Source organism: Staurois parvus, unplaced genomic scaffold (genome assembly GCF_062004578.1).
Source record: "Staurois parvus isolate SC_StPar_1 unplaced genomic scaffold, SC_StPar_1.0 ptg000175l, whole genome shotgun sequence".
Classification (NCBI taxonomy): Eukaryota; Metazoa; Chordata; class Amphibia; order Anura; family Ranidae; genus Staurois; species Staurois parvus.
In genome coordinates, this window is record NW_028317971.1 from 12,999,885 (window position 1) to 13,144,063 (window position 144,179).

Sequence of the window (144,179 nt, forward strand, 5' to 3'; positions counted from 1 at the left end):
AAACATGACTCCAACACCGCCTTGCTGAGGTCGCAGCCTTGTTGGAACAGGGTGGCCATCCACCAACCATCCACTACTCAATCCATCTGGACCATCCAGGGTTGCACGGCACTCATCAGTGAACAGGACTGTTTGAAAATTAGTCTTCATGTATTTTTCTGCCCAATGCAGCCGTTTCTGCTTGTGAGCATTGGTTAGTGGTGGCCGAATAGAAGGTTTCTGCACAGTTGCAAGACTCTGGTGGACTCTACACCTTGATGTCCGTGGGACTCCAGAGGCACCAGCAGCTTCAAATATCTGTTTGCTGCTATGTAATTGTTTTTTAGCAGCTGCTCTCTTGATCCGATGCATGGATCTGGCAGAAATATTCCTCAATGTGCCTTTATCTGCACGAACCCGTCTGTGCTCTGAATCAGCCACAAATCTCTTAATAGTGCGATGATCACGCTTAAGTTTTCGTGAAATATCGAATGTTTTCATACCTCGTCCAAGGCATTGAACTATTTCACTCTTTTCGGCAGCAGAGAGATCCTGTTTCTTCCCCATATTGCTTGAAAATGGTGCTCTGCTTAATAATGTGGAACACCCTCCTTTAGTAGTTTTTCCTTAAATTGGGCTCACCTGCCAATCTAATTATCACAGGTGTCCGAGATTGTTTTCAGTGATCAAAAGAGCCCTGAGACACAATGCCATCCATGAGTTAAACTGAAAAACCAAATATTTAATCTGTGTGACACTTAAATAGAATTTGCATAATAATTTGGAACAGGGTATATAGGGGATGATACATCTCCCAATTGAATAACTGACACATGGTCATAAATTCTTTTCCAAAACTTACGTTTGATTTTACCAATATAAAAACTGTCACAACTGCATGTCATCATATAGATGATGACTGCAGTTTGTCAGTCCACATAGTGTTGCGCTTCATGCAACCCCCCATTTGGCAGTATATGTTTTTTGCCCTGAGAAATATATTGGCAATAAGCACATCTGCCACAAATAAAGGTTCCCTTGTGGTGGCATGGGTCTGTATTTCCTGGCCTAACAAAATGACTCTGTACCAATGCATGCCTTTGGAATGCATTTTTGGCCTTGTCCCTTACATATGCAGCTACAGCAGGGTCAGTTTTGAGGAGATACAAGTATTTGTCAATAACATGACGAGTCTGCTGCTGTTGTCTATTGTAGCGCATGACTAGTTTGGTAGTAATCCCTGTGTTTGACCTAGGACGTGGTGTTTGAAAGATTAAGTCCATATGTCATTGCTGATGATGATATGCTTTTCTCAACATTTTATCTGAATTGCCGCAAGCAAGCAATCTAGTTTTTAATGCTTCAACCTCTCATTGGAAATCTTCTTGGTTAGAACAATTATGTTTGAGGCGTAAATATTGACTGTATGATATGGATCTAATTAAACTCTGCAGATGGCCACTATTCGCCCTTAAAATAGTATTTCCAGCTGTGGTCTTACGATACAGGGTGGACCCTAGAGTATGGTCTTCCCATATAAAGATCTCCATATCCAAATCCAAAATGAGATACACTTGGGATCACATGTCATTGTAAAGGACAAATTGAAATCATTTGTCCCCAAACATGTAATGAAGGTGTCCAAAAGTTCCTTGGTACCATCCCAGAGGAGCCCTAGTAGGGCTTTTAGGGGGAACCCCACACACTTTAAAAAAAAAAATTATACTGTGGGGTCCCTCCTAACCTTCCTACCAGAACTAAAGAGTCTGGTATGGATTAAGGGCAGGACCCAATGCTGTTTTTGTTTTTTTTTTATAAAAAAAGTCCTACTGCAGCAGGTTTTATACGTTGTACAGATGTTCAACTTTGCAGGTAATTTAAGGGGACCTCCCAGGCATGATATTGAAAGGAATTTTTCATATATATATATATATATATATATATATATATATATATTTTAATTCGTTTTATTTTTCTTACTTTGCAATGAAATACGACTGCCCCGTTAAAACCTGTACTTTTTTAAATTTATGTTTCACTGATTCATGCCCTTAGGGCAGTACCCGAGTCCCCATACCCCCTGTATGCCCAATAACTTGTATATCAGCCTTCAAAATGGGCACTTTACAAGTTTGAGCCCCATAGACTTGTGTTGAGTTCAAAGTTCGCGGTTGAATATTCATTAGGTGTGTAGGGAGTGTTTTCGGCCCATCACTAGAATCATGAAGATATGTATATATTTTTTTCCACTCTTGCCATTTTTAAAGGAATTATAAAATGTAGTACTTGCATCTTGTATTTTTCACCTGCACAAGATGTGCATTAATCGTGTAGTTTCATGGTTTCATTTGTTGACCTGTGTGCACAGCTTATAGAAGTGTAAATCCTCACATTCTGTTTGTGTTCAAACATGAGGCATGTTACATGGCAATGCACAGATTAATGTGTGACATTCTTGATACCTTGAAAGTCTCACCGATTGAATAAAAAAATATGTAGTCATTAATGAGAATGTTGGTACCTATGTTGAAGTATTTTGACTGATTTGAGTCCATATATTTGTTTCTATGTTGTATCTAAAGCTAACTATTCTAACCACTTCTGTCAGTGTTAAATGTCTTGTCTCAATCCTCTAAATACCACTTTTGCTGGATAGCTTGGTCCGTTAAAGAAAATTGAAAGATAACAGACTTACTGACTGGATCATCAGGTGAAAATAAAGGAAACAAAGCTAAAAAGAGAAGACTAAATGTCAACACATTTAAGGATTCGTAAGCTGCAATATAATACATTTTACTTTTGGATCTAGGAACACGTTAAGCCTCTCTTCTTTCTATCCCTTCTAAAACGTAACCATAAACATAAAATTTTACCATGGTTTGGCCACTTTAGTCTTTACAAACATATTAATTTCTATTATTTTCCATGCAACTCATATTATGTAAACTGTATATTATATCTTTTAATTACTTTCTAGATAATTTTGATAACCCAATCACTAACTGCTGTAAGATTAGTTATATTTTTATTGTATTTTGCCCTCTTTTATTCTTATCACTGTTATATGGCAGTAGATTTAATTAATTTTATTTATATGGATTACTATATATACTATTACCAATATATATATATTTTATTAGATTTTTATTGCTTTCTTCATGTTTTATGTCATTGTTTAATATTACTATTTTATACTGTATCTTAGATGGTATTATTCATTGTATTTTTATTCATTGCATGTTAGGCTTGGACAAGGGGGAGGCCATTATCCTGAAACTAGTTGGCTGTGTCTGATGTTTCGGTATAAAAGAAAAAAATCAATGAACCTTCAAGTGGGATGATTGCATTGTTTACTAGGCAATCCTAACCATGTGTCCAGGATCTGATCTTCTGAGGAGATAATTCCCCATCACGATCATAAAGCCAGCAGCCTAGGAACTGAACCATGTCCACATGCACACCTAATGATACCATAGGTTTACCAGCTCCAAGGAGCACACCACCACCCTTTTTGGATCTACATCAAAACAAATTCTTATGCCTACTAACTGTGCTAATGCAAACCTATCAGTAAGCAGAATAGTGAAGGATCAAACTTGCTCAAAAGGAGATTTACCAGCAGCTTGGACATTCTCCCTGGTGATAACAAGCACCTTTAACTGTCTCAGACACTCATTATTTCCCGCAAGGACATCAGAAACTCCCCCACAATTGCAATGGATGTTTGAAATTGGAAAGCACAGCTTGCTTTATTGGCCTGTTTATGGCCAGCCTAGGGATGGGGAAAGGAATTAATGCTTTATCACGTAGAAATTTATGTTCTTTTTTTATAAGTGTTGTATAAAAGAAGCCAATACTGGAATATCACTGAAAACTGTCGCTGAGTTAAACTAACAGACAAATATCTATGATAGCTAGTTCATTATTGGCGTTGCACTGTAGAAGGCATACCGTTGAGACTATGACACAGTATCAGTCTACATCATCCAAATAGCGATATGCAGTTACATTCAGACAGAACAGGCTTATATAGCAAATTACCATGTTCAAAGAAATTTTGCATCATCTTAAACAATCTTCTACAGCCTGTTAATAAAGTGTATGTAGTAAGTGTATGTAGTATTTTTTGTACTTTTGTACATGTACTGTATATATATTTTGTAAAGAATTTTGCAGAATAAGAGGCATTACCATAATTATTCAGGACATATGAGCAAGATACATACACAATGTCCACAGGCTTATGGATAAACATTTTGTGGGGTCTTTGTTCTCATGACCCCCACCTGCACTCACCTTGTAGCACTACAATATCAATGTTTTCCAAAGAAATAAATAAATGAACTGCTGCTAGTGTATATGCAAAAGAGGCAGAATTACCTGATTACATATTCATGGGAATTATGTTTATCACCAGGATCGGTAATTTCTATGTAAACTAGAATATATCATCTCATTACAGATTCAGGTGGAATTTACAAAGTGACAGCATGTTTTTTTAAACTATTTTCGAAACTAGCGACTGTTTTTATAACCTGCTAAAGGGCAGCAAGAGATTTCTCCCCAGTCTTAATATTTAACTCTGAGCAGCATTCTAGGAAACACTATTTAACACTAAATAGATTTCAGCAAGCAATCCCAGTCTGAACATGTGATATTTATTGCAGACAAAAAGGTCCTCAGTGGAAAAATAAAGAACAAATACCTCAAATGAATAAATGTATATACTCACTCACCCGATAGTTCATGCGGTTGAATGATCTAATAGAAGAAGCTGAAGAAAGCGGGAGGTTTTTCTCAGACTAGAGAACCAAATAGGATTTAAAATAAAACTGATTCTGGTATTTTTGCAGAGAAAAATTAAAACACTCGTGAGGCTTATGAACTTAGGTTCCATGCACACTGGAATGCAGTGAGGGAAAGGTTCATTCCATGTGTGCTTCCTGCACCACACGTGAATGCACTGCCCTTGCAAAATGCATGCCAGTGCCAAATAATTGTGAATGGCTCCCCAAAAAGCATCTCCAAACCATTGTACCGAAATGTCATACAGTTGGATGCAACGCAATCTGAAAAAGTACTGCTTGCACTACTTTTTTCTGCATTCTGGCACATTTTGCAGCTCATTGAAATGAAAGGGCTGTCAAAATTGGAACTCGTGGGGACACAAGAACCCACCCTAAAAATGTTGAAAATCTTTCCTCAAAGACTATCAATATTAAGGCAAAAAATACATCAATTATTAAAGAGAGAAGGCTTCAATTCTTTTTAATAGGGATTATGAAGGTGACTTTCAAGGTTTATTTATCAATTTAAACCTTCTGATGGAAGACAGGCTAGTCACATAAAAAGATGAAAGACCAGGTAAATTATGAGAACGGACAGGATGTGCGGTCTATCTGCAGAGGTTCAACAAGCCCCCTTCCCAATCAGACCTACAGCTCTGCTGATTGGGAGCTGTAGCCTCTGCCGATAGATTCCTGCTTCCACACAGAGAACACACAGAGAGCAAGAACCCAGGGGCGGACTGACAACTCATGGGGCCCCCCGGGCAATAGGGGATCATGGGGCCCCTGTGTCCTCACCCACACTCAAACCACTCCCAAACACCCAAACAAAGCCTCTAAAAGGTACCAGGGGCATCTCATAGGATCCCCTACTGACCCTGGGCCCTCGGGCAGTGCCCGAGTGCTCTAATGGTCAGTCCGCCCCTGCAAGAACGTTTCTCTAAAGCATTCTGGCAGGGTACAGGTTTTCATACTCAGGGTGTGTGAGAAATAACAGGCTTGCCAGCCAGATCAACAGGTGAAAATAAAGCAAAAAGAAAACAAATACAGCCATCGCATCTCATATTTGGTAAGATGCAGTCTATTAATTCTTTGTTTTTTTTAGTTTGATACAACTTTAATTATTATATTTGTGTATTTTTGCTTATAAAAGGTCCCATTTGTTTAGCTTTAATAACTTTTCATGAGCCTGACACATTAGAAAGAGTGTTAGGAAATAAGAAGTCACCTGTAGCATACATGGGTAATTTTTCCAATCAGCCAGCGGCTGATAAAAGAAACTGAACAGATTCCCCCATCCACACAAGAGAGGTGAATCCTTCCAGCTGTGCCATTTGCAGGTCTCCTTTGCTGTCAGAATAAAATGATCTGCACTGCAGCCAACTGGCTAGAGTGCTGATCGAACAAAAATTTTATAACAAGCCTGTTTGTGAGAAGTCATTCATTAAATTAACTTCTCATGAACAGGAACTGCCATAGATGAATCAAAATTTGCACAGTCCCAGCTTTATAACGGCTGCCCCTGCATTGTCTGCAAAATCTGAGCAACAGCTGTCAGACTTCAGGTGACATTTCACCCTCCGATTGACTCAGTAGTGGCAGCTCTTATATTTTCATACTGAGAGTACCTTTGAAGGGTAAATTAATTATAAAAAGTTAAAGAGCAGCATCTTTTGTGCATTTTCAGAAATAATGAAGATAGTACATTTTTGGTATATCATTCACTGACAGGTGTAGAAGTACAAGTCAAGTTGAGGAAGAATAATGAGAAACACGAAAGAGATGTGAAGAATTTTCAAGTACTTTCTAGACTTTTTAAGGGATTCATATCAGCAGTTTCTATAGTAAACATGTCTGAAGAAAGAATAGTCATTACAGTTAAAGGTTTTAAAAGAAAATTAAATATTGAGATATATGTTGGCACTAAATGGGGCCGACATGCAGATAAATGAAACTTAATAAGAAACATAAAGTGCAATTAACACTGAATGACTTGAACGGGAAGTAAAATGTGTCCTATAATGGAATATTAAAATTCAATATATTGCAAATGAAATGTAAAAAAAATTTAAAACAAAGGATAATACGTCGCCATTAAAAGTTAGCAATGTGTCATAAAATTAATATGAATAGAATGGATAATAATTTGGTTAATAAAAAGACCTACACACCTTTTTATACATAATTAATTATTCTGTTAGGTGTTATTCACACTGGAAATAACATACATGCATTTAAACACTTTTATAAGACATTTCTAAATTAATATAAATGCATGGAATGGTTATCACACTATGTGTTTACCTGCATTTAGGTGCCTTAAGTTTTGATACGTTTAGAGAAAAAAGAATTATGTGAGCCCAGAGGCATATTAGATACTCTGAACAGTTTAATCGCATCTAAACGCATATGCACACAAGTACCTAACACAAGAGAACTATATCTGGGAAGCAGATTTTTTGTTTATGGTTTTCAGATGATGTTTGAATGTTGTTTAAATAAACCATATGCAGGATGCTAATGTGAATGTAATCTTACTGCTGTTACAGCCTCATTTTTATTTAAAACATTTAAAAAAGTTGCCAATGGCCAATACATAATACAAGGCAAAATATCTTTGTGGATCTGCCTCCTATTTGCCAAACATATTTTTATTTTTTTAGGCTCTCTCCAACCTTATATATTACAGGAAAGGTGTGCACAGATAACTATGGAGGCAGCATTTGCTAATCTACTCCAAAGGATACAATTTACTTAGCAATTACTGAATTTAAAGCCTGTTTTTTCACTGACACCAGAAAAAAATATGCACATTGGAAAGTCAGAGGATAGTTGGAACTATATCTGTCCTCTTCTTCCTAGTTATCTAGTTAGACAGGCACCTAGATTTAATGCTTAACTTTACCCATAACAACTTATGGGGGATTTGCTAATACTGGTGCATGCAGAATCTGTTGCAGCTGTGCATGGTAGCCAATTAGCTTCTAACTTCAACTTGTTTAATTAAGCTTTGGCAATGAAACCTGGACACTGATTGGTTTCTGTGTAGAACTGCACCAGACTTTGCACTCTTCAGTTTTAGTAAAAAACACCCAATGCTTTTTTAGCAAGGATTATACGTTCCAAATTATATTTATGCTAACAAAATTAGTGTGTGCTGTAAATTGCTTCCAGTATTGTTCTCTTTTCTTCTTGCCGGAGGCTGCCAATTTGCTGAAGCCCAGAGCCCCTGAGCAGCAGTAAATCTTTAGGCTGTTAGCAGCTTCAGCCTACATTTTGGCAAAATACATTCACATTTCCCTATGCTTTACTACTTAAAAAAAACTGCAGGTAAAGAAAATATAAGATTTTTATACTTATTGTAAATTTTTTCTTGAAGTCCATTGAGGAACAAAGGAGATAAGTAATTCTAAGTCATTCGTAATACTGCTGCCTTCAGGAGGTTTGGATAATGGCAAACAAAACACATTAAGCCAGCCCCTGTATAGCCCCGACTCCAACTGACATGCAATGTTTTGTGAGTAAGCAATACATAAGGCCAAAACACAGTGAAAGCAGGACCTGTGTAGATCAATGAAAAAATTCATGGTAAGTACAAAAATCATACTTTCTTTTATGTCTATTAAGGGACACAGAAGGATAGTAATTCTTACACATTTGAGACATCCAAAAGCAGTTCCAAAAAGTCCACAGCCACCTAAAGTCTAATTCCAGGTTTACTTTTACCTGAAATAGTTAATTTCAGCCAAGCTGGCCAAAACAAACTATTTCCTTGCAGTATGTTAGCCATGGTAAAAGTAACAGCCATTTATATGCACATGGAAACACGGGATTATGCAACAAATCCCTGAAATTATTTTTTGGACAAAGTCATTGAGCATCCAAGGTGAAAAGAAATATCAAGAGTCAAGTCAAGTTAAAATCAAGAAATCAATGTTACATTGCACTCTATCTTATAGGCCACAATTTTTCAGGTAGAGAACGAGCATGGTTTAAATTGAAATTAAAATGACAGCGTGCTGTGCTAGCTACAGCTAGTGGTCCAGACTGGACACCCAATAATTCAAGGGGTACACTAGTCAGTTGGAAAAGTGAATCACATGATTTAAAGAGATTTTTTTTTCATTTGCTGATGCAGAACCTTCTCGACCCCTACTAGATATGTATTCATAACCTTTGCCTCATGCATAGCATTTATGTGGCATTCATTTTAAGAAAAAAGCTTGTATTGCCTACGTTCTCAATATTAATTTATTTTTCCTCAAGTCCCAATTGAATTAGGACATCCAGCAGTTATGTCTACCTTTTGAAATCAACAATACCCCCCCCCCCTTTCCTCACCTACACCTCCTCCCTCCACGCTGCCAAACAAGCCTACTTCGTAACCCTCATCAATACCCTCTCCTCCAGTCCCTGCCAGCTCTTCTCCACTTTTAACTCTCTACTCTCTCCCCTCCTCATCCACCCAGTACCTCACTCACCGCCCACAAGATTGCTAACCACTTCCAAAACAAGATCGACGCAATCCGTAGGGACATTGCCAATGCTCAGGCTTTCACCCCACCTAGCCTCCCTCCCATGATAACCCCCTCAACACTCCCCTCCTCTGACCTCGCAACTGCCCAGACCTCCACCCCACCCAACATCCTGCACACTAAACCCTCCCCAACACTCCTTCGACCTTGCTACCACTGAAGAGGTCACTAAGATCTTCTCCGAAAGCCCGCCTCACCACCTGCCCCCTTGACCCTGTCCCCACACAACTCCTACGGTCACTCTTCTCCTCCATCCTACACTCCCTCACCCACATCTTCAATCTCTCCCTCTCTACTGGCACATTCCCCTCCACCCTAAAGCACGCGCACATCACCCCCATACTCAAAAAACCCTCCCTGGACCCCAGCGACCTGAACAACCTTAGACCCATCTCCTTGCTGTCATTTACATCCAAACTCCTTGAGCGCTTAGTCTACAATCGCCTTAGCTCCCACCTCAACAACAACAACCTCCTTGATCCCCTACAGTCTGGCTTCCGTCCCCTACACTCCACCGAAACTGCCCTACTCAAACTCACCAACGACCTGCTAACCACCAAAGCTAATGGCCACTACTCAGTCCTCCTACTCCTCGACCTCTGCGCGGCCTTCGGCACAGTTGACCACCCCCTCCTCCTTAAAAAACTAGACTCCCTCGGCATCAGAGATTCCGCTCTCTCCTGGCTCTCCGCCTATCTATCCCAGCGCTCCTTCAGCATTACCTATAACGCTGCCACCTCCCCCTCTCTGTTGGGGTCCCCCAAGGCTCTGTTCTTGGGCCCCTTCTCTTCTCCATCTACACCTCCTCCCTTGGCCAACTGATACACTCCCACAGCTTCAACTACCACCTCTATGCCGATGGTAGTTGACACACAAATCTACCTCTCTACCCCTTCGCCTCACCCCTTCAGTCTCCACCCAAATCACCTACCTACTGAACGACATATCAGACTGGATGTCACTCCACTTCCTCAAATTAAACCTTTCCAAAACTGAGCTCCTAGTTTTCCCCCCAGCCCGTGCCCCCCCCCCACCCTAACCTCTCCATCATGACCAATACCGCCACCATCAGTCCCACCCCGCAAGCCAAAGTTCTAGGTCTCACTCTAGACTCCAATCTATCCTTCCAGCCCCATGTCCAATCGCTGGCAAATTCATGCAGGCTCAACCTCCGCAACATCTCCAAAATACGTTCGTTCCTAACCCCAGACACTACTAAGCAACTCATTCACTCCCTTATTATCTCATAACTTGACTACTGCTACTCCCTCCTCACCGGCCTACCTCAACACAGACTCTCCCCGCTTCAGTCTATCCTGAATTCAGCGGCCAGACTCATCCACCTTACCAACCGCTCCGTATCCGCCACCCCCCTCTGTAATTCCCTCCACTGGCTTCCGATTGCCCAACGTATAAAATTCAAACTACTAACACTGACGTACAAAGCTATTCACAATACTGTCCCAAACTACATCACCGACCTAATATACAAATACCACCCAACACGTACTCTTCGCTCCTCACAAGACCTCCTACTCTCCAGTTCCCTGGTCTCCTCCTCCCATGTCCGACTCCAGGACTTCTCCAGGTCTTCCCCCATCCTCTGGAACTCACTACCCCAATCCATCAGACTGTCTACCCTCCTCACCTTTAGGCGCACCCTGAAAACCCATCTCTTCAGGGAAGCCTACCCCGCCCTCACCTAACAGCCGATCTCCTCCTACCACTCCATCCCCCACAGCCATTTCCTCCTGTGTGCTGGACATAACCCTATTCTGCCTAAAACATTTTGCCCTGTGTGCTGGATTTAACCCTGCTTTGCCTGGAACCCTTTTGCCCTGTGTGCTGGACCTAACCCAATTCTGCCTGAAACCTTCTTTCCTGTGTGCTGGACTTAAAGCTTTGGAGACCTGCCAACCCTGTAGTGTGTTCAGCCCTGTGTTACAGATCTAACCTTTTGCCTACCAGAACTCTGCTTTCACTGCCTTTCAATAAAAGCCTTGTGTGTACTCCTGCTCTCCATGTATGTTCAGTTCCATCCACTCCTCCGTCACATATATATATACAGTCAGGTCCATAAATATTGGGACATCGACACAATTCTAACATTTTTGGCTCTATACACCACCACAATGGATTTGAAATGAAACAAACAAGATGTGCTTTAACTGCAGACTGTCAGCTTTAATTTGAGGGTATTTACATCCAAATCAGGTGAACGGTGTAGGAATTACAACAGTTTGCATATGTGCCTCCCACTTGTTAAGGGACCAAAAGTAATGGGACAATTGGCTTCTCAGCTGTTCCATGGCCAGGTGTGTGTTATTCCCTCATTATCCCAATTACAATAAGCAGATAAAAGGTCCAGAGTTCATTTCAAATGTGCTATTTGCATTTGGAATCTGTTGCTGTCAACTCTCAAGATGAGATCCAAAGAGCTGTCACTATCAGTGAAGCAAGCCATCATTAGGCTGAAAAAACAAAACAAACCCATCAGAGAGATAGCAAAAACATTAGGCGTGGCCAAAACAGCTGTTTGGAACATTCTTAAAAAGAAGGAATGCATCGGTGAGCTCAGCAACACCAAAAGACCCAGAAGACCACGGAAAACAACTGCGGTGGATGACTGAAGAATTCTTTCCCTGGTGAAGAAAACACCCTTCACAACAGTTGGCCAGATCAAGAACACTCTCCAGGAGGTAGGTGTATGTGTGTCAAAGTCAACAATCAAGAGAAGACTTCACCAGAGTGAATACAGAGGGTTCACCACAAGATGTAAACCATTGGTGAGCCTCAAAAACAGGAAGGCCAGATTAGAGTTTGCCAAACGACATCTAAAAAAGCCTTCACAGTTCTGGAACAACATCCTATGGACAGATGAGACCAAGATCAACTTGTATCAGAGTGATGGGAAGAGAAGAGTATGGAGAAGGAAAGGAACTGCTCATGATCCTAAGCATACCACCTCATCAGTGAAGCATGGTGGTGGTAGTGTCATGGCGTGGGCATGTATGGCTGCCAATGGAACTGGTTCTCTTGTATTTATTGATGATGTGACTGCTGACAAAAGCAGCTGGATGAATTCTGAAGTGTTTCGGGCAATATTATCTGCTCATATTCAGCCAAATGCTTCAGAACTCATTGGACGCCGCTTCACAGTGCAGATGGACAATGACCCAAAGCATACTGCAAAAGCAACCAAACAGTTTTTTAAGGGAAAGAAGTGGAATGTTATGCAATTGCCAAATCAATCACCTGACCTGAATCCGACTGAGCATGCATTTCACTTGCTGAAGACAAAACTGAAGGGAAAATGCCCCAAGAACAAGCAGGAACTGAAGACAGTTGCAGTAGAGGCCTGGCAGAGCATCACCAGGGATGAAACCCAGTGTCTGGTGATGTCTATGCGTTCTAGACTTCAGGCTGTAATTGATTGCAAAGGATTTGCAACCAAGTATTAAAAAGTGAAAGTTTGATTTATGATTATTATTTTGTTCCATTACTTTTGGTCCCTTAACAAGTGGGAGGCACATATGAAAACTGTTGTAATTCCTATACCGTTCACCTGATTTGGATGTAAATACCCTCAAATTAAAGCTGACAGTCTGCAGTTAAAGCACATCTTGTTCGTTTCATTTCAAATGCATTGTGGTGGTGTATAGAGCCAAAAATGTTAGAATTGTGTTGATGTCCCAATATTTATGGACCTGACTGTATATATATATATATATATATATATACTGCTAAAAAAATTAAAGGAAGACTCTTTAATCAGAGTATAGCATCAAGTCAATCAAACTCCTGGGATATTTATCTGGTCAGTTAAGTAGCAGAGGGAGTTTTTAATCAGTTTCAGCTGCTTTAGTGTTAATGAAATTAATGACAGGTGCAATAGATGGGCAACAATGAGATGACCCCCAAAACAGGAATTATTTTATAGGTGGAGGCCACTGACATTTTTCCCTACTCATATTTTCTGACTGTTTTTCACTAGTTTTGCAATTAGCTAGAGTCAGTGTCACTACTAGTAGCATAAGGCAATACCTAGACCCTACAGAGATTGCACAGGCAGTACAACTCCTCCAGGATGGCACATCAATACGTGCCATTGCCAGAAAGTTTGCTGTGTCTCCCAGCACAATCTCAAGAGCATGGAAGAGATTCCAGGAGACAGGCAGATACTCTAGGAGAGCTGGACAGGGCCATAGAAGGTCCTTAACCCATCAGCAGGACCAATATCTGCTCCTTTGTGCAAGGAGGAACAGGATGAGCACTGTCAGAGCCTTACAAAATGACCTCCAGCAGGCCACTTGTGTTAATGTCTCTAACCAAACAATCAGAAACAGACATCATGAGGGTCGCCTGAGGGCCCGACGTCCTCTAGTGGACCCTGTGCTGACTGCCCGGCACCATAGAGCTTGATTGGCATTTGCCATTGAACACCAGAATTGGCAAGTCCGTCACTGGCACCCTGTGCTTTTCACAGATGAGAGCAGGTTTGCCCTGAGCACATGTGACAGACGTGAAAGGGTCTGGAGAAGCCGTGGAGAACATTATTCAGCATGACCATGTTGGTGGTGGGTCAGTGGTGGTCTGGGGAGGCATATCCATGGAGAGATGCACAGACCTCTACAGGCTAGACAATAGCAGCATGACTGCCATTCGGTATCGGGATGAAGTCCCTGGACCCATTGTCAGACCTTATGCTGGTGCAGTGGGTCTTGGGCTCCTCCTGGTAGATGACAATGCCCGGGCTCATGTGGCGTGTGTATGCAGGTAGTTCCTGGAGGACAAAGGCATTGATACCATTGGATGACCCCCACACTTCCTGACCTAAATCCAATAGAACACCTCTGGGATATAATTTTTTGGTCCATCAGACGCCGCCCGGTTGCACCTCAGACTGTCCAGGAGCTCAGTGATGCCCTGGTCCAGATCTGGGAGGAAATACCCCAGGACAATATTTGTTGTCTCGTTAGGAGCATGCAATGATGTTGTCAGATATGAATACAATCACGTGGGGGCCATACAAACAACTGAGTACCATTTTGAGTTGCTGCAATGAAATTTCTGCAAAAAAGACTAGCCTGCGGCATCATTTTTTCACTTTGATTTCCGGGGTGTCTTTGAATTCAGTTCTACGTAGGTTGTTAATTTTTATTTCCATCAAAAGATGGGGCATCCTTACATTCCTAACACATTACCCAGTCCATATCAGTATAGATATCCAGCATGATATTTTTCCCCATTGAGATCTAATATATATATATATATATATATATATATATATATATAAATAAGTTGGAGGTTTGAAGTGCTAATGAGGTGTAAGCCTCTTACTGTCAGCACGGGCACCATTAAAAAGATCCTTTCCTTAGCATTTTTAGAAAGAGTGCACAGAATTCTCTGATTTGATGAGGTGGAGAGTATGATATTACCATCCTGCCCCTCCAATCAAAGAACACTTTAATTTGTTCAGAAAAGGCCAAGCATTCTCTGAATGGTGCCTGTGCTGACATTAACACTGTCCCATGCTGAGCTGCTGACCTTCTGTGTTCAGAATGAAGTAGACCAGCCACTTGGCACGAGACATGGAAGCTAGTGAAGATCACTAGAGCAGCAATGTACATATCTGGGATTTCCAGCTTCGTTATGGTATGTATACATAATTTCATTGGTCCAAGCTGGTCCAATCTAACTATGTATAAAATATCCTTACCTATGAATATTCTTTAACCCTCTATTCCAGGCAAACATTATTATTGCAATGCATGCTCAAGTAGGCAAATTGCATCAAGGTGATCAAAAGTTGCTGGATCTTTTTTTTTTTTACAAATTGGAGCAATAAATGATGTTCTCTGTGTTGTAACCCCTTGTATTTTGTTAGTTTTGGTGATACACCGGGTTGCATGCATAGATTACTACTTTTTACTGATAGTAGTGTCTGCCCTCTAAAACCTCTGATGTGAATAACAGCTTAGTTAAAGCAGAGCTCCACCCAAAAGGGGAAGTCCTGCTTTGATGCATTATCCCCCACTCCCCATTAAGGATTGGAACCTTTGGGGAGCAGGGGGGGAACAGGTACTTGAATTTGACAGGAACCCTCTCCCACTTCCACTGTGATTGACTAAGGCGATTGGAAGCAGAAGTTTTCTTCTCCCCCGCCTCCCTCACCGTAGTCTTCTGGGACACGTGACAGGTTCCAGAAGACTACGGGGCCATTCACAAGGCTCAGCGCTACTCGTGCATGCACAGTGGGCACCCGGCTGTGAAGCCGCAAGCTGTCACAGCCGGTGCCCATACAGAAGATGCCAGCGCCGGGGAGAGAAGATGGCTGGTGAAACCAGCCATGGTGAGGTGTATTTTAAAAGTCAGCAGCTACAGTTTTTGTAGCTGCTGACTTTTAATTATTTTTTAAATCAAGTGCAACTCCGCTTTAAGGAAAACAGCTAGTTTACATCTGCAAAAAGGATTTGTCATCTCATACAAAGGCCATTTACGCTTGCATAATAGCTCTTGCAGGAAATACCATTTGACCTCTATGTAACAAGTATATTTCCTCAAATAAGTGTTCATTTGGCAAATAAATGAAAACTCATATTAATAAATAGAGATATGAAGTTACTGGGGAGGGAAACTCCGTGCGTGGTTTCTAAAAAGGAAATCATTCAATGGGCTCCTTGTCATAGGGTACTTGAAAACAGGATCAATAATTCTTTATTACAGAACTGGAGATGCTTTGGTGGGAACATTCTTGCAAAGATGTCGTTAAAGTCCTTTGTTTTTTGAACAACGCCAGTTACTTTTTTTTATAAGCACAATGGGATAAAATATTTGGCTCAGAATAATCTAGGGAGATATTATTGGTATACATATGGCTCCTCAGTAAATGTGGCTCCTAAGGGAGACTCTTGCCTCTAGCAGGTGATGGGATACATCTGAGACCTCTTTCCAATGCTTTATGTATTTCCATTTATTTATTTATTTTCTTGGGAATTTGCGTCTCATTTTTATAATATTTTAACTTATTCATAGGTTATACTAATGTGGTGTTTTGCTATAATATTAATTGAGGTTATGAGGCTGGTTTAATAAAGGCATATAGACTGTTCACTTTGCAAGAGAGTTGCACTTTGAATGGAAATTTTCCCCAGAGCTTAATAAATGAGGTAAACTTCCATCATCCAATCATGTGGTTTTTTTTTTCGTTGCATGTGATTGGGAAGTCTTTGCAAAACACTGCATTCACTAATCTCTGATGAAAGATGCCACGTAATGTTCAACTTCACTTGCAAAGCGAACTTATTTGCCTTTGGTAAGTCAAGATTTATATCTCCTTTTTAATTGTTTTTTCTTAAAGTACAGCTGTACTTTTCTAAAAAAACAAAAAGTAATAATAATCCCTCTATCACACATCTATCGTCTGAATCCTTATATTTTTTAGGAACTGTATCTTATCCACTACTGAGAAAGAAAACTCTACAAGTACAAATATTATACAAGTATAGCAAGACTTCCTGGGTGTATTCAATAAAAGTCAGTTACCTGTAGAAATGTACAGTTCACAGATTGCCTATGTGTATTATTATATGACTTGCAATTCTTTTATATTAACTTCTCCCTTATTGGAATCCAGACTGAAGCCATATCTAGGTAGAATATTAAGAAGGGCTTATAGCAAAACTATGGGCAAAAAAAAATGACATACATGATGCAGACATAAGCATTAACACAGCATTCTTTGTTTTTCTGGGTCCCCTCCATAACATACTATAGTTTTAATACCCCTTGACCCTGCCATTAAGTCTGTTATTTTTCAACAGGTGGTCTGCAAAAGTGGCAGTTAGGAGGTTAAGAAAACTACAATGTGTTAGCAGGAGTTACGATTGAATTTATTTGTCACTTATGTAAAGTCTCTCCACAGGTTGACAGTACTGTCGAGCAAGGGTGGCAATGATGATAGCCCATAAATACAGTGGAGGAATGAGCATAGCCATCCTAAGACAAGAAGTGTGTTAATAGCTAGATCACCAGGTAAAGACAAAAAGACTAAAAAACAAACTGAAATGCAGCCATAACATCTAGGGAATGGCAATCTGGATTAAAGAGCCAGTCATGGCTGAGCTTTGTCAAAATGCACCTTGAAGGTAAGGCTTGATATGGGGCAGTTGTGAGGGCTTGGTCCCGTGCTGAGCTCTGTGTGTCCATCGACATGCAGTGTGGCTCGACCCTGCCCCCTCTCCTTCCTCACTGGCTGTGATTGACAGAAGCAGGAGCCAATGTTTCCCACTGTTGCTTCTGAACCAGTGAGGAGAGAGAGCAATGATGCTGCTTTTGTGTTAACATCGGGTTCAGGTAGGTATTAGGGGGAGCTGAGCTGAAGGGGGAGCTGCATACAGAAGGTTGTTTGCCTTAATGCATAGAATACATATTAATATATATATATATATATATATATATATATATACACACACACACATTATAAAAAAAAAAAAAATTCTGCCTTTAGAACCACTTTAATGAGCTTTCCAGCCAAAACAGTTTTTTAGTTTTGAACTAAGCAGGGGAAAGATTTTAAAACCTGCCAGCCTTTAACTGCTATTTGGGGCTCTCTTGTGGAGATTTATCCTTGCTTCCTGTCTTTCTGACAATATTTTACCAGACATGAAAGGCACAGAAGCACAGATAGAAATCCGATATCTGGAGCTCCAGATAACTTTAGAAACCTGACGAACGTTCCAACCCATTTCCATTCCAAATTAGAAAAAAAAGTTGTTTGGATTGATAGACACCTTAATGGTGCACATTAGTGCTTAAATGTAATAAACAAGCTTAGAGGTATACTAGAGAAAAGCATGATATGAATCTGTTTGTAAGAAATATTATAGGTTTAGAAAATGCTGTGATAATAGTTATTATTTCTAATTTACCTTTCTATAATGCAACTGTACAGAGTAGAGTTTTATTTTTCACAACTCCTGATGTTCAAGTTGTTCCTCTCCCTCTGATTCTGCAGGATTAATCTCAGCATCATTTCATCTTCTTGACACTTCCAAGTATCACAGCATCCTCTACAAAGTCTTTTAAAATCTGTAAGAAGTTCTATATAAAAACTAAAGGCAAACTTTTATATTAATATTTTGTATAGAGTAAGGGAGGGTTATAAACACCTGTCAATTTTATTTTTGCCATCTGTGTACTGTTGGGAAGATTTCCCTTCATTTCCTATCTCTTAGCCAGAACCAGAACTGAGAGGAAATCTCACCAAAGTGAGAGAATCCCTGGTTGTCACCAGACTCACCAGAACTAGCGTTCCCATTGTCAGATCCTGTTCTAATGATAACCCAAAATTTAGGATCTTCTTTCACTTTCACTCTTGGTGACAGTAAACGGGACAATAGGACAGGGTAACAGGGACACAGACAGCAATCCCTCTCTAATCCCTATCTACTCTATCCAAAACCTAGTTCTGGCTCACACCAATGTGACTTGTCATGCAAATTGACAGTTTCAAATCGCATGACAAGTAGCACCCTATTGTGCACAATGGAATTGTTCAAATCAGCTCACTTCTGAAATGGTGGGGGTGAGTAATAATGGCTGGGCATGTCTTAGCAACATCTTAGCAACAAGGCAAGATGGGATGCCATCTTAGGGAGTTTTTCAGCCAGCCTTTGGAGGTATGTAAATTACCTACACCTATATCACGGGCAATAACCAACCTATTTATTTATTATTTATTTATTTCAACTTCAATCAAACCTGCAGTTTGTTTTTATCTACAGATGCCCGTTACCTACATAGGCAGTTTTTTTGGTAAAGGTGAACAAATCCTTTAAGTATTCTCAATGAAAACATTATGGCTTAGCCAGAATAAATTTAGACACTGAAGCATACACTTCATAACAAGCTACACTTGCAAGTAAATTTAATGTATATCCTGTTCATGCATGTCCTCATACATCATGGGTGCATAGGATATGATTTTGTGGTCTGTGCAAGACCCATGCATCAGTGTACATTCATATCCTTTAACAAATCAGGACAATTGACTCTCAGCTGATAATTACTGTTATTTGTCAATGGCTACCTGACCAAGCAAACTTGCAGAAGCTATAATTTGTATTGAAAACCAGCCACAGTCTGCCATTTACTGGAAATGTGCAGAAAAAGAGAAAAATTGATACACTGTTCAAATTCACTTTGTAGCAGGCCGAATGAAAACGGTAAAAGAAAAAAATGGCTTTGACTGTGAATGCATGCAAAACTCCCAGTTGTTAAGAAGGTTGAATTTTCATGAACGTACAGTATAGGGGTTCATTTACCAAAGGAAGACAGACTGTGTGATTTGCAAATGCAGTTGCTCCAAAGCTTAGTAAATGAGGTAAAGCTTTACTTTACAAAGAATACTCAATCACAAGCAAGGAAAATAAAAAAAAAAACTGCATTTTTGCTTGCATATGATTGGATGATGGAAGTCCGCAGAGCTTCCCCTCATTTTTGGAGCAACTGCACTTGCAAAGCACACAGTCTATTTGCCTTTAGGAAATCAGCCTCATAGTGTGTGTAAATGAATCATTAATGCATCAACAATAGTAATACCAGAACATTCAAATGTAAACACGTAATTCTATATATGTTCAGGAATTTTGTAATACTATAATATATAGTCTTGACCATCGAATGACCATCAGGGTAAAGGGAAATGACTATTTAAAACTGATAAATGGAAATTCAAAAGTGGAGATTTTACATAATAATTGCTAATCAAAAATGTTGCCTAAAGTGGTTGTAAACCTCAGACCTGAAATCTGAACAAAGCATACCCCTCTATAGTGTGTAACTGTCTCAATTCAAAGCACTATGTGTCATTTCTGTCAGCTGCCTCCTTCCTCTGGTATCTGCATGAGTCACTTCTGACAAGTTTTCCTGACACCAAGAGAAAATGGTGACAGTAGAGGGAGCTGCACCTGATAGACAGCCTCAGCTGTGTTCCTGTGTGCTGTGTGAAGGGGGTGTGTCCCTTCCCTCCAATCAGCTCTCAGATCTCTCCTCACTGATGTAACTTCAGCTCCCCCCCCCCCCCCCCCCCGCTTTTCAGAGCTGAGAGATCCCCTGTAAATTCTGCAATTTGAATGGATGTGGGGGAAAGACAGCTATAGATAAACAGGTACAACTTGATGTAGGTGGATTTGTGTAGCACTTAAGGACAGGCACTTCACTGGATATATGTAAGAGTTTACGACCAATGTAATGTTATGCTAAAATGAAAGGTAAAAACTAACTTTTCTCTAGTTTTAATAAATAAGTTAAACAATTTTGCAATAAATATGTAGAAAAATAAAAATGATCCTTTGATCTTCTCATTTCATAAGAAGAATGATATGATTGTGGGGGCCACTTTATTGAGACAGTTACAAGTTATAACAGCCTCCCAGCTGTCTATGTATTGGCTTTTTTCACCTCTACGCTTCCTTTATCCTGACTTTTCAAAATAACAAATGCAATAGTTTACAAATTGGATGAAAGAGTAAGATAACACTTTTGTAAGTGAAATAGTACATATTACTGACATCTATACATCAGACCAAAGACAGGGACAAATAAGAAGAAAGAATGGACACTCCATCTCTGAGGGACAAACTATGGTTATGGTGCTATGACCTTTATTAATATCAAACTTTTATTGCCAGTTCACATTGATACGTGCAGGAATTGTACTCCATTCATGTGAACCGTTGTGGGTGTCTATGTTAAGATTTGCAGAATGTGATTGGCTGAATTGGATCACATGGGTGTGAACACTCATGCAATCTCATTCCAGTGCATTCCAGTGATTCTGTGGGTGCAATGCAATTTGTGGTGCGATTTGAGCCATACAAAATGAATGGCTCAAATTGCACTGCAAAGGATTGCATGTGATTAGAACAGGAATGTGGTGCGATTCATCCACGTGCGGTTTCCTGCATCGCAACAGCGTGAACTGACCATCACACAGTTGTGTTAACCCCTTGGCGCCGGCACCTCCTGGCTCTTTAAGGGTTCCAGAAGTCGGGAGGTGGGGTTTTAGGGTCATGTGACCACCATGATTCGCTGTCACGGCGGTCACATGATCGGGAAAGGTCCCAATCGAAAGAAGAGATCGGGAGCTTTCTGTGAGTTCCGAACATGTGTGCTGGGAGCGTGCAGGGCGCTCGCTCTTAGCACATATGTTTTTTTAATGGAACACAAATGTGCTGCCACTTGGTGTCTAGGCCCAGATGCCGGGAGGCCGTACATTTGCATTCGTCCGGAGCCAAGAGGTTAAAGTGAATGTGTGGCAATAGTAAAAGATTGAAACAGAAATCTTTATGCCAAACTGACAGCCTTGGCAATCAAGAAATGATTTACAATGTAAGGTTTGACACATCAGAGCCACTGAGAACCCTCCCAAAGTATCTATGTGAATATTAAAATTTTTGCTACTCTACAAAATGAGATTAAATATACAGTATGTGTTTGCATATACATATATATTTTTTAATAAACCAACTAAAGTTTTTATGATATTGCTTTAAAAAATGTGATCCTGACAGTTCTCCAAGGTCTCTGTTTCAAACTGACCATGACCAGCATATGGTCAATTTGTGTCCCTCTGACCACTGCTGGGAGTTACAAGGCACTGTGCCAGTTCATAGTGTGCCTATATCTTCCATGGTCAGATGGGTGGCCACCCCCCCCCCCCGGTCTTTTTGGTATATTAAACTGTTACTACACCCACAACAGTAAAATCAGTCTGTATATGCAGTAAAGCATGCTTGTTATACTCACTGTGGAGCCTAAGGGGGTAATCCTCCACATTGTGTAAAAAGACTGTTTGATCCTGTCTTCTCTGATCCTCCACTTCTACTGTCCCCAATCCATCTGCACTCTGCACATGCTCAGTTTACTGTGTATGGCTAGAGAGTTTTTTTCCCTTTGGGAGAGTACGTGTGATCAGCACTGTCCAGACAGTGGGTCATCAGTCATGTAGCCTCAGTAAGAGGAGAATGAAAACTCTCCTACAAGATTAACCAGTGCTCTGCTGGACACTGATAGTGATAGAAGTCACAAAACTGTTCTAACTGCTGATGAGAAAAGGTATTTAGCAGTTTATATTTACTAAAATAATTGTATTTCCATGTTCTGTGTACTGTGGGAGACCAGATATAGTGAATGCAGGGTCCTGGGTTTAGTAACATTTCAAGGGAGCGTTCTTATTTACACACAGCGGGGATGTCTCCTCGTCTGTGGCTTACATCACACAGTGGGTGGATAGTAGATGGATGGTGGGCAGGATTATGTCACAGCAGGTTGGTTTGTGGGCATAGTACATTACACAGCTGGCAGGCAGGATTGCTGACACAGTGGGCAGGCAGGCTTACATAACACACACCCAGTGGGGAAGTAACTAACCCGTCTGTGTGTGCCACATTCCAGAACCAGCTTCAGTTATGATAGAGAGGTTCTAGCTAAGAGTGGCTGTCAAAACAGAAGCTGATTCTGTAATGCAGCACACACAGATGGGAATTTTACACCCCCAATGTGTGTGTAATGTTAAGCCACCTGCCCACTGCGACGGTAACCACCCACCAGCCTCTGGTGTGACATCACTCCACCCACTGAACACCGAATGTATGACCTAAGCTGCATATGGGGAACTTCCCTGCTGTGCGTAATTACTTCCATCTCCTTATTAACCGCTTGGCCACCAGGTCTTTTCTGGCAGTTTTGTAAAAATCGGTATTTTTTGCTAGAAAATTAGTTAGAACCCCCAAACATTATATATTGTTTAAAGCAGAGATCCTAGAGAATAAAATGGGGGGTTTTGCAGTTTTTTTCTGTCACACTATATTTGCACAGTAGTTTTTCAAGCACAATTTGTTGGGAAAAAATACACATTTCTGTATTTTAATGCAAAAAAACACAACACATAACCCAATTATTATATATGTAAAATATAAAAGATGATGTTATGCTGTGTAAATAAATAGCAAACACATCGTTCTTTAAAATTGTACATGCCCATGCAACAGCGACAAACGATGTAAATTTTACGATGTGCCGGCTGGTCGCTCGGGTCAGGACAGGTCAGAATGGGAGATGCCAAGAGAGCCACAGAAGGCAGCGGGGGGGGGGGGGGGGGGGTGTTCCCTCCTGCTGCTTGTAAAAGCACTCCAGTGACTAGTTAGCTACTAGGTTTGCTTTTACAAGTGAGTCTACCTCTAAAATACCAGACTGGTGTGATGCCTGCAGTGGGTACGTCACTGGTCTGCAAGAGGTTAAAGAGGCACGCCCCCTGTTGTGGACTTAAGAGGCTGTGCAAGTAATTCAGCACCCAAATAAAAGAAGAAAAATAGGTTCAAAATATTTTTAAAAAAATTAAATGTTTTATTATTTTTTATTATTTATTTATTACAGGTACATGCATACATACACAAAGACCAATTAAACTGGAGCCAATTAACCTTCCAGCATGTCTTTGGAGTACATGGAGGAAACCCACGCCAGCATAAGGAGAACATACAAACTTCAGGCAGGTGGTGAGCCATCTCTTTCTATTTGCTGAATTAGGATGGCTTTTTAAGGTATAACTAAAGGCATTTTTTATCGTTTTGGATAAAATGGAGAGGGATTAGAATGTCCATTAGGTTTCTAATGCTCTCTGTGCCACCCTCTCTATTGTCCTGTTTACCAATATCATTTAAAGCAAAAGTAAAAGAAAATCCCTAATTTTGGGTTGTCCCCAGAAAAGTAGTAGGAGGAAATCTTCCAATTGGAACACTAGTTCTGGTGACCTGGGGGTCCCCAAGGAATTTCCTTAATTTTCAGGGATTTCCTCTCCCTCCCTGTTTGATTTTGGGACAGGAAGTGAAGGGAAGTCTCCGCAATGAGTCACTGATTGCGAAAAAAAATTTGACAAGGGTTATAACCTTTCTTTGCTCTATCCAAAATGAAAAAACAAAACTTTGTTGCCTATAATTCTACTTTAATGCAGTGTGTTCACAAATACTTTAACTTTCTAGTTGGCACTGTCAGCATAGCCATGAACAAGACCTGAAGATAAGACCTGATGATTGGTTGCTGAGGAACCGAGGGCAATATTATAAAAAAGCAGGCATGGAAAGTGGCTATTCTCAACACCCCATAGTTGGAGATAGTACTGGAGTCCTTATGTGGCTCTAAGCAATCATAGCTTACAATGAAGGTATGTTTTCATAGTTTAGGCGGGTTCGCTTTGTCATGCAGATGCCACTCATAAACGGACACTATAACTACAGGTTTTTCTGAAATCCCTTCACCTTTAAGAACAGTGCATAAAGGAAAATACATAAAAGTAACAAATCAGAACCATAACACAGACAGTATTGTTAAGCATAAAAAGAAAATAGCTCTACTCAGATTTCGTGTCACAGTGTACTGAGACATCAGATTCAAAGAGAAAGGAAGAGAACAATATACCATGTGTCATGTTGTGCTGAAATGTCTGACAGTAGACCATGTCCAGGATATATTAGTATTAAAATTAATTTTATAAATAGAAATTGTGAGCTGTATTGAACCTGTAAAGAAAATATAAATAATCCTGAGAGAAATGCATAGTTCAAAGATAATGAGGTATCAAACAAGTCACACAAATGCAGAAATAAGAAGCAAATGTCAAATATAAACAGCAAAACTATAGATTGAGCTGGAAACCTTTTCACTTCACAGAAAAAAAATCTGCTTTTTTGTCAAAGGGAAAGTTGAGTTGTATCCTGTATGTTTTCAAGACAGTATCAGCCAAGAAAGTCTTAGTTTTCTGTATTTGAGAGCAAGCAGTTTTTACCAACTAAGTCAAAGATAAGTTTGCTGATCCTCAACACTTTTTCGATTAAGGATTGGCATATTCGAGGTAAACTGACGGTAAGATCTTTGGAGTATGGATTGTGATCTGGGCAGCGAGAGCTGGGTATTTTCATGCCATCTTCTCAATAACAAATCAAAGAAAGAAGAGTAGCCTTGGAGCTGCCTAGATACCAATCAGCAGCTAAAAAACTATACATTTTAAAAGAGTACAGCCAAAGCTCTTTTGGCTGTACTTCTTCTGTGGATCACAGAAGTACAGAACGAACTGCACTCTGGGCAGGTTGAGCTGGGTATTTACATGCCATCTTCACAATCACAAATCAAAGAAACAAGAGTAGCCTTGGAGCTGCCTAGATCCATACCGATCAGCAGCTAAAAACTATACATTTTAAAGGACAAGTACAGCCAAAGCTCTGTTGGCTGTACTTCTTCTGTGGATCATAGGAGTGCAGTTCATTCTGCACTCCTCTGACCTGTTTTCAGCTGACAGTGGGCTGAAACCTGCTGTTGACTGACGTCACTCAGCCAGTTCGGGCTGGGGAAAGTCGGGATCCACCCCAGAGTCTGGAGCGCTCCAGAGTAGCTGTGAGAACGCAAGCAATCAGTGGTCATGTGATTGCTGAGTTCTCACTCTTAGAGGCGGTGGGGGACAGATACAGCATCCACCTAGGTAAGTATTTTTGTTAAAAAACAAACAACAATCCCACACTTCTTTTTTAATAAATGATTTAAAATGTTTATTTTGTTATTTCTCTACCTATTGATTGTGGTCTTTTCATTCTGCAAGGTTGATGTCTCTAAACATGTGAAGCTGACTTCTAAGTTTCATGTAAATATTTATCAGTTATAACATTTTGTAGGATATTCAGAAGGTGTACAGAGTTATGGTTAGACTGCAGGAAATGTTGATGGTCTGCTGGACTGTTAATACACACTGTCAAAAGATCTTTTAAAACCATTTTCACCATTAACTATCCTGCCTGTTTCAAAATTCTGAGGGTGCTGATTCTGCTAATTGTCTCTACATTGTATTTTTTTTTTTCTTGAGCCATTAGGGTAAGGAACATGTACAAGTTGAGAAGCAGCATGGTTTCCTTTTGCATTTCATGCAACACCCAAAACAACCCATGAACACCCTCGGCAGAACTCAGATCTATGAGTGACTTTCTTCACCAACTTGTCCAACATTGGCTCTGCCAGTTCTTTAGTTCTCTTTGCCGAGTCTGGGGGGGCATGATGTATTGTGCATGTGGAGTCTTTTCTCCATAGACTCTAATGGAAAGGCCCATGAATGCCCCCATCTCCACTATTCATATCTCTGAAAGAAATATGGTCTATATAAGGTGGGGCTTCAATAATCCACGCATCCTCCATTCAAAGATCTTTTTTGTCCATAGAATCTATAATACAGATTCTGTAAATAGAGGAGGTGGGCAGAAAGGGCAAGCATAGTTGGCACACTTGATGAGTACATATGACAGGTTTTACTAAGCTCTGCCACACCAGAAGATTTTTTTTCTTTATTATTATTAAACCTATCCTTTAAAATGCTATGCCATTAGGAAAGCAGATACTTTGTGTGCTCTATTTTATTATTCCTATATACTACATGGTTTGCAGGTGTGAAAGTGATGACATGTTTCACGTTGAAAGCGGAAATAATGTAACATTCTTTTGCTTCTGCTGTGTGATGAGACATCTAGCTAACAGCTGGGAAGCCTCACTTTTATCATTTACTGCATGCACTGCTATGAAGAGTCATGTCAGAGTTTACTGAGCTTCAAAGAGGGCAAATTGTTGGTGTGCGCTTAGCTGGTGTCTTTGTGACTGAAGTTGCTAATTTATTTTCCATGGTGTGAGGTACAATATCAGTGGTTATGATGGCTTAAACAGTTTTTGAGAAAATGTAATCTGATAAGTATTAAGTGTGATCAACATGGTCAACTGACCGAAACAGACAAAAGGACATTGCGCAGGATTGTGACCTGAAATAAGAAAACAACTGCTACAAATGTGACTGCAGAGCTCAGTTTCAGTCTTCCAAAGCCCGTGTCCACAAAAACTGTGCTGAGGGAACTTTATAAGCAAAACATTCATGGGCGAGCTGCAATTGTCAAACCCCTAGTGTTATAAATGTTCAGAAGAGGAGAAAGTGGTGCAACACCCATAAATCGTGGACTATTGTTCAATGGAAGACTGTAATATGGTCCGATGAATCAAGCTTCACACTGTTACCAACCACCAGATGTGTTTACGTGTGGCAAACACCATCCCAAGCTAATGACCAGGACTGTGTTGTGCCGATGGTAAAGCATGGTGGTTGTGCAATTATGGTTTGGGCAGCCATATCTGGATATTCTGCAGGCTCCATCATCACCTTGAAAGCTAGAGTACCTGCCAATGACTATGTACACATTTTGGTCAACCATGTGCACCCCATACACCCATCTTGGATGCCTAAGTCAAACACCTTATTAGGTAACGATTTTGTTCTTTTACCTGGTGTTTCTGTAATTTGGTCCAACCCCTGAATTTCCTATACCTTGCATAGTTAGTTCCTCACTAGTAAGCATTGTTGTATATAGTGGATAAAAGTTTTCCTGCTGTCACTCCATAAACATGAGGTGCTAGGTTATTAGGGTAAGCATACAGTAGTTTGGCTAGAATACTCTAATTTTATAATACAATAATGACAGCAAAAGTTCTTAGCTGTTTCTAATGTTGCTAGGTAATGATCATTGTACGATTCATATTTACTGTTATTTTTACCATTTGACTTTACCGTGTATAAATTCACAATATGAAATGATGAATGAGTTTTACCAAAATACTTATTATTTCATAAATAGTCATTACTTTTCACCTCGCCATTTCTAACTCCTAAATTAAAACATAGGAAAGAGAGCACACAGACACTTATCAATGAAAAAAATTGATTGTGTTAATTAATAGGTTCCCTACAGGAAGCTTATGAAGCTCACAGGCTGGCCTTGCTAACAAGCCGTTGCACAGTCTGAGAGAAGGCTAACGAGGATTGCTGAATGCAGGGGGGAGATCAAAGCCAGTGATAATTGGCTCACAGATGCAGACTGCTCCTGATTTGTTGAATTGTGCTAAAGTTATTAATAAGAAATTCTATTTATTTCTGGCAACTAACAATGTAATCATAGACTTGATCTTGCTGGAATTTGCATGAGCAGTACATACTGTTAGTATTATTATCTGATGGCTTCCTAGATCATTCCAGCTTTGTTTTTGGGATCTAACTGAATAGCCAACCTTGTTTCTACAAGATTAGTCAATGAAATCTACTAAAATTAAACATGACACTTGACACTTTACATTATAATTTTCAGCCAGTGGCTCAATGTATTATTCAGTGGTTCATAATAACCAGCATTTGGTCAGTAGCTATTCAAAGCTGCTGCAATACATACTGGACTATGCACATAAGGGTAGGTATACACTACTGCTACGAGGCTGCCCAATCCCCAGATGCATCAGGGCAAATTGAATGGGACCCAGAATGCTTCCTGCCACTGTTGCATTTCGAGTTCAATAAATCATATGAATAATTGTGCTTGGTTGTTTTGCTGAATGAAGCACAAAGTATCAGAATACGACATGTTTTTAATGGGATGCTTTACAGCATGCTCAGCAAAAGAATCAAATACAGTATTTTGCAGGTGGGTTCTGTTTGCCTCATATTGCCAATGTACTTACACTTATCATTTTAAGAAAAGGTTTGGGAAGTGCTGTTTGCTGTTACATGAGGATAATAGACATAAAATAACCACTTTAATAAATAAGTGAATTTTTTTTCAAGTAGTTTATTTTATTTCTTGGCCTCAAGATTTCCTGAGCAGCAGGTCCTATTAAAAGTAATACCAACAGTGGTTGGAAGAACCAGATTTACTGTGGCCATAGGAGGATCAATTTTAACTTATGGATCAATGTTATTATTTTTAAAGCATAGCTTCTATGTATTCTGGACAGCTCTACTATGATATGTCAGTACAATTTTACCTTTGTTTCTTCTCCAGTTTTTGGCCAGGAGGGAAGACCTGTCTGGCAGCATCTCCTACAAGCATTTGCCTTCAGGTTCTTTATACCCTGTGCTTTCTTTCAGTCTTAGAAGCTAGTCAATGACAAATAATGAGATTTTGCCTTATTCCTAAAATGTCAGAAGGCATATGACCTGACAGTAAATAGGAGAGAGAGGAGTGCAGGGCATAAGCGGGGGAGATGATGTAATCAGAATTAAAGGATAAGTTCACCTTTGGAACCTGTTACATGTTCCACCCGTTTTTAGGTAGGTTTGTTGTTTTCAATGAACTACCACGGTGCTGTGGAGCACCATGGTAGTTCATTGAAGCTTCCTGTCAGTATATCTGCTTGACCGTACATCCAGCAGGAGACCTGCATGGCATCAGTGATCTACTGATCACTGGTGCAATGCTTCCCAGGCTCCTTTGGACAAAAATAATAAATGCACATTTTTTTAACTGCAAAAAAATGTGCATTTATTATTTTTGTCCAAAAGGTGAACTTGTCCTTTAACCTTTTTCCGCCCGGCCAATGGCCATTTGGCGGCCGCCAAAATCCCTCAGCGTTCCGGGTGGACGCCATATGGTGTCCTCCCAGGCATGCGCAGTTTGCGCTCCTGCAGAGCCGCGCAGTGGCGCGATCTGTCACTGGCCATGTACCTCGGACACGGCCGATGACAGATCTCAGTACCGGCCCCGTTGCCGGTACCATGTGACCTGCTGTGACCAATCACAGCAGGTCACATGACAGTTATATACAATGGATGGCTTCATACATGCCATCCATTGTATACTAGTGTGTCTAGCTGTGAATGGTCACAGCGATCACATGCACAAGCTGGGCCAATCACAGCCCATCTGTGTCATGTGATTAGCCGTGGCCAAATCACAGCTAAGTACAAAAAAAAAAGCCCTGAATGAATCAATGTCAATCAGGTAAATGCTTGCTTATAGCAAAGTAATTCTTTGCTATAAGCAAATTGTGTAAAAAAAAAAAAAATACTGATCACTTCCCCAAAGTAGTACAATGTTACTATGGTAACATTATACTACATTGGTCATAGTGAAATATGAAAAAAAACTTGAAAAAAAAGAAAAAAAAGTAATAAAAAATTAAAAATGAAAAAATGTAAACATTTTTTTTTAAAAGTTATATTTTTTTTTTCATACTGTCACCAGTCAGTGTCCCTGATCACTGCCATGCCAGTTATGATGATGACGCTGTACTGCACTGGTGACAGTATGTAAAAAAAAATAGTGAAAATAATTTTTTTCATTTTTTAATTTCCCGAAAAATTATGACAAAAAAACAACTTCAAAAAACTCGCCATGCCTCTTATGAAGTACATCGGACTGTCTACTCTGCAAAAAGGGGTCATTTGGAGGATATCTGTACTGTTCTGACATTCTTGGACCTCAAGAAATTAGATTGGTCGTCAGTACTTCAGGAACGATCAATTTTCAGATCTATACCATAGTTTGTGAACTCTATAACTTTCCTACAAACTAAATAATACATCCTAATTTGGGTTATTTTCACCAAAGACATGTAGTAGAATACATATCGGCCTAAATTTATGAAGAACAATTATTTATTTGCAAACTTTTATAACAGAAACAAAGAAAAACGTGTTTATTTTTCAAAATTTTCAGTCTTTTTTTGTTAATTTAGCAAAAAATAAAAATCCCAGTGGTGATTAAATACCACCAAAAGAAAGCTCTAGTTGTGTGAAGAAAATGATAAGTGTGAAGAAAATGATAAAAGTTTGGGTACAATGTTGTATGACCACGCAATTGTCATTCAAAGTGTGAGAGCACTGAAACCTGAAAAATGGCCTGGGCAGGAAGGGGGTAAAAGTGCCCTGTATGGAAGAGGTTAAAGAGTCACAGATGTGTTGTAGATTGAGTCTCAGTCAAAAATTACATAAATGACCATAGATGACACCGTTTATTAAATCAGCCAGCAGTTTAAATAGCACTGTGCTATTGTATTCTGACAGCAGGGGCTCCTCTGCTGTCAGAATACACTGATCAGCGCTACAGCCAATTGCTGCAAAACATGGCTGCCTCAAATGTTTATATTATTACATATTATACATTGAAATTGTACTGGTAAGATTACTGAAAACAAGCTAATTTTGTTTGCAAACATATTAACCCCCCTGGAGGTATTCCTGAGTGTAGCTCGAGGTAAAGTTTCAGCACCACAAGCGGTAACCCCGAGCTACACTCGAGAATACCCTGTAGCGTTGTTCCGGGATCCCTCAATCACTTACCTTGTCCTGCGCTCCCGCGATGTCCTCCTTGCAGCGTCCCCGGCAATGTCCTCTGGCTTATGCCGGCATCTGTCTTCCGGGTTCCGTTCCCTGCAACGTCAGGATGTACGGGGGACGGAACTGACGGGAAATTAAAAAATGTCAAAAAGTAACATTCACTAAATACACTAAAATCACATAGTAAAACATTACTGTATCAAACCATTTCACATTTTGTCCCGAGTGCTTTGTCCTGTGCCCTGCCTGCATTTTTACCGTTCTTTCTGCCTGGAAGCTGAGAAATTTCCATGGTGTCCAAAAAGCGTCCCTTTAGGTCAAAAGCGGTTTTAGACCAGCTAGAGAACAGCGATAGTAAATTAGAACCACTTGCAGAATTGAGTGATAATGATTCGTGGGGGAAATTCGTGATCAGACACTGAAAACGATTTTGCGACTTTGCTCAGTGATGTGCGAACTTGGCGCTATATTTCAAATTTCAGTGTTTTTGGTTTGATTATATTATTGAATTAAATGTATTATATTATTATTTTTTATGATTATTTATTAAATTATAATTTATGATTTTGTGTTTTAAATTTTAACATACCCGGGATGTTTACTAGATTCTTGTTCGGACAGATTTCAGTGAGTTATTCCTAAAAATTACAGGCCTACAATAAAAAAAACTACATATTTGCATGCAAAAAAATGTACCACTTTGAGCACAGAAATATGGACATAATCAGACCGCTAGGGAGGTTAATAGACATCCACCTCCCCACAGTTTTTTTTTTTATTGCAATACAGCAGTAGGGAGCCAGATAAAGCAATCCGTTATACTTGCTAGAGCTAGTTCCTGTGGGAGTCTATTCCATGTTTACAGTAGAATCATATGGGGACATATTGAGCACAGAAATATGGACATAATCAGACTGCTAGGGAGGCTACGAAAATGCAAAAACAGCACATGTCATATTTTATCATTTTTTTTATTAATATTAATATTTTGTCATTGGTTTTTGAGTATTGGTAAAAATAATTATATACAAATATTTATCATGAAATGTTGTTTAATATTATTTTTACACATGTTTTTTTTTCTTGTGGTTAACAAATTGACCAGCATTAAGGACTGCTGCATCACACTAATACTTTAAACTCATTTGCCTTTGTACCTAAAATGATCACAAAAACGGTCAAAAATACAAAACGTGACATATGTGGGTAACTATTCTTATTGGGATAGCTCAGCAGAAATGCCTGCAAAAAAATTAAGCTTCCCAAATACAGAATCACATGTATAAAGCGTCAGGGCAAATAGAAAAAACACATATTTAAAGTGTTACTAACTAATGAATTTTTTTTTCAATTAAAATAACAAACACATTATACTCACATGATTTGTGTAGTGGTATTGCACAGAGTGGTCCCGATCCTTCTCTTCTTGGGTCTCCTGCTGGCGATCTCAGCTCCTCCTCTGCTTTGTGTGTCCCCTGACCTCTGTGTGTATAAAGCCACGCTCCCTAGACATACACAGCGGAACTAAGCCCAGCCCCCACTTCCTCTTCACTACATTTGATTGACAGCAGCAATAGCCAATGGCTCCTGCTGCTATTCGAGGCCTGTGTGAAGAGGAAGAGAGGGAAGAAGAAATGCAGTGCACAGCTCTGATCTCTTCTCCCCTATCTTCCCCTTTACACAAGTTAGGGGGAGCACAGACAAATAGAAAATGCTGTTTACCTTAATGTAAGCAATGCATTAAGGTATAAAACTTTTTAGGTTTAGTATCACTTTAATACATCACTGCAGTGCATACACAGTTCCCCTTGATTTATATCTTTATTTCTTCCTCAATAACATGACAACACTGCAGGAGGAATTTAAAAAGGGTGTTTTAGACACATTTTAAAATTCCATAGGGGTACAGCACTGAAAGTGCTGGTTCTTGTGCCCAATTCATGTACCTATTAAATGCACTTATTCATCAGTGCAACATTTTGGAGCTGAAAAATGACCCCTTTATGTAACTGTCAGCTAAATGAGGCAGAGGATGCAGCCCTGTTCAGCAAGCTCTAACATATATGACATCTTCCCAGCACAGGCACAGCCAACTCTTAGTGTTGCTGTACCTCTCTATGCCAGATCAGAGTTGGTTCTAATTAATTAAAATTTTCAAAATGGATTATATGGAGGTAATTCTTTAAAAGTTGTTGCTGCTATAGCAGTAGGTTCTTAATGTTACTGACACTGCGTAAATGCTTGCCTGAATTAGATGAAAGCAGTTCATAAGGGGGCTACCATCAGAAAACTGTTCTTAAGGATCTTTTTAATTCCCATGGGTGTGTTTGTGGCTATGAATTCCAAAACAAATGTTGCCAGACCTGCCTATGTCACTTTTGATACATTATAAATTATGCAGGTATTTTTTGCACTCAAATAAATATATCCACTTGCTTTCAGTGGTATAATAAGCAGATCAAAAAGGAGCAAATAAGAGAAGTTCATTGTTAAGGTTTACATACTAACCTCTTCCCGTCCGCTCTATAGCAGAAATACTGCTACAGGGTGGAACGAGTGAGCAAAATCATGTATATATGCATAATTTTGCATTTCTGGGTAGGGGGCACATGCGAGTCACGCGTGTGCCCTACCCGCGCCGACATCCGCAGCTGTTAATCACTGGGTTTCAGCTGCTGATTACTTGCCAGTGCCCGGTGAATGCCGAGCATCTCCAAGGGGGGGTGGGGGGAACTTTTTGTAAGCAAAACAGTTCTCCCTGTTAGCTCGAGCTCGTGCAGACTGCTTTGCATGCCTGTGCACATGTAAAGCAATGTGCTTACAGTGAAGCACACAGACACAGCCCCTAGTAAAGCAGCACACAGTTAATCCTTTGATCGCCCCACATGTTAACCCCTTCCTGCCTAGTATTATTAGTACAGTGTCAGTGCTCTTTATTAGCACTGATTACTGTATTGGTGTTACTGGGGAAGTCAGTGACACCAAGTCAGTTCCCCCCAGTGTTAGAATGCCCGCCGCAGTCCTGCTTTAAGTCACTGATCGCCGCCATTACTAGTAAAAAAAAATAAAACCCAGTATATATACCACCACTTGTAGACGTTATAACTTCCACGTAAACCAATTAATTTACACATATTGGGATTTTTTTTTCAGCAAAAACATGTAGCAGAATACATTTTGGCCTAAATTTATGACATTTGATTTTTTAAATTTTTTTACTGGACATGTTTAATAGCAAAAAGTCAAAAATATTGTTTTTTTCATCAAATGCTAAAAACGCTAAAAATAAAAAATTCACAGGCAATCAAATACCACCGAAAGAAAGCTTAATTCGTTGGAAAAAAGGGACGTAAATTTAATTTGCGTGCAGCCTTGCATGACCGCGAAATTGTCAGTTAAAGCAACACAGCGCCGTAACACAAAAATGGCCTGGTCAGGAAGGGGAGTAAATCCTCTGGAGGGCAAGTGGTTAAGCTGTGTTGTCAGTCAAAATGGTGTAACAGAGGAGTTGTAAGGGTGCCAGGTCTTCACCTGCATAATCACAGTTCTTTAAAAAACAGCTCATTGCTCCACCTCTTGTCGCCTATCACAACAGACACTAGTTCAACTGTAAGGGAGGCCAGACGTAGGTAGGTGGCACTTCTTCCATGTTTCCTTCCTTTCGGGCACCAAGTGTAGGGTGACATAAGAGGCCCACCCCTACTGTGGGTTCCTTTGAGCTATGCTGAGCACCATGGATGAGGTCACTCACCCTGCACATGGGTTACCTTTACTATGTCATGATCATCAATGGGACAAGACGAAGGCAGTTTGCAGGTATACAGTTGCAAGAAAAAGTATGTGAACCCCTTGGGATTATGTGGAGTTTTGCATGAAATGGGCATAAAATGTGCTCTGAACGTCATCTAAGTCACAACAATAGAAGAACACAGTCTGCTGAACATAATACTACACAAACATTAGATGTTGCCATGGTTTAATTGCACATAACATGTAAACATTCACAGTGCAGTGAGGAAAATGTATGTGAGGCCCTAGCTTAATGACTTCTCTCAGAGCTAATTGGAGCCAGGAGTGAGCCAACCTTGACTCCAATCAGTGTGATGATATTGGATGTGTTGCTGACAGCTGTCCTGCCCTTAAAAAACACACCTGTTTTGGGTTTACTGGTTTCAAGAAGCACTGTCTGATGTGAACCATGCCTTGCAGAAAAGAGCTCTCAGAAAACCTACGATCAAGAATTGTTGACTTGCATGAAGCTGGAAAGGGTTATAAAAGTATCTCCAAAAGCCTTGATGTTCATGTGTCCACGGTAAAACAGACTGTCTACAAATGGAGAAAGTTTAGCACTGTTGCTACTCTCCCTAGGCATGGTCGTCCTGTAAAAATGACTGCAAGAGCACAGCGCAGAATGCTGGATGAGGTAAAGAAGAATCCCAGAGTGTCAGCTAAAGACCTACAGAAATCTCTGGCACATGCTAACATTTTTGTTGACACATCTACAATAAGGAAAACATTAAACAAGAATGGAGTACATAGGAGGACACCACGGAGGAAGCCATTGCTGTCCAAAAAGAATATTGCAGCACCTTTGAAGTTTGCAAAAGAGCACCTGGATGTTCCACAGCAGTACTGGCAAAATATACTGTGAACAGATGAAACCAAGATTGAGTTGTTTGGGATGAACACACAACACTATGTGTGGAGAAAAAAAGGCACAGCACACCAACATCAAAACCTTATCCCCACTGTAAAACATGGCGGAGGGAGCATCATGGTTTGGGGCTGCTTTGCTGCCTTAGGGCCTGGACGGATTGTTGTCATTGATGGGAAAATGAATTCCAGAGTTTATCAAGACATTTTGCAGGAAAACATACGACCATCTGTCCGGCAACTGAAGCTCCGCAGAGGATGGGTGATGCAACAGGACAATGACCCAAAGCATACAAGTAATTCAACAAAACAATGGCTGCAACAGCACAGAATACGCCTTCTGGAGTGGCCCAGTCAGAGTCCTCACCTCAACCCGATTGAAATGCTGTGGCATGACGTTAAGAGAGCGATTCACACCAGACATCCCAAGAATATTGCTACACTGAAACAGTTTTGTGAAGAAGAGTGGTCCAAAATTACTCCAGATCGTTGTGCAGGTCTGATCTGCAACTACAGGAAACGTTTGGTTGAGGTTATTGCTGTTAAAGGAGGGTCAACCAGTTATTAAGTCCAAAGGTTCACATACTTTTTCCTCCCTGCACTGTGAATGTTTACATGTTATGTGCAATTAAACCATGGCAGCATCTAATGTTTGTGTAGTATTATGTTCAGCAGACTGTGTTTTTCTATTGTTGTGACTTAGATGACATTCAGAGCACATTTTCTGCCCATTTCATGCAAAACTCCACGTAATCCCAAGGGGTTCACATACTTTTTCTTGCAACTGTAGCTCAACCTTAAGGTAGACCTCCAACTTAGAGATGGCCGTACACTGTGTACACTGAGCAATAAACTGGACTCCAGTTAACACTCTCTATCCGTTTGTCAATGTACACCTTGTCTAGCACTTGTGACATTAGGAGGGACATGCTGAGCCTACAGTATGCCCACTCCACCCATCCAGGGTATCTCTATTACCTTACTCCCAGTAACAGAATAAGGGCCTTCTGTGCACCTAGTGCGGATTCCATGAATGCACCTCATTAACTCTTCCTGTTCCGTACCTGGTGGTCAGGATGAGGGCTTCTGCTGTGCTGATCTGCTCCCATTGCTATAAGAGATTGACTTCTGGGCAAGGAAAGACCAGAAGCAACTCCCTTGCTGCTAGAGGACACCCCACCTCTCATCTATGCTTCATAACAGGCTGGTTAGCTTCTGTTACCCTTGCTAACCACTGGCTGTACTCCATGCTGCATTAACTCTTGTGAGCTGACTTCATACCCCAATGTGTTTTACTGACTCGAGCTGTAGACTATGTTTAGTGTGCCAATCACTTGCATACACCCCTTTGAATTACTTCAGACCAGGCATGGAAACATTTCAAAACTTTACTGAAAGACCTCAGCAATACAACTCAAAGAAGGCAACAGTCTTTACCTCAAATGCTACCTAGGCCTTGGCTGCCCCAGCATACCTGCACAAGTGAAGTCCATACTTGGTAAAGTCCATAATGCCAGAGCTTTAGAAGCTGGTTTCTTTAGGACAGACTGCAGGTCCCAGCAGACTTCCTATATGTTGAAGGTGCAGGCCGATGAACTGGCCACAGCGCTCAAGACCTCTCAGACTCTTTGCATTTCGGTCTCACAGTCTAAGCAAGGCTCTTCTCAATGGGGACCCTTAGATCCAGACCCCTGTCCCTTTTATAATGTCATAGGACTGGTGGGTCGGACCCGAAAAGCTTGCAAATTCAGACCAGAAACAGCAGCAATAAGACCCTCATTCCCTCCAGGCTGAAGCAGGTTAGTATTGAAACATTTTCATTTGTTTTGAAAGGATATTTTGGTCCTAGCCATGTGGCCCATTTTTTCTAATGTAGCACACCACAACATGCAGTAATGCATTACCATGCGCTGTGGTGTGCTGGAATTCAGGTGAATTGGTAAGGTCCATTGGAATATCATAAAAAATTAATGGAAATGCAGTGTTCCAATATGGTTGTAAACCCTTTATTAATATTTAAGCTGGCTTTAAACATCTGCTGTGCATGATGTTGCACGTTAATGTTCATTGCACTAAAGCAGCCCATTCATTAAGGTTGACTAATGCACCAAAGAACACTGAAAAAAGGTGCTCATACTATTTTACATAATTCAGCACACCACAACACTTGGTAGTACATTACCAGCTGCAACACGTGTTTTGAGATGCCATTAAGAATTAATTAATGGCATTGGAGCACCAATGTCAGTTTTTGCTTAGTACACCAGTGTGAACCTATACAATATAAATAGTATTTCCTCTCCCTATCTCTCTCTCTGTCTCTCAGAGGAAGGAGATTGTGGGTCACCATCTGCCCATCTTCACTGCTGTTCTGCAGGAAGCTGTTAACCCATGCAGCACTGGAGGTTTAGAGAGAGGAAGAGGACTGGCATCCCTGTACAGAAGATTTATACATGATCCAGCTGCCAAATTTGGACATACTTCATTACTGGTAAGTAATGACACTAAAACAGAGAAAAAAAAAAATATATATATATATATACACACACACTATTTTACCGAAAGTATTGGGGCACCCCTCCAAATCATTGGATTCAGGTGTTCCAATAACCTCATTGGACACAGGTATATAAAATCAAGGCATGCAGACTGCTTCTACTAACATTTGTGAAAGAATGAGTCTCTCTCAGGAGCTCAGTGAATTCAAGCATGGTACCGTGAGAGGTTTCCACACGTCCATCCGTGAAATGTCCTTGCTACTAAATATTCCCCAGTCAACTGTAACATATCAGAGTGGGGTCAGCACATGCTGAAGTGCACAGTGCGCAGAAGTCACCAACTGTTTGCAGAGTCAGTAGCTAAAGACCTCCAAACTTCATGTGGCCTTCAGATTAGTACAACAACAGTACGTAGACAGATTCATGGAATGGGTTTCCATGGACGAGCAGCTGCATCTAAGCCTCACATCACCAAGTGCAATGCAAAGCGTTGGGTGCAGTGGTGTAAAGCACACCTCCATGGGACTCTAGAGAAGTGGAGATGTGTTCTCTGGAGTGACAAATCACGCTTCTCTGTCTGGCAATCCTAAGAACATGTCTGGGTTTGGTGGTTGCCAGGAGAATGGAACTTGCCTGACTGCATTGTGCCAAGTGTTAAGTTTGGTGGAGGGGGGATTATGGTGTGGGGGGTTTTTTTGAGGTTGGGCTTGGCCCCTTAGTTCCATTGAAAGGAACTCTTAAGGCATCAGCATACCAAGACATTCTGGACAATTTCATGCTCCCAACTTTGTGGGAACAGTTTGGGGATAGCCCCTTCCTGTTCCAACATGACTACGCACCAGTGCACAAAGCAAGGTCCATAAAGACATGCAGGAGTGAGTTTGGGGTGGAGGAACATGACTGGCCTGCACAACCCAATAGAACACCTTTGGGATGAAATAGAGCGGAGACTGTGAGCCAGACCTTCTCATCCGACATGTGCCTGACCTCACAAATGCACTTCTGGAAGAATGTTCAAACAATCCCATAGACACACTGCTAATTCTTGTGGATAACCTTCCCAGAAGAGTTGAAGCTGTTATAGCTGCAAAGGGTGGCCAACTCAATATTGAACCCTACGGACTAAGACTAGGATGCCATTAAAGTTCATGTGCATGTAAAGGCTGGTATCCCAATACTTTTGGCAATATAATGTTTATGTGTGTGTATATATATATATATAAAAATATAGTTTTTGATAAACTTTAAATGGTGTGCCATATGAGGTCGTTATGGTATGTTACACCTCTTCAATTGGGTAACTATTTCTCCTGGGTCCAACATCACACTCTCACATTTTAATTATTTGTCCAGTAGTTTATATGGCTGTTTCTTATATTATTGATTTTTACACAGTGAAACCTTGAAGTTTATACTGCTATGTGTTGTTTGCTGCACTTTAGATAAAGTATACAGTGTTTGCCACATGCTATCTCTCCACTGATGTGGTCAACTGGTCAACGTTGACTCTAAATGATAATACTGTCAGGCTTGAGGATATTTAAAAGAAAATCCAAAAAATGAATTTGGGGACATTAAAATAATTTTTTTAGGGATTAAGGAGTTTTCTGCTTCATCTATTTTTACATTATAAAAAGTATATATACAAATATACAGTATATATATATTTATATTATAGCTGTGTATCTATTGTGGTGGGTGAATGGTTTTGGTGTTAAATATATTGAATGAACAGAAATTGAAATATCACCCAACAGGGCTTTAACAGCTTTAATAAGAAGACATCCAGACATCCAAGCAGAACTAAACTGTATCTGAGCACTACAAACTAAAAATACTAATCCTTTTTAATATTCAAAGCAAACTCACCTATCCATCCATGTCTCCATGGTTGAAAAACACCCCTGTAGCATTTCTAGCCACAGGCATCTTGAGTAAGGGCAGATAATTCATGTAGCATTTACTTCCTGAAATCCATCTGTCCTTATCTCAGGTATGCAGGCAGGAGTGAGTGCTTAGCTGACAAAGCCCCTACTCTCCTCCTCCAGATGAAAGAAAAACATGCCCATAAAGACTCATGGGATATATGACATCATTGAGGTCTAGGCCAGAGGCCAGGAAGCAACTGAAGAAATATAAAAAAAAAAGTTTAAAACAAGTAACTATAATATACTTTACCTTCCTATTTACTAAGGCTAGCAGTATAAGGATTAAAAACAGTTAATGCTGATTGAGCGAGTTTAGTTTTGCTTTAAAAAGAGAAACGTACGCACCAAAAATCCATAGTGGAACCTTGTTGAGAAAATCCTACATGTAGCTGACCGCAGAGTTTACAAAAGGTTTTTGTCTCCATTGCTTTATGTCTCTGGAGGTTTTTAAAAAGTAGTATATGGATTTTGTTAGTCTATGTGCTCTATGGTTAAAATGTTAAGAGGAATTATTATAGACTCTAGACAGCAGTTTCAAAAAGATACAGCTAAGAAAGAATAACAATGCAATTATAAAGAAACCAAACCTATCACTGTGATTTTAGTCAAAATAGAAATTTCATGTGATGCCATCCAATGCTCTCACACACTAACTTAATTTAATTCATTCTAATTAGCTGGAAGAAAAATGAGTAAGGAACTGAAATAATACAGGGTGCCAGAATAAGACACATCAAAGTGCCCTATAATTAAAATGTCATTTTTATTATACACATACTGTATAGCACACTGAACATGGAGAAGCTCGAATTGCTATATAAAAATACTTATGTAATAAAGTGGAAAAGTGGATAATGTGGAAAAGTTTGGGGACACAAGTTTATTACATTGCAATTGTTCAGTTGGCCCAATATGTTATTATGGTACATGGAACATACCAGGTTAAAAAAGCTTCATGTTTTTTTTGTTTTATTTTTAATCAAAGCTGAATGCAACTGCACAAGTGCTAGTTTTACTGCAATAAAAATAACTGCCTTTTGTGTTGCTAGGCCAAACAGTGTTTTTGAAGGAACTAGAAAAGATGAATGTGTGTATTCTTAAAATGCTTTACAGGTTACAGTGCCTGGGCAGTTATTCACATATAAAAGTGATGAAAATAACCAAATATCAATGGCAGCAGTGTTACAAATTGCAGTAACAGCAAAAGAACATGTATTTCATGAACGCCATCTCGTGAGAGTGTAGGATATCTATCCACTAGGGTGCAGTGAGAAGACTGCAAATCATTTGTGGTACTAGTTACAAGTGAAATGTTCGTCAGAATAGACAGGAATAAAAGGTTGCATCAGATGCAACAGAACATATTTATCAAACTATATAAAATATGTCCAATTATTATGTAGGAACACTATGGAAGGAAGAAACGCTTGTTTACTAAATGTTAAAAATGTTCCTTGGGCTGTTGTGGGCATTTTCAACCTAAAATGTTCATTGATCCTGCAATCACTTCTCTTTACAAAAAAAAAAAAAACAACCAATGCTATATGAAAAATGTGATTGCAAAGTACCTTTTCTGTCATAAATTAAATTTTCCATTTTAAAACAGACACACTCACACATACATTACTGATCACAGATCTGGTTATTTTAATCAAGAGATAAATAATACTGCACATATTCTATTTGCCATTTCCTGTTAAGCATTAGGTAATTAAAAAAAAAACAAAACACATATGTCCTTGAGTGTAGCTTCAGCAGCAGTATTTAACTGAAATTCTCTCTTGTAAGTACAAAGAAAAAATAATATATATTGAAGGCTCACAAAACAAGGCCAGACAGAAGCCTAATATTTATCAAATGAAAAAAAAAATCCAATTGGATCGCAGAGATATCTTTCTTTGATAAATGCAGTGCTATTTCTTGGCTTAGGTTTCCGAGCAGCAAACCATCCAGCTGTCCCTATGTACCAGACTCTACAGTCATTTTTTATGTCCGTTCTCCATTAAAACCAGGTGTAGAGAATATCTACTGCAGCTATTCTTTGTACCATGAGATAGAAGTGCCCATTACTTACAGCACACACTGTATTACTAATTGTACAAAAGGAACACCAGCAACAGGTAACCAATATTTGCACTCGAATAAATAACACAAAAAAAAACAAACAAGTACAAGTTTAACATACAATAAAATATAAATAATAATATGTCTATTAACTACTTGCCCTCCTGAGGATTTACCCCCCTTGCTGACCAAGCTGTTCTTTGCATTATGGCGCTGCGTTAATTTAACTGACAATTGCGCGGTCATGCAATGCTGCACCCAAATTAAATTTATGTATTTTTTCCCCACAAATTGAGATTTCTTTCGGTGGTATTTGTAGTGCTATGAAAAAAAAAGACCGACAATTTTGAGAAAAAAACTATATTTTGGACTTTTTTGCTATTAACCTCCCTGGTGGTATTCCCGAATGTAGCTCGAGGTTAATTATCAGTGCCAAAAGCAGTAACCCCGAGCTACACTCGGGATTACTCTGCAGCGTTGCCCTGGGATTGCCGCGATCACTTACCTTGTCCTGCGCTCCCACGATGTGTCCCCTGCAGCGTCCCCGGCCATCTCCTCCGGCCGATGCTGGCATCCGTCTTTCAGGTTCCGGTCCCTACGAGCGTCGGGACGTACGGTATGTATGGGGACGGAACCGGCGGGAAATTTAAAAATTTTAAAAAGTGACATTTACTAATACACTAAAATCACATAGTATAACATTACTGTTTCAAACCATTTCACATACATTTGGTCCCTAGTGCTTTGTTCTGTGCTCTGCCTGTATTTTTACTGTTCTTTCTGCCTGGAAACTGAGAAAAGTCCATGGCATCAAAAAAGCGTCCCTTTAGGTCAAAAGCGGTTTTAGACCAGCTAGAATACAGCGATAGTAAATCAGAACCACTTGCAGAATTGAGTGATAATGATTTGTGGGGAAATTTGCATCAGACACTGAAAACGATTTTGCGACTAAGCTCAGTGATGTGCAAACTTGGCGCTATATTTCAAATTTCAGTGTTTTTGGTTTGATTACATTATTGAATTAAATTTATTAGGTAATTTATTGCTATCTGCTCTTCTCCATTCTAAACTGAAACAACGCATGGACTCCTGTTAATTTCAGAACAAATAGTGTATATATATTTTTGTCTCTGTTGAGTAGGTCTCACCTCTTGCTGCACTCTTTTTACGACCGTGGCCTGTATCTGATCGGATTTTGAGAAATATCCCCCCCTATTCATGTGATCCTTATCAGTTTCTAATTGGGGCGAGGAAGAGTGCTCATTTGACCATCTCCCTATAAATTTAGATCAGCTCATGGGGGGGTCACAGATGGGGGCATGGTCACAGATGGGGTGCTGATTTTGCATGAGTGCTGCTTTTGAAGGAGTGCTAAGAGCAGTTGAACATAGCAGTTTAACTAAAGAAGGATAACTCAAGCAGTAGGAAGTTGCAACAACAAGAAATTCTACTGCACGCTGGACAGACTGCAAGCAAACACCCTGGGAAACATATCTTACAAGTCTAAGTCCCACTTCGTGTACTTTTTAATATGTCCCCTCTGCTCCTCCTTTTCATATTACTATCCTGCGTTCCCAAAATCTCACTTCTTTACCCCTCTTCTCCACCCCAAAGATTACACATCTCACCCTCACTGCTACCATCTCCCTACTACTGCTCTCATCACCTCCTGCTGATACTTCACTCTCCTGCTGACCCAAATACCAGGACTGGAAGGCATGTGCACTCGTGTACATCCCCCTCCCATGTTACTTTCCTCACCCTTCTTCCTCTACCCCCTGAGGATATCTCCCAAAACCCTGGTCCTCCACTATTTCACCCCCACACTAGGCATCCTATTTATTCCGGGAATAGCCGCAATCCCCTCAATTTAATATCAGTCCCCGTGCTTCCAAAAACCACCCTCCCTTTTTCATGGGCGCTCTGGCATGCCCGCTCTGTTTGTAATAAGCTCACCTCTGTCCAGGGGCGGACTGACAACTCATGGGGCCTCCGAGCAATAGGGGATCATGGGGCCCCTGTGTCCTTGCCCAAACTCAAAAAAGTCTATGAAAAAGGTACCAGGGGCATCTCATGGGTCCCCCTACTGACCAACGACCCTCGGGCAGTGCCCGAGTTTCCAAATGGTCTGTCCACCCCTGCCTCTGTCCATGACCTTTTTGTTTCCTGCTCCCTTAACCTACTAGCAATTACAGAAACCTGGCTTCAAGCAGCAGATTCTTCTTCTCCCGCAGCACTTTCCTATGGTGGCCTTCTCTGGACCACTCACCCAGACCCAGTGGTCAGAAAGGTGGTGGAGTTGGTTTGCTTCTATCCCCACTGAGCACCTTTTGAGTCCTCCCTAACCCTCCCTCTCTATCGTTCTCTTCATTCGAGACTCACTGCATCCGGCTGTTTTCTGCCATTTCTCTGAGGATTGCAGTGATCTATCGGCCTCCTGGACCCGTGTCGCGCTTTCTTGATGATTTCTCCACCTGGCTACCCTACTTTCTCTCCTCTGAACTACCCACTATCATTCTGGGAGATTTTAACATCCCTATTAATGTCAACAAGCCGGCTACATCCCAACTCTTCAACTTAACCTCATCTTTTGCATTAGCACAGTGTATACAGTCCTCCACTCACTGACGGGAATACATTAGACCTTGTTTCTCCCATCTTTGCACTCCCTACAACCTCACAAACACCCCCTTTCCTCTCTCTGATCACAATCTCATCACCTTCACAGTGTCCTCGTCTTCAAACACCTATCCCCCCAGGCAGCAATTACCTGCAAAAACCTTCACAACTTGAAAACTGCTCCTTTCCACTCTGCAACTGACCAACTCTATGGCAAAATCTCTCCCCTGTCCTTCCCTGACCTGGCCACTGCTGTCTATAACAGTTCGCTTTGATCCACATTAGACTCACTTGCTCCTCTAACAACACGAAGCATCAGGCCCCGACCATTACAACTAGAGATGAGCGAATCGAAGTAGCCGAAGTGGAATTCGAGTCGAATATCAGAAAAATTTCGAATCTGAAAAATAGCCTAATTCGGACGCGCAAATCGAAATTTTTCCGAAAATGGCGGCTGACATGTGCGGCGACGGAGCGGGGATGTCTGGGAAGGCGCGCAGACAAGGCGCGCTGACCCATAATGCATTCCTCAACGACATGTGATCGCATCAGCCAATCAGTAGCCAGCCAGCTAGCACTGTGTAATGGTCGAGCTATAAATAGCGGCCATTTTGGAATTCTTCATTTGCCTGCAGTCATTGAACAGAGGCAGACCGCTCTGTATTAGGGACAGGGACAGAGTTAGGGCCACAGAAACGATACTTGGGGACAGAGAAACGATACTTAGGGACAGAGAACTATTACTCAGGGACACAGAATTGTTAATTAGGGCCACAGAATCGTTACTTAGGGACAAAGAAACGCTAGTTAGGGCCACAGAATTCATACTCAGGGACAGACAGAATTGTTACTGAGTGCCAGAGAATTGTTATTTAGGGCCACAGAAACGTTATTAGGGCCACAGAATTGTTACTCAGGGACAGACAGAATTGTTACTGAGTGCCAGAGAATTGTTACTTAGGGCCACAGAAACGTTATTAGGGCCACAGAATTGTTACTCAGGGACAGACAGAATTGTTACTGAGTGCCAGAGAATTGTTACTTAGGGCCACAGAAACTTTAGTTAGGGCCACAGAATTGTTACTCAGGGACAGACACAGAATTGTTACTGAGGGCCACAGAACTGTTACTTAGGGCCACAGAATTGTTACTCGCACAGACACAGAATTGTTACTCGCACAGACACAGAATTGTTACTGAGGGCCACAGAACTGTTACTTAGGGCCACAGAATTGTTACTCGCACAGACACAGAATTGTTACACAGGGACACAGAACTGTTACTGAGGGCCACAGAACCGTTACTTAGGGCCACAGAATTGTTACTCGCACAGACACAGAATTGTTACTCGCACAGACACAGAATTGTTACTCGCACAGACACAGAATTGTTACTGAGGGCCACAGAACTGTTACTTGGGGCCACAGAAACGTTAATCAGGGACACAGAATTGTTACTGAGGGCCACAGAACTGTTACTTAGGGCCACAGAATTGTTACTCGCACAGACACAGAATTGTTACACAGGGACACAGAACTGTTACTGAGGGCCACAGAACCGTTACTTAGGGCCACAGAATTGTTACTCGCACAGACACAGAATTGTTACTCGCACAGACACAGAATTGTTACTCGCACAGACACAGAATTGTTACTCAGGGACACAGAACTGTTACTGAGGGCCACAGAACTGTTACTTAGGGCCACAGAATTGTTGCTCGCACAGACACAGAATTCTTACTCGCACAGACACAGAATTGTTACTCAGGGACACAGAACTGTTACTTAGGGCCACAGAACTGTTAGTTAGGGCCACAGAATTGTTACTCGCACAGACACAGAATTGTTACTCGCACAGACACAGAATTGTTACTGAGGGCCACAGAACTGTTACTTGGGGCCACAGAAACGTTAATCAGGGACACAGAATTGATACTGAGGGCCACAGAACTGTTAGGGCCACAGAATTGTTACTCGCACAGACACAGAATTGTTACTCGCACAGACACAGAATTGTTACTGAGGGCCACAGAACTGTTACTTAGGGCCACAGAATTGTTACTCGCACAGACACAGAATTGTTACTCGCACAGACACAGAATTGTTACTGAGGGCCACAGAACTGTTACTTAGGGCCACAGAATTGTTACTCGCACAGACACAGAATTGTTACACAGGGACACAGAACTGTTACTGAGGGCCACAGAACCGTTACTTAGGGCCACAGAATTGTTACTCGCACAGACACAGAATTGTTACTCGCACAGATACAGAATTGTTACTCGCACAGACACAGAATTGTTACTCAGGGACACAGAACTGTTACTGAGGGCCACAGAACTGTTACTTAGGGCCACAGAATTGTTACTCGCACAGACACAGAATTGTTACTCAGGGACACAGAACTGTTACTGAGGGCCACAGAACTGTTACTTAGGGCCACAGAATTGTTACTCGCACAGACACAGAATTGTTACTCGCACAGACACAGAATTGTTACTCAGGGACACAGAACTGTTACTGAGGGCCACAGAACTGTTACTTAGGGCCACAGAATTGTTACTCGCACAGACACAGAATTGTTACTCGCACAGACACAGAATTGTTACTGAGGGCCACAGAACTGTTACTTGGGGCCACAGAAACGTTAATCAGGGACACAGAATTGTTACTGAGGGCCACAGAACTGTTACTTAGGGCCACAGAATTGTTACTCGCACAGACACAGAATTGTTACTCGCACAGACACAGAATTGTTACTGAGGGCCACAGAACTGTTACTTGGGGCCACAGAAACGTTAATCAGGGACACAGAATTGTTACTGAGGGCCACAGAACTGTTAGGGCCACAGAATTGTTACTCGCACAGACACAGAATTGTTACTCGCACAGACACAGAATTGTTACTGAGGGCCACAGAACTGTTACTTGGGGCCACAGAAACGTTAATCAGGGACACAGAATTGTTACTGAGGGCCACAGAACTGTTACTTAGGGCCACAGAATTGTTACTCGCACAGACACAGAATTGTTACACAGGGACACAGAACTGTTACTGAGGGCCACAGAACCGTTACTTAGGGCCACAGAATTGTTACTCGCACAGACACAGAATTCTTACTCGCACAGACACAGAATTGTTACTCAGGGACACAGAACTGTTACTGAGGGCCACAGAACTGTTACTTAGGGCCACAGAATTGTTACTCGCACAGACACAGAATTGTTACACAGGGACACAGAATTGTTACTGAGGGCCACAGAACCGTTACTTAGGGCCACAGAATTGTTACTGAGGGCAACAGAACTGTTACTTAGGGCCACAGAATTGTTACTCACACAGACACAGAATTGTTACTCAGGGACACAGAATTGTTACTGAGGGCCACAGAACGGTTACTTAGGGCCACAGAATTGTTACTCGCACAGACACAGAATTGTTACTCAGGGACACAGAACTGTTACTGAGGGCCACAGAACTGTTACTTAGGGCCACAGAATTGTTACTCGCACAGACACAGAATTGTTACACAGGGACACAGAATTGTTACTGAGGGCCACAGAACCGTTACTTAGGGCCACAGAATTGTTACTCAGGGACACAGAATTGTTACTGAGGGCCACAGAACTGTTACTTAGGGCCACAGAATTGTTACTCGCACAGACACAGAATTGTTACTCAGGGACACAGAACTGTTACTGAGGGCCACAGAACTGTTACTTAGGGCCACAGAATTGTTACTCGCACAGACACAGAATTGTTACTCAGCGACACAGAACTGTTACTGAGGGCCACAGAACTGTTACTTAGGGCCACAGAATTGTTACTCGCACAGACACAGAATTGTTACACAGGGACACAGAATTGTTACTGAGGGCCATAGAACCGTTACTTAGGGACACATAATTGTTACTGAGGGCCACAGAACTGTTACTTAGGGCCACAGAATTGTTACTCGCACAGACACAAAATTGTTACTCAGGGACACAGAACTGTTACTTAGGGCCACAGAATTGTTACTCGCACAGACACAGAATTGTTACTCAGGGACACAGAATTGTTACTGAGGGCCACAGAACGGTTACTTAGGGCCACAGAATTGTTACTCGCACAGACACAGAATTGTTACTCAGGGACACAGAATTGTTACTGAGGGCCACAGAACTGTTACTTAGGGCCACAGAATTGTTACTCGCACAGACACAGAATTGTTACACAGGGACACAGAATTGTTACTGAGGGCCACAGAACCGTTACTTAGGGCCACAGAATTGTTACTCAGGGACACAGAATTGTTACTGAGGGCCACAGAACTGTTACTTAGGGCCACAGAATTGTTACTCGCACAGACACAGAATTGTTACTCAGGGACACAGAACTGTTACTGAGGGTCACAGAACTGTTACTTAGGGCCACAGAATTGTTACTCGCACAGACACAGAATTGTTACTCAGGGACACAGAACTGTTACTGAGGGCCACAGAACTGTTACTTAGGGCCACAGAATTGTTACTCGCACAGAAACAGAATTGTTACACAGGGACACAGAATTGTTACTGAGGGCCACAGAACCGTTACTTAGGGACACATAATTGTTACTGAGGGCCACAGAACTGTTACTTAGGGCCACAGAATTGTTACTCGCACAGACACAAAATTGTTACTCAGGGACACAGAACTGTTACTGAGGGCCACAGAACCGTTACTTAGGGCCACAGAATTGTTACTCAGGGACACAGAATCGTTTAATTAAAGAGTATGTCAGACAACATGCAGAGGAGTGGCAGAGGAGGCAATGTTTTAGGAGCGAGCAGACGTGGCAGCAGAGGAAGGGGTCGAGGCAGCACTATTCGCAGCCAGAGGCTAGTGCTCCCGGTGTCATCCAGTACAGTGAGGAAGAGCTAACAGAGGGCGTTCAGGAACGGGGGGAGACATCCGCCTCTTCAGCAGCCAGGCGAAGAAGTAGTGGCGAGGAGAGTGGCTCAGTAGCCGGTGTAGAGACAGGTCTGTCTCCTGACCCACACGCAGCCGAGGGGGCTAGTAGTGAGGCGGAGACCCTAATTGATGATGATGAGGCTGATCGCACTTGGCAGCCTCGTCGTCATCAGGCTATTGCTTCCGCATCATCAGGAGAAGAGGGTGGCAGCTTGGCAGCGAGCAAAACAGTCGGTGGGTTGTCTCCATCGCCACACTCTGCCATGTGCCACTTTCAGGTCTCCTCACACACTGCTGGTGTGTTGAATTTTTTGACATAGGGTGCTGGCAGATTACGGGCCTCCCATAGCTGCTGCCAGGCCCCTAATCTGCCATGGGCCCCTATACCGCCTCCTCATGCTGCTGCCAGGTCCACAGTCTCTCATGCCATGTGCCACTTTCAGGTCTCCTCACACTGCTGGTGTGTTGAATTTTTTGACATAGGGTGCTGGCAGATTACGGGCCTCCCATAGCTGCTGCCAGGCCCCTAATCTGCCATGGGACCCTATATACCGCCTCCTCATGCTGCTGCCAAGTCCAAAGTCTCTCATGGGTCCCTGTACGGCCTCCCATTGCTGCTGTCTCCATCGCCACACTCTGCCATGTGCCACTTTCAGGTCTCCTCACACACTGCTGGTGTGTTGAATTTTTTGACATAGGGTGCTGGCAGATTACGGGCCTCCCATAGCTGCTGCCAGGCCCCTAATCTGCCATGGGCCCCTATACCGCCTCCTCATGCTGCTGCCAGGTCCACAGTGTCTCATGCCATGTGCCACTTTCAGGTCTCCTCACACTGCTGGTGTGTTGAATTTTTTGACATAGGGTGCAGGCAGATTACGGGCCTCCCATAGCTGCTGCCAGGCCCCTAATCTGCCATGGGCCCCTATATACCGCCTCCTCATGCTGCTGCCAGGTCCAGAGTCTGTCATGGGTCCCTGTTCGGCCTCCCATTGCTGCTGTCTCCATCGCCACACTCTGCCATGTGCCACTTTCAGGTCTCCTCACACACTGCTGGTGTGTAGAATTTTTTGACATAGGGTGCTGGCAGATTACGGGCCTCCCATAGCTGCTGCCAGGCCCCTAATCTGCCATGGGCCCCTATACCGCCTCCTCATGCTGCTGCCAGGTCCACAGTCTCTCATGCCATGTGCCACTTTCAGGTCTCCTCACACTGCTGGTGTGTTGAATTTTTTGACATAGGGTGCTGGCAGATTACGGGCCTCCCATAGCTGCTGCCAGGCCCCTAATCTGCCATGGGCCCCTATATACCACCTCCTCATGCTGCTGCCAGGTCCAGAGTCTGTCATGGGTCCCTGTACGGCCTCCCATTGCTGCTGTCTCCATCGCCACACTCTGCCATGTGCCACTTTCAGGTCTCCTCACACACTGCTGGTGTGTTGAATTTTTTGACATAGGGTGCTGGCAGATTACGGGCCTCCCATAGCTGCTGCCAGGCCCCTAATCTGCCATGGGCCCCTATATACCGCCTCCTCATGCTGCTGCCAAGTCCAAAGACTCTCATGGGTCCCTGTACGGCCTCCCATTGCTGCTGTCTCCATCGCCACACTCTGCCATGTGCCACTTTCAGGTCTCCTCACACACTGCTGGTGTGTTGAATTTTTTGACATAGGGTGCTGGCAGATTACGGGCCTCCCATAGCTGCTGCCAGGCCCCTAATCTTCCATGGGCCCCTATACCGCCTCCTCATGCTGCTGCCAGGACCACAGTGTCTCATGCCATGTGCCACTTTCAGGTCTCCTCACACTGCTGGTGTGTTGAATTTTTTGACATAGGGTGCTGGCAGATTACGGGCCTCCCATAGCTGCTGCCAGGCCCCTAATCTGCCATGGGCCCCTATATACCGCCTCCTCATGCTGCTGCCAGGTCCAGAGTCTGTCATGGGTCCCTGTTCGGCCTCCCATTGCTGCTGTCTCCATCGCCACACTCTGCCATGTGCCACTTTCAGGTCTCCTCACACACTGCTGGTGTGTTGAATTTTTTGACATAGGGTGCTGGCAGATTACGGGCCTCCCATAGCTGCTGCCAGGCCCCTAATCTGCCATGGGCCCCTATACCGCCTCCTCATGCTGCTGCCAGGTCCACAGTCTCTCATGCCATGTGCCACTTTCAGGTCTCCTCACACTGCTGGTGTGTTGAATTTTTTGACATAGGGTGCTGGCAGATTACGGGCCTCCCATAGCTGCTGCCAGGCCCCTAATCTGCCATGGGCCCCTATATACCGCCTCCTCATGCTGCTGCCAGGTCCAGAGTCTGTCATGGGTCCCTGTACGGCCTCCCATTGCTGCTGTCTCCATCGCCACACTCTGCCATGTGCCACTTTCAGGTCTCCTCACACACTGCTGGTGTGTTGAATATTTTGACATAGGGTGCTGGCAGATTACGGGCCTCCCATAGCTGCTGCCAGGCCCCTAATCTGCCATGGGCCCCTATACCGCCTCCTCATGCTGCTGCCAGGTCCACAGTCTCTCATGCCATGTGCCACTTTCAGGTCTCCTCACACTGCTGGTGTGTTGAATTTTTTGACATAGGGTGCTGGGAGATTACGGGCCTCCTATAGCTGCTGCCAGGCCCCTAATCTGCCATGGGCCCCTATACCGCCTCCTCATGCTGCTGCCAGGTCCAGGCGAACGTAGTCACACAGGGGAGGAACTTCTGAGTGTAATGAACAGAGAAATCGACAGATGGCTGTCTCCGCGCAAACTGAAAATCGGAACCATGTTGACCGACAACGGAAAGAACATGGTGTCTGCTCTGCGTCAAGGAAGGTTGTGCCATGCGCCATGCATGGCTCACGTGTTCAATCTGGTTGTCAAGCGGTTCCTAAAATCCACCATCCCACTGCAAGACATCCTTAAAATGTCACGTAAACTTTGCATGCATTTCAGCCATTCCTACACCGCAAAGCACACCCTCCTTGAGCTGCAGCGGCAGAACGGAATTCCACATCATCGCCTGATCTGCGACGTTGCAACAAGGTGGAATTCAACCCTACACATGTTAGACCGCCTTTACGAGCAGCGAAAGGCCATCACTGATTTCCTGATGTTACAAGCGGATAAAGGTACTCCCCTGTGTAACTTCGATGTCAGCCATTGGCAGCTCATGCGTGACACCTGCCGCTTGCTCAGGCCCTTTGAGGAGGCCACGCTATTCGTGAGTCGGCAGGACTATGGGATGAACGACGTCATTCCTCTGTTGCACGTCCTTGAACAAATGCTGTTAACAATGGCTGGTCAGGGTGCGGTAGACGTGGCGCACAGATCTCAACGCCACATGACCCCTGTGGGGGCAGGACAGGAAGAAGAGGAGGAGGTAGAGGAGGACATTTGTGCTCAGGAATTATTGAGTGAAATGGGTGGTTTTTCCACTCAGCGGACAGGAGTGGAGGAGCAGGAGCATCTGGTAGAGGAGGAGGAGGAGGAGACAGAGGACCCAGACGCACCGTGGCAGTATGCTGTGGAGATGGAGGCAGGGAGTCCCTCGCATTCCTTGGCACAAATGGCCCATAGCATGCTCGGTTGCTTGCGTAGCGACAGCCGAATAATAACCATCAGACAGAGGGATGACTTTTGGCTGTCCACCTTGTTGGACCCTCGCTACCGTTCAAAAATGGTGGCCTTTTTCACACCTGCTGAGAGGGAGGCCAAAATAACGTACTATAAAAACCACCTATGTAGTCAGTTGGTCTCTGCCTTTGTGCGCCAACGTCCATCCTCAGACACTGTGGGCCCTGTGCGCTCGCGTTCCGCTGCCATGGCAGCAGGGGAGGGGTGGGGTGGTAGGAGCAGTGGCAGCTCCACCAGCAGCGGCTGCCACAGTCTGCAGTCGATGATGAGTAGCTTTCTTCACCAGCGCAGTGAGGAAACTACTAACCAGCCGCAGCAGCAGCAGCATCAGGTGGACCTGGAGCAGGAGCTCAAACAACAGGCTTGGGCCTACTTGGACAGCACCCTGCCAACCGAGGTAGACAATCCCCTTGACTACTGGTCAACGAAACTTGACCTTCGGCCCCAACTAGCTGAATTTGCCCTTGAAAGGCTGTCATGCCCGGCCAGTAGCGTGGCATCGGAGCGCGTGTTTAGTGCGGCAGGAGGTATTGTAACTCCGCGGAGGACACGACTGTCCACCCAAAGTGTGGAGAGACTGACGTTTGTGAAAATGAATCAGGCGTGGATTAGTCTGGATTTCAAACCACCAGTTCCTGACACAACTGACTAAATCCACCATGAATCATGCCTCAAACATGTGCCACTTTGAGGTCTCCTCACACACTGCTGGTGTGTAGAATTTTTTGACATAGGGTGCTGGCAGATTACGGGCCTCCATAGCTGCTGCCAGGCCCCTAATCTGCCATAGGCCCCTATATACCGCCTCCTCATGCTGCTGCCAGGTCCACAGTGTCTCATGCCATGTGCCACTTTCAGGTCTCCTCACACTGCTGGTGTGTTGATTTTTTTGACATAGGGTGCTGGCAGATTATGGGCCTCCTATAGCTGCTGCCAGGCCCCTAATCTGCCATAGGCCCCTATATACCGCCTCCTCATGCTGCTGCCAGGTCCAGAGTCTCTCATGGGTCCCTGTACGGCCTCCCATTGCTGCTGTCTCCATCGCCACACTCTGCCATGTGCCACTTTCAGGTCTCCTCACACACTGCTGGTGTGTAGAATTTTTTGACATAGGGTGCTGGCAGATTACGGGCCTCCCATAGCTGCTGCCAGGCCCCTAATCTGCCATAGGCCCCTATATACCGCCTCCTCATGCTGCTGCCAGGTCCAGAGTCTCTCATGGGTCCCTGTACGGCCTCCCATTGCTGCTGTCTCCATCGCCACACTCTGCCATGTGCCACTTTCAGGTCTCCTCACACACTGCTGGTGTGTAGAATTTTTTGACATAGGGTGCTGGCAGATTACGGGCCTCCCATTGCTGCTGCCAGGCCCCTAATCTGCTATAGGCCCCTATATACCGCCTCCTCATGCTGCTGCCAGGTCCAGAGTCTCTCATGGTTCCCTGTACGGCCTCCCATTGCTGCTGTCTCCATCGCCACACTCTGCCATGTGCCACTTTCAGGTCTCCTCACACTGCTGGTGTGTAGAATTTTTTGACATAGGGTGCTGGCAGATTACGGGCCTCCTATAGCTGCTGCCAGGCCCCTAATCTGCCATAGGCCCCTATATACCGCCTCCTCATGCTGCTGCCAGGTCCAGAGTCTCTCATGGGTCCCTGTACGGCCTCCCATTGCTGCTGTCTCCATCGCCACACTCTGCCATGTGCCACTTTCAGGTCTCCTCACACACTGCTGGTGTGTAGAATTTTTTGACATAGGGTGCTGGCAGATTACGGGCCTCCCATTGCTGCTGCCAGGCCCCTAATCTGCCATGGGCCCCTATACCGCCTCCTCATGCTGCTGCCAAGTCCAGGGTCTCTCATGGGTCCCTGTACGGCCTCCCATTGCTGCTGTCTCCATCGCCACACTCTGCCATGTGCCACTTTCAGGTCTCCTCACACACTGCTGGTGTGTAGAATTTTTTGACATAGGGTGCTGGCAGATTACGGGCCTCCCATAGCTGCTGCCAGGCCCCTAATCTGCCATAGGCCCCTATATACCGCCTCCTCATGCTGCTGCCAGGTCCAGAGTCTCTCATGGGTCCCTGTACGGCCTCCCATTGCTGCTGTCTCCATCGCCACACTCTGCCATGTGCCACTTTCAGGTCTCCTCACACACTGCTGGTGTGTAGAATTTTTTGACATAGGGTGCTGGCAGATTACGGGCCTCCCATTGCTGCTGCCAGGCCCCTAATCTGCCATAGGCCCCTATATACCGCCTCCTCATGCTGCTGCCAGGTCCAGAGTCTCTCATGGTTCCCTGTACGGCCTCCCATTGCTGCTGTCTCCATCGCCACACTCTGCCATGTGCCACTTTCAGGTCTCCTCACACTGCTGGTGTGTAGAATTTTTTGACATAGGGTGCTGGCAGATTACAGGCCTCCTATAGCTGCTGCCAGGCCCCTAATCTGCCATAGGCCCCTATATACCGCCTCCTCATGCTGCTGCCAGGTCCAGAGTCTCTCATGGGTCCCTGTACGGCCTCCCATTGCTGCTGTCTCCATCGCCACACTCTGCCATGTGCCACTTTCAGGTCTCCTCACACACTGCTGGTGTGTAGAATTTTTTGACATAGGGTGCTGGCAGATTACGGGCCTCCCATTGCTGCTGCCAGGCCCCTAATCTGCCATGGGCCCCTATACCGCCTCCTCATGCTGCTGCCAAGTCCAGGGTCTCTCATGGGTCCCTGTACGGCCTCCCATTGCTGCTGTCTCCATCGCCACACTCTGCCATGTGCCACTTTCAGGTCTCCTCACACTGCTGGTGTGTAGAATTTTTTGACATAGGGTGCTGGCAGATTACGGGCCTCCTATAGCTGCTGCCAGGCCCCTAATCTGCCATAGGCCCCTATATACCGCCTCCTCATGCTGCTGCCAGGTCCAGAGTCTCTCATGGGTCCCTGTACGGCCTCCCATTGCTGCTGTCTCCATCGCCACACTCTGCCATGTGCCACTTTCAGGTCTCCTCACACACTGCTGGTGTGTAGAATTTTTTGACATAGGGTGCTGGCAGATTACGGGCCTCCCATAGCTGCTGCCAGGCCCCTAATCTGCCATAGGCCCCTATTTACCGCCTCCTCATGCTGCTGCCAGGTCCAGAGTCTCTCATGGGTCCCTGTACGGCCTCCCATTGCTGCTGTCTCCATCGCCACACTCTGCCATGTGCCACTTTCAGGTCTCCTCACACACTGCTGGTGTGTAGAATTTTTTGACATAGGGTGCTGGCAGATTACGGGCCTCCCATTGCTGCTGCCAGGCCCCTAATCTGCCATGGGCCCCTATACCGCCTCCTCATGCTGCTGCCAAGTCCAGGGTCTCTCATGGGTCCCTGTACGGCCTCCCATTGCTGCTGTCTCTATCGCCACACTCTGCCATGTGCCACTTTCAGGTCTCCTCACACACTGCTGGTGTGTAGAATTTTTTGACATAGGGTGCTGGCAGATTACGGGCCTCCCATAGCTGCTGCCAGGCCCCTAATCTGCCATAGGCCCCTATATACCGCCTCCTCATGCTGCTGCCAGGTCCAGAGTCTCTCATGGGTCCCTGTACGGCCTCCCATTGCTGCTGTCTCCATTGCCACACTCTGCCATGTGCCACTTTCAGGTCTCCTCACACACTGCTGGTGTGTAGAATTTTTTGACATAGGGTGCTGGCAGATTACGGGCCTCCCATAGCTGCTGCCAGGCCCCTAATCTGCCATGGGCCCCTATATACCGCCTCCTCATGCTGCTGCCAGGTCCACAGTGTCTCATGCCATGTGCCACTTTCAGGTCTCCTCACACTGCTGGTGTGTTGAATTTTTTGACATAGGGTGCTGGCAGATTATGGGCCACCTATAGCTGCTGCCAGGCCCCTAATCTGCCATAGGCCCCTATATACCGCCTCCTCATGCTGCTGCCAGGTCCAGAGTCTCTCATGGGTCCCTGTACGGCCTCCCATTGCTGCTGTCTCCATCGCCACACTCTGCCATGTGCCACTTTCAGGTCTCCTCACACTGCTGGTGTGTAGAATTTTTTGACATAGGGTGCTGGCAGATTACGGGCCTCCTATAGCTGCTGCCAGGCCCCTAATCTGCCATAGGCCCCTATATACCGCCTCCTCATGCTGCTGCCAGGTCCAGAGTCTCTCATGGGTCCCTGTACGGCCTCCCATTGCTGCTGTCTCCATCGCCACACTCTGCCATGTGCCACTTTCAGGCCTCCTCACACACTGCTGGTGTGTAGAATTTTTTGACATAGGGTGCTGGCAGATTACGGGCCTCCTATAGCTGCTGCCAGGCCCCTAATCTGCCATGGGCCCCTATATACCGCCTCCTCATGCTGCTGCCAGGTCCACAGTGTCTCATGCCATGTGCCACTTTCAGGTCTCCTCACACTGCTGGTGTGTTGATTTTTTTGACATAGGGTGCTGGCAGATTATGGGCCTCCTATAGCTGCTGCCAGGCCCCTAATCTGCCATAGGCCCCTATATACCGCCTCCTCATGCTGCTGCCAGGTCCAGAGTCTCTCATGGGTCCCTGTACGGCCTCCCATTGCTGCTGTCTCCATCGCCACACTCTGCCATGTGCCACTTTCAGGTCTCCTCACACACTGCTGGTGTGTAGAATTTTTTGACATAGGGTGCTGGCAGATTACGGGCCTCCCATAGCTGCTTCCAGGCCTCTAATCTGCCATAGGCCCCTATATACCGCCTCCTCATGCTGCTGCCAGGTCCAGAGTCTCTCATGGGTCCCTGTACGGCCTCCCATTGCTGCTGTCTCCATCGCCACACTCTGCCATGTGCCACTTTCAGGTCTCCTCACACACTGCTGGTGTGTAGAATTTTTTGACATAGGGTGCTGGCAGATTACGGGCCTCCCATTGCTGCTGCCAGGCCCCTAATCTGCCATAGGCCCCCATAAACCGCCTCCTCATGCTGCTGCCAGGTCCAGAGTCTCTCATGGTTCCCTGTACGGCCTCCCATTGCTGCTGTCTCCATCGCCACACTCTGCCATGTGCCACTTTCAGGTCTCCTCACACTGCTGGTGTGTAGAATTTTTTGACATAGGGTGCTGGCAGATTACGGGCCTCCTATAGCTGCTGCCAGGCCCCTAATCTGCCATAGGCCCCTATATACCGCCTCCTCATGCTGCTGCCAGGTCCAGAGTCTCTCATGGGTCCCTGTACGGCCTCCCATTGCTGCTGTCTCCATCGCCACACTCTGCCATGTGCCACTTTCAGGTCTCCTCACACTGCTGGTGTGTAGAATTTTTTGACATAGGGTGCTGGCAGATTACGGGCCTCCTATAGCTGCTGCCAGGCCCCTATTCTGCCATAGGCCCCTATATACCGCCTCCTCATGCTGCTGCCAGGTCCAGAGTCTCTCATGGGTCCCTGTACGGCCTCCCATTGCTGCTGTCTCCATCGCCACACTCTGCCATGTGCCACTTTCAGGTCTCCTCACACACTGCTGGTGTGTAGAATTTTTTGACATAGGGTGCTGGCAGATTACGGGCCTCCCATTGCTGCTGCCAGGCCCCTAATCTGCCATAGGCCCCTATATACCGCCTCCTCATGCTGCTGCCAGGTCCAGAGTCTCTCATGGGTCCCTGTACGGCCTCCCATTGCTGCTGTCTCCATCGCCACACTCTGCCATGTGCCACTTTCAGGTCTCCTCACACACTGCTGGTGTGTAGAATTTTTTGACATAGGGTGCTGGCAGATTACGGGCCTCCCATAGCTGCTGCCAGGCCCCTAATCTGCCATAGGCCCCTATATACCGCCTCCTCATGCTGCTGCCAGGTCCAGAGTCTCTCATGGGTCCCTGTACGGCCTCCCATTGCTGCTGTCTCCATCGCCACACTCTGCCATGTGCCACTTTCAGGTCTCCTCACACACTGCTGGTGTGTAGAATTTTTTGACATAGGGTGCTGGCAGATTACGGGCCTCCCATTGCTGCTGTCAGGCCCCTAATCTGCCATGGGCCCCTATACTGCCTCCTCATGCTGCTGCCAAGTCCAGGGTCTCTCATGGGTCCCTGTACGGCCTCCCATTGCTGCTGTCTCTATCGCCACACTCTGCCATGTGCCACTTTCAGGTCTCCTCACACACTGCTGGTGTGTAGAATTTTTTGACATAGGGTGCTGGCAGATTACGGGCCTCCCATAGCTGCTGCCAGGCCCCTAATCTGCCATAGGCCCCTATATACCGCCTCCTCATGCTGCTGCCAGGTCCAGAGTCTCTCATGGGTCCCTGTACGGCCTCCCATTGCTGCTGTCTCCATCGCCACACTCTGCCATGTGCCACTTTCAGGTCTCCTCACACACTGCTGGTGTGTAGAATTTTTTGACATATGGTGCTGGCAGATTACGGGCCTCCCATAGCTGCTGCCAGGCCCCTAATCTGCCATGGGCCCCTATATACCGCCTCCTCATGCTGCTGCCAGGTCCACAGTGTCTCATGCCACGTGCCACTTTCAGGTCTCCTCACACTGCTGGTGTGTTGAATTTTTTGACATAGGGTGCTGGCAGATTATGGGCCTCCTATAGCTGCTGCCAGGCCCCTAATCTGCCATAGGCCCCTATATACCGCCTCCTCATGCTGCTGCCAGGTCCAGAGTCTCTCATGGGTCCCTGTACGGCCTCCCATTGCTGCTGTCTCCATCGCCACACTCTGCCATGTGCCACTTTCAGGTCTCCTCACACTGCTGGTGGGTTCCATTTTTTGTCATAGGGTGCTGGCAGATTACGGGCCTCCCATTGCTGCTGCCAGGCACATAATCTGCCATGGGCCCCCGTACCGACTCCTCATGCTGTGACGTTGCAACAAGGTGGAATTCAACCCTACATATGTTAGACCGCCTTTACGAACAGCGAAAGGCCATCACAGATTTCCTGATGTTAAAAGCGGATAAAGGTACTCCCTGTGTAACTTAGATGTCAGCCATTGGCAGCTCATGCGTGACACCTGCGCTTGCTCAGGCCCTTTGAGGAGGCCACGCTATTCGTGAGTCGGCAGGACTATGGGATGAACGACGTCATTCCTCTGTTGCACGTCCTGGAACAAATGCTGTTAACAATGGCTGGTCAGGGTGCGGTAGACGTGGCGCACAGATCTCAACGCCACATGACCCCTGTGGGGGCAGGACAGGAAGAAGAGGAGGAGGTAGAGGAGGACATTGGTGCTCAGGAATTATTGAGTGAAATGGGTGGTTTTTCCACTCAGCGGACAGGAGTGGAGGAGCAGGAGCATCTGGTAGAGGAGGAGGAGGAGGAGGAGACAGAGGACCCAGACGCACCATGGCAGTATGCTGTGGAGATGGAGGCAGGGAGTCCCTCGCATTCCTTGGCACAAATGGCCCATAGCATGCTCGGTTGCTTGCGTAGCGACAGCCGAATAATAACCATCAGACAGAGGGATGACTTTTGGCTGTCCACCTTGTTGGACCCTCGCTACCGTTCAAAAATGGTGGCCTTTTTCACACCTGCTGAGAGGGAGGCCAAAATAACGTACTATAAAAACCACCTATGTAGTCAGCTGGTCTCTGCCTGTCTGCGCCAACGTCCATCCTCAGACACTGTGGGCCCTGTGCGCTCGCGTTCCTCTGCCATGGCAGCAGGGGAGGGGTGGGGTGGTAGGAGCAGTGGCAGCTCCACCAGCAGCGGCTGCCTCAGTCTGCAGTCGATGATGAGTAGCTTTCTTCACCAGCGCAGTGAGGAAACTACTAACCAGCCGCAGCAGCAGCAGCATCAGGTGGACCTGGAGCAGGACCTCAAACAACAGGCTTAGGCCTACTTGGACAGCACCCTGCCAACCGAGGTAGACAATCCCCTTGACTACTGGGCAACGAAACTTGACCTTTGGCCCCAACTAGCTGAATTTGCCCTTGAAAGGCTGTCATGCCCGGCCAGTAGCGTGGCATCGGAGCGCGTGTTTAGTGCGGCAGGAGGTATTGTAACTCCGCGGAGGACACGACTGTCCACCCAAAGTGTGGAGAGACTGACGTTTGTGAAAATGAATCAGGCGTGGATTAGTCTGGATTTCAAACCACCAGTTCCTGACACAACTGACTAAATCCACCATGAATCATGCCCCAAACATGTGCCACTTTCAGGTCTCCTCACACTGCTGGTGTGTTACATTTTTTGTCATAGGGTGCTGGCAGATTACGGGCCTCCCATAGCTGCTGCCAGGCCCCTAATCTGCCATGGGCCCCTATACCGCCTCCTCATGCTGCTGCCAAGTCCAGAGTCTCTCATGGGTCCCTGTACGGCCTCCCATTGCTGCTGTCTCCATCGCCACACTCTGCCATGTGCCACTTTCAGGTCTCCTCACATTGCTGGTGTATTCCATTTTTTGTCATAGGATGCTGGCAGATTACGGGCCTCCCATAGCTGCTGCCAGGCCCCTAATCTGCCATGGGCCCCTATACCGCCTCCTCATGCTGCTGCCAGGTCCAGAGTCTCTCATGGGTCCCTGTACGGCCTCCCATTGCTGCTGTCTCCATCGCCACACTCTGCCATGTGCCACTTTCAGGTCTCCTCACACTGCTGGTGGGTTCCATTTTTTGTCATAGGGTGCTGGCAGATTACGGGCCTCCCATAGCTGCTGCCAGGCCCCTAATCTGCCATGGGCCCCCGTACCGACTCCTCATGCTGCTGCCAGGCCCGTAATCTGTCATGGGCCCCTGTTGTCGCTTGTTGGCATATTCCGCTCGTTCAGATGCTCCTTCTCCTGCTACTCCTCTTCACGGATTCCGTCAGCAGTCTTTCTTGGAATCCGTTTCCAAGAGACAACAGTTTGCGAGCACGCACCAGACGGTGCAGAAGCTGAACGTCCTCCTGTCCAAGTTGCTGCTGCCAGGCTCGTAATCTGTCATGCGCCCCTGTACCGCCTCCTCATGCTGCTGCCAGGTCCAGAGTGTGTCATGGGCCCCCGTACCGACTCCTCATGCTGCTGCCAGGCCCGTAATCTGTCATGGGCCCCTGTACCGCCTCCCCATGCTGCTGCCAGGTCCAGAGTGTGTCATGGGTCCCTGTACGGCCTCCCATTGCTGCTGCCAGGCCCGTAATCTGCCATGGGCCCCCGTACCGACTCCTCATGCTGCTGCCAGGCCCGTAATCTGCCATGGGCCCCTGTACCGCCTCCTCATGCTGCTGCCAGGTCCAGAGTGTGTCATGGGTCCCTGTACGGCCTCCCATTGCTGCTGTCTCTACCGCCACACTCTGCCATGTGCCACTTTCAGGTCTCCTCACACTGCTGGTGGTTTCCATTTTTGTCATAGGGTGCTGTATGGCCTCCCATTGCTGCTGCCTCCACCGCCACACTGTGGCTCCACACTCTGGTTTTGGCCCCGTGACTGCCCAAATGAGTGAAGTGTGCGGTGATTCTAAGATCGACGGCACTCATCTGCATGTCATACTGACTGACAGTATTATTTCTCTTCCCCAGCAGACTCCAAGGGCATTTAAATTAAAGGTACAGTGTTCAGCACTAATATTAAGTCTCTCTGAAGCCTAGAAACACCCTTTTTTAAGTTAAATTCACAGCGAATATATTCGATTCGAATCAAAATTTTTCCACGAATTCGCCGAATCAGTCGAATCGAATTTTTGAATACTTCGCTCATCTCTAATTACAACCTTGGCAGACTGACCACACCAGAAATCTTAAACGATATAGCCAGGCACTGGAGCGAATGTGGCGTAAAACCAAATCTCAACAAGCATTCACCCTATATAAATCTGCTTTCTTAACATACACTTCCTCCCTCCATGCTGCCAAACAAGCCTACTTTGTCACTCTCATCAATAGCTTGTCATCCAGTCCTCGTCGTCTCTTCTCTACTTTCTCCACCTCCACCCAGTACCTCACTCACTGCTCAGGAGATTGCAAATCATTTCAAAAACAAGATTGACGCAATTCGTAAGGGCATCGCCACTGCACAGACATCCATCCCACTTAGCATACCTTATACTAAACCTCCCTCAACACTTTCCTCTTTTGACCTTGCTTCTACCGAAGAGGTCACTAAGGTTTTCTCAGAAGCCCATCTCACTACCTGCCCCCTGGATCCTGTCCCCTCACAACTACTACAGTCACCCTCTTCTTCCATCCTATGCTTCCTCACTCACATCTTCAATCTCTCCCTCTCTAACAGTGCCTTCCCCTCCCCTCTAAAGCATGCACACATCACTCCCATACTTAAAAAGCCCTCCCTGGACCCCACCATCCTGAACAACTTAAGACCCACTGTCAGGGATCTCCACGATCCCCGCAGCGATGGTCCCAGCGCAGGCGCAGTGCACCGCCCTGTGCAGGGACACGGGCACTAGGTCCGGGCCGGCCACGGCGTTTGAGTTTGCGCATGTGCAGTAGAAGCCACGGCCGCCCGCTGGGCACCAATGGAAGCACAGGGCGGGATATTTAAATGGCCCTGAGCTGTCATTCAGTGCCTTCTGGTCTTACCTGAATCCTGTATCCTGCGAACCTGTGCCCTGTAAGTTTTTGACCCGGATTGTACCTGACCTTGCTATATTCTCCTGTCCTGACCCTTGCTTTGCCTGACCTCTCTCCTGGATGCCCCCTATTGGATCTGACCTGCTGTTGCTGACCTGGCGTGTGACCCGACTATTCTCTGCCTGCTGCCTTGTACCATACCGTCCTCTCTGTTACCGACCCGGCCTGTCTGACCTTGCTCATCCATCCATCCCTCGCAGTGGGGTCTTCAGACCTCCTCATATCAGACTCTTTCCTGTGGGAGCCCTCTGCGCATACCACTACTACTGACAGAAGGAACCCAGTAGCCACGACATGGTCTCGGGGTGCTCCAAGTCCATCCCCACCATCAGGGGCCCTGGTGAACAAGCACTCTGGGACTTAGATTCCGTGCGCTGGGGATGTCTATTTAGTGGAGTGCTAGTGTTACCGCCGGGCGGTCCCTTACACCCACCCTCCTGCTGCCATTTACCTCTTAACTCCTAGAACGCTTAATCTACAATCGCCTGAGCTCCTACCTCACTGACAACAACCTTGTTGACCTTTTACAGTCTGGCTTTCACTCACTACACTCCACTGAAACTGCCCTACTAAAGTCTCTCTAATGATCTACTAACTGCTACTCGACCCCTCTGCGGCTTTTGATACGGTTGACCATTCCCTCCTCCTCAAAAAACTCCACTCTCTTGGCATCCGAGACTCTGCTCTCTCCTGGTTCTCCTCCTACCTATTGCAGCGTTCCTTCAGCGTTACCTATAATGCTGCCTCCTCCTCTTCACTCCCTCTCTCTATAGGGGTTCCTCAAGGTTCTGTCCTTGGATCCCTTCTCTTCTCCATCTACATCTCCTCCCTTGGTCACTTGATAAACTCCCATGGCTTTAAGTACCATCTCTATGCTGATGACACACAAATCTATCTTTCTACCCCTCACCTCACCCCTTCAGTCTCCTCTCACATTACTAACCTACTAAGTGACATATCAGCATAGATGTCACTCCACTTCCTCAAACTCAATCTTTCCAAAACTGAACTCTTAGTATTTTCTCCAGCCCGTGCCCTCTCCCCTGACTTCTCCATCAAGATCAATAACACAATCATCAATTTCTCCCCTCATGCCAGGGTACTAGGTGTAATCCTAGACTCCCATCTGTCCTTTCAGACCCAAATCCAATCACTGTCCAAATCTTGTAGACTTCACCTCTGCAACATCTCCAAGATACGCCCGTTCCTAACATCGGAAACCACTAAGCAACGTATTTACTCCCTTGTTATCTGTCGCCTTGACTATTGTAACTTCCTCCTCATTAGCCTACTTTATTGCAGGCTATCCCCTCTTCAGTCTATAATGAATGCTGCTGCCAGACTCATCCACCTTACTAACCGTTCTGTATCTACCACCCCTCTCTGCCAATCCCTCCACTAGCTTCCCACTGCCCAACGGATAAAATTCAAAACATTAACAATAACGTATAAAGTCATTTATAACTCTGCCCCAAATTACATCACCGATCGTGTCTCTAAATATCACCCAAACCATACTCTCCGCTCCTCACAAGACCTCCTGCTCTCTAGCCCCCTTGTCTCCTCCTTCCATGCTCTTCTCCAGGACTTCTCCAGAGCTTCTCCTATCTTCTGGAACTCTCTACCCCAATGTATCAGACTGTCGCCTACTCTGCTCACTTTTAGACGATCTCTGAAAACCTATCTCTTCAGGGAAGCCTATCCTGCCCTCAGCTAATAATGGAATCTTCTACTCTTCCAACCAGTCCATCCCCTACAGTTACTACCCTTTGTACCACTAGACCCTCCCTCCTAGATTGTAAGCTCCGAGGAGCAGGGCCCTCCTATCCCTCTTGTATTGAACTGTACTGTTGCTGTATTGTCTCCCGTTATATTGTAAAGAGCTGAGCAAACTGTTGGTGCTATATAAATCCTGTATAATAATAATATTATTTTTTATGATTATTTATTATATTATAAATTATGATTTCGTGTTTCAAATGTTATCATACCCAGGATGTTTACTAGACTCTTGTTCCGACAGATTTCAGTGAGTTATTCCTAAAAATTACAGGCCTACAACAAAAAAACTACATATTTCCATGCAACAAAATGTACCGCTTTGAGCACAGAAATATTGACATAATCATACCGTTTAGGGAGGTTAAACATGTCCAGTAAAGAAATGATAAAAATTATATTTTGTCATAAATTTAGGCTAAAATGTATTCTGCTACATGGCTTTGCTAATAAAAATCCCAAAACCATAATTGGTTTATGTGAAAGTTATAGCATTTACAAATGGCGGTATTTATACTGGGATTTTTTTTTTTTAGTAATGGCAGCGATCAGTGACTTATGTCAGCGATCAGTGACGTATGGCGGTGATCAGCTACTTATATTGGGACTGGGGGACTGCAGCGAGCATTCTGACATTTCCGGGTAGGGGCGTGCGAGCCATTTGCAGCTGCAGGTGTCAGTCACAGGGTCCTAATGAATTTTTTTTTAGCACTGATCACTGTATTGGTGTCACTGGGGATGTCAGTGACACCAAGTCAATTTCCCCCAGTGTCAGAATGCCCACCGTAGTCCCGCAGTCCCGCTATAAGTCGCAGATCGCCAAATTACTAGTATAGCGTCTGAGCGGATCAAAATCTTTGATCAGATCAGCACTATACCAGCGTTCACATTAGTATAGTGTCCCCAAAAAACATAGAGTTAGCGGGATCAGCCCTGGCATCTGCCAGCACCTGCGTTTAGCCCCTACGCTTATCCCCCCCTTCTCCCCCAGCAAGTGCAGTGTCAGTAGGTCACTGTCACTTGATACATTGCACACAAAACTGCAGTGTTCATAGAATCAGGCCTGATCTCTGCTTGCCGGTAAATTTTGATGACTCTCATATGCAGCAGAGTGCCAATACTAGTGCCGCTCTACCTTTTGGTGAACTGGCGAGCACCAGCGGCCTAGTACATCCTGATCTTTCACATACCAGCACTGCAGTATCACTTGATACTTGATGTGGCGAGTTCCATAAGTGCAGTACAAGCTGGTGCGGTGCGAGCACAAGTATTGTCCCACAGCCAACAAGAATTCTCACACAGGCCGGTAGAGCCCCTAGTATTCTTCCGGATGTGCTTGCAAATCTCGATTGGTAGCCCACAAATTCTGCAGTACCCGTACTTCCCTCATTCACTGCCCAACCCGGAATTCAGGTGGAAACAGCTAATTTAACTACTCCCCTTGATTTTTTGGAGCTGTTTTTCACAGAAGATCTGTATGCAATGATTGTGGATCAAATCAATTAATATGCGCAACAGTTTATCGCTGCCAACCCAAATTCAAACCTTGCCAGACTATTCTCATGGAAACCCATTACGGTTTCCGAATTTAAATTATTTTTGGGCCTAACCCTCAACATGGACATAACTAAAAAAAATTAATTGCGGTTGTATTGGTCCACAGACCAGATTCATCATATGCCCGTGTTCTCTGCTGCCATGGCCAGGCATAGATATGAGAGTATAATGTGTTTTATGCATTTCAATGACAACACACTCTGTCATCCTCGGGGTGACCCTGAATTTGACCAGCTCCACAAAATTCAGCCCCTCGTAAATCACTTTAACCAAAAATTTGCAGATGTCTATACTCCCCAGCAAAACATCTGCGCTGATGAGTCCCTCATTAATTTTTCAGGCCGCCTTGCATTCAAACAATTTCTCCCCAGCAAGCATGCAAGATATGGGGTCAAGATGTATAAGACCTGTGAGAGGGCAACAGGTTATACATATAAGTTTTGGATTTATGTGGAGCCTCCCGGATGCCCAGACTACATGGGAAGTAGTGGCAAGATAGTTTGGGACTTGGGGTGCCACTTATACGTGGGCAATTTTTATTCAAGCGTGTCACTATTTAGAAATTTGTACAATCTTGGAATTGACACATATGGCACCGTGGGACCTAATATGTGCCCATTATTAGAAGTGTGTGGATGCAGGGTGGTATATTCTAATGGTGGGCATACCACACACATTTTCTGGCAGAGATTTCTTCTATTTTTTTCATTGAGCCTATCATCTCTATAGTCTAAGAAATTGGAAACTATGAGCATTTCATCACTTCAGTTTCACAGGATATAAACAGCGCAATTTGTAAATTGGGAAAGCATCTCATCACACGGATCTTGGTGAAATTAGATAATGTAAAGGCAGAGAAGATATCTAGAGTCTGATAGACCCCAGATTTCTCAAAAAAGAATATATGACAATGTCCATTGAAATTATAGGGGATATTTGCATTCCCTGTGGTAGCATTAAAAGTTATACAAACAAATGAAAGGGACAGTGTAAAAATAATTAAAAAAATCAAAATAACTTTAAAAAAAGCACCCTTGCACCCCCCCCCCCCGCACGTGCATTTTTGCGTGCGTGAACGTTGACTCTGTGCCAGTATGTAAACAGAGGTTGCACCATGCATGTGAGGTATCGCCGTGAAGATCAGGTCAAGAGCAGTAATTCTAACAGTAGACCTCCTCCTCATCTAAAATGGTAGCTTGTAAAGGCTTTCAAAACATTGCCTATGGATATTAAAAATGTATGCAGTTTGTCGCCTTTGCACGGGGCATGCGCAGTTTTAAAGCATGTCATGTTTGGTATTTATTTACTCAGCATACCATCATCTTTTATATTTTACCAAATAATTGGCCAATATATTGTGTTTTTGTGCATTAAAAATAAAAAAGTGTATTTTTGAAAAAAATTTGTGTTTGAAAAATCGCTATGAGAGTACTAAGTGACATAAATAATTGGAGCATCCAACATTTTATTCACTAGGGTGTCTTCTTTAAAAAATATATATATAATGTTTGGGGGTTCAAAGTAATTTCCTAGCAAAAAATACAGATTTTTTTCATGTGAACAAAAAGGCTTGCCTTCAGGTGGTTAGATGTGTGGCATAAACTTCTAATGCTGTAATGCTGGGCATAAAATGTCCCCACCCCCCAAAATGACCCTCTTTGGAAAGTAGACACCCCAAACTATTTTCTGAGAGGCATGTTGAGTCAATAGAAGAATTTATTTTTTTACCACAATTTTTTGGAAAATGGCAAAAGAAATTTTTTTTTTTTTTTACACAAGATTGTCACTTAAATGATTAATTGCTCACACATGGCTTGGGTATATGTGGAATTACTGCCCAAAATACATTCTGCCAACTATGGGGGTACCACATGTGAGAGACTTTTTGGCAGTCTAGACAAGTACAGAACCCCAAAATCCAATGAGCACCTTCAGGCTTTTAAAGGGCTTTATTTCCTCATTACACTTCCTGACTACCTATCACAGTTTCGGAGGCCCTGAAATGCCAGGATAGCACCAAACCCCCCTAAATAACCCCGTTTTGGAATGAAGACACTCCAAGGAATTTGATAAGAAGCATGGTGAGTATTTTGCAGATCTCGATTGTTGCCACAAGTTTTTGGAAAACGAAGAAAGAAAACAAAAACATATTTTTTCTTTTCTATTTTTATATTTCAAAACCTTGTAAGAAAAAATGAGATCTGCAAACTACTTTGCCTTTTTTTAAATTCTTGGGGTATCTACTTTCCAAAAAGGGGGTCATTTGGGCGGGGCTATCCTGGCATATCAAGGCCTCCAAAACTGTGATAGGTAGTGAAGAAGTGAAATGAGGAAGTTATGCACCTTCAGGCTTTCAAAGTGGTCATTGTATTTCAGGCTCCTGTATGTAGCTAGGCTCCCAAAAAGTCTCACACATGTGGTATCCTCATACTCGGTAGAAGTAGCAGAATGTATTTTGGGGTGTAATTCCACATATACCCATGGCTTGCGCGAGAAATATATAACTCTGTGTATTAAAAAAATGTTTTTGTCATATTCCAAAAACTTGTGGAATAAAAATAAATCTTCCATGGACTCAATATGCCTCTCAGCAGATAGCTTAGGGTGTCTACTTTCCGAAAAGAGGTCATTTGGGGGTGTTTGTACTCTTCTGGTATTTTAGAACCTCAAGGTAGGCAGTCAGAAAGTAAAAGCTGTGTAAAATCCATTATTTATACCATAGTTTGTAGATGCTATGACTTTCACACAAAGCAATCAATATACATTTATTGGAATTTTTTTAACCAAAAACATGTAGCAGAATACATTTTGGCCTAAATTTATCATGAAATTTACAGTTTTTGGATATTTTTTATGACAGAAATTAGGAAATATCGGGTTTGTTTAAAAATGTTCTGTCTTTTTTTGTTTAGAGCGCCAAAAATAATAAGCACACAGGTGATCAAATACCACCAAAAGAAATTTCGATTTGTATGAAAAATAGGACGTAAATTTCATTTATGTACCATATTGCATGACCGCACAATTGTCAGTTAAACTAGTGCAGCGCTGTATAGCAAAAAATGGCGTAAATTTCAGTATCTATAACATAGTGTGTAGACGCTATAACTTTCACACAAAGCAATCAATATACACTTATTGGGATTTTTGTTACCAAAAACATGTAGCAGAATACATTTTGGCCTAAATTTATAACTAACTTTGAGTTTACTATATATTTTTTATAGCCGAAAGTAAAAAATATAGTTTTTCTTCAAAATTTCCATTTTTTTTGTTTATAGTGCGAAAAATAAAAAGCACACTGGTGATCAAATACCACCGAAAGAAATCTCTATTTGTGTGAAAAAAGACATAAATTTTGTAGGAGTACAGCATTGCATGACCGCACAATTATCAGTTGAAATAGTGCAGCACCGTATAGCAAAAAGAGGCCTGGTCATGAAGGGGGGTGAATCCTCAGGTTCGTAAGTGGTTAAGTATGATGGCCATTGAGTGTATATCCAGAGGGTCCCTGAATGCCAAAAAGAGATGTTCTGTGTTGTGCAAAAGGGAGACCTTCTGGATATATAAACGTCTCCCAATGGATTGAATGAGGAGCTAGAAGTGCATAGTGTTATTTAAGTCACTTAAATTTAGAGCCCCTGTTGGGTTTTTATCATTATTTTTTTTTACTTATTATTTTTTGCTGTTGTTTTATTTTGCTGCCAGTCTTGTTAGAATTCCACTTACAGTTATTAGGCCAGTCAATTTTAACTCCAGTGTGTATCACCCCATAGGATGCTCAAGTAATAATTTTCACTAGTATGTATTTTGTAGGTGGGTAATTTCTGCCCCTTAAAATAATTGTATTGATATATATCTCTGCCTTTGGTTGGGAAATAATTTTTCAATTTGTTTGAATTATTTTCAATCACATTTTTTGTGAAAATATATATGATTGATGTATTTAGAATATCTGTTGATCTGACTAAAAAAATATAAATGTATAATATATAGGAAAACAGTTTTTTGTATATTAAGAACATTTTCCAGGTTGCCATACTAGATATGGATAACAGTATATACAGTCAGGTCCATAAATATTGGGACATCGACACAATTCTAACATTTTTGGCTCTATACACCACCACAATGGATTTGAAATGAAACAAACAAGATGTGCTTTATCTGCAGACTGTCAGCTTTAATTTGAGGGTATTTACATCCAAATCAGGTAAACGGTGTAGGAATTACAACAGTTTGCATATGTGCCTCCCACTTGTTAAGAGACCAAAAGTAATGGGACAATTGGCTTCTGTTCCATGTTCCATGGCCAGGTGTGTGTTATTCCCTCATTATCCCAATTACAATGAGCAGATAAAAGGTCCAGAGTTCATTTCAAGTGTGCTATTTGCATTTGGAATCTGTTGCTGTCAACTCTCAAGATGAGATCCAAAGAGCTGTCACTATCAGTGAAGCAAGCCATCATTAGGCTGAAAAATACAAAACAAACCCATCAGAGAGATAGGAAAAACATTAGGCGTGGCCAAAACAACTGTTTGGAACATTCTTAAAAAGAAGGAACGCACCGGTGAGCTCAGCAACACCAAAAGACCCAGAAGACCACGGAAAACAACTGTGGTGGATGACTGAAGAATTCTTTCCCTGGTGAAGAAAACACCCTTCACAACAGTTTACCAGATCAGGAACACTCTCCAGGAGGTAGGTGTATGTGTGTCAAAGTCAGCAATCAAGAGAAGACTTCACCAGAGTGAATACAGAGGGTTCACCACAAGATGTAAACCATTGGTGAGCCTCAAAAACAGGAAGGCCAGATTAGAGTTTGCCAAACGACATCTAAAAAAGCCTTCACAGTTCTGGAACAACATCCTATGGACAGATGAGACCAAGATCAACTTGTACCAGAGTGATGGGAAGAGAAGAGTATGGAGAAGGAAAGGAACTGCTCATGATCCTAAGCATACCACCTCATCAGTGAAGCATGGTGGTGGTAGTGTCATGGCGTGGGAATGTATGGCTGCCAATGGAACTGGTTCTCTTGTATTTATTGATGATGTGACTGCTGACAAAAGCAGCAGGATGAATTCTGAAGTGTTTCAGGGAATATTATCTGCTCATATTCAGCCAAATGCTTCAGAACTCATAGGATGCCGCTTCACAGTGCAGATGGACAATGACCCAAAGCAGACTGCAAAAGCAACCAGAGTTTTTTAAGGGAAAGAAGTGGAATGTTATGCAATGGCCAAGTCAATCACCTGACCTGAATCCGATTGAGCATGCATTTCACTTGCTGAAGACAAAACTGAAGGGAAAATGCCCCAAGAACAAGCAGGAACTGAAGACAGTTGCAGTAGAGGCCTGGCAGAGCATCACCAGGGATGAAACCCAGCGTCTGGTGATGTCTATGCGTTCCAGACTTCAGGCTGTAATTGACTGCAAAGGATTTGCAACCAAGTATTAAAAAGTGAAAGTTTGATTTATGATTATTATTCTGTCCCTTTTGGTCCCTTAACAAGTGGGAGGCACATATGCAAACTTTTGTAATTCCTACACCGTTCACCTGATTTGGATGTAAATACCCTCAAATTAAAGCTGACAGTCTGCAGTTAAAGCACATTTTGTTCGTTTCATTTCAAATCCATTGTGGTGGTGTATAGAGCCAAAAATATTAGAATTGTGTCGATGTCCCAATATTTATGGACCTGACTGTATTTATATTTTATTTGTATTTATTATTATTATTATTATTATATATTGTTGATTATTTCTACTGTTTTTTGCTTATTTTTAATTTTATCATTTTTTTCTTTTGTTTTGAGTCTGGTGATGTGGTGTTTTATGGTTTCTGCCCTTTAATATTAATTTGGTATTGCATCATGTTGTTTTATTTTATCTACATGTGAATAGGGTGTGCCAGTGCTGCAGTCCTATAAAATGTCATAGTGCGCCTTTAATAGCTAAATTGACCCTCAACCAGCCCCTATTTATTCTTCCCATGCTATTGTATTCACATGACATGATAAAGCGCCACGTCTGAAATGTCATGACAACAGCTTAATCCTTTTCTATAGGTGGGCAAGCTTGTGCTCCAGCACTGCATGGTTTCCGGTGAGTGGTTTGCCAGATTTGATGACATCACATCCGGTGTGTCACTTCTGGTGACAAGCCATGCACTGGTCCATGCTCCCTTGCTCCAGCAGCTTCTGACGTGGGTGCCTTGATCATCCCACCACAGGAGCTGCCATTCCCGGGTACAACATCACCGGCATGCCTTACCATCTTCAAGTGCCAGTCACCGCATCACTGGCATGCCACCTCCATCTCTGGGCAAGTAAGCAACCTATTCTGGATTTCACTCAGACTCAACTCTATATTGTCATATTGTGTTTTAATGAGACTGCAGTGCCTTTTTACATATGGAAGTGCACATGGAGACTATTCAAGTTAACAGTGAAAGCATTATGTGGTTTTAAAGGAGAAACTGCATTATTAGAGTATAACTTTATCTGTCGCACAATCAACCAGAGCCTCCACTGCCTCACCCCCAGTGCCCATAGCACTTTATAAATGGTTCACTAGCACACCATAAATGCTCTAGGTACTGTTAAGGTGTGGTTATAGAGCATTAACATTGAAATCAATGGAGGCGGCTTACAAGCATCGATTCCTCATGAAAGTGAGATGCTGCTTAATTTTTAGCACGACACAACACAACTGCCCCTGTGTGAACAGCACTGTGTGATAACATTGTAATATTCATGGTGGTCATTAAAGGACAATAAGGAGGCTTTAAAAATACTGAATACATGCTGAAAAACACAAGGTATTGACATATTGACACACGAGCAGGGTGTCTCCACATTAGATGGAGAATCAATGGATATACCTTTGGACAGCATTGTTGCAGCCTTGTCAAACTGAGGAAAGGGTAGTGTTAGCTGCACAAACAGACTTAGATAGACTTGACTGAAAAACTTAAAACCTTTAATTTACTTGCTGGATCACCAGGTGAAATAAAGGAAAGCAAGCCTAAAAAAAATGCAGCCATGTCTAAGAAATGGCAAGATGCTATATACAAGTTTGCATTTTGAGGCTTAATATCACCATTCAGGACAAATATATACAATAAATAATATTTCTCACACTATATAATGGGTTTTTTTTAACATTACAATAAGAGTGATATGGTTCACACAGAATATGTCATATTTATTCTATTTATTTTAGACCTAATTGGTTAAACCACATACACACTTATCTTGTGAGTACCCAGAAAAATATATATAATTCTCAAATTCCAACAGAAGCAATATGCCACAAGCAGCATGTGTAGTATTTCTTCTTTTTTAGAGACCACAAACTAAACCATATCCCCATTTATCTTTGGAGGAATCCAAAATAATACATTTTTTTTAGATTCCAATAGAAGTAAGATAAAAACACTCAGCATATACAATTATTCTACAATTTCTTCTAGACTACAAACTACATTGGTTAAAGCACATTTACATTTGGGTTTGGTATGTCCAAAAAAGTAAAGTGTATTTTTATCAGTAAAATGAAGAACTATATTACGCACTGACCACATGACCTAATTTTAAAAAAATTGCTGGGAAGCATCATTTGATAAAACACATCTCAGACAGCTTTTGAGGACACATAGTATAATAAAATGTTTATTTTTCACTTTAAAAAAAAGGAATATTGTACATACTGCTTAGACACAGCAATGTTGCAAACATCTTTTAGTCTACATTTTGGAAATAACAGACTGAATGTCATTTACAGGCCATTTACAAGCCAAAAATCCACATATAAATATATATATATTTCATATGGAAAAGCAATAAATAATTGAATAACTCCATAGGCATTATTTAAGCTATTTAGCTAGGTTTTACTTTGAAAAAGAGGGGCCGCAGTCAGTTTTATTTAAAAAGAAAAATAAGTCTTACAGTGTTTTTTTTTTCTCCAGAAAAAATAATTTATACTTGGTACAGAAGAGACACCAGGCAGCTTGAAACCATAACATCAAGATCAGATTTTATTATTTAACAAGAAACACGTCAGCAAACCATTTTCCAGACTCCATGCACAGTATGGTAGGAATTTTTTATTGTGGAGGGAATGGGAAGGTTTAAGAAACAAAAAACACTGGTAAACTATGTCAGAGAGTCAATAGCCACAAATATTCTGGATTAATGGAACGCAAGAATAGGTTTAAAAATTGCAAGCAAAGAGTCTGATTTAACTTGCACCAAGTACTATAAGGTTTAAAACTGTAGAACAGCTGCAGAATCATCAGGGGGTCTACATTTAAAAGGTTTGTTGAATGAATGTGGTAAACATCCATACAGCTCCAAAAAAGTGCCGGAATCTGTGTAATATATTCTGTGTGATAATATCTTCTATGATCGTAAGTGTCATCTAGTGGTCATTATGCATTTTAATCCTGACTGAGATACTACACAGAATATGACTGTTTGTCACATTTACTCAGCAAACCTTTTATACATGAACCCCTCGGTGTGTAACCTTGACATTGCTGGAGTAGCATAATAACCTCAAAAAATAGAGATGCAATGCAGATGTGGGGATCTGCCCTCTACTGTCTGTTTTTGTAAGTAGCTGTGCTACAGAATTATTTCAGAGTTATTATGTGCATCACTGTCCCTGTGGGATGGCTTGTACACCCCCAGAGCAAGGAAGTAGTAAAAGAGAGAGACAAAGTCTCAAACCCCAGGTCCAGGAAAAGTTGCCACTAAATCCATACCAGAAGGGACTAAGCAATGTATCCCATGTTTAATAGTTTAATATTGTTGCCGAAAGCATCTGGAGATATATATATATATTCACTATATTGGGACACCCCTTCGAGTCATTGAATTCAGGTGTTCCAATCACCTCCATGGCCACAGGTGTAAAAAATCAAGCCAAACGAACCAGCGCTCAAATCTTCATGCAGGCTACAAAAAAATTCAGAATGCCAAACGGAGAGGTGCTGCCCTTCGAAGATCGGGAAATCTGGACACTAGTGAACAAAAGCAGAACAAAAAGCGCATTCTCATCGTGCATTACCGTGGTATACCACGTTTTTATTTATAGACAAATGGATGTATACTCACAAACCAACGGAAATTAAAAGCAGAATATGTGGTCCGCAGTAACAGTCAAAGTCAATACAATGCTGTACCCTTAAAAGGGATAAGTTGACGCGTTTCGGGAGATAAAAGGGAAGGGGGTGTACCACGGTAATGCATGATGAGAGTGCGCCCTTGTCTGCTTTTGTAAAAAATCAAGCACCTAGACATGCAGACTGGCCCCTTCCTGTTCCAACATGACTGCACACTAGTTCACAAAGCAAGGTCCATAAAGACATGAATGAGTGGATTTGGGGTGGAGGAACTTGACTGTCCTGCACAGAGTCCTGACCTCAACCCGATAGAAAATCTTTAGGATGAATTACAGCGGAGACTGCGAGCCAGGCTTTCTCGTCCGACATCAGTGCCTGACCTCACAAATGCGCTTCTGGAAGAATGGCCAAACGTTTCCATAGACACACTCTGAAACCTTGTGGGCAGTCTTCCCAGAAGAGTTGAAGCTGTTATAGCTGCAACGGGTGGGCCAACTCAGTATTGAACCCTAGAGACTGAGACTGGGATGCTACTAAAGTTCATGTGCGTATAAAGGAAGGCATCACAATACTTACACACACACATGTGTGTGTATATATATATATATATATATATATATATATAGTAGGTGAGTAGGGAGGGACACACAGAAGACCAGAATTTGCGGACCGGATGTTGCAAGGGAGGGAGTAAGCAGATAAAAGTTTAGACAGATAAGAGATCCTTATAGGTGAGTAAGAGGATCTTAAAGTCTATGCAAAACCTGACAGGAAGCTAGTGCAAGGACTCCAGGATAGGCGTAATATGATCAAATGTACAAGACCTAGTCAGGATTCTAGCAGCAGAATTTTGTACAGTAGTTTTGTATTGTTGTTGATTAATAGTGGATTGTGGTACACCAGTGAGTAGAGCATTGCAGTAGTAATGTTATTACAATTTAAATCAGTGACATAAGTGAGCTACTGTGAAAAAAAGAATCTCACAAACTCTACTAATAACCCTTGTTGCCACTGGCCAATTTGTACAAAGTTAGGGCCTTTAGCTTTATTTATTTACAGAGCCCTGGAGTCCAACTGCCCTATAGCTATTAGAATTTGTTTGGCTCCTCCTTTTACCATTCAATTTAAGACTTTTACTTATGGATAAAATAAAATCATGTTTCAAAGCCAAAACTACCTAAAAAGCTCTTTCTTTCAAGTTGTTGGAATGCTGCTGCTGTATTTAAGCAATATTTTAAAAGTAAACAAATCAATTACACATACAAAATATGTGATGCAAGAATACCATGCTGCTGGTACTGTCCATGAGAATTGTACAGTTCTGTAACACCACATACAGTTTAAGGCATCTCCCAAGCATGTAATTAAAAGAATTAGTGGTTTTCCATTGTTGCTCTCAAAATTGCATAAAAAGGAGGATCTCTCCCTGTTGTACAGTATACATCACAATGCACCCCCCCCCCCCCCCCCAAGAAGCTGGGGGCAGAGCTGGAAAGCAGAATGTGCAGGGTCTGGAGGAGGACCAGAGGAGGGCTTCTCTCAGCTGCCGGAGTCTGCTAAAAGCTGAGACCAGGGGAGGCGGAAGCAAGCAGGTGCTACCGATTGCACAGGACCTATAGGATGAGTTCTGTCCTCCTCTCTGCTACCAACTGCTGAGACAAAGGAGGGAAGAGACAAACCTCTCTGTGGCTGCATGGAGAAGCGTAGGATCTGACAGAGGGGATCTGTTTTCCTTTCTGCTGCTGACTGCTGAGACAAGGTGGGGGTGAAGATGAGGGGGGTACCACAGCTGCAGGAGTGGTGCAAGGACAACATGCAATGGCCTGGAAGGCCAGATTCGTCCCACTGGCCTTGTGTTTGACACATGATTTACAGGGTTAAAACAGGCAGTGAAGAGGTGACATGTTGCCACCTCACTACCTGTCAAATGTCTCTCATTATCAGATGCTTTTCATGGGGGCGACAAGGTCTGCTGCTGTATAAGTCTAAAGCTTTAATTAGGAAGAAAGAGAGAAAAAATAGGACGACTTTTTCTTGTAGTATTTTTTTTATTTGCCTGATTATTTTGGAATATTAGGCCAAACTGTAATGGCCAATGACTCCTGAGCATACACATAAAAACTTGGAATTTTTCATGTTTAACTGCCTTTAAAGACTGCATTTAAGATTTCATAATTTACAGTAAATTATTTAAGTTAATCATAATGTAAAAAAACAACTGAACAAACTTATACAGTCTCCAAGAAACCTGCACCTTTGGAGAAGATGTGTCTTCCTGTAAGACAATGACCCCAAGCAGAAAGTCAAAGCTACACAAGAATGGCTTAAAAACAACAGTGTTAAATACTTGAAAACGGGGTCCTGAGGTCAATCCAAAAGAAAATTGGTAGCTGAACTTGGAAAAAGGCTATTCACTCATGATCCCCTTGCAACCTGACAGAGCTGCAACAGTTTTGAGAAAAAGAATGGGAAAAAATTGTAGTTTCCAGATGTACAAATCTAATAGGAAAATTCTTAGAAATTCAAGTTTGCAATTACTACCAAAGGTGCATCTACTAAATACTGCCTTGAAGGAGGTGTATTTTTATACAGTCAGTTATTTTGTATTATTTCATTGTAATTCATTGAAATCTCTTGACAAACAAATGTTTTAAATTTAAAGTACTGTATATTTCTGTTGTTCAGTATAAAAAAAATGAAATCTATTGTAATTCAATGTTCTATGACAATAAAACACAAAAACATCCAAGGGGGTGAATAGTTTTTATAGGCGCTGCATTATGAATGACATTATGCAAACCTGCGTCATGCTTATGCAGGCCCTGTTCAATGTCATTCATTTGCTTAAATGCCATCCAAAGTATTTAATATATTTGCTGTGATGAAAACCACCATTTTTTACTTTTTATTGTTAGATTAATTCGATTGCATTCATTCGAGAGCAATTTCAGGTAACAATCAGCATTCCAGCATACTTCAGCTGTGCTAAAACCATCATTTTCAGTCTTTAAGTGACCTTGTCACCAATCTAAAAGTCCTCCAATCTGCCCTTGTAGAAAAAAGATGTATACTTATCACTCCTGCTTCCTATGCTATGGAATGCCATTCCAGTCTAGAGAAATTCCTGGCTGAGGTGTGTGCTGAAACTGACACTTGCGGGGGTGTCATTTTCCTCTGTCCTCCACAGTGGTTCAGAAAGAAGAACCAATGAGCTCTGTGAAGAATTCAGGAAACTGATATTCCTGAAAGTCAAGTATTGTGGAGACTCTAGTTGGCAATTCCTCTTGACTGGAGCATTTGGTGATACAGGTGGAGGTTGAGGTAAGTGTTCCATTTCAGCCGCTTGTCACAGGACCCAGCATATTGTGGCGATTACTGTAGTAGCACTGACTACTAGAGTGATTGTAAACTTTCACAGTGGCCCTTCAGTCATGAAATATGCATACTTACATTGGTCCAAGCTTGGCCAATGTAACCATGCAATTAAGATCATACCTGGAGTTCAGCTTTAGGCTGGAAATGAAACTAGTCACCCCTCATACTGCCAGTCTTATGGCCAGCCCTTCCACATGCTGAGCAGTAGGATCAGGGAACACGCTTCACCAATTTGATGACTGTTGTTACTAAATCCTGAAGTGCTCAGCCTTGAACTGAACTAAACTAACACACTAACCATTTACATTTAGATTCTAGTCACACTTATTTGTTGCAATAATGCACAGTAAAATGCAAGTATCATGAAATGTTACTCTGTGAGGTGTGTTACAGTGTCCTCTATTTAGAATGGCAGCCTAACACACAATACAATTGGGTTGAGTCAGTCAAGGTGGCTCCATAGGGCACTGCAAAGAAAACAGACAGGAACATAGACAAGGATTAACCCCTTTAAGACCACCTTCTGCATATGAGCAGTGGTAAAAAGATGGGCTTTAACATCCACATGCCGCACACATACATCACTGGGTGGCTGGTGTTTTGAGAGCACACTCACTGTGAGACAGATCTTGCTCCCGGCTAATGATCAGTAACTGGCAGGACTGACTCCTGATCATGTAAACACTGTGACATATTTGGATGATCTTTTCCACCCCTAGCATTCAGAACTTTTTATGGGAACACCAGAGCGGACTAGAAAGGGGTTACAAGATGAAGAAGCAGCATACTCAGTAAGCAATTAAATCAGCTGCTGAAATTGCTTAGAAACTGAGGGTTTAATATGACTTTAATGAAGTGTGGTGTGTTGATTTGCATTGCCATTAAGTTTAAATTATACCCAAATGCACTTACCTAGTGCACCTCCAAACACATGCTTTTTACTGCATCGCAACCTTTGTATATTTTAGTGCATTACAAAACACATGCATTTTGGTGCACCAAAAACAAAGATGTAAGTCATTTGGATATTGTAGTGTGCTGCATTCAGTAGAAACAGTGCATTTATTTTTTTTTTTTTTTGCTGAAGTGTTTGGGTTGGGCTGCCTTAAAGGACAATTTCACCTTTATACCAAAAATAATAAATGCACATTTTTTTGCAGGTAAACATTTATCCTAGATTGTAAGCTCCAAGGAGCAGGGCCCTCCTATCCCTCTTGTATTGAACTGTATTGTTGCTGTATTGTCTCCTGTTATATTGAAAAGCGCTGAGCAAACTGTTGGCGCTATATAAATCCTGTATAATAATAATATTATTTTTTGTTGCAGGAGCCTGTAAACCATTGCACCAGCAATCAGCAGATCTCTGGTGCCATGTAGGTCTCCTGCAGATCTATCAGTGTATCTGCTTGCCTGTACGGGATATACAGGCAAGCAGATATACTGACAGGAAGATTCAATGAACAACAATGGCGCTCCACAGCACCATGGTAGTTCATTGAGAACTACAAGCCAACAGCTGCTACGGCTGTTGGGACTTGTAGTTTCTCATTCACAGAATATGGTGAATGAGTAACACAGCCGGGTGGGTGAAGCCCCACACAGACGTGTTTTTTTTTTTTTAATTTGACAGCTAGCGAGGTGGGAGAATATTCCTCGCTAGCTGTCAAAATGGGGGAGTGGGGTTTCGGTGCATTCATAACATGTTACATGTTCCACCCTGAATATGGGCATAACATGTAACATATATAAGTTATAAAAGGTGAACTTATTCTTTAATGCAGCATACTTATTCACACAAACATGTATTAATGTAATGCATAGTGTGAATAGTCCCTTAAAAATATAACTTCAGAGTCATCATTTTGCTTAATGATAAATATATCAAATATAAAAGGTTTTTTAGTGTAAATTGCCTAGGTATGGATTTGATGCCTAAAATTTTCGCTGTTAGGCAAAAAACACAGAATAATAAATGTATGCTTATGCATTACTGATTTACTCAAAACCGTTTTATCTTTAATATTTAGAAGGGATTTTAAAATTATGTTGTACTGGTCAAAAGAAGAAAAAACAGGCTTGTGCACCTATCACTGATCTTTCCCCCTAAGGCTAGGTTCACACTTGCCCACATGCTTCGAGCTGGTTGCGAGTGCAGGAATTGCACCTGCTCCCAACCACCCGCAGCCAAATCACGCTGTTCCTATGAGACACTTGGGGGCTGCCATTCATTCTGAATCTCAGCCCACAGAGCGTTTGCAGGTGCAGGTATAACAGGGAAACAGCATGATCAAAAAGACCATGCGGTTTCCCTGCGGCAGTGTTTTTTAAAAAAGGTGAGTGCACTTTTTTTCTGCAGGAAATTTAGGCACAGCACGTAGGCTGACACAGGAGCCAGCTACAACAAATGTTGTTCACAAAAGTCAAGCAATCAATAGTGCAGTGCCCTAATTCACTGCATACAGCCAAAACCCAATCCTCTGTTTATATAAATATTGAGCAATAATCAAACTTTCCCAAACAGTTCCAACATGCACAATCAGCTTCTGATGAAACCCAGGTGAACGTAACACATAAGGCGGAGTTTGTGGGCAGTGACATCATCACACTTTGCAGATTCACCTGCTGTGAAGATTTTCTACAGTAGTCATTGTATGTTTCCCTGTATATGATGACAGAAATGAATAATTTTATCTACGTCTGGTGCTGAGGAACGCTACATAGTTGAGTAATTTTCTGTGAATTTTAATAAATTTTTTTAAAACAGTAACCACTATGATTCCTTTGTGTTTCTCTTGAGTTGGAACAGTAATCTAAAGGAGAGCGGAGTTTGGATGCTTAACTCCTTGGAGGGGTATATGCTGCTTTGATGACCTGAAATCAGAGGTCCATCAAGACCCAAGAGGGGCACTGAAGGTGGAAGATTTTACTGTTACTGGAAACTACATGGTGGAAGTGTGAATATTCAAGGTTTCACATCAGACAGTTTGAAGGACAGTTAAAGATTTTTCTCACAAATATAAAAAGGGATTCATATTATGTAGACGTATTATGGACGTATTATGGTGGGTTTGGATGGGAGCAGGGAGTATGATTATTGCTCAGTATTTATATAAACAAGGAGGATTTGGTTTAGGGTGTACGGAGTGAATTGGAGCACTAAGGTGGTTAGGCTCACAAAGAGCTCAAAAAAAGGATGCCAAATATTATTATTATTATTATTATACAGGATTTATATAGCGTCAACGGTTTGCTCAGTGCTTTACATTATTGTGGGAGACAATATAGTAACAATACAGTTCAATACAAGAGGGATAGGAGGACCTGCTCCTTGGAGCTTACAATCTAAATAGCGTGATACTGCTACAGAGGGTTTATTGTATCCAATTTCTTTGGGCTCTTTGTGAGCCTAACCACCTTAGTGTGAGCCACTCTAAGGAGGAGGATAGAGGTGCTGCGACCCACGGATGATCCAGAGGGGGAGTCCATACCAGGTTGTACATGTCCCTAAGAGGATTCAGCTGACCTACTGAGAAATTTGTGTTCTCAAATGCGTAATGTTATTGTGCATCTGGTGAGTGCGTAATTTTTCTATTATCTGACACATCACCTTGCGATTGAAGATAGGAAGTGGATCACCTTACCCTGAGATCTTTTATTGGATCTTCGCGTTTATTAACGATTTTGGACTTTGTCACTTTATTAGCACTATTAGCCACTTTGAGTAGCAATAACTTTATTTAATCACTTACAATTGCCAGTATCTATGGTCACTATACAAGCACTATTTTCACTTTACAGATAACCTTTGAACAGTGATATAATTATTGTTATAATTATTGTTTTCTGCTGGTTTATGATTGACTTTGCAGTCTGTTGGATTTATTGCACTTTATTATATTTGATTATTTTGATCTCAGCGCTGCACCTACTCTTTACATTACTGATCTTGGAAGGTTTTTTGATACCTTTTTTGGTGTCACAGCAGCTTGCCTGTAGTGCTCACTTTGTCTTTTATGCTCATATATGGTATATATCTGAAAATCGATCAATCCTGATGTACTGACAGCACTGATCTAATTTCTTGAGGCCCAAAAATGTCAGGACAGCACAGATATCCCCCAAACTACCCCTTTTCGGAAAGTAGAGAGTCTGCAGTATGTAGTAAGAGTTATGGCAAGTTTTTTAAGTCATAATTTTTGGGAAAATTAAGAAATAAAAAATGTTCACAATTTTTTTTTCACATACTATCACCATTCAGTACAGGATCACCAAATAACTGGTGTGGCGATGATCAGGGACACTGATTGGTGACTGTGCAAAAAAAAAAAATGTTTTCCTTTTTTTTTTTTAATTATTTTTTTTAAATAAAATGCTGTTACCAGAGTAATATAATGTTACCATTGTAATATTGCACTACTCCGGAGACGTAATCAGTATTGATTACTTACACATTATGATTGCCCATAGCAGTGAATTTCACTGCTATAGGCAAGCATTTAACTGAATGAAATAAAATAATTCAGTATTTTTTGTTGTGATTATCTGTGATTGGCCACAGCTAATCAAATGACACATGTGGCTGTGATGATGGGCTGGGATTGGCCCAGTCTGTATATGTGATCACTGTGACCAATCACAACTAACAACACAATTGTATACAATGGATGACATGAAAGGAAGCCATCCACTGTTTACAATTGTCATATTACCTGCTGTGATTGGTCACAGTGGTCACCTGGTAGCGGCAACGGGCCGATACATAGATCGATCAGTGTCCTATGTCACATGCCTGATGAAGGGGTCCTGCGAGACTCTGAAATGTTGCCTTGCTGTAGCTGTGTAATTATTCATTAAAACATTTGGACCCATATTGGACCCATATTGGTGATTTGTTTTTAAAAAGGAGGTAGGTGAAGTAATCCACTGGCTATATCCAAAACTCACTGTTAAGCTAACCTACCATTATTATAAAAGCAAACTGATCTACACTGTCAATTTGCACGAAAGAGAGATTTACATCAACACAAAACACAATATTCGCATTACGCAAATATCCATAACTGTTTGCTGACTACAGGTTAATTTGCAGGTGCTAACTTAAATATAATATTTGCAAATAATCCTTAATTCATACATTTTATAATGCACTCTCTAGTGTTTTTATATGTTTTTCATACTAATGATTAAAATGTTTCTTTTCCCCCAGCAGACTAATTAAATATAAAATGCTGTATTTTTGTCTATTGATTTCACAAAGCTGCCAACACCTAAATGATCTTTTATTGCTATTTCATGATAAGGTTTAACTTATAAATACAAATTGTTTTCCCTAACCAATATTACAATTTCAGCATCCCTCAGTACTTCAGTTTAATAGAAACCAATTATATTGTCTCCAAAGATGCCACGCTCTGCAAGACTCTGGCGATTAAGGTATTATGACTTAACAGGAAAAAGCTGTGGTCCAAATGGCAGACACCCAGGGGGTTGGCAAAAATGTAGCCAGATAAGCATCATGAAATAGGGATAGTCATTTAAATAAATCTACTGTACCTGAAGAGCCATTTATAGCTGTTGTATTTTATGTTTAAGATGACTGAAAGAACTGGCCAACATTTTACAGATGACTGAAGAATCTAACGAACTTATGATCCATCACTCGTTTAACAAAAAGATTATATTGGAGAACTTACATTAGAAAATAGAAAAGGCTTGGCTAAAATACTAAGTGTAAAGAATTTTTTTTTCCTCCATATAAAAGTGACAGAGAGGATGAAGACATTTACTATTTGAAAGGTTCCTCTTTAATTAAGACTAATTAGGAGCTTACCTATCTTCCAGTGGCATATTCAGGGTATTGCACATATGGCATGTGCCTTGGGTGTCACTTGAAGGGGGCTGCTGCACCACTCAGCTGTAGGGACAGATGGCAAAAACATTCTCTGGACTGCTCACTGCTTCGTGTGTCTGCTAAAGTTTACTGACTCACAGAGACTGCAGAGACACAGGTGAGACTCTGAGATCTTGCTCTTCTGAGTATAGAGACTGAAAAAACTGACTTTGATGACATCATAGACCAATTTGCATCAGTGAAAGCATGGAAGGTGCAGTTGTCATTAACTATGTAGTGCCACAATTTGTTAATTAAAAGATTAATGAGTTTGACTTGTATTTTAAAGTTTATATTATGATAAAGTTGTCTAAAATGTGGGTGCCAGATATTTAGGCAGTGGTACAATTTCAGTGCATACATGCTGTCATTGCAGTTTACTTTTAAATGTAATGTAAAAAAAAAAAAAAAAACTCTACATATGTTTTGCTATAAACTCCCTTTATCATGTTGCATATGGATTACTGTTTGTTTGCAGTTAAAAAAATGTTCTTCCTATCTCACTGTAGCTAAGGGATGCACTATGTCCCTTCACACTATGATTTTTTTACCTATCTGATGTTTATCTGTTATGATCTGCACAAGTTTTGGATGAAAGCTTCTTATGATCTACAAGATGTCATTTGGATTGAGCTATTGTCTACTAATTCTACTGAGACTGTGAGTTATAGCTATCTTGCCACTACAGAACTTCCTTATCCATAAAAAAGTCAATTTTCTTCAGAGGTGCAATCAATGCAAGCACCAGAAAGAATAACTAGTTTATTAGTTAGTAGTTGTCAAAAAGGAAAAAAAAATCCACGAGTAGGGCAGAATTCTACAGGACAACTGGTTTGAGGTCCATGCTCTTTAAACCATCTGATCTAAATTTGATTTAATAATGTCTATCTCATTTGACCAGTTTTAACTTCACTACAGTATATTTACTAGCTAGAGATTTTTTTGTGTATGGTAGAAATAAGTTGTGGAACCCTGGTTCACATTTTAAATACAGACCCAGGTGAACTCAGGTACTCCTTTATTTGGATGCCACTCAATGTACTGGTAAATGCGCATGTTATAGCTAGAGATGAGCGAATCGAAGTATCCGAAGTGGAATTCGAGTCGAATATCGGAAAAATTTCGATTTGTGCCGAATCCGAAAAACAGCCTAATTCGGACGCGCGAATCGAAATTTTTCCGAAAATGGCGGCTGACATGTGCGGCGACGGAGCGGGGATGTCGGGGAAGGCGCGCAGACAAGGCGCGCTGCCCCATAATGCATTCCTCAACGACATGTGATCGCATCAGCCAATCAGCAGCCAGCCAGCCAGCACTGTGTAATGGTCGAGGTATATACAGTTGTGACCAAAATTATTCAACCCCCAATGCTGTAAAGGGGTTTAGGGACTATAGTGTACATTTGGAATTGTATTCAGAATCAAATCCTACAAGGACGTTGTAACTACCCAAATGCAACTAAAATGACATCAATTGTTTATGTAATACAGTAGTAAATGGTTCTTATGTGGTTTCTTCATTGCCACAATTATTCAACCCCTTAAAGACTACCACTCTGAAGAACAGAGGTTCATACAGGTGCTTTCCATCAGGTATTGAAAACACCTGTGGATGTCACCGAGCAGCAATCAAGCATAATAAGCACCAATTAGGCAGCTTTAAAATGACTGTGATACTCAGCTCCTTCTAGACATTTACTGGTGTGGTTACAAACATGGTGAAGGCAAGAGAATGGTCCAGGAAGACAAGAGAAGAGGTGATTTCTCTTCACAGGAAGGGCAATGGCTATAAGAAGATTGCAAAGATGTTAAACATACCAAGAGACACCTTAGGAAGCATCATTCGCAAATTCAAGGCAAAGGGCACTGTTGAAACGCTACCTGGTCGTGGCAGAAAGAAGATGCTGACTTCGACTGCTGTGCGCTACCTGAAGCGTAGAGTGGAGAGAAGTCCCCGTGTGACTGCTGAGGAACTGAGAAAAGATTTGTCAGATGTGGGTACAGAAGTTTCAGCCCAGACAATAAGACGCACACTGCGTAATGAAGGCCTCCGTGCCAGAACTCCCAGGCGTACCCCCTTGCTGTCTCCAAAGAATAAGAAGAGTCGACTGCAGTATGCCAAAAGCCATGTGGACAAACCACAAAAGTTGTGGGATAGTGTTCTGTGGACTGATGAAACAAAATTAGAACTGTTTGGGCCCATGGATCAACGCTATGTTTGGAGGAGGAAGAACAAGGCCTATGATGAAAAGAACACCTTGCCTACTGTGAAGCATGGTGGAGGGTCAATCATGCTTTGGGGCTGTTTTGCTTCTGCAGGTACAGGGAAGCTTCAGCGTGTGCAAGGTACCATGAATTCTCTTCAGTACCAGGAGATATTGGATGGAAACGTGATGCAGTCCGTCACACACCTGAGGCTTGGGAGACGTTGGACCTTTCAACAGGACAATGATCCCAAGCATACCTCCAAGTCCACTAGAGCATGGTTGCAGAGGAAAGGCTGGAACATTTTGGAGTGGCCATCGCAGTCACCAGACTTAAATCCGATTGAGAACCTCTGGTGGGACTTAAAGAAAGCAGTTGCAGTGCGCAAGCCTAAGAATGTGACTGAACTGGAGGCCTTTGCCCATGAAGAATGGGCGAAGATACCCGTAGATCGCTGCAAGACACTTGTGTCAAGCTATGCTTCACGTTTAAAAGCTGTTATAACTGTAAAAGGATGCTGTACTAAGTACTAAGATTGAATGTCACTTGGGGGTTGAATAAAACTGATAATGCTGTGAGCACAGAAAAGACATTTGTGGTTATTTCATTATAACTGTTATGTTATATTTGTCTGACCTACAAGTGCCTCTTTAATGTAAATGTAAGCAAGATGACTGAATGATCAAAAGCAATGTCAAACTGGCCAAAACACTCAATTTCAGTGGGGGTTGAATAATTTTGGTCACAACTGTATAGCGGCCATTTTGGAAATCTTCATTTGCCTGCAGTCATTGAACAGAGGCAGACCGCTCTGTACTAGGGACAGGGACAGAGTTAGGGCCACAGAAACGAGAATTGGGGACAGAGAGAAGTTACTTAGGGACAGAGAACCATTACTCAGGGACACAGACTTGTTAATGAGGGCCACAGAATCGTTATTTAGGGACAAAGAAACGCTAGTTAGGGCCACAGAATTCATACTCAGGGACAGACAGAATTTTCACTCAGTGCCAGAGAATTGTTACTTAGGGCCACAGAAACGTTATTAGGGCCACAGAATTTTTACTCAGGGACAGACAGAATTGTTACTGAGTGCCAGAGAATTGTTACTCAGGGACAGACAGAATTGTTACTGAGTGCCAGAGAATTCTTAATCAGGGCCACAGAATTCATTCTCAGGGACAGACAGAATTGTTACTCAGGGACAGACAGAATTGTTACTGAGTGCCAGAGAATTGTTACTCAGGGACAGACAGAATTGTTACTGAGTGCCAGAGAATTGTTACTCAGGGACAGACAGAATTGTTACTGAGTGCCAGAGAATTGTTACTCAGGGACAGACAGAATTGTTACTGAGTGCCAGAGAATTGTTACTCGCACAGACACAAAATTGTTACTTGCACAGACACAGAATTGTTACTCGCACAGACAGAATTGTTACTCAGGGCCACAGAATTCATACTCAGGGACAGACAGAATTGTTACTGAGTGCCAGAGAATTGTTACTCAGGGACAGACAGAATTGTTACTGAGTGCCAGAGAATTGTTACTCAGGGACAGACAGAATTGTTACTGAGTGCCAGAGAATTGTTACTCAGGGACAGACAGAATTGTTACTGAGTGCCAGAGAATTGTTACTCGCACAGACACAAAATTGTTACTTGCACAGACACAGAATTGTTACTCGCACAGACACAGAATTGTTACTCAGGGCCACAGAATTCATACTCAGGGACAGACAGAATTGTTACTGAGTGCCAGAGAATTGTTACTCAGGGACAGACAGAATTGTTACTGAGTGCCAGAGAATTGTTACTCAGGGACAGACAGAATTGTTACTGAGTGCCAGAGAATTGTTACTCGCACAGACACAAAATTGTTACTTGCACAGACACAGAATTGTTACTCGCACAGACACAGAATTGTTACTCAGGGCCACAGAATTCATACTCAGGGACAGACAGAATTGTTACTGAGTGCCAGAGAATTGTTACTCAGGGACAGACAGAATTGTTACTGAGTGCCAGAGAATTGTTACTCAGGGACAGACAGAATTGTTACTGAGTGCCAGAGAATTGTTACTCGCACAGACACAAAATTGTTACTTGCACAGACACAGAATTGTTACTCGCACAGACACAGAATTGTTACTGAGTGCCAGAGAATTGTTACTCAGGGACAGACAGAATTGTTACTGAGTGCCAGAGAATTGTTACTCAGGGACAGACAGAATTGTTACTGAGTGCCAGAGAATTGTTACTCAGGGACAGACAGAATTGTTACTGAGTGCCAGAGATTTGTTACTCGCACAGACACAAAATTGTTACTTGCACAGACACAGAATTGTTACTCGCACAGACACAGAATTGTTACTCAGGGCCACAGAATTCATACTCAGGGACAGACAGAATTGTTACTGAGTGCCAGAGAATTGTTACTCAGGGACAGACAGAATTGTTACTGAGTGCCAGAGAATTGTTACTCAGGGACAGACAGAATTGTTACTGAGTGCCAGAGAATTGTTACTCGCACAGACACAAAATTGTTACTTGCACAGACACAGAATTGTTACTCGCACAGACACAGAATTGTTACTCAGGGCCACAGAATTCATACTCAGGGACAGACAGAATTGTTACTGAGTGCCAGAGAATTGTTACTCAGGGACAGACAGAATTGTTACTGAGTGCCAGAGAATTGTTACTCAGGGACAGACAGAATTGTTACTGAGTGCCAGAGAATTGTTACTCAGGGACAGACAGAATTGTTACTGAGTGCCAGAGAATTGTTACTCAGGGACAGACAGAATTGTTACTGAGTGCCAGAGAATTGTTACTCGCACAGACACAAAATTGTTACTTGCACAGACACAGAATTGTTACTCGCACAGACACAGAATTGTTACTCAGGGCCACAGAATTCATACTCAGGGACAGACAGAATTGTTACTGAGTGCCAGAGAATTGTTACTCAGGGACAGACAGAATTGTTACTGAGTGCCAGAGAATTGTTACTCAGGGACAGACAGAATTGTTACTGAGTGCCAGAGAATTGTTACTCAGGGACACACAGAATTGTTACTGAGTGCCAGAGAATTGTTACTCGCACAGACACAAAATTGTTACTTGCACAGACACAGAATTGTTACTCGCACAGACACAGAATTGTTACTCAGGGCCACAGAATTCATACTCAGGGACAGACAGAATTGTTACTGAGTGCCAGAGAATTGTTACTCAGGGACAGACAGAATTGTTACTGAGTGCCAGAGAATTGTTACTCAGGGACAGACAGAATTGTTACTGAGTGCCAGAGAATTGTTACTCAGGGACAGACAGAATTGTTACTGAGTGCCAGAGAATTGTTACTCGCACAGACACAAAATTGTTACTTGCACAGACACAGAATTGTTACTCGCACAGACACAGAATTGTTACTCAGGGCCACAGAATTCATACTCAGGGACAGACAGAATTGTTACTGAGTGCCAGAGAATTGTTACTCAGGGACAGACAGAATTGTTACTGAGTGCCAGAGAATTGTTACTCAGGGACAGACAGAATTGTTACTGAGTGCCAGAGAATTGTTACTCAGGGACAGACAGAATTGTTACTGAGTGCCAGAGAATTGTTACTCAGGGACAGACAGAATTGTTACTGAGTGCCAGAGAATTGTTACTCGCACAGACACAAAATTGTTACTTGCACAGACACAGAATTGTTACTCGCACAGACACAGAATTGTTACTCAGGGCCACAGAATTCATACTCAGGGACAGACAGAATTGTTACTGAGTGCCAGAGAATTGTTACTCAGGGACAGACAGAATTGTTACTGAGTGCCAGAGAATTGTTACTCAGGGACAGACAGAATTGTTACTGAGTGCCAGAGAATTGTTACTCGCACAGACACAAAATTGTTACTTGCACAGACACAGAATTGTTACTCGCACAGACACAGAATTGTTACTGAGTGCCAGAGAATTGTTACTCAGGGACAGACAGAATTGTTACTGAGTGCCAGAGAATTGTTACTCAGGGACAGACAGAATTGTTACTGAGTGCCAGAGAATTGTTACTCAGGGACAGACAGAATTGTTACTGAGTGCCAGAGAATTGTTACTCGCACAGACACAAAATTGTTACTTGCACAGACACAGAATTGTTACTCGCACAGACACAGAATTGTTACTCAGGGCCACAGAATTCATACTCAGGGACAGACAGAATTGTTACTGAGTGCCAGAGAATTGTTACTCAGGGACAGACAGAATTGTTACTGAGTGCCAGAGAATTGTTACTCAGGGACAGACAGAATTGTTACTGAGTGCCAGAGAATTGTTACTCGCACAGACACAAAATTGTTACTTGCACAGACACAGAATTGTTACTCGCACAGACACAGAATTGTTACTCGCACAGACACAGAATTGTTACTCAGGGCCACAGAATTCATACTCAGGGACAGACAGAATTGTTACTGAGTGCCAGAGAATTGTTACTCAGGGACACCTAATCGTTGAATTAAATAGTATGTCAGACAACATGCAGAGGAGTGGCAGAGGAGGCAATGTTTTAGGAGCGAGCAGACGTGGCAGCAGAGGAAGGGGTCGAGGCAGCAGTATTCGCAGCCAGAGGCCAGTGCTCCCGGTGTCATCCAGCGGTCGTGTCTCCACCGACAACCCTGCCGTCATTGATTGGTTGGCTCGGTCGTCTTCCTCTTCCCAGGTCACCTCTGACACCTACAGCCAACGGTCGGTGGGTACGTCAGACACAACCGTTAGTTGGCATGGCCCGGGAGCAAGCCCACTGAAATCACGTGTCCTCTACCTGCCCCTGTCCTTTGCTGTTCCCTCACCAAGCGAAGTATCGCATGCTGTGGGCTCAGCCCCACTGTACAGTGAGGAAGAGCTAACAGAGGGCGGTCAGGAACGGGGGGAGACATCGGCCTTTTCAGCAGCCAAGCGAACAAGTACTGGCGAGGAGAGTGGCTCGGTAGCCGGTCTAGAGACAGGTCTGTCTCCTGACCCAGACGCAGCCGAGGGGGCTAGTAGTGAGGCGGAGACCCTACTTGATGATGAGGAGGTTGATCGCACTTGGCAGCCTCGTCGTCATCAGGCAATTTCTTCCGCATCATCAGGAGAAGAGGGTGGCAGCTTGGCAGCGAGCAAAACAGTCGGTGGGTTGCCCAGGAGACAGCAGCAGGGTCGCATCAGTGTCAGTGGAGCCAAACGTCCACGGAGTAGAGCACCAGCTCCACTGCAGCCTACCACCACGGCCAGTAGTGGTGCCGGTGCGCACGGAGGAAGTAGCAGTCAGCCAGTGAAGAGTAGCGGGGGCAAAGTTTCCTACTCGGTGGTGTGGCAATTTTTCCTCAAGCCGCCCGAGGAAGTAAACGTAGCCGTATGTCGACTATGTGGCCAGAAATGCAAGCGTGGCCAGGGGGCCCATGTTGGGACTACAGCGTTGCGTCAGCATATGCAGCGTCACCATTCGGTGGCCTGGGAAAACCGTGATAAACATACGGCGGTTCTGCCTGCCCCAGCCCCCGCTCCATCACCCGCTCCGTTACTTGCTCCGTCACCCGACGTCGTCAATCGCCCTCTATCAGCCAGTCAAGGCTCCAACACCTCTGCTGAGGGGAGTTGTCGCTCGTTGGCATCTTCCGCTCGTTCAGATGCTCCTTCTCCTGCTACTCCTCTTCTCGGATTCCGTCAACAGTCTTTCTTGGAATCCGTATCCAAGAGACAACAGTTTGCGAGCACGCACCCGACGGTGCAAAAGCTGAACGTCCTCCTGTCCAAGTTGCTGGTGCTGCAGTCCCTCCCTTTCCAACTGGTGGACTCAGCACCTTTCCGAGAAATGATGGCTTGTGCCGCGCCGCGGTGGAGAGTGCCAAGCCGTCATTTCTTTGCCCAAAAGGCAGTGCCAGCCCTGCATTCACATGTAGAAGAGATGGTGGGCCAGTCTTTGAGCATGTCGGTCTCTGCCAAAGTGCACGGCAGCGCCGACGTGTGGAGCTGTAACTACGGTCAGGGACAGTACATGTCATTTACGGCCCACTGGGTGAACGTGGTGCCGGCACAGCCGCACCAGCAACTTGGACAGGTCACGACGCTTTTGCCTCCACGTTTGCACGTCCTTGGTCCAGCAAGCATGTCCGCCTCTACCACCTCTTTTTCCGCCGTGTCCTCAGCCGCCACCCCCGTGCCAAGTCCCATTACCCGACCGGCATATCACATGTGCAGGGCGCAACGGTGTCACGCTGTGCTGCACCTGGTATGCCTTGGCGAACGTAGTCACACAGGGGAGGAACTGCTGAGTGTAATGAACAGAGAAATCGACAGATGGCTGTCTCCGCGCAAACTAAAAATCGGAACCATGTTGACTGACAACGGAAAGAACATGGTGTCTGCTCTGCGTCAAGGAAGGTTGTGCCATGCGCCATGCATGGCTCACGTGTTCAATCTGGTTGTCAAGCGGTTCCTAAAATCCACCATCCCACTGCAAGACATCCTTAAAATGTCACGTAAACTGTGCATGCATTTCAGCCATTCCTACACCGCAAAGAACACCCTCATTGAGCTGCAGCGGCAGAACGGAATTCCACAGCATCGCCTGATCTGCGACGTTGCAACAAGGTGGAATTCAACCCTACACATGTTAGACCGCCTTTACGAGCAGCGAAAGGCCATCACCGATTTCCTGATGTTACAAGCGGATAAAGGTACTCCCCTGTGTAACTTAGATGTCAGCCATTGGCAGCTCATGCGTGACACCTGCCGCTTGCTCAGGCCCTTTGAGGAGGCCACGCTATTCGTGAGTCGGCAGGACTATGGGATGAACGACGTCATTCCTCTGTTGCACGTCCTGGAACAAATGCTGTTAACAATGGCTGGTCAGGGTGCGGTAGACGTGGCGCACAGATCTCAACGCCACATGACCCCTGTGGGGGCAGGACAGGAAGAAGAGGAGGAGGTAGAGGAGGACATTTGTGCTCAGGAATTATTGAGTGAAATGGGTGGTTTTTCCACTCAGCGGACAGGAGTGGAGGAGCAGGAGCATCTGGTAGAGGAGGAGGAGGAGGAGACAGAGGACCCAGACGCACCGTGGCAGTATGCTGTGGAGATGGAGGCAGGGAGTCCCTCGCATTCCTTGGCACAAATGGCCCATAGCATGCTCGGTTGCTTGCGTAGCGACAGCCGAATAATAACCATCAGACAGAGGGATGACTTTTGGCTGTCCACCTTGTTGGACCCTCGCTACCGGTCCAAAATGGTGGCCTTTTTCACACCTGCTGAGAGGGAGGCCAAAATTACGTACTATAAAAACCACCTATGTAGTCAGTTGGTCTCTGCCTTTGTGCGCCAACGTCCATCCTCAGACACTGTGGGCCCTGTGCGCTCGCGTTCCGCTGGCATGGCAGCAGGGGAGGGGTGGGGTGGTAGGAGCAGTGGCAGCTCCACCAGCAGTGGCTGCCTCAGTCTGCAGTCGATGATGAGTAGCTTTCTTCACCAGCGCAGTGAGGAAACTACTAACCAGCCGCAGCAGCAGCAGCAGCATCAGGTGGACCTGGAGCAGGAGCTCAAACAACAGGCTTGGGCCTACTTGGACAGCACCCTGCCAACCGAGGTAGACAATCCCCTTGACTACTGGGCAACGAAACTTGACCTTTGGCCCCAACTAGCTGAATTTGCCCTTGAAAGGCTGTCATGCCCGGCCAGTAGCGTGGCATCGGAGCGCGTGTTTAGTGCGGCAGGAGGTATTGTAACTCCGCGGAGGACACGACTGTCCACCCAAAGTGTGGAGAGACTCACGTTTGTGAAAATGAATCAGGCGTGGATTAGTCTGGATTTCAAACCACCAGTTCCTGACACAACTGACTAAATCCGCCATGAATCATGCCTCAAACATGTGCCACTTTCAGGTCTCCTCACACTGCTGGTGTGTTTAATTTTTTGACATAGGGTGCTGGCAGATTACGGGCCTCCTATAGCTGCTGCCAGGCCCCTAATCTGCCATAGGCCCCTATATACCGCCTCCTCATGCTGCTGCTAGGTCCAGAGTCTCTCATGGGTCCCTGTACGGCCTCCCATTGCTGCTGTCTCCATCGCCACACTCTGCTGCCATGTGCCACTTTCAGGTCTCTTCACACTGCTGGTGTGTTTAATTTTTTGACATAGGGTGCAGGCAGATTACGGGCCTCACATAGCTGCTGCCAGGCCCCTAATCTGCCATGGGCCCCTATATACCGCCTCCTCATGCTGCTGCCAAGTCCAGAGTCTCTCATGGGTCCCTGTACGGCCTCCCATTGCTGCTGTCTCCATCGCCACACTCTGCTGCCATGTGCCACTTTCAGGTCTCTTCACACTGCTGGTGTGTTTAATTTTTTGACATAGGGTGCAGGCAGATTACGGGCCTCACATAGCTGCTGCCAGGCCCCTAATCTGCCATGGGCCCCTATATACCGCCTCCTCATGCTGCTGCCAAGTCCAGAGTCTCTCATGGGTCCCTGTACGGCCTCCCATTGCTGCTGTCTCCATCGCCACACTCTGCTGCCATGTGCCACTTTCAGGTCTCTTCACACTGCTGGTGTGTTAAATTTTTTGACATAGGGTGCAGGCAGATTACGGGCCTCACATAGCTGCTGCCAGGCCCCTAATCTGCCATGGGCCCCTATATACCGCCTCCTCATGCTGCTGCCAAGTCCAGAGTCTCTCATGGGTCCCTGTACGGCCTCCCATTGCTGCTGTCTCCATCGCCACACTCTGCTGCCATGTGCCACTTTCAGGTCTCTTCACACTGCTGGTGTGTTTAATTTTTTGACATAGGGTGCTGCAAGATAACGGGCCTCACATAGCTGCTGCCAGGCCCCTAATCTGCCATGGGCCCCTATATACCGCCTCCTCATGCTGCTGCCAAGTCCAGAGTCTCTCATGGGTCCCTGTACGGCCTCCCATTGCTGCTGTCTCCATCGCCACACTCTGCTGCCATGTGCCACTTTCAGGTCTCTTCACACTGCTGGTGTGTTTAATTTTTTGACATAGGGTGCAGGCAGATTACGGGCCTCACATAGCTGCTGCCAGGCCCCTAATCTGCCATGGGCCCCTATATACCGCCTCCTCATGCTGCTGCCAAGTCCAGAGTCTCTCATGGGTCCCTGTACGGCCTCCCATTGCTGCTGTCTCCATCGCCACACTCTGCTGCCATGTGCCACTTTCAGGTCTCTTCACACTGCTGGTGTGTTAAATTTTTTGACATAGGGTGCAGGCAGATTACGGGCCTCACATAGCTGCTGCCAGGCCCCTAATCTGCCATGGGCCCCTATATACCGCCTCCTCATGCTGCTGCCAAGTCCAGAGTCTCTCATGGGTCCCTGTACGGCCTCCCATTGCTGCTGTCTCCATCGCCACACTCTGCTGCCATGTGCCACTTTCAGGTCTCTTCACACTGCTGGTGTGTTAAATTTTTTGACATAGGGTGCAGGCAGATTACGGGCCTCACATAGCTGCTGCCAGGCCCCTAATCTGCCATGGGCCCCTATAAACCGCCTCCTCATGCTGCTGCCAAGTCTAGAGTCTCTCATGGGTCCCTGTACGGCCTCCCATTGCTGCTGTCTCCATCGCCACACTCTGCTGCCATGTGCCACTTTCAGGTCTCTTCACACTGCTGGTGTGTTTAATTTTTTGACATAGGGTGCAGGCAGATTACGGGCCTCACATAGCTGCTGCCAGGCCCCTAATCTGCCATGGGCCCTATATACCGCCTCCTCATGCTGCTGCCAAGTCCAGAGTCTCTCATGGGTCCCTGTACGGCCTCCCATTGCTGCTGTCTCCATCGCCACACTCTGCTGCCATGTGCCACTTTCAGGTCTCTTCACACTGCTGGTGTGTTAAATTTTTTGACATAGGGTGCTACAAGATAACGGGCCTCACATAGCTGCTGCCAGGCCCCTAATCTGCCATGGGCCCCTATATACCGCCTCCTCATGCTGCTGCCAAGTCCAGAGTCTCTCATGGGTCCCTGTACGGCCTCCCATTGCTGCTGTCTCCATCGCCACACTCTGCTGCCATGTGCCACTTTCAGGTCTCTTCACACTGCTGGTGTGTTAAATTTTTTGACATAGGGTGCAGGCAGATTACGGGCCTCACATAGCTGCTGCCAGGCCCCTAATCTGCCATGGGCCCCTATATACCGCCTCCTCATGCTGCTGCCAAGTCCAGAGTCTCTCATGGGTCCCTGTACGGCCTCCCATTGCTGCTGTCTCCATCGCCACACTCTGCTGCCATGTGCCACTTTCAGGTCTCTTCACACTGCTGGTGTGTTTAATTTTTTGACATAGGGTGCTGCAAGATAACGGGCCTCACATAGCTGCTGCCAGGCCCCTAATCTGCCATGGGCCCCTATATACCGCCTCCTCATGCTGCTGCCAAGTCCAGAGTCTCTCATGGGTCCCTGTACGGCCTCCCATTGCTGCTGTCTCCATCGCCACACTCTGCTGCCATGTGCCACTTTCAGGTCTCTTCACACTGCTGGTGTGTTTAATTTTTTGACATAGGGTGCAGGCAGATTACGGGCCTCACATAGCTGCTGCCAGGCCCCTAATCTGCCATGGGCCCCTATATACCGCCTCCTCATGCTGCTGCCAAGTCTAGAGTCTCTCATGGGTCCCTGTACGGCCTCCCATTGCTGCTGTCTCCATCGCCACACTCTGCTGCCATGTGCCACTTTCAGGTCTCTTCACACTGCTGGTGTGTTAAATTTTTTGACATAGGGTGCAGGCAGATTACGGGCCTCACATAGCTGCTGCCAGGCCCCTAATCTGCCATGGGCCCCTATAAACCGCCTCCTCATGCTGCTGCCAAGTCTAGAGTCTCTCATGGGTCCCTGTACGGCCTCCCATTGCTGCTGTCTCCATCGCCACACTCTGCTGCCATGTGCCACTTTCAGGTCTCTTCACACTGCTGGTGTGTTTAATTTTTTGACATAGGGTGCTGCAAGATAACGGGCCTCACATAGCTGCTGCCAGGCCCCTAATCTGCCATGGGCCCCTATATACCGCCTCCTCATGCTGCTGCCAAGTCCAGAGTCTCTCATGGGTCCCTGTACGGCCTCCCATTGCTGCTGTCTCCATCGCCACACTCTGCTGCCATGTGCCACTTTCAGGTCTCTTCACACTGCTGGTGTGTTAAATTTTTTGACATAGGGTGCAGGCAGATTACGGGCCTCACATAGCTGCTGCCAGGCCCCTAATCTGCCATGGGCCCCTATATACCGCCTCCTCATGCTGCTGCCAAGTCCAGAGTCTCTCATGGGTCCCTGTACGGCCTCCCATTGCTGCTGTCTCCATCGCCACACTCTGCTGCCATGTGCCACTTTCAGGTCTCTTCACACTGCTGGTGTGTTTAATTTTTTGACATAGGGTGCTGCAAGATAACGGGCCTCACATAGCTGCTGCCAGGCCCCTAATCTGCCATGGGCCCCTATATACCGCCTCCTCATGCTGCTGCCAAGTCCAGAGTCTCTCATGGGTCCCTGTACGGCCTCCCATTGCTGCTGTCTCCATCGCCACACTCTGCTGCCATGTGCCACTTTCAGGTCTCTTCACACTGCTGGTGTGTTTAATTTTTTGACATAGGGTGCAGGCAGATTACGGGCCTCACATAGCTGCTGCCAGGCCCCTAATCTGCCATGGGCCCCTATATACCGCCTCCTCATGCTGCTGCCAAGTCTAGAGTCTCTCATGGGTCCCTGTACGGCCTCCCATTGCTGCTGTCTCCATCGCCACACTCTGCTGCCATGTGCCACTTTCAGGTCTCTTCACACTGCTGGTGTGTTAAATTTTTTGACATAGGGTGCAGGCAGATTACGGGCCTCACATAGCTGCTGCCAGGCCCCTAATCTGCCATGGGCCCCTATAAACCGCCTCCTCATGCTGCTGCCAAGTCTAGAGTCTCTCATGGGTCCCTGTACGGCCTCCCATTGCTGCTGTCTCCATCGCCACACTCTGCTGCCATGTGCCACTTTCAGGTCTCTTCACACTGCTGGTGTGTTTAATTTTTTGACATAGGGTGCTGCAAGATAACGGGCCTCACATAGCTGCTGCCAGGCCCCTAATCTGCCATGGGCCCCTATATACCGCCTCCTCATGCTGCTGCCAAGTCCAGAGTCTCTCATGGGTCCCTGTACGGCCTCCCATTGCTGCTGTCTCCATCGCCACACTCTGCTGCCATGTGCCACTTTCAGGTCTCTTCACACTGCTGGTGTGTTAAATTTTTTGACATAGGGTGCAGGCAGATTACGGGCCTCACATAGCTGCTGCCAGGCCCCTAATCTGCCATGGGCCCCTATAAACCGCCTCCTCATGCTGCTGCCAAGTCTAGAGTCTGTCATGGGTCCCTGTACGGCCTCCCATTGCTGCTGTCTCCATCGCCACACTCTGCTGCCATGTGCCACTTTCAGGTCTCTTCACACTGCTGGTGTGTTTAATTTTTTGACATAGGGTGCAGGCAGATTACGGGCCTCACATAGCTGCTGCCAGGCCCCTAATCTGCCATGGGCCCCTATATACCGCCTCCTCATGCTGCTGCCAAGTCCAGAGTCTCTCATGGGTCCCTGTACGGCCTCCCATTGCTGCTGTCTCCATCGCCACACTCTGCTGCCATGTGCCACTTTCAGGTCTCTTCACACTGCTGGTGTGTTTAATTTTTTGACATAGGGTGCAGGCAGATTACGGGCCTCACATAGCTGCTGCCAGGCCCCTAATCTGCCATGGGCCCCTATATACCGCCTCCTCATGCTGCTGCCAAGTCCAGAGTCTCTCATGGGTCCCTGTACGGCCTCCCATTGCTGCTGTCTCCATCGCCACACTCTGCTGCCATGTGCCACTTTCAGGTCTCTTCACACTGCTGGTGTGTTAAATTTTTTGACATAGGGTGCAGGCAGATTACGGGCCTCACATAGCTGCTGCCAGGCCCCTAATCTGCCATGGGCCCCTATATACCGCCTCCTCATGCTGCTGCCAAGTCTAGAGTCTGTCATGGGTCCCTGTACGGCCTCCCATTGCTGCTGTCTCCATCGCCACACTCTGCCATGTGCCACTTTCAGGTCTCTTCACACTGCTGGTGTGTTTAATTTTTTGACATAGGGTGCAGGCAGATTACGGGCCTCACATAGCTGCTGCCAGGCCCCTAATCTGCCATGGGCCCCTATATACCGCCTCCTCATGCTGCTGCCAAGTCCAGAGTCTCTCATGGGTCCCTGTACGGCCTCCCATTGCTGCTGTCTCCATCGCCACACTCTGCTGCCATGTGCCACTTTCAGGTCTCTTCACACTGCTGGTGTGTTAAATTTTTTGACATAGGGTGCAGGCAGATTACGGGCCTCACATAGCTGCTGCCAGGCCCCTAATCTGCCATGGGCCCCTATATACCGCCTCCTCATGCTGCTGCCAAGTCTAGAGTCTCTCATGGGTCCCTGTACGGCCTCCCATTGCTGCTGTCTCCATCGCCACACTCTGCTGCCATGTGCCACTTTCAGGTCTCTTCACACTGCTGGTGTGTTAAATTTTTGACATAGGGTGCAGGCAGATTACGGGCCTCACATAGCTGCTGCCAGGCCCCTAATCTGCCATGGGCCCCTATAAACCGCCTCCTCATGCTGCTGCCAAGTCTAGAGTCTCTCATGGGTCCCTGTACGGCCTCCCATTGCTGCTGTCTCCATCGCCACACTCTGCTGCCATGTGCCACTTTCAGGTCTCTTCACACTGCTGGTGTGTTTAATTTTTTGACATAGGGTGCTGCAAGATAACGGGCCTCACATAGCTGCTGCCAGGCCCCTAATCTGCCATGGGCCCCTATATACCGCCTCCTCATGCTGCTGCCAAGTCCAGAGTCTCTCATGGGTCCCTGTACGGCCTCCCATTGCTGCTGTCTCCATCGCCACACTCTGCTGCCATGTGCCACTTTCAGGTCTCTTCACACTGCTGGTGTGTTAAATTTTTTGACATAGGGTGCAGGCAGATTACGGGCCTCACATAGCTGCTGCCAGGCCCCTAATCTGCCATGGGCCCCTATAAACCGCCTCCTCATGCTGCTGCCAAGTCTAGAGTCTGTCATGGGTCCCTGTACGGCCTCCCATTGCTGCTGTCTCCATCGCCACACTCTGCTGCCATGTGCCACTTTCAGGTCTCTTCACACTGCTGGTGTGTTTAATTTTTTGACATAGGGTGCAGGCAGATTACGGGCCTCACATAGCTGCTGCCAGGCCCCTAATCTGCCATGGGCCCCTATATACCGCCTCCTCATGCTGCTGCCAAGTCCAGAGTCTCTCATGGGTCCCTGTACGGCCTCCCATTGCTGCTGTCTCCATCGCCACACTCTGCTGCCATGTGCCACTTTCAGGTCTCTTCACACTGCTGGTGTGTTTAATTTTTTGACATAGGGTGCAGGCAGATTACGGGCCTCACATAGCTGCTGCCAGGCCCCTAATCTGCCATGGGCCCCTATATACCGCCTCCTCATGCTGCTGCCAAGTCCAGAGTCTCTCATGGGTCCCTGTACGGCCTCCCATTGCTGCTGTCTCCATCGCCACACTCTGCTGCCATGTGCCACTTTCAGGTCTCTTCACACTGCTGGTGTGTTTAATTTTTTGACATAGGTTGCAGGCAGATTACGGGCCTCACATAGCTGCTGCCAGGCCCCTAATCTGCCATGGGCCCCTATATACCGCCTCCTCATGCTGCTGCCAAGTCCAGAGTCTCTCATGGGTCCCTGTACGGCCTCCCATTGCTGCTGTCTCCATCGCCACACTCTGCTGCCATGTGCCACTTTCAGGTCTCTTCACACTGCTGGTGTGTTAAATTTTTGACATAGGGTGCAGGCAGATTACGGGCCTCACATAGCTGCTGCCAGGCCCCTAATCTGCCATGGGCCCCTATAAACCGCCTCCTCATGCTGCTGCCAAGTCTAGAGTCTCTCATGGGTCCCTGTACGGCCTCCCATTGCTGCTGTCTCCATCGCCACACTCTGCTGCCATGTGCCACTTTCAGGTCTCTTCACACTGCTGGTGTGTTTAATTTTTTGACATAGGGTGCTGCAAGATAACGGGCCTCACATAGCTGCTGCCAGGCCCCTAATCTGCCATGGGCCCCTATATACCGCCTCCTCATGCTGCTGCCAAGTCCAGAGTCTCTCATGGGTCCCTGTACGGCCTCCCATTGCTGCTGTCTCCATCGCCACACTCTGCTGCCATGTGCCACTTTCAGGTCTCTTCACACTGCTGGTGTGTTAAATTTTTTGACATAGGGTGCAGGCAGATTACGGGCCTCACATAGCTGCTGCCAGGCCCCTAATCTGCCATGGGCCCCTATATACCGCCTCCTCATGCTGCTGCCAAGTCCAGAGTTTCTCATGGGTCCCTGTACGGCCTCCCATTGCTGCTGTCTCCATCGCCACACTCTGCTGCCATGTGCCACTTTCAGGTCTCTTCACACTGCTGGTGTGTTTAATTTTTTGACATAGGGTGCTGCAAGATAACGGGCCTCACATAGCTGCTGCCAGGCCCCTAATCTGCCATGGGCCCCTATATACCGCCTCCTCATGCTGCTGCCAAGTCCAGAGTCTCTCATGGGTCCCTGTACGGCCTCCCATTGCTGCTGTCTCCATCGCCACACTCTGCTGCCATGTGCCACTTTCAGGTCTCTTCACACTGCTGGTGTGTTTAATTTTTTGACATAGGGTGCAGGCAGATTACGGGCCTCACATAGCTGCTGCCAGGCCCCTAATCTGCCATGGGCCCCTATATACCGCCTCCTCATGCTGCTGCCAAGTCCAGAGTCTCTCATGGGTCCCTGTACGGCCTCCCATTGCTGCTGTCTCCATCGCCACACTCTGCTGCCATGTGCCACTTTCAGGTCTCTTCACACTGCTGGTGTGTTAAATTTTTTGACATAGGGTGCAGGCAGATTGCGGGCCTCACATAGCTGCTGCCAGGCCCTTAATCTGCCATGGGCCCCTATATACCGCCTCCTCATGCTGCTGCCAAGTCTAGAGTCTGTCATGGGTCCCTGTACGGCCTCCCATTGCTGCTGTCTCCATCGCCACACTCTGCTGCCATGTGCCACTTTCAGGTCTCTTCACACTGCTGGTGTGTTTAATTTTTTGACATAGGGTGCTGCAAGATAACGGGCCTCACATAGCTGCTGCCAGGCCCCTAATCTGCCATGGGCCCCTATATACCGCCTCCTCATGCTGCTGCCAAGTCCAGAGTCTCTCATGGGTCCCTGTACGGCCTCCCATTGCTGCTGTCTCCATCGCCACACTCTGCTGCCATGTGCCACTTTCAGGTCTCTTCACACTGCTGGTGTGTTAAATTTTTTGACATAGGGTGCAGGCAGATTACGGGCCTCACATAGCTGCTGCCAGGCCCCTAATCTGCCATGGGCCCCTATAAACCGCCTCCTCATGCTGCTGCCAAGTCTAGAGTCTGTCATGGGTCCCTGTACGGCCTCCCATTGCTGCTGTCTCCATCGCCACACTCTGCCATGTGCCACTTTCAGGTCTCTTCACACTGCTGGTGTGTTTAATTTTTTGACATAGGGTGCAGGCAGATTACGGGCCTCACATAGCTGCTGCCAGGCCCCTAATCTGCCATGGGCCCCTATATACCGCCTCCTCATGCTGCTGCCAAGTCCAGAGTCTCTCATGGGTCCCTGTACGGCCTCCCATTGCTGCTGTCTCCATCGCCACACTCTGCTGCCATGTGCCACTTTCAGGTCTCTTCACACTGCTGGTGTGTTTAATTTTTTGACATAGGGTGCAGGCAGATTACGGGCCTCACATAGCTGCTGCCAGGCCCCTAATCTGCCATGGGCCCCTATATACCGCCTCCTCATGCTGCTGCCAAGTCCAGAGTCTCTCATGGGTCCCTGTACGGCCTCCCATTGCTGCTGTCTCCATCGCCACACTCTGCTGCCATGTGCCACTTTCAGGTCTCTTCACACTGCTGGTGTGTTTAATTTTTTGACATAGGGTGCAGGCAGATTACGGGCCTCACATAGCTGCTGCCAGGCCCCTAATCTGCCATGGGCCCCTATATACCGCCTCCTCATGCTGCTGCCAAGTCTAGAGTCTCTCATGGGTCCCTGTACGGCCTCCCATTGCTGCTGTCTCCATCGCCACACTCTGCTGCCATGTGCCACTTTCAGGTCTCTTCACACTGCTGGTGTGTTTAATTTTTTGACATAGGGTGCAGGCAGATTACGGGCCTCACATAGCTGCTGCCAGGCCCCTAATCTGCCATGGGCCCCTATATACCGCCTCCTCATGCTGCTGCCAAGTCCAGAGTCTCTCATGGGTCCCTGTACGGCCTCCCATTGCTGCTGTCTCCATCGCCACACTCTGCTGCCATGTGCCACTTTCAGGTCTCTTCACACTGCTGGTGTGTTAAATTTTTTGACATAGGGTGCAGGCAGATTACGGGCCTCACATAGCTGCTGCCAGGCCCCTAATCTGCCATGGGCCCCTATATACCGCCTCCTCATGCTGCTGCCAAGTCTAGAGTCTCTCATGGGTCCCTGTACGGCCTCCCATTGCTGCTGTCTCCATCGCCACACTCTGCTGCCATGTGCCACTTTCAGGTCTCTTCACACTGCTGGTGTGTTTAATTTTTTGACATAGGGTGCAGGCAGATTACGGGCCTCACATAGCTGCTGCCAGGCCCCTAATCTGCCATGGGCCCCTATATACCGCCTCCTCATGCTGCTGCCAAGTCCAGAGTCTCTCATGGGTCCCTGTACGGCCTCCCATTGCTGCTGTCTCCATCGCCACACTCTGCTGCCATGTGCCACTTTCAGGTCTCTTCACACTGCTGGTGTGTTAAATTTTTTGACATAGGGTGCTGGCAGATTACGGGCCTCCCATTGCTGCTGCCAGACATGTAATCTGCCATGGGTCCCCGTACCGACTCCTCATGCTGTGACGTTGCAACAAGGTGTAATTCAACCCTACATATGTTAGACCGCCTTTACGAACAGCTAAAGGCCATCACAGATTTCCTGATGTTAAAAGCGGATAAAGGTACTCCCTGTGTAACTTAGATGTCAGCCATTGTCAGCTCATGTGTGACACCTGCGCTTGCTCAGGCCCTTTGAGGAGGCCACGCTATTCGTGAGTCGGCAGGACTATGGGATGAATGAGGTCAAATCGGCCATGGGCCCCCGTACCGCCTGTTCACGCTGATGCTGGTCCCACAGTGTGACCTGGGTCCCTGTACGGCCTCCCATTGCTTCCACTCTGCCATGTACCTCTTTGAAATCTCCTCACACTCCTGCGGTTGTCCATTTTGTCATAGGTTGCTGGCAGATTAGCGGCCTTCCATAGGTGCCGCCAGGCCCCATATCGACCATGGGCCCCCGTACCTCCTGGTCACGCTGCTGCTGAGCCCACAGTGTGACCTGGGTCCCTGTACGGCCTCCCATTGCTTCCACTCTGCCATGTGCCACTTTGAAATCTCCTCACACTCCTGCGGTTGTCCATTTTGTCATAGGTTGCTGGCAGATTACAGGCCTTCCATAGGTGCCACCAAGCCCCATATCGGCCATGGGCCCCCGTACCGCCTGGTCACGCTGCTGCTGGGCCCACAGTGTGACCTGGGTCCCTGTACCGCCTCCCATTGCTCCCACTCTGCCATGTGCCACTTTCAGGTCTCCTCACGCTCCTGCTGGTTTCCATTTTGTCATAGGTTGCTGTATGGCCTCCCATTGCTGCTGCCTCCACCGCCACACTGTGGCTCCAAACACTGGTTTTGGCCCCGTGACTGGCCAAAGGAGTGAAGTGTGCAGTGATTCTAAGATCGACGGCACTCATCTGCATGTCATACTGACAGACAGTATTATTTCTCTTCCCCAGCAGACTCCAAGGGCATTTAAATTAAAGGTACAGTGTTCTGCACTAATATTAAGTCTCTCTGAAGCCTAGAAACACCCTTTTTTAAGTTAAATTCACAGCGAATTTATTCGACTCGAATCGAATATTGTCCACGAATTCGCCGAATCAGTCGAATCGAATTTTTCATTTCTTCGCTCATCTCTAGTTATAGCCTGAAAAATATATTTTGACAAATATATACCATCTGAGCTTCCTAAAATGTTACTTTCATTGCACCTACCCCAAGCTTGCATTCCACAAAAATTGATTACAAACTTTGATGAGAACTCTAAGGAAAAGGATAATAAAAAGCAGTATTAAACCCAAAAGCAAACCAGTTCTTAGATGTTATGGCTGTGTTAGTTTCTTTTTTTAGGCTTTCTTTCTTCTATTATCATCTTTCATTCAGCCAGAAAGTCTGCTGTATTTCAGTTCAAATTTAAACATCTAAACAATCTTAAACTTAAAAAGTGGAGATTTGCTATCTTATATCCTGAGAGAAAGTTGTGTAAATCGTGTGTGCAAACATTTATAAACAGACCCCCAAGTATTTGAAACACAAATTGGGAACTCATACAGTTTTTTAAGATAAATTGGATGCACTGATACTTAGCAAGCTGAACCAGAAGCACATTTGAAGAAATTAAATTCCTTTATTGTTTGTATCCCTTCAGAAATAGAATATAATTAGAGATGAGCGAATTATTCAAAAATTCGGTTCGGCTGATTCGCCGAATTCGCCGAATAAATTCGCTTCGAGCCGAATATATTCGCTGCGAATTTAACTTATAAAAAGGGTGTTTCTAGGCTTCAGAGAGCCTTTATATTAGTGCAGAACACTGTACCTTTAATTTAAATGCCCTTGGAGTCTGCTGGGGAAGAGAAATAATACTGTCAGTCAGTATGACATGCAGATGAGTGCCGTCGATCTTAGAATCACCGCACACTTCACTCATTTGGGCAGTCACGGGGCCAAAACCAGAGTGTGGAGCCACAGTGTGGCGGTGGAGGCAGCAGCAATGGGGGGCCATACAGCACCCTATGACAAAATGGAACCCACCAGCAGTGTGAGGAGACCTGAAAGTGGCACATGGTAGAGTGTGGCGATGGAGACAGCAGCAATGGGAGGCCGTACAGGGACCCATGACACACTCTGGACCTGGCAGCAGCATGAGGAGGCGGTACAGGGGCCCATGGCAGAGTGGCGGAGCGTAAGCAGCTAAAATTGAAGGCCATACAGAGGCCTATGTTAAAAAGTCCCCCCAGCAGCAGCGTGGGGAGACGACTATCAAGAGTCCAATGGCAGAGTGGCGGAGCAGAAGCAGCTTCAATTGAAGGCCATACACAGGCCTAGGTTTAAAAGTCCCTCACAGTTAATTCCAATAACGAACTCTACTCCTCCGTGCAATCTACTTACGAGACCCTGGGCAGGTCTGGGTCCAATTTGTGGTAGAGACTGGTTTTGTTCAGCCATGCTTGAGCGAGTAATAACAGGTCTGTGCTGCCCTTTGGTGTCTGGCTTAATGCGCACAACACTGAACGTCCCAGCGTTTGTCAACGATTTGCCGTTAAGTGATGCAAACCCGCTGAACCACGTTCATGAGGAGCCGGTACAGGGGGCCATGAATCAGTATGGACCTGGCAGCAGCGTGAGCAGACGACAGAGGCACGTGGCGCAGGGTGGCGGTGTAGGCAGCATTATTCTGAAGCCATACACAGGCCTAGGTTAAAAAGCGGAAGCCGTCAGCAGCGTGAGCAGATGACAGAGACACATGGCGCAGGGTGGCGGTGGATGCAGCAGTATTCGGAAGCCAAACACAGGCCTCGGTTAAAAAGCGGAAGCCGTCAGCAGCGTGAGCAGACGACAGAGGCACATGGCGCAGGGTGGCGGTGGAGGCAGCAGCAATGGAAGGCCATACAGCACCCTATCACAAAATGGAACCCACCAACAGTGTAAGGAGACCTGAAAGTGGCACATGGCAGAGTCTGGCGATGAAGTCAGCAGCAATGGGAGGCCGTACAGGGACCCATGACACACTCTGGACCTGGCAGCAGCAAGAGGAGGCGGTACAGGGGCCCATGGCAGAGTGGCGAAGCGTAAGCAGCATAAATTGAAGGCCATACAGAGGCCTATGTTAAAAAGTCCCCCCAGCAGCAGTGTGGGGAGACGACTATCAAGAGTCCAATGGCAGAGTGGCGGAGCAGAAGCAGCTTCAATTGAAGGCCATACACAGGCCTAGGTTAAAAAGTCCCCCCAGCAGCAGCGTGGGGAGACGACTATCAAGAGTCCAATGGCAGAGTGGCGGAGCGGAAGCAGCTTCAATTGAAGGCCATACACAGGCCTAGGTTAAAAAGTCCCCCCAGCAGCAGTGTGGGGAGACGACTATCAAGAGTCCAATGGCTGAGTGGCGATCCGGGAAGTCAGCGTTGTGATTGCAGATGCAATGCAGAAATTTTATGAGGTAATGCCGTGGGTGCGAAGAAGATCATATACCGTCGTACTTCCATCCATAAGACGGAACAACCTGCGAACCGGGAGCTTTATTGCCCTGACCCGCTGAGCAGCTTCTGGGATACCCAAGAGTTTGGCTTCTGTGGGGAATATGGTTGAAAACTGAAACTTAAAGGCATGTTGACGGAAGGGCACCAGTGTCAGTGCTCCGGAGGGAATATAGCTTCAAAACTGACACTTAAAGGTATATCGACGGTCAGAGACCACAGGAAGTGCTGCTGCGGCTGGTTAGTAGTTTCCTCACTGCGCTGGTGAAGAAAGCTACTCATCATCGACTGCAGACTGAGGCAGCCACTGCTGGTGGAGCTGCCACTGCTCCTACCACCCCACCCCTCCCCTGCTGCCATGGCAGCGGAACGCGAGCGCACAGGGCCCACAGTGTCTGAGGATGGACGTTGGCGCAGAAAGGCAGAGACCAACTGACTACATAGGTGGATTTTATAGTACTTTATTTTGGCCTCCCTCTCAGCAGGTGTGAAAAAGGCCACCATTTTTGAACGGTAGCGAGGGTCCAACAAGGTGGACAGCCAAAAGTCATCCCTCTGTCTGATGGTTATTATTCGGCTGTCGCTACGCAAGCAACCGAGCATGCTATGGGCCATTTGTGCCAAGGAATGCGAGGGACTCCCTGCCTCCCTCCATCTCCACAGCATACTGCCACGGTGTGTCTGGGTCCTCTGTCTCCTCCTCCTCCTCTACCAGATGCTCCTGCTCCTCCACTCCTGTCCGCTGAGTGGAAAAACCACCCATTTCACTCAATAATTCCTGAGCACCAATGTCCTCCTCTACCTCCTCCTCTTCTTCCTGTCCTGCCCCCACAGGGGTCATGTGGCGTTGAGATCTGTGAGCCACGTCTACCGCACCCTGACCAGCCATTGTTAACAGCATTTGTTCCAGGATGTGCAACAGAGGAATGACGTCGTTCATCCCATAGTCCTGCCGACTCACGAATAGCGTGGCCTCCTCAAAGGGCCTGAGCAAGCGGCAGGTGTCACGCATGAGCTGCCAATGGCTGACATCTAAGTTACACAGGGGAGTACCTTTATCCGCTTGTAACATCAGGAAATCGGTGATGGCCTTTCGCTGTTCGTAAAGGCGGTCTAACATATGTAGGGTTGAATTCCACCTTGTTGCAACGTCGCAGATCAGGCGATGCTGTGGAATTCCGTTCTGCCGCTGCAGCTCAAGGAGGGTGTGCTTTGCGGTGTAGGAATGGCTGAAATGCATGCAAAGTTTACGTGACATTTTAAGGATGTCTTGCAGTGGGATGGTGGATTTTAGGAACCGCTTGACAACCAGATTGAACACGTGAGCCATGCATGGCGCATGGCACAACCTTCCTTGACGCAGAGCAGACACCATGTTCTTTCCGTTGTCGGTCAACATGGTTCCGATTTTCAGTTTGCGCGGAGACAGCCATCTGTCGATTTCTCTGTTCATTACACTCAGAAGTTCCTCCCCTGTGTGACTACGTTCGCCAAGGCATACCAGGTGCAGCACAGCGTGACACCGTTGCGCCCTGCACATGTGATATGCCGGTCGGGTAATGGGACTTGGCACGGGGGTGGCGGCTGAGGACACGGCGGAAGAAGAGGTGGTAGAGGCGGACATCTTTGCTGGACCAAGGACGTGCAAACATGGAGGCAAAAGCGGCGTGACCTGTCCAAGTTGCTGGTGCGGCTGTGCCGGCACCACGTTCACCCAGTGGGCCGTAAATGACATGTACTGTCCCTGACCGTAGTTACAGCTCCACACGTCGGCGCTGCCGTGCACTTTGGCAGAGACCGACATGCTCAAAGACTGGCCCACCATCTCTTCTACATGTGAATGCAGGGCTGGCACTGCCTTTTTGGCGAAGAAATGCCGGCTTGGCACTCTCCACCGCGGCTCGGTACAAGCCATCATTTCTCGGAAAGGTGCTGAGTCCACCAGTTGGAAAGGGAGGGACTGCAGCACCAGCAACTTGGACAGGAGGACGTTCAGCTTCTGCACCGTCGGGTGCGTGCTCGCAAACTGTTGTCTCTTGGAAACGGATTCCAAGAAAGACTGCTGACGGAATCCGTGAAGAGGAGTAGCAGGAGAAGGAGCATCTGAACGAGCGGAAGATGCCAACGAGCGACAACTCCCCTCAGCAGAGATGGTGGAGCCTTGACTGGCTGATAGAGGGCGATTGACGTCGGGTGACGGAGCAAGTAATGGAGCGGGTGATGGAGCGGGGGCTGGGGCAGGCAGAACCGCCGTATCTTTATCATGGTATTCCCAGGCCACCGAATGGCGACGCTGCATATGCTGACGCAACGCTGTAGTCCCAACATTGGCCCCCTGGCCATGCTTGACTTTCTGGCCACATAGTCGACATACGGCTACGTTTACTTCCTCGGGCGGCTTGACGAAAAATTGCCACTCCGCCGAGTAGGAAACTTTGCCCCCGCTACTCCTCACTGGCTGACTGCTACTTCCTCCGTGCACACCGGCACCACTACTGGCCGTGGTGGGAGGCTGCAGTGGAGCTGGTGCTCTACTCCATGGCGGTTTGGCTCCACTGACACTGCTGCGACCCTGCTGCCTCCTGGGCAACCCGCCGACTGTTTTGCTCGCTGGCAAGCTGGCACCCTCTTCTCCTGATGATGCGGAAGCAATAGCCTGATGACGACGAGGCTGCCAAGTGCGATCAGCCTCATCATCATCAATTAGGGTCTCCGCGTCACTACTAGCCCCCTCGGCTGCGTGTGGGTCAGGAGACAGACCTGTCTCTAGACCGGCTACCGAGCCACTCTCCTCGCCAGTACTTCTTCGCCTGGCTGCTGAAGAGGCGGATGTCTCCCCCCGTTCCTGACCGCCCTCTGTTAGCTCTTCCTCACTGTACAGTGGGGCTGAGCCCACAGCATGCGATACTTCGCTTGGTGAGGGAACAGCAAAGGACAGGGGCAGGTAGAGGACACGTGATTTCAGTGGGCTTGCTCCCGGGCCATGCCAACTAACGGTTGTGTCTGACGTACCCACCGACCGTTGGCTGTAGGTGTCAGAGGTGACCTGGGAAGAGGAAGACGACCGAGTCAACCAATCGATGACGGCAGGGTTGTCGGTGGAGACACGACCGCTGGATGACATCGGGAGCACTGGCCTCTGGCTGCGACTAGTGCTGCCTCGACCCCTTCCTCTGCTGCCACGTCTGCTCGCTCCTGAAACATTGCCTCCTCTGCCACTCCTCTGCGTGTTGTCTGACATACTCTTTAATTCAATAAGCATCCCAAAAATAAAAACGGATTTAACTCTTTGAACGTACAATAGTGGTTGTGAAGCAGAAAGTCAGTTTATTTAGCACAATCGGTCAATTGCAGCTTGCCGTTGGCTGGAAACTGTACGTTTAGGTCACTGGAATGCACTAATCACCCAAAAAATATTACCGCCACCCGGCGTGTATATGGATTTAACTCTTTGAACGTACAATAGTGGTTGTGAAGCAGAAAGTTAGTTTATTTAGCACAATCGGTCAATTGCAGCTTGCCGTTGGCTGGAAACTGTACGTTTAGGTCACTGGAATGCACTAATCACCCAAAAAATATTACCGCCACCCGGCGTGTATATGGATTTAACTCTTTGAACGTACAATAGTGGTTGTGAAGCAGAAAGTCAGTTTATTTAGCACAATCGGTCAATTGCAGCTTGCCGTTGGCTGGAAACTGTACGTTTATGTCACTGGAATGCACTAATCACCCAAAAAATATTACCGCCAGCCGGCGTGTAAATGGATTTAACTCTTTGAACGTACAATAGTGGTTGTGAAGCAGAAAGTCAGTTTATTTAGCACAATCGGTCAATTGCAGCTTGCCGTTGGCTGGAAACTGTACGTTTATGTCACTGGAATGCACTAATCACCCAAAAAATATTACCGCCACCCGGCGTGTAAATGGATCTAACTCTTTGAACGTACAATAGTGGTTGTGAAGCAGAAAGTCAGTTTATTTAGCACAATCGGTCAATTGCAGCTTGCCGTTGGCTGGAAACTGTACGTTTATGTCCCTGGAATGCACTAATCACCCAAAAAATATTACCGCCACCCGGCGTGTATATGGATTTAACTCTTTGAACGTACAATAGTGGTTGTGAAGCAGAAAGTCAGTTTATTTAGCACAATCGGTCAATTGCAGCTTGCCGTTGGCTGGAAACTGTACGTTTAGGTCACTGGAATGCACTAATCACCCAAAAAATATTACCGCCAGCCGGCGTGTAAATGGATTTAACTTTTTGAACGTACAATAGTGGTTGTGAAGCAGAAAGTCAGTTTATTGTACACAATCGGTCAATTGCAGCTTGCCGTTGGCTGTAAACTGTACGTTTATGTCACTGGAATGCACTAATCACCCATAAAATATTACCGCCAGCCGGCGTGTAAATGGATTTAACTCTTTGAACATACAATAGTGGTTGTGAAGCAGAAAGTCAGTTTATTGTACACAATCGGTCAATTGCAGCTTGCCATTGGCTGGAAACTGTACGTTTCTGTCACTGGAATGCACTAATCACCCAAAAAATATTACCGCCATCCGGCGTGTAAATGGATTTAACTCTTTGAACGTACAATAGTGGTTGTGAAGCAGAAAGTCAGTTTATTTAGCACAATCGGTCAATTGCAGCTTGCCGTTGGCTGGAAACTGTACGTTTATGTCACTGGAATGCACTAATCACCCAAAAAATATTACCGCCACCCGGCGTGTAAATGGATCTAACTCTTTGAACGTACAATAGTGGTTGTGAAGCAGAAAGTCAGTTTATTTAGCACAATCGGTCAATTGCAGCTTGCCGTTGGCTGGAAACTGTACGTTTATGTCACTGGAATGCACTAATCACCCAAAAAATATTACCGCCACCCGGCGTGTATATGGATTTAACTCTTTGAACGTACAATAGTGGTTGTGAAGCAGAAAGTCAGTTTATTTAGCACAATCGGTCAATTGCAGCTTGCCGTTGGCTGGAAACTGTACGTTTATGTCACTGGAATGCACTAATCACCCAAAAAATATTACCGCCACCCGGCGTGTAAATGGATCTAACTCTTTGAATGTACAATAGTGGTTGTGAAGCAGAAAGTCAGTTTATTTAGCACAATCGGTCAATTGCAGCTTGCCGTTGGCTGGAAACTGTACGTTTATGTCACTGGAATGCACTAATCACCCAAAAAATATTACCGCCACCCGGCGTGTATATGGATTTAACTCTTTGAATGTACAATAGTGGTTGTGAAGCAGAAAGTCAGTTTATTTAGCACAATCGGTCAATTGCAGCTTGCCGTTGGCTGGAAACTGTACGTTTATGTCACTGGAATGCACTAATCACCCAAAAAATATTACCGCCACCCGGCGTGTATATGGATTTAACTCTTTGAACGTACAATAGTGGTTGTGAAGCAGAAAGTCAGTTTATTTAGCACAATCGGTCAATTGCAGCTTGCCGTTGGCTGGAAACTGTACGTTTAGGTCACTGGAATGCACTAATCACCCAAAAAATATTACCGCCAGCCGGCGTGTAAATGGATTTAACTCTTTGAACGTACAATAGTGGTTGTGAAGCAGAAAGTCAGTTTATTGTACACAATCGGTCAATTGCAGCTTGCCGTTGGCTGGAAACTGTACGTTTATGTCACTGGAATGCACTAATCACCCAAAAAATATTACCGCCAGCCGGCGTGTAAATGGATTTAATTCTTTGAACGTACAATAGTGGTTGTGAAGCAGAAAGTCAGTTTATTGTACACAATCGGTCAATTGCAGCTTGCCGTTGGCTGGAAACTGTACGTTTCTGTCACTGGAATGCACTAATCACCCAAAAAATATTACCGCCAGCCGGCGTGTAAATGGATTTAACTCTTTGAACGTACAATAGTGGTTGTGAAGCAGAAAGTCAGTTTATTTAGCACAATCGGTCAATTGCAGCTTGCCGTTGGCTGGAAACTGTACGTTTATGTCACTGGAATGCACTAATCACCCAAAAAATATTACCGCCAGCCGGCGTGTAAATGGATTTAACTCTTTGAACGTACAATAGTGGTTGTGAAGCAGAAAGTCAGTTTATTTAGCACAATCGGTCAATTGCAGCTTGCCGTTGGCTGGAAACTGTACGTTTATGTCACTGGAATGCACTAATCACCCAAAAAATATTACCGCCACCCGGCGTGTAAATGGATCTAACTCTTTGAACGTACAATAGTGGTTGTGAAGCAGAAAGTCAGTTTATTGTACACAATCGGTCAATTGCAGCTTGCCGTTGGCTGGAAACTGTACGTTTATGTCACTGGAATGCACTAATCACCCAAAAAATATTACCGCCAGCCGGCGTGTAAATGGATTTAACTCTATGAACGTACAATAGTGGTTGTGAAGCAGAAAGTCAGTTTATTTAGCACAATCGGTCAATTGCAGCTTGCCGTTGGCTGGAAACTGTACGTTTATGTCACTGGAATGCACTAATCACCCAAAAAATATTACCGCCACCCGGCGTGTAAATGGATCTAACTCTTTGAACGTACAATAGTGGTTGTGAAGCAGAAAGTCAGTTTATTTAGCACAATCGGTCAATTGCAGCTTGCCGTTGGCTGGAAACTGTACGTTTGTATCACTGGAATGCACTAATCACCCAAAAAATATTACCGCCAGCCGGCGTGTAAATGGATTTAACTCTTTGAACGTACAATAGTGGTTGTGAAGCAGAAAGTCCGTTTATTTAGCACAATCGGTCAATTGCAGCTTGCCGTTGGCTGGAAACTGTACGTTTATGTCACTGGAATGCACTAATCACCCAAAAAATATTACCGCCACCGGCGTGTAAATGGATCTAACTCTTTGAACGTACAATAGTGGTTGTGAAGCAGAAAGTCAGTTTATTTAGCACAATCGGTCAATTGCAGCTTGCCGTTGGCTGGAAACTGTACGTTTGTATCACTGGAATGCACTAATCACCCAAAAAATATTACCGCCAGCCGGCGTGTAAATGGATTTAACTCTTTGAACGTACAATAGTGGTTGTGAAGCAGAAAGTCCGTTTATTTAGCACAATCGGTCAATTGCAGCTTGCCGTTGGCTGGAAACTGTACGTTTATGTCACTGGAATGCACTAATCACCCAAAAAATATTACCGCCACCCGGCGTGTAAATGGATCTAACTCTTTGAACGTACAATAGTGGTTGTGAAGCAGAAAGTCAGTTTATTTAGCACAATCGGTCAATTGCAGCTTGCCGTTGGCTGGAAACTGTACGTTTGTATCACTGGAATGCACTAATCACCCAAAAAATATTACCGCCAGCCGGCGTGTAAATGGATTTAACTCTTTGAACGTACAATAGTGGTTGTGAAGCAGAAAGTCCGTTTATTTTGCACAATCGGCAAACTGCAGCACCAACTGTGCACGACAGCCACCAAAAAAAAAAAGGGTGTATGTCACTTTTAATTTTCGATTCTTTGATAGCTGTGGCCCTAAGTAACGATTCTGTGTCCCTGAGTAACGATTCTGTGTCCCTGAGTAACGATTCTGTGTCCCTGAGTAACGATTCTGTGGCCCTAAAGTCTCTGTGGCCCTAACTCTGTCCCTTAATACACACAGGTCTGTCTCTCTTGAATGACCGGAGGCTAATGGAGAATTCTAAGATGGCCGCGATTTATAGTGCTGGCTGGCTGCTGATTGGCTAATGCGATCACATGTCATGAATGCATTATGGGTCAGCGCGCCTTGTCTGCGTGCCTTCCCAGAGATCCCCGCCCCATCTTCTCTGTCCATTTTCTCCGTGGCCACACATGTCGCCGCCATTTTTGGGAAAATTCGATTCGTGCATCCGAAGTTTGTTAATCTTCGGATTCGTCGCGAATAGAATTTTTCCAAATCTTCGGAACGAATTCCACTTCGTCATGTTCGATTCGCTCATCTCTAAATATAATATAAGACTGAACAACTGACAGTTAAAACCTTAGGTTAATTAGACGTCCCTACAATTGATCACATCAAGCCTTAATGTGCAGTAGGTTTTCCCATTTTTTTAATTGCAGTAGGATTAAAATATACTGGTATTGCAGTAGGATTGCAATAATTGGATCCTTATTGTTCTTGCTAACATGTAATGTTTCATCTGACACTTTTGACATTCTGTTCACTTAGATCCTTGATCTGTGCCCTTTTGATGTAAAACCTTTCGTGACATATCCAATGTATGCTCTGCTTGCCATATCCTACATTTGACAGTTTATTATAATTTGTGAAAGAAAACAATTAAATGTTAAAAAATACATGCATTACCAGCTTACCTTTTAAAATCAGATTAAAGGGAAAGCAGATCATAAAAGGAATTACCTAGCACCCTCCTAGTTAGGTTGCTTGGAAAATTTTGTTTTGGGGCTCACTCTGTAGCCAGAAGAACTGGATTACTTGCTTTCATCTTTTATGCCTCCACAGGCTGTGGGATTGATTGTTTCCCCCTGGCTTTGTTTAGAAACATCAGGAGATTTGGGCTGGAAAATGTAAATCCCTAGCCTAAATATTTACTGCCCTCTTCCAAATCCCTGGGGAGGTGTTTCTAGAAGGTAGGGAGAGAAGGGGTAAATATGCTGGAGCCTGGACAGAAAAGGACTTTGGTGCTTTATCATTCTCGCTGCCAAGGATAGACTGCTGATGCTCCAGGGGCTGCTTGCCCCTAGAACCCTTCAGAACTGGTTGTTGGACTACTCCCTGCTATGGATAGAGCCCACAAAAAAGGATCTTTCTCCCAGGTTTGTGAGTAGAGCCTGAACACTGTGCTGCAGTTATCCATGGCCTCCAGCTGTGGATGTGTGACTGTTCCAGTTAGCCCAGATTGTCCAAATTGTCTTGTGGTCATCAGCTGCAAGAGTCCGGATTCTTCCAGACTGCTGTTGCTTAGAGACATTAACTGTTTTGTGGTTGTCAGCTAGAAGAGATAGACTGCCCCAGTCTATTACCATTGTGCTAAACGTCACTGTACATGGTCTTTAGCAGTGAACCTAATGACTGTGCTACTGCTATAGATAGTGTCCTCAGCTTAGATTTGCACTCAAACATTTTGGAGTATCCCTGTAAGGGATTTCCAGCAAGACGAAACACGATCAGAAATGCACATGCGCATAGGAATTCCTGGAGAAGAATTACCGGTTGTGCACATGCGCGTAGAAATGCGCGATCGCGCACGTGCACATGCACGGCGAAGATTGGCGCCAGACGGCCTATTTAAAGAGTGTCTCTGCCCATGTTGAGTGCTGACTGGTCTTCAGCTCCCCGTGTTCTGCTTGTTCCTGTGTGATTCCTTTGTTGCTGACCCGGCTTGTTCCTCACCTGACTGATTGCTCTCCTGATTAATACTGGTTCCTGACTTCGGCTCTGCTCCTGACTTGGCTTTCCTTCTGATTCTGTACCGTGCTGCCCAACTGTTGATGACCCTGGCTATTCCCATGGCACTGCTCCTGACTCTTACCCTCACTACCTGCCTTGCTCTGGTGCGCGTCTGGCAATCTACAAGACCTGATCTGCTTGTTACTGCTGTGCCTGAATCAGAAGATCATCAGTCTTCCAGAGTCATCATCTGCAAGAGCTGCAAACAATAACTACTGGCGCTCTTGTTCCCCTGGGTCCTAGATTCCCTCTGTTCCAACTCCAGTGGGGTCAGGGCTACTGATACAAGTGAGGCCAGCCTCGTCATTTCAGTCTACCATCAGGTGCGTGACAATCCCATTTCCCATTGTTCTCATTCTGTTACATGTCCTAAAGCTATAAAGTTCAAAAAGACATCTCCTAATCCAGGAGTCTCTAAACTGTTCAAACAAAGGGCCAGTTTAATGTCCTCATTTTAGGGTTGCCAGATTGAGACCAGTGGGGATAGAAAATGCCCCATGCTAAACATTAGTGAGAACAAACATGACCTCAGAGCTGGTGGTAAGTAGGAGAAGGAGTAGTGTCACATCAGTGGTATCAGTGGAAGAAATAGTGCTCCATAATTGGTGTCAGTGGGAGAAATAGTGCCCCATCATTGATACTAGTGGAAGGAATAGTGCCCCATCATTAGTGTCAGGAATTATGCCCCACTAATAGTGTCAGTTGGAGGAATAGTGCTTCATATCACTAGGAGGAATAGTTCCCCAAGGGCCGGATTAAGGCTAGCAAAGGGTCACATCTGGCCCTCGGGCCGCAGTTTGGAGACCACTGCCATAGACTGATCACTGAGCCAGAGTGAATTAACTATTGTTGTGAAAATGGCTGCCTCTGCACTGTCTGGGATAGAACCTGTTCTAAAATTCAATGGCCCTTTCAAGAGTAGAGCTACACTAGCGCTCATTTAAAATGCATTTCTACATGCCCTGGATCCCCTAAAATCTGGGGTATCTGTCAGCTTTTATGGCCTTTAGCTTTGGCTTGCCTCTTCCCATTTCACATCTTATTATTTTCCCATTAATAAAGTGCAAAAGGCAGAAAGGGTCAGTTCAGAGCCAACAACTAAAGAAGCTGGTATTTGGATAACAGAATACCTGGGCATTAGGGGTCCCAACTCACTTTAACAGGGAATAGAATATGGTAGGCAGACACTTGGAGGTATTCATTTTCACAGCAAATGTTAGAATATTTTTCCATACTTCATTTGAAATCCCAAATCCAGGTTATTAAGCACCCCAAATTGCCCCTCCCTTGTACTACTTCCAGCATTAAATTTAAAAAAATAATAAATTATGTAAACCTTAATTATAGCCATATTCTTCACATGGAAAGGCACCACCTCTTTCTTCGTTACTGGGTGGTGAGCAGTTTTCAGTGATGCATAGAATATTGCTCCTAGTGTAATATATATGAATGCTATACTTTCCATCATTGCACTGTGGGTCAGGTTGCATGATGACACTAAGCCCAGCTTGTGTGTCACTGACACTGTGAGCTCATGGAAAGGTTTGGATGATGATGGGATTCATTTAAACTAAAAAAGGCTACGCAGAGCCAGCAAGTGAGAAGGATGGAAATGTAGAGAGGGTGAGCAGTACGTTTGTATTTTTTCATCAATGGGGGGGATTTTTTTTCACAATAACATCTAGGGCTTAGCTTTTAGAATTGTTTTATTTTAAACATCACTTTAAAAACCAAACCAGTCTATATAACAATGACTTTTATCTTACGCTGAAGAGATTCTCCTGCCATTCAAAATTATATGAAGCTTGTCAAAAATAAAGATCCCGAGATAAAGTTTTTATGGTGGATCAAGATATTTTCTCTAAACAGCAGAGTTTCTAGAAGTAATCTTCTTGAAGGACAGTTCAGTCAGCCTGAAAAGGCTGATAACAGAGATCAATAGCTTGGGTTCAGCTGCATAGGGCAAGTCAGTACAATCCAGACTGTTTAAAGTTTTGTTAAGGTATGGTAGCCTTTATATATTTATAAAAGCTGGCAGATAAGAAAGGTTAACTGACCTTTTAGTATTTTGCTCCCAGTACATACTGGAGTGGACATTTTTATAATAAATTTCATATGTATGTGTGTTACAGAGTTAAAATGCATTTTATTGATGGTTCTGCACAATTAGTTGCTTGTTAACTATCAGACTACTAATTTGTTTCCTTTGTTTGTGACAGAATAGAATATAAATTATAAAAAGAATCCAAATGGTGTATATTTTAATGGCACTCCATGTATTTCAGGAAAATATCTATATCTAACATACATATAGTTTTTCCATGTGGTTAAAATTAGTAGACAGCATGCTGTCTTGAAAAATATGGCACATATTAAAAGAAAAAAAATTTAAATATGAAAATATGTCAAAACTTCTGACTTAGTTATCATATTATGCATAGAACTAAAGAAAAGTACACTACATAGATGTTTTGTTCTGTACTTGGTATTCCCACATTACTTGTTAAACAATCATGCTAAACTGAACAGCATGACATTTAGTAGCTCTCCCTAATTGCTTTTTTTCAACACAATATTATCATGAAACATGTGATATAGCAATCATATAAAATGTTGAAGCATGTTAAAGTAGTTCTAAAGCCCAAACGTTTTTTCATTTTAAACAGCGTAGAGAGGAGTTATCAATTTTTCTGTCTACCTGTGTTCTATTGGGGACTGCAGGGGCGGACTGACAACTCATGGGCCCCCCGGGCAATAGGGGATCATGGGGTCCCTGTTTTCTTGCCCACACCCAAAAAAGCCTATAAAAAGGTACCACGGGCATCTCATGGGGCCCCCTACTGACCCCGGGCCCTCGGGCAGTGCCCGAGTGCTCAAATGGTCAGTCCACCCTGTTGGGGAGACTTCACTTCATGTCCTGTAGACACAGCAGGAAGTGAGAGTAAAGTCCTCTGAAGTGAGTAAAATGATCTGTTAGGTCCAAGTTTTTTTTACACATGAATGGATGCAAAACCAGCTTGAAGCAGAAATGCAGTCCATAAACTGTTAAAGTGTTACTAAACCCAGGACCCTACATTCACTCGACCTGGTCTCCCACAGTACACACTGAATTAAAATTCAGGTTTTTTTGCAAATATAAACAGCTAAATGTCTTTTCTCATCAGCAGTATAAGGCAGTCCTGTGACGTCTATCAGTGTTTAGCAAATCACTGGTTAAAGCTTGTAGGAGGAGGGTTTTTTTCTGCTCTAGGAGGATGTAGAACCCCTGACCTCTGTCTGGACAGTTCTGATTGGCCCTGTGCTGATCACATGCACTCTCCCAAGAAAAAAAAAACCCTATCTAGTAATACAAACCAAACTGAGCATATGCAGAGTGTTTCCACACAATATGTCTTATTAGGTAATAAGAGGGGGATACTGAAGGAAGAGGAGGATCAGAGAATACAGGATCAAACAGCCTTTTTACACAATGCAGGGGATTAACCTATTAGGTTCCACAGTCAGTTCATCAAGCATGCTTTACTGCATATACAGACTGATTTTACTGTTGTGGATTTAGTAACACTTTAAACTGTAGGTCAAATGCACCTGTCAGTGGTGTGTTCAAGGAAAGATATCCCCTCCCTTTTTGTTCTGGTGACAACTCAACATTTTGGACTTTCTCACAGCTCCACACCAAAATAGAGAGAGCAAATTTTCCTAGAAGGGACACAGTCAGCGAAAACCCTGATATGGGCACTAACACTTCTGTACTCTATCCAAAACTAGAACAGTAGTGTATATATTCTGCATCTAGAAATGCATAAATGTGTTATTTAAAAGTTACACATATCATGTACATACAATCCCCTTTTTCAATGTTGTGGGCTGTTCTTTATATTTTACCTCTCAATTTTCACTTGCCGTCTGGGCTGGATACATCTGATGCAACAGGCAAGACAACCACCGTTTACTCAGTACAATACAGGTAATATTGTTTCATAATAAAAAGTCACTGGACAGTGTGACAGCTTCTCTGATCTTTTACTTATGTGATTGACTCGCCCACAGCCCTTTAACAGTCACAAGATCAGGAATCACAATATGTGTGACTAATCGCATGTGATCAGTCTTTTGTAGTATCCGTGTGGTCTCTTCTCAGTGGATAAGTCCATGCAGAGACTAAAGCAAAGGCTTAAGAGACTGGTTTTGTCAAAGCAATAGATTGAATTTCACCCTTCTAACTCAATTCCCTATCTAGTTCACCACATAAATCCAGCTAGAATTTATTATTCCAAACATACTATTTCAAGGCTGAGTTCACCTTTTAAAGAAAATTGCCTATGTAGTTAAGAAGTCCCAATAGGTATAAAAAAATGTTGATTAAAAAATGTTGATTAATGTAATTGCCACACCTGTGGGCTATCTGCATATTACACTGTACATAACATGTAAGTAAAGTCAGCCTAAGGCAGCCCTTGAGGGTTAGGGACTGATGTGAATGTTCAATATATATGTGTAAAGCACTGCGTAAATTGACAGCGCTATATAAGTACCTGAAATAAATAAATAAAGTCAGCCTAAGGCAGAGATGATCAATGGCAATGTGTAAAGTGCTGTAACCCATTGAATAAATGACTTTACAGCTTTAGTAAATCTGACGGGTTGTATGGCAGGAACTTACAAAAATGTGCCATTTTCGAAACAAAATTAGATTGTCAGCTATAACAAGCAGGGCCCTCTGATTCCTCCTGTATTGAATTGTATTGCAACTGTACTGTTTGCCCTCATGTTGTAAAGCAACTGTTGGCGCTATATAAATCCTGTATAATAATAAGAAGAAGAATAACTAAAAGTGCATTAAACAAAATTGGAACAGCAGGAGATACTGAGGCACTGGCTGATGCGTTATTCACAAATAAATAAGAGGTGAAGATATTTATATACAGTACTGTATATTCACCAGCAATTCATTTTTACACAATGGAAGACACACAATGGAATTGTAGAAAATAGAATTGTACAGATATCTTAAATGTTTGTGAGCTCACATAGGATTAAATGTATCTATACAAACTGGATGCGACTGTATGTAATGTGTTTGGGTGCACATATGGATATTTTCATGACCTCGAATTCTAGGCATATATCAGACAACTGATGAATTTGTTAATTATTCCCCCATATTAATTTCCCAAAAATATATTTTTCTAATAATTGCGATGTGTGTTCAGTACTTAACTTTTTGTACATAAGTATATACAAACATACTGTAGGTCCTATCACTTTTAAATTTAAACTTTAATTTTAAACATTCAGGTAATGGTAAATCTACAAAAGCATTCAAATCTTTAAAGCTATTGAAATCCATGTTTAAATCTCAGTCTAGAATGCACTGATAATATACTTTTCACCACCTCCAAACTCAGAATTCACCATGCAATATTACTTTCTGCATTAAACATTTTTTTTTAATCCTCATTTGCCTATGTACAGTGGGGATCGAAAGTTTGGGCACCCCAGCTAAAAATTTGTATTAATGTGCATAAAGAAGCCAAGGAAAGATGGAAAAATCTCCAAAAGGCATCAAATTACAGATTAGACATTCTTATAATATGTCAACAAAAGTTAGATTTTATTTCCATCATTTACACTTTCAAAATAACAGAAAACAAAAAAATGGCGTCTGCAAAAGTTTGGGCACCCTGCAGAGTTAATATCTTGTACTGCCCCCTTTGGCAAGTATCACAGCTTGTAAACGCTTTTTGTAGCCAGCCAAGAGTCTTTCAATTCTTGTTTGAGGTATCTTTGCCCATTCTTCCTTACAAAAGTCTTCCAGTTCTTTGAGATTTCTGGGCTGTCTGTCACGCACTGCTCTTTTAAGGTCTATCCATAGATTTTCAATTATGTTGAGGTCAGGAGATTGTGAAGGCCATGGCAAAACCTTCAGTTTACGCCTCTTGATGTAATCCCCCGTGGATTTCGAGGTGTGTTTAGGATCATTATCCATTTGTAGAAGCCATCCTCTCTTTAACTTCAGCTTTTTCACAGATGGCATCAAGTTACCATCCAAAATTTGCTGAAATTTTATTGAATCCATTTTTCCTTCTACTCGTGAGATGTTCCCTGTGCCACTGGCTGCAACACAACCCCAAAGCATGATTGATCCAACCCCATGCTTAACAGTTGGACAGAGGTTCTTTTCATTAAATTCTGTGCCCCTTCTTCTCCAAACGTACCTTTGCTCATTCCGGCCAAAAAGTTCAATTTTAACCTCATCGGTCCACAGAACTTGTTTCCAAAATGCATCAGGCTTGTCTATATGTTCATTTGCAAAGTTCAAACGATGATTTTTGTGGTGAGGACGTAGAAGAGGTTTTCTTCTGATGACTCTTCCATGAAGACCATATTTGTACAAGTATCTCTTTATAGTGGAATAGTGTACCACAACTCCAGTGTCTGCCAGATATTTCTGGAGGGATCGTGCAGTCAAACGTGGGTTTTGAATTGTTTTTCTCACAATCCTGCGAGCTGTTCTGTCTGATATTTTTCTTGGTCTTCCAGATCTTGCTTTAACTTCCACTGTTCCTGATGACTGCCATTTCTTAATTACATTCCAAACAGAGGATATTGACATCTGAAAACGCTTTGCTATCTTCTTTTAGCCTTCTCCAGCTTTGTGAGCGTCAACTATTTTCAGTTTTCTAGACAACTGCTTAGAAGAACCCATGGTGCTGATTGTTGGGGCAAGGTCAGATGAGTCTGGGCATTTAAAACCTTTGAGATTGACATAACCTGGTCTTCCCAGATGATGATTGAGAACAATCCATGACACTGGCAGGTCTCAGCTTGGCAAAGGGGGCAGTGCATGCTATAAATTCTGCAGGGTGCCCAAACTTTTGCAGATGCCATTTTTTTGTTTTCTGTTATTTTGAAAGTGTAAATGATGGAAATAAAATCTAACTTTTGTTGACATATTATAAAAATGTCTAATCTGTAATTTGATGCCTTTTGAAGATTTTTCCATCTTTCCTTGGCTTCTTTATGCACATTAATACAAATTTTTAGCTGGGGTGCCCAAACTTTTGATCCCCACTGTACATATATATGATATACATATATGTTATTATATCAGATTACAGCAGATATGTAAACATGGCATTTCAATTCAGATAGAGCTATGACTCAATATGTTTCTTATAGACATTAACTTCTTCAGGAGTGTAGAGTTGGCACATATCTAAAATACTGCAAAGAACATTCAGTTATACTTTCAAAACATAATACATAATATAGAATTATAGAGCATCATTTAGTATTTACAAAAACATCAGTTCTGATTTAGTTTTTGTGGTTGTGTGTGAGAACTCACCAGTGGACAAACATCAAAGAGGCCACAAAGGGCAGGTAACACCTATGAGTAAAAATTAAAAAAATATACTGTATATTATAGTTGGATCAGATGTCATGTGCAAAGCCCTAAGACTTTTATAGCTGTGGGGGCACAGATTGTGATATGAGGTCACTTATTTAACCTCCCTAATGGTATTCCCGAGTGTAGCTTGGGGTAAAGTTTCAGTACCAAAAGCGGTAACCCCGAGCTACACTCGGGCTTACCATGCGGCGCTGCATAGGGAGTCCCTGCAGCACTTACCTTGTCCTTGGCTCCCACGATGTGTCCCCTGCAGTGTCCCCGGCCATCTCCTCCGGCGGATGCCGGCATCCGCCTCCTGTGTTCCAGTCCCTGTGACGTCGGGACGTACGGGCGCCGCCGCCGGCGGGAAATTTGAAAATTTAAAAAAAAAGTCATTTTTTTCAAAACGATTTTACATAGTAAAACATTGCTGTTTCAACCCATTTCACATACATTTTGTCCCTAGTGCTTTGTCCTGTCCCCTGTCTGCATTTTGATTGTTCTTTCTGCCTGGAAACTTAGAAAAGTCCATGGATTACAAAAAGTGTCCCTTTAGGTCAAAAGCGGGTTTAGATCAGCTAGAGAACAGCAATAGTAAATCAGAACCACTTGTAGAATTGAGTGATAATGATTCGTGGAGAAATTCGTCATCAGACACTGAAAACAATTTTGCGACTTTGCTCAGCGATGTGCGAACTTGGCGCTATATTTCAAATTTCAGTGTTTTTGGTTTGATTATATTATTGAATTAAATGTATGATTTAGAATCTTGTTCAGACAGATTTCAGTGAGTTATTCCTAAAAATTACAGCCTACAATAAAAAACTACATATTTCCATGCAAAATAATGGTACCGCTTTCAGCACCAAAAATATGAAATAATCATACCGCCAGGGAGGTTAACAGTTCCATAATATCAAGAAATATGAGAAACAGCACAATGGGTAGTCTGGTGTTTAGTGTCTCTTCTTTTTAACTAATGATGAAACAAACATACCTGGGTTCAGTTCACTGAATTTTTAGAATTTTTAGTCAGATCTACAATTCGAACCCTTTAATAAATCAATAGGAGCCAGATTGTTGTTTTCAGTAATGGCCATTTATAAGCTAAAATGCAAGATGTTGAAAAAAGAAAGAATATGGAGGGTCTGACCTGGGAGATATGTATCAAAGAAGAAAAAAATGAATTGTAATTACAGAACATTATGACTCTTGAGAACCATGTTAGTGACAGCAATTATAATGGAATCACATACTATGAATGTTTAACCATTTTCTTTTCTTTTACATAATTGTTTGGCTTACATACAGCAGTAGCAACCCAATACTGGTTTGCACCACAGCTAGAAAGCCTTTTTGAACAGGCCACTATTTCTGAGAGATTGAGCAAACATTTAGCATCAGAAATAAAATGTGGGCACTTATGATCGAAATAACACGTTTGCTCCACAGCTAGAAATACTTTTTTTCAACAGGCCATTGTTTCTGAAAGACTGGGCAGACATTTTGCATCTGTAAATAAAAAAAGTATTTTTTGGAAGGTGATGATGGAAATAGCATACAGGTTTGTACCACAGCTAGAAAGCCGTTTTGAAAAGGCAACAATTTCTGAGAGCTTGAAGAAACATCTAGCATCATGTGCAGGGGCAGACTGATCATTTGGAAACTCGGGCACTGCCCAAGGGCCCAGGGTCAGTAGGGGGCCCCATGAGATGCCCCTGGTACTTTTTCATAGGCTTTTTTGAGTTTGAGCAAGGACACAGGGGCCCCATGATCCCCTATTGCCCGGGGGCCCCATGAGTTGTCAGTCCGCCCCTGATCATGTGTCATATATGGACACTGATAATTGAAATTTGTGTGGTTTGCATCACAGCTAGAAAGCTTTTTGAGCAGGTCACAATTACTGAAAGATGGAGCAGGCATTGAGCATATTAAAAAAAAAATATCAGTTATTTTTATTGGATGCTGACGAATGAACTGAAAATACAAGTTTGGATCACAATTAGAAATCCTTTTTGAACAGGCCACAATTTCGGAGCAATTAAGTGAGCATTTAAAATAAAAAAAAACAAAAATGTGTCTTTTTTGGACACTGAGAATGGACATGACATACAACTGTGCAGCACAGCACCTATATACTGTGCTGTATTCCAGTGCTGAGCCCAACCTGATTTTGTTCCACGAATGGGACAGGAAGTCTCCGTCCTTCTGCTGGAACACAGCACTGTATACTGTATGTAGCTGATGCTGATGCGGTTTATACAGAGCTCCCAGCAAGTTCACCTGTTAGTGAAAGAATTTGTTTGGAAATGGAGATGAAGTTAGACTTTAACTGTGGGCTAAGGAAAATTATACTCTCCTATGTGCTGCTGCATCATTTTTTGCACCAGGAAATGTCGCCCCAGACTCATTGTTGGCTTTTGCAGTCATAATTAGGGATGATGAACACAACATACAATGTACACATACTCACAGTTAAGAGAGCTCTCAAGCAGATGCTAAATGCAAAGTAGGGGTGAGTCAAAAAGAAATTGAGACATTTTATGTTTACACTCAGATCCAAATAGCTACAACACATCAGATGCTAAATAGGTGTGACCACATGTTAATGCTGAAAATTCTGAACCTATCCTTTGCACACTGCTATACACCCTTACATATTTCTGCAAACATTTACAATCCTTTGGTTCGCATATATTAATACATGTTTTCATCTTAAAAAAAAAAGATAATTTCCTTTGGGATTAATAAAGTATTCTGAATCTGAATTAACAATCCTTGTTTTTATGCAAAGGGTTGCTAGAAATATATAAGCATTTATAGCAGTTTACAAATGGAGTACACACAAACTCTTCAAAAAATAATTCTTTGTCCAAAGATAACTTGACCATGACAGGTTCTGCAGGTTCAGTACATACAGTAGGTCTTCAGTTACTTCAGAACAATAGGAATTAGCAGAGGATGCCTCCTTTAAGTTCTCATTTCATTCAAGCACTGTAGCACATTAGTTACCCACTCACTGATCCTCTTAACGTTTTCAGGTCACCCAAAAGTCCCAAAATGGGGAACCACTTCATTTGCAGAGCACTGTTCATGGTAACACAAACTGCCCTACTTCCAGACTATTCTGTACCTCCAGGTCCTCCATTTATTCAGTCCCTAGACGAAACAGAGTCATGTCCCTGCCTGAGACATTCTACTGCAGGGCTATGGGATGATGCAGGAAAAACTATTAATAGTCTATCTGCATCACAGGATGTCTGCCACATTTTGCAGGAAATCTGTATCAATTTATGATACAGGCTCCCCAGGAGCCCGCAGCAGAGGACAACCTATTCCTATGCTGGGATCCTCCTAAAGACAGAGCCAGCACCAATCCTGTGACCATTTTATTTACCCTGAAATGACAAGGTAAAGTGACTGAGCAATTGTAGCATCACTGTATCTCTTTCAGGTACAGCTGACCCAAAAGAGCAATATCATCACTCCTTGGGTACTATAGGGGCCACCTCATTCACTTGTCTGTAAAATCACATCATTGCTAAGCCCAGCCATTTAATTAAGCTGCCAAATGCATGAGCCTCAGTGGTCAAAACAAGCTCTAGTCTTGGACAGTTGAATAGTAGGGTGTGAGTCTTATCACTACAAAGGGATGAAACGTAATGACTAATGGCAGAAAAGTCAAAATCATTGATCTTTCGGGGGACAGCCTTTCTCTGAGTTTTTCTACTATCTCAAAACATGCAAATGTGACAGGACAGAGACAACACTGCCATGACTGTAAATGACAACTTCCTGAGTAATTGTAGAAATCTTGGTTCTCTGAACTCTTTTCATTTTAAAAATGTATAGAATTTAAAACTTAGATTACATTTATTTTTGCAGCATATGTATTTCTTTATTTTAATTCTGCCTGAATTACATAAACATTTATTCCTAATAAAATATTTAGGGAAAATGCATTTGTTTCCTGGATCAATTAACATGCAGATGAAGTGCACTAAGGAATTGTACTTTTATGCCCTAAAACAGACTTATGGTCTGCTGTGGCTGTAGTTATCACCTTGTTAGCCTTTTACTTTACTTACCATCACCACCATCCATAACTAGTATTTTTTTTCTAGAAAAGGCAGAAGTTGAGCTTGTGTATGGCATACCTGACAAAATGATGTGGCTAAACAAAGGATAAATGTTCAGGTGACTATCATAGAATAGTTCTTAGTAAACTATTCAATAACTTGTAAAACAAAGAAATGTCCACATGGCCTTCAAGCCTCGATGCTAAGGCCAATTCCATATCATTCCTGCATGCACACATGCAGAGCTTGAGCGGAAATAATGGAAAATATTATAAACATTTCCAATTAAACAAAGCTTTCTGAAAACTAGTTTAAAATGTCTTTCAATTAGTTTTCAGATAAAAAGAAAAAAAGAAAGATTTTGTTTAGTTACACACAAAGCAGTCTATGGAGCATATTCACAATCTTTGGAAAAATGGTAGGCTCTGTATAAGTTAAGGGCATAACGAAATAATCATATCTACCATTCAGTATGTCGAACCATTCATTTGCCTCATTTAATCAGATAAAGTTGCATGCTCCCGATATATCAAGCTTGATAAAAACAAAGACCTTCCGCAAGGGATAAAAAAAGCTCTGGTTTCAAGGGAAGGGGATATTTGTTTTCACAGCTAATTAAAGGAAAAGGATGGCAACTTGATTTTACCTGGGAAATATATTTAATATAAAATCCTCTTTGCAAATTCTCTTTGATAGTTAACAACATTGCTTGGATGTTAGGTAGGGAGAGCAGATATACCTGATAATGGATAAATAAAGTGCTTGGCAGCACAATCGTGTTTTTAAAACATTAAAATATTGCTTTCAATATTCCTAATCAAGCCATAAAATTGGCAAATGTCAATTATATCTGACAACAAGAAAGTGGCACTGCAGTCAGGGTGGTCCCAAAAGAATGCAGTTATTCAACTTGGAAATTGCTAGTAAAGTGATAAACTCCTCATAGAAAAGCACCATCATATTTTTGTGGAGCAGAAACAATTCTATTCCTAGAGAACATTCAAAGTGGTTCCTTCAAAGAAATGTCAGTATGTTAAATAATAAAATATGTTCTATTAAATGTCAGGCAGTGCCAACTTTCAGGAATGGCTATTTATATATAGTTTTTCTTTACAGGAAATAAATAGTTTATATGATATACCCTAATGGGAAGGAAAAGGTAAGCTTTAGGAGTTTTTCCAAGACTCAAGACTTCCACTGCTTCTGATGGGAATTGTTCATAAAATTGTCCCATAGCATTCCAGCAGGCCTTGTCAGATGATAAAACATACTTATTCCTACTCATTTCTAAACCCACTGTGCAGAAACACACCATATATTGTCCCACAGAAATGCAGTCCTAAAGAAATCTCTACAGGAAGGTTGACAGATCACAAACATAAGGGTTGAAAGTCTTCCTTGAGACCAAGGCAGCAGGCCTTGTGCACAGCAGATGAATGATTTGTTGTCTTACAACTGTAGTGAGGAAAGTACCTCAGGTGAAATTCAATACAGATCTGACATGGATTAAGAAAGTCTCAAAATGTTTTAATGCAGGAACAAAGGGACAAGCTCTCCAGGCAAGGAGAGTGCAGAAGCCCTCAGTGAGGCTTCAAAATGATGAAGATAGAAGGACAAGACAGGCTTTGAAAGCTTTGAAGTATCTGTATTACATGTTCCTGGTTAGAATCAGAATGGATGCTGTAGAATGTTAAGAAGGAGCATATCATAAGAGTCCATAGCCTGAACACATTGTCACAGGTAAATGATGTCCCCAGTGATATGATGAATAGGAGAGGTGAAGACTCTAAAGAATGTCAGATACTCATAAGAGACAGTTTTGTCTTCTACTGTTTGACACTCATACATAGTTATCTATTTTGCCCTATAAGGAAAAACTGAAAAGCAAACAATGTAAAGTACTTCATCAACACTTCATTAGCCATAAAGAAAGTAAACACAAGGTAGGAGACATTTAGACAGTTAACCACTTGCCGTCCGCCTGCTGTTTATAAACGGCAGGACGGTGGCACTCCAGGGGCGGGTTGCCGTTCATAAACGGCACCCACCATTTCTAGCTGTGCGCGCTGTGTGGCTCCCTCCGGACACAGTGAAACACCGATCGTACGAGGGCCCAATCATGTGATCGCTGATTGGCCAATCAGTGATCACATGCAAAGTAGTAAGCAAGATGTCACTTGTGACATCATTGCTTACTACGTGTGAAATCTGTGAATGATCACAGAGGTCACATGGTACAAGGCTACTCACAACAGCCTTGTACCATGTGACAAGCTGTGACCAATCACAGCTCACTCAGTAGTTCTCAATGGCTGCAAGAATGCAGACAGAGAGAAAGAGACACTGTACTGCTAGGGTGACAGTATGTAAAAAAAAAAAATAATAATAATAATATAAAAAAATAAAATACAAATGTAAAAAAAAAGTTTAAAAATTATCATTTTTGGTTATAAACTAATTTGGCTTATTGTTTTTTTACTAAAAAGATAACGGAATACATTTTGGCCAAGATTTATGATGAAAGATTATTTATTTGCAAAATTTTATAAAAAAAACACTTTTTTTCAAAATTTTTGGCCGTTTTCATTTACATAGCAAAAAAAATAAAAATCCCAGCGGTGAATAAATACCACCAAAATAAAGCTTTATCTGTCTCAAAAAAATGGTAAAAAATTCATATGGGTACAGTGTTGCATGACCGCGCAATTGTCCTTCAAAGTGTGATAGCGCTGAAAGCTGAAAATTGCCCTGGACAGGAAGGGGGTAAAAGTGTCCGAACAGGAAGTGGTTAAACTATAGGCAACGTTTAAGGCAGGTGGCAGACTAGTTCATCATAGGTAGGCAGAAGGTTGAATCAAGTGGCAAAGAGACAAACATCAGAAACCAGAGGATAGGCTGTGATCATTTCTAGAGAAGCGGCCACAATTTGCAGAAAAAGATACCAAACCTTATGAGGCCCAAGTTACTATCCAAGTGAACTGAAAAGAACCTGAATCTTCCACCAGGAATACCATTGCATACCTGCGATGCAATGCATTACATAAATTATTCTATCACTTCGGTATAGCAAATACTGTATAGTAGGAATAATTACAGATATGAGCTGACTGAAGAAAAGGCACAGCAGCTGCCCTAGGAAGGTTAGCTAAGCTGCTGGTTGTATACAGTATGAGAGAAATACTTGAAAAATAATTCTTGCCCGCAACAAAGGCAGGGATTATTTTTCAAGTAGTTCATTTATGCTTAACTGAATAGCAAGAGTATGGTAAACTGGTGTAACTGACAGGATGTTCTCAAAAAGACTGGCCCCTCTTAAAAAGCAAAACAAATATTTCTAAGCAACATAGAAAATAGCCTCTAGAATTAATTTCATAAAACAAATATTAATATGTGTGTGAGTTATTAACCATCATACCTTGTATAAACATTAACTCAAAGTATAACTTAGCGCTAATAACACTTTAGTTGTTATGTACATTCACTTTTGCTCATACATTAATATTATTTAGCACATAATGTTAAAGAGTAAGATAATACCTGGCCAGGATGTATTGTGCACAATATTAATTCCACTTTTTAAAATTATTTTAATATTGTCTATGTGTAAGGCTTTGTGTGGGAGTATTTAACTGAAAGGACATCTCATTATAATATTTTGTGGCTGCCTTTCCCTGTATGAGGCATCACATGCAAGGTGATATGAAGTCTATCTACTCAAAAGAGAACAACTCCCTCCAATCCGCAACCACCTTAATACCCTGATTGTATTTTAATAAAGGAATCACATAGGAAAATAATTTAATTCTCTTAGCACCCTCCATTTTAGGCCAAAAAAATCAATTCAACCTGGAAAACCCTCCAAGAAAAAAAAACTTAAATAGTCTAAAAAACACTGTGTGTGGAGATTTACTAAAGTTGGTTCACTCAGAACCTTGTGCACCTGTGCATGGCAGCCGATCCGCTTCTAACCTCAGCTTGTTCAATATAGCTTTAGCAATAAAACCTGGAAGCTGACTAGTTTCCATGCAAAAGTGCAAGAGATTCTGAGTGGACAAGATTTAGTAAATAAACCCCAGTGTTAGAAGCTTTCCTTAACCTAATATTTAATGTCTGCTTATTAACAGTACTAACATATGTATGAATGAGTTGGATCTTAATAGAATAATTGAGTTGTTATATTTCTATTTGTTCTAGATTGGGAAAAGTAAGATAAATAGACTTTTTATAGTCTATGTGAACATTATTTATGTATGAGAATATATATACAAATCTCTGGGATTTTTTCTCTACATTCAAGCAACATGTGGTAGTAATTAGTCTAGCCATCTTCTCCCATTTCTGTAAGCTAAAGTTTCACTAATAAGAGAATTGTAAGAATATATTACATACATGTTAGGCTTACAAGATTTATACTGTAACATTTCTTGATTACGATATTTATATATGATTTAACTCTTATATTAATATTACTTTTAGGATATATATACAGTCATGGCCGAAATTGTTGGCACCCTTGATATTTTTCCTGAAAATCAAGTATTTCACACAAAAAAGGTATTGCATTAACACATGTTTTGCTATACACATGTTTATTCCCTTTGTATGTATTGGAACAAATATAAAACAGAGGCAGAAAAGCAAATATGACATAATGTCACACAAAACCCCAAAAATGGGCTGGACAAAAGTATTGGCACCCTTAACTTAATATTTGGTTGCACACCCTTTGGAAAACATAACTGAAATCAGTCGCTTCCTATAACCATCAATAAGCTTCTGACACCTCTCACCCGGAATTTTGGACCACTCTTCCTTTGCAAACAGCTCCAGGTCTCTCTTATTGGAAGGACACCTTTTCCCAACAGCAATTTTAAGATCTCTCCACAGGTGTTCAATGGGATTTAGATCTGGGCTCATTGCTGGCCACTTCAGAACTCTCCAGCGCTTCTTTGCCATCCATTTCTGAGTGCTTTTTGACGTATGTTTGGGGTCATTGTCCTGCTGGAAGACCCAGGATCTTGGACGCAAACCCAGCTTTCTGACACTGGGCCCTACAGTGCGACCCAAAATCCTTTGGTAATCCTCAGATTTCATGATGCCTTGCACACAGTCAAGGCACCCAGTGCCAGAGGCAGCAAAACAACCCCAAAACATCATTGAACCTCCACCATATTTTACCGTAGGTACTGTGTTTTGTTCTTTGTAGGCCTCATTCCGTTTTCGGTAAACAGTAGAATGATGTGCTTTACCGAAAAGCTCTATCTTGGTCTCATCTGTCCACAAGACGTTTTCCCAGAAGGCTTTTGGCTTACTCAAGTACATTTTGGCAAACTGTAGTCTTGCTTTTTTATGTCTCTGTGTCAGCAGTGGGGTCCTCCTGGGTCTCCTGCCATAGCGTTTCATTTCATTTAAATGTCGACGGATAGTTCGCGCTGACACTGATGCTCCCTGAGCCTGCAGGACAGCTTGAATGTCTTTGGAACATGTTTGGGGCTGCTTATCCACCATCCGGACTATTCTGCGTTGCAATCTTTCATCAATTTTCCTCATCCGTCCACGACCAGGGAGATTAGCTACAGTGCCATGGGTTGCAAACTTCTTGATAATGTTGCGCACTGTGGACAAAGGCAAATCTAGTTCTCTGGAGATGGACTTGTAACCTTGAGATTGTTGATATTTTGCCACAATTTTGGTTCTCAGGTCCTCAGACAGTTCTCGTCTCCTCTTTCTGTTGTCCATGCTTAGTGTGGCACAGACAGACACACAATGCAAAGGTTAAGTGAACGTCTCTCCTTTTTATCTGCTTTCAGGTGTGATTTCTATATTGCCCACACCTGTTACTTGCCCCAGGTGAGTTTACAGGAGCATCACATGCTTGTAACATTCTTATTTATCCGCAGTTGTGAAAGGGTGCCAATACTTTTGTCCAGCCCATTTTTGGAGGTTTGTGTGACATTATGTAGAATTTGCTTTCTTTCCTCCCTTTTTTTGTTTTGTCCCAATACACACAAAGGGAATAAACATGTGTATAGCAAAACATGTGTTAATGCAATACGTTTCGTGAGAAATACATGATTTCCTGGAGAAATATCAAGGGTGCCAACAATTTCGGCCATGACTGTATATATGTATGTGTTATATATCTAATTTACCCTGATTGATGGAATGTCAGTGAAGCTTTGTCTAGATGTTCTAAAGTTACATTCAGACTCCAAGGGGAGGAGGGGAGAAGTAGACTGGAGGTTTTGTTCTATACATCTGTTGTTGTCAATTATCTTTGTGGGACTACTAGACACAGAAAAGTATACCAGCCCTTTTTAGGAAAGGTGGGGGGCTGGATTGCTCCTTAAAGAGCAGAACAAAGGTCTTTTGGGACATACTTTGCCAGAAACCTAGATACATGACATACACACAGATTCATATCACACACACAATTATATATAAGTTTTATCTTAAGAACTTAACTATATTTTTTGGACATTATCTAAACATTCTGTATTCCAATATTTTATTTCTAATTTTATGCAACATTATTATTAAATCAATTTTTGAGTTTATGCAAGAGTTGGAAGGACTTTCTATTTTGAATTTTTCTCATCAATATAAGTTAAACAAAATATCAGGGTAATACTGTATTTTACGCTCAGTATGTTGACTTCAAGTTTGTCTAAACCCAAACACTAAAATGTAATTTATTGCAGCCTATGATATTTATGTTGATCTATGAATCAGTCTTTATTCGAAGGCTTCCTGATTTTACAGATTTTGTTGCTCTATGTCGCTGTATGCATGGGAATGCTACCTATTACCTTTGTGGTAATAGGTAGCATTATCCTCTGAGAAGAGAGATGTTTTCTATTTTCTTAATTTTGTATCTTGAAATATTTAAATAAACAGATTGAAATATTGCAACCTATCAGTTTGTGGCAGCATTGATTTCCTTTCTCAAGCTATTTTTCCTTTTATTTTCATCTGCTGATCTGGCCAGTAACACACTTCCCATTCTAAAGTGATAATGCCCAATCACTGTACCTACCTCTGGTTTGTCAACTCTGGCTGCTTGCTCCTGGTTTGGACTGCAAAGATCTCCTCCTCTCCTACCTCTGCATCTCCATTACATAAAGAATATTTAGGCACATATAAGGACTGTTAGGCTGCAATATATATATATATATATATATATATATATATATATATATATATATATATATAGTGCCCAGCATAAATGAGTACACCCCTTTTGAAAAGTAAGAGTTTAATCAATATCTAAATGAACACAAGTACAATTTCCAAAATTTGTACAAAAAAAATTTGTTTTATAGAACATTTGTTTAGCTTGTTACATGAAAGTGAGATTAATAATATAACTTAGATTATAAAATCTTCAGTTTTGCTCAAATTAGTTGATGTAAAAATGAATACATCTCACAACAAGAACTGCTACATCTAGTATTTTGTATGACCACCATGATTTGTAAGGACAGTACCAAGTTTTCTAGGCATGGAATGAATAAGTTGGCGACATATTGCAACATCTATCTTTTTCCATTCCTTAAGAAGACCTCTTTTAGAGCCTGAATGCTGAATGGAGAGTGATGCTCAATTGTCTCTTTTTTTTTTTTTTTTTTATTTATAAATGCACAGAAAAATACAAAGAGATAAGAGCATCAAATAGCTGATATAACAAAACAGGTTACAAGTGAGAGAATAGCAAAAGAATCATTAAAATAACATTGTCAGACTCGACATAATAAACAAGTGGAAACTCAGTGTTTTAAAAGGCATGTCTGAAAAAGAAGGGAGGCTTTTTGAGAAGGCACAAGTTGCATGGTAGGGATGTAGAACCCTTAGAAGTAATCTCTGGTAGTCTTAAACCATCATGCTATCTAATATCTACTGGCCAAGGATGTGTGCATTAAGGAGTTTTTTATTTTTTGAATAGATAAGAAGGAACAGAAAACAGAAAAGCATGCATAGGGAAATGTGGGGAATAGAGGGAAAGGGAAAAAAAAAGGGGGAGTGGAAAAGGGGAGGGGGAGCAATGAACCTATAGGGGCAAGGGAAGACAATGGTAGAGGTCAGATATGGCTTGAGAGTAGGTCAAACCACCATGGCAGTAGCAGTAGAAAAAAAATTTAGACATAATGAGAATATTCGTCAGAGAACAGTAACTGATCCCAGTAGAACCACCTGGTCTGGTGTTCCTCCAATTTTCCCCGAAGAACAGAGGTCAAATGCTCCATGCTTTTTATATTGTTCACTCTGGTGAACCATTGGGACATAGTTGGAGGGGTCTGCTGTTTCCACATAGCTAGAATACAGGCTCTTGCTGCATTTAATAGATGTTTAGAGATTTGTGGTATTTCTTCTTTGAGAGAGGGATCAGGTTTAGGAGAATTGCTGCTGGGTCATCTGACAGGGAAATGTCTGTGAATCTTAATTGGCAGAGCCTGTAGGAGGTATAATAGTCTGGGCATTGCATTCATTTTAAGTACATTACATCGGCCAAACCATGATAAGGCCAGATGGCGCCATCTGGTTAGGTCTTGTTGTAAATAAGATAAAAATGGTTGGAAGTTGAGCTTGAAGGTGGAGTTCAGGTTCGCAGGTATTTTCGTTCCTAATAATAGGATATAGTTCGCCGCCCATTTAAATGGAAAATTAGGCTTGTAAGCTAGAAAGAACGGAGTCAGGGAGTGAGATATTGAGGGCTTCCGATTTTTGGAGGTTCACCTTAAAGTTAGATTGGGAGACGTAGCTCTTTCAACTTGTCTCTTCAGAATTCCCCATAGGTGTTCAATTGGGTTCAGATCAGAAGACATACCTGGCCACTAAATCACCCTGTTCTTTTTCAGAAATGCAACAGTGGTCTTAAATGTGTATTTTGGATCATTGTCATGTTGGAAAAGTGCACAACAACCAAGGGCACAGAGTGTAGGTAGTATTTTCTCTTTCAATATAGAGCAGTACAGCTGGGAATTCATGACACCATCAAGGAAATGCAGCTTCCCGACACTAGCAGCACTTATGCAGCCCCACAGAAGGACACTGCCACCATCATGTTTCACTGTAGGCACCATGCATTTTTCTTTATACTCCTCACCCTTGTGACACCATGTAATTTTGAAGCCATCAGTTCCATAATGGGAAGAGATTTTCTTTGTTAAGCAAGGCCCTTTTTTAATCAACTGTCTGCTGGACCCTGTTTAATGAATAATTAAGCTCACCTGTAGTAGTATTCTTGTTAATTAGGTTTTCTTGTCTAAAATTTAGCTTTGCTCCTAAGACTTTCATTGGGGTGTATTCATTTTTGCAACATGGTCTTGAATGAATTTGTTAGGAAAAATACTTTCTTGTGTGTGAAAATTAACAAATCTTGTTTTCGATCAATGACCCACATTTGTGGGAGTATTTTGTAGTATAGTGTCCCATTGAAAATGTTGAGTCTGACAAATCTGTTGGGGTGTACTCATCTATGCCGAGCACTGTATATTTTGTATACACTCACCAGCCACTTTATTAGGTACACCTGTTCTATTGCTTCGTAACACAGATTGCTAATCAGCCAATCATATGGCAACAACTCAATGCATTTAGACATGTAGACATGGTGCAGATGACTTGTTGAAGTTCAAAAAGAGCATCAAAATGGGGAAGAATGGGGAATTTAAGTGACTTTGAACGTGGCATGGTTGTTGGTGCCAGATAGGCTGGTCTGAGTATTTTAAAAACTGCTGATCTACTGGGATTTTCAAGCACAACCATCACTAGGGTTTACAGAAAATGGTCCAAAAAAGAGAAAATATCCAGTGAGCGGTAGCTGTGTGGACGAAAATGCCTTGTTGATGTCAGAGGTCAGAGGAGAATGGACAAACTGGCTGCGACACTCAGATGGTAGGATCAGAATTTGGCATAAACAACATGAAAGCATATAATATATATAAATGCAGTGCTAAAAAATCAATGATAAACGACAATAATAATATCACTAATAAAATAATACAATAAATGGAGTTGGCGCTATGCAGCTCTATAAAGTGTTAAATAGTGAGTCGTCATGAAATGACATATCCAACACATATAGTCAATTAATATAAAGTGACTAAAGTGCGTATTTTGGTATAAATGCAAATAAAGTCCAAGTATAATGGTGATCCGTGCTCCGTGCTGGTGATCTCTATGGCGTGGGCCAGTAATATGAATGCACTCACCAGAAGCGCAAAAGATATGTGCATATATATATATATATATATATATATATATTTATATCCAAAACTGGTTATCTAGGTCTAGGCGAGGATGGTGGAGTCATCTGGCACACCATAAGCACACAAGGCAACTCCAGTCACTCACAGGACACTCTCTGCTCCCAGGGACAGCTCCAAACAAGCGTCAGACCACCGGATCAGTAATATCAAGAATTGGGGAAATCTCTACCTTCCCAAGCTTTAGAATTACTGTTTCTGGAGTTCTTTTTTCACTTAGGATTTCATTGACAATACAATGCTGCCACAACCTCAGGACATAGGACCCAGAAACAGAGCACTATGGGACCGGATGGTTCAGTGAGTTCAGTCAGCAGATTACCTCAGATACAGAGAGAACCTGTGACACAGCACTGACAGAGGAGCACAGACAAACCCTGACCGTACACTGCTCATAGCGAGGGAGCAGACCAGACGGTAGACAGGCGAAAGGAGGAGCACACACCTCTAAAAAAAAATTGAAGAAAAGTGAACATTAGACTGTTCAAAAAAAATAGCAGTGTTTGTATTCTTCTTTACAAACTCAAACATTCACTATATAAACTGAAAAATGTTTGAAGATTTTGCTTTCCTTTGAATCACTTAATGAATATTTAGTTGTATAAGCACTGTTTCTGAGAACTGCTGTACATCTGTGTTGCATGGAGTCACCCAACTTCTGGCACCTGTGAACAGGTATTCCAGCCCAGGATGATTGGACTACATTCCACAGTTCTTCTCTATTTCTTGGTTTTGCCTCAGAAACTGCATTTTTGATGTCACCCCACAAGTTTTCTATTGGATTAAGATCTGGGGATTGGGCTGGCCAATCCATAACATCAATCTTGTTGGTCTGGAACCAAGATGTTGCACGTTTACTGGTGTGTTTGGGGTCGTTGTCTTGTTGGAACACACATTTCAAGGGCATTTCCTCTTCAGCATAAGGCAGCATGACCTCTTCAAGTATTCTGATGTATTCAAACTGATCCATGATCCCTGGTATGCAATAAATAGGCCCAACACCGTAGTATGCGAAACATCCCCATATCATGATGCTTTCACAACCATGCTTCACTGTCTTCACAGTGTACTGTGGCTTGAATTCAGTGTTTGGGGGTCGTCTGACAAACTGTCTCTGGCCACTAGACCCAAAAAGAACAATCTTACTTTCATCAGTCCACAAAATGTTGCGCCATTTCTCTTTAGGCCAGTCAATGTGCTCTTTGGCAAATTGTAACCTCTTCAGCACATGTCTTTTTTTCAATAGTGGGACTTTGCGGGGGCTTCTTGCAGATAGCTTGGCTTCACATAGGCGTCTTCTAATTGTAACAGTACTCACAGGTAACTTTAGACCTTCTTTGATCTTCCTGGGGCTGATTGTTGGCTGAGTCCTTGCCATTGTGACTATTCTTCTATCCATTCTAATGGTAGTTTTTCGCTTTCTTCCATGTCTTTCAGGTTTTGGTTGCCATTTTAAAGCATTTGCGATCATTTTAGCTGAGTAGCCTATCATTTTCTGCACTTCTTTATATGTTTTCCCCTCTCCAATCAACTTTTTAATCAAGGTATGCTGTTCTTCTGAAATGTCTGGAATGACCCATTTCCTCAGAATTTCAGAGAGAAATGCACTGTAACCAGCATGTACAACATTTGCTGCCTTCCTTCTTTAAATAAGGACAATAATTGCCACCTGTTTTTCAAAGAACGAATGACCTCACTAATAGGACTCCACACTGCTATTATTTTGAACATGCCCCTTTCAATTAGTGATTCAATTACACAGAATCAGCAGCATGCATGTCATGACTGTTGGGTCTGTTGGATTTCTATTACTCTACTACACCTGCTAGTAAATTATTTGCCATGTAGAAATATAATTTCTACCAAAAACAGTGATTGATCAGGTTAGTGATGTCTGACTGCTAATATTTTGAACACAACTGTATATATATATATATATGTATTGTTTTTAGTCTTGTGTTTAGATATCTTTCCACCTATGAAGAATGCTTCATGAAGAACATGCTCCTAAGGAAAATACTAGTATTGAAAACATCAAACAAAAATATGCTACTGCTCCCGGCTGGTCCATTCACATTAGCCCCAAACGTATCTCCAGTTGTAGATGCTGCTCTGGTTCGCAGCCAAAAAGGATTTGAAAGAGGATGGATACCGCACTCCAACTTGCTGAAGATCCAAAGCTTTATTGTAGAAAATTGATCATAAAAACATGTTCACAGTTCCTCAAATAGAGGTACAGGCAAACCAACTAGTATTGCAAGTGTCATCCACTGAGGCTCCAGATGTCGTTTTAAGGCATAGCTCAGAGAATAAAAATTAATGTTCTCCTACCATTTTCATTTTTAATAATAGTAGGCCTCTTAATAATAGTGAAAGGAAAGGCCTCCAAGGCCACTTTAATTTAATTTTGTTTATAAACAAATGTAAACTATAATGTGCACATCTCTGTCCCCAATCTCTTATCCATAAGCCTTCCACTTCTCCTGACAGATTCCACCATGTTTATGCACTGCAACCTTTGTGTCCTTTTACTAGAATCCTGCAGTATCAAGACCTCAGCACCAATAACAGATCTTTTGTGTTTAAGCATTTATTTTAGTTTGTTATGTTCTTATGTACTCAAATACTTTTTATGTGCCAGTTGTGTATAAGGAAACATTTGAAAGGGTTAATATATCAGTCTCTGATTAGCTGAGAACTACCCTTCATGCTGCCAAAACAGGCAAGCTACATTTTCTAAAAGGGCATCTTGCCATTTATATTTAATGAATCCGTATTCCACTGACACAGCTCAGCTTCAACACCCAGCAGGGATTCAATATTAATGAAAGATTTCCCTGCAGGTAACTCGGGAAAAGTCTCGGCACTCCAGGCATCAAACCTTTGGGGGAAATTACTGTATTAAAAAAAAAAGAAGAAAAATGTTTTGTTTTATGGCGTATTTAAATAAAGAAGTAAAGTTATTTTGCTTTTATTTTTCTGTAATATTTTATAGTGAAATTCATGATCCCCCTACAGAAAACATATCTTTTTTTTTTCACAGCAAACATCTATTACATTGTAGCTGTGTGTTACCAAAAGTTCATATCAGTAAATAAAACCTTAACAGGGTTTTAAAGTAAATTGATTAAAACTGTGATGTGGTAATGTAGAATGTATAAATAAGGCTAGAAAATAACTGACAATGGTGTAAGTATGAGACTACAGAAGAGTAGTTAGGGATCATTAACACCTCTTACAGACACAGCTCTCTGCTCTGCATTTTGCATTTAATATGCAGCTAGACAGAATTTACTGCATGAATGACAAGCTCCATTCATCTTTACGGTTGAATGAA